This window comes from Ursus arctos, unplaced genomic scaffold (genome assembly GCF_023065955.2).
Source record: "Ursus arctos isolate Adak ecotype North America unplaced genomic scaffold, UrsArc2.0 scaffold_1, whole genome shotgun sequence".
NCBI classification, from domain to species: Eukaryota; Metazoa; Chordata; class Mammalia; order Carnivora; family Ursidae; genus Ursus; species Ursus arctos.
Window position 1 is genome coordinate 44,720,989 of NW_026622763.1, and position 144,179 is coordinate 44,865,167.

A 144,179-nucleotide genomic window follows, 5' to 3' on the forward strand; every position below is an offset into this window, starting at 1 on the left:
AACCTTCCTTCCCCACCTTCTCCTAAGCAAAAACATGCACCAGTCACACCGCTGAGCATTAGGTAAACCTAATGTTGCCCTTGACGGAAGAAAAATATCAGGTTCATTAATATTGTAAATAATATAATCAATTGGGAACACATTGTGTCAACTACACATTAGAAACATTTGCTTTTAAAACCTTTCCCAGCAACTACCCAATTGGTATTTATAAATTACAATCACACACACAGATCAAGGAAAATCACTAGAGCAATTACCTATGCATGAATGATGTCACCTTTCAGGACACTAGTAAAAGTAAGACATCAAATAAAACTAGTTTGTCTTTCTCTGTGGTCTAGAGATTGAAAGCTAGTCATGCTTAAAAATTAGCATTAGTGTTCCAGGCTAAGGTCATGTGTCCATCCCAATAATTCATAGGTAAAGAAAAGAAATAAAGGAAAGGATAGAAGAATAATGGAAAATAGAACAGAAAGAAGGCAGCCTGCATTGAAGGAGCCTAGAAAACTTTAAAGCATTTACACAAATATCTATCTGCACTTGTCATAGAATTGATTGCAGAGAAAATTGGTAGCTAGCATCAGATTCCCTGGCTGGAAATAGTTTCCAAAGCAAAGTTTGAAGACATTTGTGTGCACACCAAAAAAGCTATTTCATATAACACGTAATTCCACTATTCCTTAGAACTGGGATACACCAACCATCTTTAGAGTTTTGGACACAGTCTGGTTCCCATGAAAAATAGATTTCCTCCTTTTACTTCAGTTCAGAAGGTGGTAAGGTTTGGTGAGGAGAGAGGGGAAGGTAATGGAGAGGTTTTGAATCTTTGGGCAAAGTACTAGTACAGATATCTTCTGATGACTGACCCAATTGCATTACTCAGATTCTCTGTGAAGCTTCCATTGGTATGATTGCACATTATTGTCAACCATAAATGATTTAAAAATGCATGATAATGTTGAAGCTACAAGTTACACAATAATTATCCCAGGCAGCTAATGCAGCTGTTTGATAATAAATGTTTTAAAAGAAAGATGTCAACACTTAATCTAATTCCCTACAAAGTCATACATTTACTACATTTTCTGTATGTTGTCTCTGGCTTGACTCCTAGGCTATTTCTGTAAGGAAAAGCACAGTGGATTAAAATAGATTATGCAATGAGTTAAACCACTCTAATATTTCATTCAGGACCAGAAGTGATGAACTGATTGATTGTGAGACATTGCTTCTGCCCAGTCTCGTCTTACTCTAGCCATATTGGGTTTCTTCACACCTGAGACGTTCATGACCTCCTCAGGCCTTTGTGCTTCCTCATCCCTCTGCCTCATATGCTCCCCACATATTCTCTCATGGTTCATTCAGATCTCTCATCCAAACCCCACCTCTTAGTGATTGCTCCCTCTTTTCCACCCCCTTATCACTTGATCTTCTTGCCATGCTCTATTTTTCTGCATAGTACTTATTGTTCTCTGAATTGTCATGTCCATTTATTTGTATACTAGAATATAAGTTACATAAGAGCTGGAATTTTGTCTCTCCTGTTCCCTGCTTTCATCGTCATTGTCTGGCATATAGAAGACATACAGTGTGTAAATGGTGAATAAATGCATTTACTGATTATCCATACATACAGTCTAGCTTATTGACCTGATGGTTGGTTGTACTCTTGGTTGTGGTTCTAAAACCTTCAGACGGTTGTGGTTCTACTGACATCCTTATTGTCACGAACTATATACACACCTCTCAAACACCGGCAGCAAGGTCTTTAGCATAGGATATATAACAATACTTATCTAAAAGAAAACAATGAGAGGAACAAAACATTGTATTGTGTAATGTACTTGGCTGGCTTTGACCCAAGACAGTCAAAACCCCAATACAACCCTTCCTAATCAAAGATGTACCTGCTTCCCATTCTTGTAAAAACTCTTAATGTGTTTATTTATTTGTGCAATAACTGGACAGTAAGGAGTCTTATTTTCAAATTGCATCAGTTTGTGTCATAACCTTAATATGACTTTAAGCTATACCTTTAGGAAAATCTGTTTAAAATGAAAATAATTACTTAAGTATAGTGCTTATATTTTGGAATTTTGGAAATGTAATCAGGGTAGACAGCTACTACTTTGTGTTACAAATCTCAATGTGAAATTTCAGAAATCCTCCCTGCATTAAAAATGAATTAACTGTGTGATTATTAATTGTGCGTATTCCAATCCCTTTGTGCTGTACTGCATGTTTCTTGAATCTCATTTGAATCCTTTGGCTAAGTAATGTGTCAAGGGGGGTACGAGCCTGAATGCCTGAGTTATTTAAAAGGCAGGACAGCACTTCCAGATTAGAATACCAATGAGTGGGGTTAAAAAGGCTCTACTGTAGTTGGAGGGCAGCTCTCAGTCTGAGAAGTACCTGAAAAGGACCTCTATGGACTAATTTTCAGAATCACATTGTAATGTGGGCTCATGTCAATCATCAGAACAGACAGCTTCATCCCATGATATAAACTAGTTATACATTCAAGAGCTGCCAGAAGATCTTCATTAAAAAGGGACTTAGCATTAAAGGAAGAAGGTTGTTTTATTATAATACTTCAAACACAGTTTTTTGTTTTATATGTTCTCAGAATTCTTTTTTGTTCTTTGCTACAATATCAAAAAAAAGTACCACAGAAGAAGGAAAACATTAAATATTCCATTTTTTAATAGGAATCAAGGAAGCTTTCTGGTTTAAGGCATTAAAATCATATACATTTTTCCTAAATTTATTCATGGCTTTGAATAACAAAAAGAAATCTCTAGATGTAATAGGAGGATGTTTTTAATCTTTTGTGGGAAGGGATTTGCAGAGCTGACTACTCAAGGTAAAATATCTACTGGCAAAGTATATCAGTGAGAGCTTTATACATATAAATTTGTATAAAAGCTTTGGGCTCTCCGCAGCTTCCAGATACCAGTTAGATATTACAATTGATGTCATTAAAATTTAATATAATTGTGTTAGGAGGAAAACAGGAACAATATCCATGTAAGCAAATCATTGACATTGTAATCTAGTATTTAAAGAAAACTTAACAGGGGCTTAATAAAACAGATAAATGTATCTTTTTCCCTATATGCAAAGTGTCATATAGAAACCTTAATTTAAATATATTTGTACCAGTCAGGTAACCTCTTCAAAATATCCATCACATATACTTATTTACCTAAATCATCTCATTTCTATCACGAAAAATGTCAAAGCAAATGGCTTGGTAAATGGAATTAAAACAATTACATAGTCTCCTGCAAATAAAGTGTTTGCCTCAGAGGCTGCAATCAGCTCTGTTTTCTGTCATTCGCTTTCAGTCAAGAAGATGCACTATTGTGAACCATAGCCAGTGCTCCAATTCCAGTGCACGTAACTGCAAGTTGCTTTTGTTATTTAAGAGTGTTCCCGATAGATACATGGGTATTTATTTATAGATAATTCATTATAAACCACAGTTTACAACTTTTCCTTATGACACGATCATGCTATTCGTTAATTTTCAGTGCTTCCCCTCTGGAGTCTACCTGGAAGCAAAAATCATTAAACCTACTTATGAAAGCCAGGGGCTGTCCTGGTGGGGACATTCCCCCACAATCAGGACAAATAGAGATGACTTAAAGGTCTTCTGATCCTTAAAGACCAAGTGCTATGATTAAAAAAACAGCAGCAGCAACAACAAAACAAAACAAAAAAACCATGTCTGAAGCCTCTGTCTTCACTGTTTCTCTGATCCAATGTCTTTTTATGCACAATTACTCGCTTCTTACCATCTTGACGTAAACAGGCTCCAAAATTCACAGCATAGAAAGGACTGTGCATCCTTTTCAATGCTTTTACTGTTCGTACCATTCAGAATAGGTGGTAGTTTCAGCAGCCAAAATTTGAAAGAAATCGTAAATCAAATTTTTGTCTGATCCCCACAGTACTGTGGAAAGATGCAAGATGGAAGGAGTAAAGACAGGAATGTTACATATATTCCAAGTACTTTCTCTCCTCTTCAGATTCCTTCATTCTGTAGCTTTATACCACTGACATATTGCTGTTTCATCTATACTCGTCATCTCCAGCTAGTGATAAAAACTCAGAAACACGTTTTACCAAATAAATTTTAAAAATCAAGTAAATAATGTCATGTGGTGCCCAAGTACCATTTTGATGGTAAGTTAATGAAGAATTGGCTGGAAACATACAAAATGGAACTGCATGTAAACTGGCCTTGAATTTACCACTCCTTGTTACTGGATTCAGGGCAAAAAAAGTGCTAGCTCACTGAATTTTGCTGTTTGTTCAAAATATTTTGATACAAAAATCATTAAGAAAGATTAAATCTTGTTCTTAAGTTAAATGGCTGGGTTTCATGGTTAAGACTTATAAGTTGGGAATACCTAATTAATTAAATTCTATTCTCTCTAACTAGTTTTGAATATCACAGAAAAACAGAAAAAGCCTAGGCTATTTATATTACAGTCAGACTTTCATCTCCATGAGAGTATATTTTATGCATTTTAAAATTAATCTCTACCTTTCTGGTTAAGGATAGTTTTATGACCAAATATTCACAGTGGTCTGAAAGAAAATATTTTCTTAAATTATATCATATTTCAATACATTTAAATAGTTTTAAGTTAAAAATTAACACTGTTTATTGACATATTTAAATTTTATTTTTGATTATTTTTTTCCTATCTAAACTACTAAAGAAAACTGGGTTGAAAACAATGCGCCTTTTTTACTTAGTGATTCTGTTCTAAATCCTCACATCATATGAGCCCTAGCGAAATTCTTTTAACCCTGAAACATGGATCTGACACCAAGATGTCTAGCTATTAGATAAGGATATTTGTTGAAGGACACAGTAGTAACTTTCATCATTAATACACATATTGATCGATCAGATATTTTTAATACACTGTTCAAGGACCATTGTCTTTAGCATATGAAATAACCAAAAGCTCATCAGTCTCGGAACAAAAAATAGCTTGATTACTAACATCTTATTTTATATGGAAGCAGCTTCTGAGAAAATCTCAATGTGTGTTCTTTTTTCCTCATAGAGCTTCTATTTACTATTTCCATACCATGGTAACTTCCTATTAAACACTGCTCTGGAATGAAAGCCACAAAGGAATGAATCTATTTACTCCATGATTATTTAAAACTCTTCAGTGCAAACTTGGCTAAAGGGGAAAGTAAAGCAGCTGTGTTCTATGAATCCTTAGGGTGTTACTGCAAGCCCAATTTTGGCTCTGCTGGGATTTATGAAAAGAAGTTAAGAGATTTGCAGAAGTTACACAAATGTATTGAAACACATGACTGTGTCAGTAGAAACTAAAATTCCAACTGGAGAAAGTAAGGACCTGCATTCTTTTCTTTCATATTATATATGTATACATATATATATGTATACATATATATATGTATACATATATATATGTACACACACATATACATATAGACATACATACCACAATAAATACACAACACAATGAAATACACAAATATATATATGTATACATACACAGATACATTTTGTATTTTATAAATTTATTTCATATACTATATATTTCTTAACTCTTACTGTATGAGGCACTTTCCTGATATTTAGTAGAGATGATTGACTAATTTTGATTAAAAAAACATTCTTCCTACAAGGATAGAAATATACATACACACACATGTATATATACATATACATACATATGTATGTATAACACACATATACACATATGTATACCTAACACACATATAAATATACATATACATGCATACGCATATATACATATACATATATGTACACACATTTATTTAGCAGAAACATGCATATATATTTTTAAATGTATATACATGTTTACATATCTTATAAACAGATATGTATATACATTTCTAAGTGAAATATATATTCAATGATGATGTTGGTCAAGAACAACAGTAATTTACATAAATTAGAATGTAGAACCAGAACAAAACATATTCAGATTTATTCGAATACATCTTTGTGAGCCTCCTGTCGAAATATTACCAACTTCATTGTCACAAATTTAAAAGGAAGGGAAAAAGAGAGGACAGAACCGGGAGGGAGAGATAGATACTGAAGCAAAGAAACATAAACAGAGCTGATCCAACCTGACAGCCCTTTGCTGAGCTTCAGGAAGCTTTCAGTGATAGTATTCAAAATAGGCTTCCACGTAAATGCAGTCAAGACACCATCAACAGCCACTTCAGGCAGTTCAGACAGAGCTCCCCCTTCGAAGATGGAAAGAAGTGATAAGTGGAATGCAGCTGTAAGCATCAGGACTTAGAAAGATTTCTCTACTTTATATATTGATGGCCAAGTTGAAAGAATGTGCAGCAAGGTGAGAATCTTGCTGGTGAAACAAAAAACCAAGGAAAGGCAGTCAATAAAAAGGTGGGTAGTAGTGCAGTTGCCCGATGAGAAACCTTGAAGTAAATTGGCATTTTGCAATTCACTGTAAAAGGAAGAATCTCAGAGTGAACAAGGAGAATCTCAAAAGAATTCTCCATTCACAAACGTGCCTTCAGAAAAACTGGACATGGAAGAAGGAACCGGCTTCAGATCCGATGGTACTTCATCACAGCCTCCACATGAAGACTGAAACATTGTTTAATCTTCTATAGATATTTTTTGGCACGTGTGTAAAAAAATAAAGTTGGAAAGAGTTTACTGATCCTTAAAATCTAAACAACTATTACAGAGACAAATTTTCCTTAAGTCCAAACACAGTATGTAATACTAATGAAGCTCTTTTAGAATTATCATCTTTACAGAGAGATAGCTTTTCTAAATCTAGGGACAAATGAGGTGAGAGTGAATTTCATGTTTCTGGAATTTCTCTCTTTGAAAAACATAATGAGAGACGTAAACTGTGGCTTATTTCTTTATTCATTGATGGAGGATGCATGTATTTATCATTTATTTGGAATATGCCAATATGCTGCTATTTTAAAATATCTGTCAGTACCACTCTTTGTAAATAAGTGGCTGAATTTTTCAGTTTTTTGTTTCTTTGTCTTTTATAAAGTAGCCAAATTTCCTGGTTTGTGTTTTGATTATCTGGGGGGGGGGGCTATTATTACTCCATCAATGAAATCGATCACACTAACCAAATAGGGGCAAAAAGAAAGAATATTTCTTTTTTTAATTTCCTTGCAGAAACATGGCCATATTCCATGTCCTCTTAACACAAACATGATAAAACATATGTCTTAAATATTTTAGTCAATTAGGACCATCCACTTTGAAGCAGAATATTCTTCAAATTATAGCATGATCGTTCCCCACAATTCTACTGGGACAGGGCTGCTATTTAAAGAAACTCTGTGGTTTGAGAAATGACGATAGGACAAAGAAATGTACACAATCCTGAAGGGAGCCAAAAGGACAGATGCTGCAGGCTATCTGAGCTTCTGTTAAATATGAGAACCAAGGGGCATGAACTTAAGCTAGAGAATGGCCGAGCACTAAAAAGTGCTTCCAACTCTTTTGCAATTGCCCTTTGCGGAATAAACAGCCCAGGAAAAAAAGATAACAAGCAGCCTACACAACAAGAAAGTGGACAAGTGGCTCTGGACAATGCAATGCGCGATTTAATGAGTAGAAATCCTCAGTGTGCTATTTTCAGGTTAAGTATGTATATGGATGCTCCTAAAATGGGCCTTTTCATTATAGTTAAAAATATTTTTAGGAGCTTCGGAGTACCTCTATTTTGAGGGGTTTAATATCATACTGTTGAAGCTAAATATTTATCTTTTAAAAAGTTGCAGCTAAAGAAACACCTTTGGGGAATTAGTAAGAAATCAAAAATGTTTCTATCTGGGAAAAGTGTTTTTACACACATACAGTTTTATGGTTTTTTAGAAAGAACTAGTACATTTGTAGTCTCCAAGTCTAGCCCCTCTGCTAAAAAATGAAGTTCATTTCTTTAAGCAGTCTGTAATTCCATTCCTTTCCTCTTATCAGGTATCCATAGAGTAGAGGGGGTGAGAGAGCTAACCAAAACAGTCATTAATTTTGCCCTCACAAAGCACTTAGGAAGGCATCAGGAATCACAATATTATAAAATTATTACAGCCAGATAGGGCTTTAGAGCAAACTCCCCTCATCCTGAAGACTTCAAGTAGACACATGAATAGATTTACCTCCAGTTTTGTGAGCAGAGCATCCAGACTCCCGATCCACTACTTGTAAAGTTTTACAAAGTAGATGAGGTATATAAAGTGCTTAGTACACCGCCTGGCACAGGGGTAGCATCTAATAATTGCTGCTGAAGCCATATGAAGAGCAACAGGTAGAGAGGCACAGAGACACAGCTGGGCACAGAGGAACACATGCTCAAACTCTGACGGTAAGACGAGCAGCAGCAGAGGTACAGGGTAAGGTTGATGAGCATTAGGCTACTTTCCAAAAGTTTCTAGACTTTCCTTTAAGTTATCAAACAAATGCTGGTTTGGGGCGCTAAACGCTAAGCCAGCTTGCAAAGAATTCTGCCAGCGTGGTGAGAGCAGAATTTCCTGCGATCCCTCCCTGTCATCCTATACCCAGTGTGGGTGCTTCTCCGCTGAAGAGATGTCTTACACCTTTGTATGCCAAGCACCTCTCACATAATAGGTTCTCGAACAAAGGCGCTCCCTCACAGATGAATAAAATGACAGGCAAACAAGTAACAGGAAAGTTCTAACTCAGAAAACTCAAATGTGAGTGACCAGGATACGCACTTTACACTCCTCACTCACAGATGGTCTGCTTGCAGAGTTATGGACACAGGTATGTCATTCACGACTGTCTTGGGAGCCGAACCGTATCTTTCGGTTCAAATGAACGTGCTGTGGGCAGGTTCTCCCTGGTCTCTCACTGCTTACCAAGAGTGACCTAAAGGGTTTTAACCTTAAGGACAGAGTTTTCCATTTGCATCGTGTCATCTTGATCTCTATCCTGAGAGAATGCCCCTTGTTTGACTCACCAGCCCAGCTTGCCTGTCTGCGGCTCCAGATGCTTAGGGAAAAAAATTCTAATTAAGCTAGTTTATACATTTTAACATGTCTGGAAAATTGTAGAGTTAATGGTGGCAGACCATTTCCGTTTCTTTAGTCAAGGGATTGCTTTTTTTTTTTTTTTTTTTTTTTCATTTTCAAAATGTGCCTATGGGAAAAAGGGAAAAGGGAGAGGCCTGTGAATTCAGCTCCTCATCTCCCTTTGTGGTAGCTGTTAAGCGAGTGCATTAGTAGGAAAGAAAAAGGATAATAGGGCTAGTAATTGGCAGGGCTGTCCAACTACACCTCTCCTCTCTCCCAGCACTTGGCCCTGCCCAATTTATCTCTCCCATAGCCCCTTGATGCCTCATCTCCTCACCAAACTTTTACAAAGTTGCCCCCTGTATCTGGTGGCTTGTTATGTAAGGATTTTTCATCAAAGCTGCCACATGAATGTTCTTCCACTTGTTAAATCAATATTAAAACAAGAAAGAACCCCTAGTTTAAAGCATCTGTGTTGCCAGTCCCCCAGCTGGATGGCCACTGCCAATGGTAAGTGGTGAGGGAAAAGTATAATTAAAACTTAACTTTCAAATAGAGCTCATAGTTTATACCCAGTAAGAAGCTCTTTTCACCACGTGAACTTTCAGGTGGCTGTTCTGAACAAAATAGGTGCTGATTCCTTTTATGTGAAACCCTTAAGATAACTTTAACATGGTCCTTTGCAGTTTAATTTATCATAAATTCTGGCACCATTTATCACTAAATGCAAAATGATGAAGAAATGGCTCTATTAAATCTGAATAACTACTGAATTAAAAAGCTGTTAAATGAGTTGAAGCACATAGTACTGTTAACAATATGTGGAAGTGTGTTTGGCTGGAATAAATTACTTTCACAGTCATCATTTGAAGAGTCTACCTTTGGAGAAATATGTTCAAAATTTCACATCTTGATTCCCTGACTAAATCCACATGTACTGCTAATGTACTTTTAAATTGACTTCACAGAGAACGTGAGAAAATGCCTGGTCTGAAATTCTTAGGTATCAAAACAAAATTCCTCTATTTAAAAACTGAGGAAAAGATGACTTTAGAAGAGGCATGTAAAATCTAATAGCAAATTCCAATGAAGATATATTTTATTTGCCCACTCTAAATCTTTCAAGAAACGGCTTTGTGATATTTTCATGTGAGCCAGCACACTAATTTTTCAACAATAGCTCTCCCTCGGCAAGTATTTTAGCATCACACATACATAGCACTTTTTAAATAATAACGCAAGGATCAGTTCAAACACCTCACGGGCTGATTTTTTTTCCTGAGAAATTAATTGGCAGTTGTAAACAGAGTATTGTTCAAAGTAGGGCTCTGTCACATAATCTGTATGCATTTGTATTCTGAATAGCATTAACAAAAAAGGCTTAAATAGCCAAGACATTTATGAACTTCACAATATAGTATCTGGATACTAGACTTTGACAAAAAGCACTCCTAGGATCTGTGCGGATAGAGCACCGTTCCCCAAGTATGTCCCCTCACAAGGTTTTAGCACATAGAGAGGGTGTTCTTAATCCTTACCCGCATGAGGGCACTTCCTAATGTCTTTAATTATCACCCTGGTATTGTAATTAGAAACAAAGACTTTTCAATAATAGTGTCCTGTTGCATGTTTAGAGATATTTCAGTGTGAAATCTTTAATAAAGAGGATTTGTGAATGAACTTAATTAGCCCTGTTAAAAACATCCAGAGAACAGCAATCTCATGTCCACAGAGAGGGCTGTGTCTTGGCATGGGGCAGGTTCCTTGGGGAGATTTTCTCTGTGAAAAGCAAAGGTACCATTGTTCGAGAAAGCACAAGCCTTATTTTTATATGTTTACCAAATACAATACCTGGTTTACAGAAAGCAGTTTATTCGACTATTCTCAAAGCCCACCAGATACGTTGTTTTACAGGGTTTACAAAAATATCTACGGACACAATGCTAATTTACAAGTATACGCCTGCACAAACACACACACACACACATACACAGGGGCAACTTCTTGAATTCCAAAGTGGTATAGACATACTTTTGTCTTTGTCTTTCTGTGTCTTAAAGGAAACTATGTAGCCATGTAGAAAAGAAAGCATGTGTCAATAATGTCTATTTCAGCAATATTGTTTTCTTCTTTTTGTTTCCATGCAACATTGGTTTTTTTCTTTTTGTTCTCATTCATCCTCCTTTCTGTCAGCCCATCCACCCCAGGAAAAGGGCTTGATAGTCTCTAGGTTATTATGTGAGGTGAGACAGAGAGAGAGAGAAGGACAGAGCACAGAAATCAGAAGATGAGTGGAGGTAGAAGAGTCCTTACCTTCTGAGTGGAAGGGACAGCAGATCACTCTCTAAGAGCAGTGAGACTCCAGCAGGCTTTGGTAGCTGTTGGGGGACTTTGAATCTGGTACTCGTACCATTTTCTCTTCTCTCATTTATTGTCTCTGGGACTGCTTTCTGCTTGGGATACGCCCTGTAATTCTACAAAGCTAAGGAGCCTTAGGGGAAGGGCCAGATTAGAGAAAGCTGTTGAGTCAGTTACCAAGCTTAAAACTCTGTTTATTTGCTTGCTTGTTTATTTTCTTAGATTTCTATTATACCTTTCCTGTCCCAGTTTAATTGGGAAAAAAAGCAGGTACTGATTCAGGGAGAGAAATCTACACAAGATTAAAATTTTTGCACTTGGCAGAGTCTTCCTCGTGCTGTAAGCTGAGTGTGTGTGTGTGAGATAAAGGATCCTTCAAGCATTCACACTGAGGAACCTAATTAAGTGACGTCATCCAAACTAGAACTCTGAAAGTCATCTCCTATACTTCCCTTTCAGTCATCTTCCCAGTGGTAGCAAAAATTCTACAGACCCTCACTTACCCAAGATCCCTGCCCCCTAATTTTTCAGTCAAAGGCTAATCTAGGAAGTTCTGTGAAGGGATGTTGCAGATGGAGCTAAGATTAGTTATCAGCTGATCTTAAAATAGGGAGATTATCTGGGTAGAACAAACGCAATCACGTGAGCCCTTACAAAATAGAGGAGGATGGCAGAAGAGTCAGTCAGAGAGAAGAAGCAGTGCAAGAAGAATCCAACACACTGAGATACTGAGATGCAGGGGGCCATGTGGAAGGACTGAAGGGATGCTGTTAGAAGTTCTGGCACATTCCCCAATGACAGCCAGTAAGAAACAGGGACCTCAGTCCTACAACCGCATGGAACAGAATTCAATAAACAGCCTAAATGAGCCTGGAAACAATTCTCTCCTAGAGCCTCCAGCATTGCTGAACACCTTGATTTCAGCCTTGTGAGACTAGAGGCAAGGAACCCAGTGGAGCCCCATGGACTTCTGACCTACACAACTGTGAGAAGGGAATAAATGGGTAGTGTTTTAACTGTGTTGTTTTTTACAAAAATAAAAAATCTGATAGATGGGTATGAGGAGAAAAATCAATAGTCAGGAAGTTGAACAACAGAAATCAGAAAATGTAAGTAAAAATTATTGTAAAGGTATAGAGGATTAGTCCAGAAACCTATAATCATGTTATTAGGAATTCCAGAAAGTAATTAAATAACAATTAACAAAGGATTGCCCAAGGCCAAAGGACACAAGACTTTAAATTGGAAGTGTCCAGCACAGCTAATGAGAAAGAACCAGAACTAGACATATTATTATAAATTTTCAAATGCAGACTTAAAAAAATTGTAAAGCCCCCAGAAAGAAAAATATGTCTCTTAATGAGAATCAGGCTGGCATCAGAATTACCATCTTCAACAATGGATATCAGGAGAAAGAAAACAAAACTACAATGTTCTGTGGGAAAATAAATTTCAACTTAGAATTCTATACCCAGATGAATTATAATTCAGATGTGAGGGTAAAAATAACTATAATTTCAGATGTGAAAGAAATCATCATGTACCTCCTAACTCTTTCTTCTGAAATTATTTAAAATTGTTCTGCATAAATAAAGGCAAAAAATACACACACAAATATGAATAATCTGGCATTCAGGAAATAATGAGTAAAAATTAGATCAATAAAGACAAGTTGTAGGATGACCTGATGTGCCTAGGCCTGGAGAGAATTTAGTCCCAATAGGAGATGAAGGAGAGAGGTTTCTAAGCAGAAAGAGAGAGGGAATGTCAAAAATTTTTATATTCAATCAACTGGAAGTCCTTAAACATGCATTTGAAAGTCCTTAAGTATGCCAAAAATGCATAAAAAAGGAAGGCATTAAGAAACCAAGGAAAATGCTGTTCAATAAAAATAATATATCTAAATAAAGTTTGTAGATTAGCTGATAATAATGTACCAGTGTTAATTTCTTAGTTTTGATCATTGACAATGGGTATGCAAGATGTTAACAATAGGAAAATCTGGGTGAAGGATGTACAGGAATTCTCCATACTATTTTTGTAACTTTTATATAAATCTAAAATCAATTAAAAACAAAGAAAAACAAATTTAAGCAAAAGGAGATATGATAGTAGTATGCTACTTGATGCACAATACACAATAATCATATAGTCAAGATATAAACAAGAGAAAACAATAGAAAAGCAATTAATAATTTAGTGTATGGTATGACTTTGGTTTTGTCTGCATCAAAAGCAGCGTTACCTGAGTAAAACATTGCCAAGGTAGATGGTCAAAATACCAAATATCAAAACTTCTAGCTGTAGTTCTTACCAGGATTCATCTCAGAAAATTGCCTACTCCTTGGGAATGGAATTAGGCAAAGTGTTAAGTGAAAAATTCAGCAACTAAGAGACAGGTGTGGAAATTGGGAAGAGTGTGCATGGACAGGAGGAGGTTTATGCTGTTCAGTGGTGGAGGCAAAATCAATGATAATCTATTGGAGCTTTAATCATGATTAATGTCTGCACAATTGCTGCAGCCAACTCTATTTGTCCCACACTTCCCCTAGACCCGGCAGAACAAGAAAAATAAGAGCCAAGCCCCCATATTGACCAAACTTGCTACAAATATGTTATGCACTGCAGACACTGATCATATCATTGTCATGATATTCATGTTTCTAAGATTCAGAGCTTATTGATATCCCAGTGAATAACTTGTATGTGCAGCCAGCTGTCCTAAAGTTGATGAAAAATAATATCTCTGATTGGAGCAACTCTTCTCTCACCTCATGTTCATGAAGGTAAATGAGTGACCTCCAATGAAGACCACTTGAATGTAGCCTTGGTCATGACTGACAAAGATAAGTGGGCCAGTGGTATGGACTCCATGGACATAGTGGGAAATATGAAGGATTAATTGACCACCATTGTAAATATCATAACCGTCAACGGGGATGCTTTTTGCCATGAAATGATTGATACCCTTCTCTATGATGGAGACACTTGGGTTTTAGGCCCTCCTGGCTCACAGAATCTTCTGATGTAACCATTTCTTGCACCAACACCCTGCATCTTGTGCTTTGATGTATAGTTACCACTACCATACCTCTCTAGGACCTGTCTACAAAGATTAAAGAGAGATCTGTAAGGATCAAACTGTTTCCTAATAACTACATTCCAGAACAAAGTCCCAGCAAGCTGAAAAAGAATAAAAGATAGATAGATAGATAGATAGATAGATAGATAGATAGATGATAGATGATGCATATTGTTATTTTTAGATTTTTGTGTGATACAGATCATACTTTGTATATATATAGTTAATATTATCTTTGAATACATATAAATATAATGTATATGTTTTATATGTGTATTTATGTATATAAAATATATGTAATATATATACACAAAAATTTTTATGTGAGATATAAGATAAAAATCACAAAAAAGGGTAAAAATGACACTAACTGCCATCTATCCAATTAAAAAATTATCAGGCATGCAAAGAAGAAAAAAACACTATAGAATAAGCAGAAAAATCAGTCAACCAAAACTGCCCCCCAAATGCACAGTGTATATGTATATATATATACGTGTGTGTATATATATATGTATATATATATACATGTGTGTATATATATACATACATACACACACAATTAGTAGACACAAATATTTAAAAATACTGAAACTGTATTCCATATATTCAACAAAGTAGAAGAAAGATTGAACATGCTAAGTAGAGGCATGAATGATATAAAAAAGACTCAAATCAGGCCTCTAGAAATAGAATTATAAGGCCTGAAGTAAAAAATACACTGTTGAATAGTTTCTTTCAAATCATCAACAAATGAAAAATCATGTCAAGTACCATTACCAGAAATAATCACAGTTGAACATGGTGGAACATCCTGCTAGTAATTACACAATATACATGTACATGTGTGCATATGTGCAAGTAATTCTACATAGAGTGGTTTATACAATGCATTTAAATAGCATCAAACTTAGCAATGTAGCAATTTGTGAACAGATGACAGAAGTGCAAATATAAGAGGTCAAGAAGATAGGGAAACTATGGCAGCTAATTCCTTCTAAAGGAAATCAAAATATGCTACTTCTGTTCAATCTGCACACACACACACACACACACACACAAATATAAATATGGTATTTAAAATTGTAATGGAAAGCTGTTACCAAAAATAGTGTCATATTGCCATTAGTAAAATGTAGGAAAAGAAAGTAGGGGTGATATAGGTAATCAACATCTATTATAGCAAGTTGTAATCAGTAATATCTATGGTAGATCAACCAAGAAATCAATTAACATACTTGGAAACATACACCAAACACCAGAAAAATGAAAAACGGGAAAAGGTATAACATTCCCTCTAAGGAATGGATATAGATGGTGTAAATTGAATATTATCCTAAACAAAAGGTATTGTAACACTACCTAGAATCAACTGTGATGGTACATAAAAAATAATGGGTTTTTGAAAATTTCAACCTTTAGAATAAGTCTGGACAGGAATGCCTGGGTGGCTCAGTCAGTTAAGCGCCTGTCTTCGGCTCAGGTCATGATCCCAGGACTGGGATCAAGTCCCATATTGGGCTCCTTGCTCAGCGGGGAGCCTGCTTCTTCCTCTGCCTGCCATTTCCCCTGCTTGTGCTCTCTCACTCTCTCTCTCTCTCTGATAAATCAATCAATCAATCAATCTAAAAAGAAAAAGAAAACGAAGAAGTCTTGACAATGCACTGAAGATTTAGTTATGGTTTTTATTTTAGCTATTTTAATGTTTTTATGTACCAATTTAAAATAATAATGGCACTCCTTTTCCATTTTTGTACTTAGAATTTCATTCTCTCGACTAACTGCTTGGGACAGTGGTGATAATATGTTTCTCAGTTGAAAAAGCTTCTACTCTTACTCATACACAAGCATTTAAAGTGTGTTTGTGTGTAAAGTGTTAATGAAGATAGTAACTTTTAATAAAGGGTTTGTCAGGAATAAAGTCGAATGTTATCATTTATTTGTTTCAAAAAATAATGCAATTGCTGGAAAAAAAGTTATGTGTTATAAGTAATCAACTGGGAAATTGTTGACGATTATCTTTATTCTTCCACATTTCCTTGTCTTTTAGTCTTTCTGAAGCAGCCAATCAGAAAGCCCTGCTTCTGAGACTTGGGACTCGTTAAATAATGAAGATTAACATCCAAGAAGGCTTATAATTAAGCTTCAGTTCTTCAAGCAGAATATTGGCATATTGGACAAGTGACCTAGGAGTGCAAATCTCTAAATGGTTACAAGTAAGCTTAAAATTAATTTCCCACTAAGATGAATGAAAGTTTTTAAACATGACACCTGGGTTAATGCTATTGTTTTGTAGTGCTGCCGACTCAAACAAGAGAGTTGGTAACAGCTCCGTCAGAAGAGGTAGCTTACCAATACGATCAAGAAAGATGTATTAACTTCTAAAAAAACATCAGGTTTGCTTTGTTAACATTGTGAAAAATACTGCAAAATCATTTATTATAAACAACATTTCTACTGTTATCTGCTTCTTTAAAGAAGAATAATATTAACACTGTAATTTGTATGAATTTAAACGTTTGAGCTCCCATAAAGGAAGGGCAAAAAGGGAAATACATCAAGTACACGTAACAGAGAAGAACGCTAAATTTTTACAAAAGTCATATTTTTTTGGCAGTAAACTATAAGAGAAGTTTCTTATATGAGACCTTATAAGATGGCATTGACAATGATTTATAACTAATGTGGAAACAAGTTTTATCTGGTTCTTTCTTATTAAGAAACTCATAAAAGTCAAAGAAAACATTAAACTACAGCCAAGTGAAAGTGATTTTATAGACTAAATTAATGTACAACTTTAGTTAATATACAAATTGAGTTTTCCAGTAAACTATCTTAATGCGGAATGGAATTTAGAGTAACTGGTGTTCAGTGGAAGATAAATATGTTTAATATGTCATTTTATACTGTATCTATTGATTCTGATTTTAAGGAATCCCAGAAATATATCAGATTATTTAAGTTGTATAATTATCTTCTTCCACAACTGTTTTTATGCATCTATGGTATTTAAGTATCATAAAAGTAGAAGACATAGTTCATTATGGTATTTGATTAACATAACATATACCAAGATGGCTGTGTGTGCACGTACATGCAGTCACAGGGATGGACAGATAGGCAGATGGAGATGGGGTCAGGAAAGCAATGTCCCACGTCTAGAAGTAACTGACTCCAGGATATTTACTATTTCACAATATTAAACTCATCCTTTAGATAAACGTACATAAGTTTTTGCATTTTAACACAAGGTCTGCTATTATGGGCTATATTCTATTAGGCATTATGGGGTCAATGACCCCTCATTACTGGGGTTATCCTGACTGACTGAGAAGTTCTACATTAAGTGAAAATAAATTCCCAACAATCAGGATTTTTTTTTTCCTTTCTGGTCTTACCTATCAATATGCCAATAGAAACCAAAATTGTATTAATGCTAGCTCAAGTCAAAATTAAACAGAGAACCAATTAAATATTTCCACAATTGCTCTCTCACCTTAAAGGCCACTCCTCTTCCTCCATCATACTGGCCGCTGTTCTTTCCAGCCTTCCCTAATCTGGGGTAAAGTAAGGAGAGGGCATGTGCCATGGCTCTCAAGGCTCAACCGGGTTCAGAGTTCTATCCACTGTCCCCAGGTTTCTGTTGTTTCATTCCTGATTGGTTTGAACACCAGACTGTTTCTAACAGAATTTCTCAACAAGTTTTATCTTTACCGATTCAGTGATTAGCCTTTTCCCCTAATTAAGTCTTAAAATGAACCTTAGGCTCTAAGTCATCCACTTCCACATCTTCCTGGTATGTGCCATCTTTGTGCAATAGCTAAATTATCACAAAAAATTCCTGGCATTTCTTTCCTGATCAAAGGGATTAGACTAAATGAGTTTTGGGAATTTATGGATAGGGGACAAGAATCTCTGGGTTTACATGGAGAAACTGAAAGAACAGATCAGTTAGCCGGGCATGAGGTAGAAAAAACTTGAGGAATAAGATATTGAGGGAGGCCAAACTGATGAGGACTCATGTTGTAATTATCACAAATATTAGGTAGAAAGCTATTCACAAAGGTATTGAAGCTTACCAAAGGGGTATAGGACTTATGCCTCCTAGAAAAGGGAAAACTAAGTGGGCTCACACCTGGACACTGAGTATAAATACTTGAAAAAAAAGAACGTAGTATGAGAGATGCAGTAAATGTAGGGATTGGCAGTGAAACTTCATCAGAATTAGAATGAATGTCATTATCTAAGTATTTATTTAGGAAAATCAATAAGTCATAAAATAGATCACTCATTTGTAGAAGTAAATCTACTCTAAGGATTATATTTACAAATGGCAAGTTGAGGTGACCAAGGTATACTCTTAGAAAAATATGACCAATTGGGTATCCAAATCATTATATGTTTTAATATATGTCTTACCTTTCCAAAGGGTTTTAGATTGCTTGGAAGTAGACTCTGAGCAAAGACTGGAGTGCAAATATTTTATTTGGAAAAGGTAGGAACTGATGGCAGGAAGAGGGAGGAGTGAGGCCAGACAGGAAGACAGCCAATAAATGGACCACCACGAAACAGTCACCACCAGCTAAAACAGTGAGCAACTAAAGCTTAAACCTAACAGAAAGCCATAGTAACCAACATAAACACCACACACACACACACACACACACACGCACACACCCCTACCTCTTAGAGTTATCAAACATGTGGGACAGAGAAGCTACAGTATTTATACACCAATTATATCAGTCATTGGTTGGGATTCCCTGGGACTTCCAGCTTGCCTGGGGTAAAGCATCACAACAAGTCTCCAACATACTTATAATTGGAGTCAGTAAGGACTCCTAAAGATTTAAGATCCTAGGATATAAGCAGGGCAGAGACAGTGTCTGCTATGTGGAAGAAAGCATTATTTTTAACATAAGGGGATAACTAACATGGATCCTTGAAAAAAATATCAAGAATATGTCAGCATATTTTCAGCATTATCTAATTGTGATTGTCTTTGGCATGTCATGATCACACAAAGGGAAGTATCCAACCAAATCCCTTTGCTCTGACTTCATATTTCCCATAATTATAATATGACATTCTGTATGGACTTGCTGATAGGGTAAGAGGATTCAGGCTTCTGGCCTCGGTCTAAGTGCTTTTCCTTATGTAGACATCCTGGATGATACTTCCCTCTCTTTGATTTTGTTTAATTCTACTTAATTACTCTAAGCATAGACATATCTGGACCCACTAATCTAAAGGTCGGAGCCAAGAACATGGGTATTCTGCCGAGAACTTATTACCTTTTCGGTTATTTTCTAGACAAAACAGTCTAATGAGGACATGTGGAACATAGCATTTTTCAGTGGGTGGGTGTGTGCTTGTACATGTGAAGACACTCACGCACCCAAACCTGCTACCTTTTCCTTAATGTTGGGAGAGACTTTATCCTTCCTATGGACCTCAGTGGCCATTCATCATAGGCTTACATGAAACCATCTCAGGTACGTTGTTTTCGCCATGACAGACATCACCATCACCAGTATGTATAGACTATGAAGATTTTATTCCCTGTATTCCCTATATTTATCCAAGAGAAAAATATTTTAATGCCATTCTGAAGTGGCATCATGTTTCAATCAAGGTAAAAAATTACATGAAGCTTCCAAGAGAATTTGAGTACTTTCAATTCTTTATTTTTTCTCTCCAATGTTATAAGTGATATATACCTACAAAATGATGGTTAATATTGGAATTATCACCAGTATTATTCATCTTCATTTGACTGTCAGTATGTAAGGTATTATAAAATTAGTAACTTAAAATGTCTAGGACCTTGGTTGCAGGTGTCTCTGAATCTTTGACAATGGAATATAAATTGTGAAACATAAACTCCATTCTCTCTTTCTGTCTTCTGGTTTAATTAAAAAGAAGATTGAAGACCTAAGCCATAGAAGTGGCATTAGATAGACACCGCCTCACACCAAATATCACAGGGATCTGAACAGATTTAAAAAAGAGTATTTGAGGCTTCAGAGGAAGGTAAGATAGGTAATGAAGAGACTTTCAGGTAGAGAAGAGTGGGAGAAAGTTCCCCATGAGATCTAATTTCTCTTCTTTTCCCAGCTCTGTTATCTTTCTGGGCTTTAGTGTCCTATCTCTAAAACTGACATAACCATGATTTACCCAAAAGCAGTGGTCTCCAACTAGTTGATAATGTCAAGCCTTCTAGATCAAGGATACCATGACATGAGAAAGTAAAGTTAATAGATCTCCACTGGTAATTAAAATAATACTCAGTATTCATTTGAAGTTTTGAAGAGATAAATATATTTGAAATTTTTGAAATGGAAAAAATACTATGTTAAATTGATAACAGTCTCTGATAATAAGAGAAGCAAAAGAGATTGGACACCAAATATATTAAAATTACCATAATTGAATAGCCTCCTTGTTACTATATCGCCATTAAAAATCATGCAGAGCATGTAACTTTTTTATTGGCTTGGAATTTAGCCATTGCTCTTATTTTTAAATTTTAATGACTGTGCTTTAACCCTTCCTGTAAGGCACAGGAACTCCCATTTTCTTTTCTATAACAACAGGCGTACTCTATGAGTGAAATTAAGAGAGGCATATTTGGCAAATCTGTGGTTGAGGAAAAGTTGCCTTTGGATGATCTAATCATATCTTGACTTTGGTATTATAGATGACATTAAAGAGGGGGTAGCTCTTGAGGAAATCTTGGATTAAAGATTGTTTTTAAAGCATGTAGTCATTCACTCTATGTATTATAAACCATATAATATAGAATACAAATTAAAAATACATTCTATATAGATATGGAAAATTACATAATCTGAGAATCAGAAAAGTGAGAGTATAGTCATGGGCAGTATGCATTATCTCACATACAAAAACCATTCCTAAGCAATGGTTTATTTAGACAGGAACATAGCACAGAAAAAGTTATAAGGAAGTAAGGCATTAATGACAAACATTTATTAAATCCCTGCAATATGCTAGAAATCGTGCCAAGTGCTGAGATACAGGGATTAATACGATTTGGCCCTCGCCTTCTTAGAACACACATCCCCAGCTGGGGAGACAGGCAAACAAGAACAATGGCGTGCTAAATGCACATTATACCAAAATGGAAATACGTAAATTGTAAAAAATGCACTGTCTCTCGTGGTCCCTTCAAGCATGAGTACATCTAGATCTTTCTTTAAAAAGGCAGCCTTCCATTTCTAAGGAATTCCAGGAAAGGGCAGCCAGGGTGGGGTTGGTCTATAGTTTCCTTCTAAATGGATTCCCATATTAAATGTGCTCCAGTGACAGGTTAGTTTTCTTTGTATTCCCTGGGGATCATTTTCTTTCTCAACAGGGGAGTTGATTCAGTGATCTAATTAATAGCACATTTTCATGTTGGAAACGATAAGTACAATGGTTGCCAACTAAGAGATGTAATTTGGCAGCAATGCACAAGAGATCGTGATCTTCAAATTATGTTACTTCTTTGAATTAGTTAGAAGACAATGGTAATAAATGAAGGTCTAAGTATAAGGCCTAACTGCCACCTTCAAGAATGCAGAATTAAATGTATAATCTAGGTTGCTATTTTGTCCCACATATATCAGAATTGGGTTAATTGAACAAATTATTTTTTAAGGTTTTTCTATTATAAATAGGATCCCAAATTAGAGTAATAGTGCAAAACCTAATAACTTGTTTATAGTAAAATCATCCTTGGAGAGAATTTATTTTAAAATTTCGGAAAACAAATATTTGGGACTACACATTCTCAGATTCTGCTAAATTTTTTTTTAAAAGATTTTATTTATTTATTTGACAGAGAGAGACAGCCAGCGAGAGAGGGAACACAAGCAGGGGGAGTGAGAGAGGAAGAAGCAGGCCCCTAGCGGAGGAGCCTGATGTGGGGCTCGATCCCAGAACACCGGGATCACGCCCTGAGCCGAAAGCAGACGCTTAATGACTGCGCCACCCAGGTGCCCCAGATTCTGTTAAAATTTTGCACTGGTTATGTATCAGACTCATTTCTCTTGTTGATAATCTCTCTCTTTTTTAAAGTTTCTAACCTGAAACAAGATCACAGCTATTGTTTATGAATATCACACACTTTAGGAATGATTCCTCCTGTTCTCAATTTCTTCCCGCTACCTCACTGCAAAACACAAAAATCTTATTGGTTGATGTATCACCCATTTTACAGTGAATGACCTTGCCTTGAAGTGACATTCCAGGTTGGTGGATTTTATTTAAAAATATCCTATGGTTTCAATAAAATAGAACATCCTAAGACAGAGTTATATTTTCTTTTAACAATAAGTATATGGTGTTAAGAGGTACAAACTTCTTTTTTAAATATATTTTTAAAGACTTTGAGAGATGGAGGTTATGAACAGGGGGAAGGGCAGAGGGGGAGACAGAAGCAGACTCCCCACTGAGCAGGGAGCCCAACATGGGGCTCCTTCCAAGGACCCTGGGATCATGACCTGAGCCAAAGGCAGATGCTTAACTGACTGAGCCACCCAGGTGCCCCAGGAGGTACAAACTTCTAATTACAAAATAAGTAAGTTACAGGGATGAAAATTACAGCATAGGAAATAGAGTCAACGATATTTTAATAACTTTGTACGGTGACAGGTGGTTACTACGCTTGTGGTGAGCATAATGTATGTAATTGTCAAAACACTCTGTTGTACACCTGAAACTAATCTAATATCATATGTCAACTATACTTCAATTAAAAATAAAAGTTTTTAAATGTATAGAATTCAATAAAATATAAAATGTATTGTTGCTTTTGAAAATAACATATTTAATAAAATACTGTTTTCAATAATACAAAAATGTATGGTGTTGTACACTTATTCGGCAAAAATATCAATTTGTTTTTGATAAGCTGTTAATTAGCATATTCCTTCCCTCAGCCAATGTAGGTGTTGTGCTGGTGCCATCTTAACAACTCACATTTCATTTATGATTGCAATTATCTGAATGTTGTCAATTGTTATTTAAAATTATTATTTACATATTGGAAGGTCTCATCTCCCTAAATATAAGCTCGTTGAAGACAAGAATGATGTGTTAGAACTGCCAGTACCTAGCTTAGATGTTTACACAGTCAGTGCAAAAACAAATATTTAATTATGATGATGACTAAAAATAAATAGGTTATTATGAATAAGATCTCTTCTTTTAAGAATCATGTAAGCTCAGCAAAACAGGTCCAGATGTGTTTATTACGAACAAAATTGGGTCGTTAATCTAAAGATCACTTACCAATAATATTAATTAAGTTCCTAAACATCTTGCTAAAGTATAATTACCCATACTTTACAGAGAGGGAAAGAGGCAGATGGCAATAAAGTGCACGGCTCTACTCAGATATTTTCACTACACTGTAATAAAATGGAAACGGAGTCCCTGTCTGACAGAGAATGCCTACATCATCTAGTTGGACCTGCCTCTAAGTGTTGGCTGTATGGATAACCCTGAAAAAATGACATTTTCCCAAGATGATCTCTTTCCTTTCTAATAGTGTAGAACATGGGTTAAGAGCATCATTAAGTCAATCAGATTTAGACTCAAAATCTTGTTCTACTACTTACTAGAAGTAAGACTTGAGCAAACCACTAAACCTGAACTACACTTCAGTCCCCCCATCTGTACAATGGGGAAAGCAACTGCCTGTCTCAATAGGTCATTGTGAGGATTAAAAAAAAAAAAAATCACATGCAAAAAGCAACTGGAACATGATATGTGATTAAGAAATAACAATTAGGGGCGCCTGGGTGGCTCAGTCGGTTAAGTGTCTGCCTTTGGCTCAGGTCATGATTCCGGGGTCCTGGGATCGAGCCCTGTTGAGCCCCGCGTTGGGCTCTCTACTCAGCGGGGAGCCTGATTATCCTTCTTCCTCTGCCTGCTGCTCCCCCTGCTTATGCTCTCTCTCTTTCTCTGTCGAATAAATCAATAAATCTTTTTAAGAAAGACATAACAATTAATAGTAGCACAAGCACACCAAATCTGCTTTCTTTCTAAAATTATATTTCTATGCATCAACTGCATCTGCAGGTTGTGTTCAGAGAACAATTTAGAAAACCTAAGTCTCTGGATTCCCAGCTTTTACCACTGACATTGAGTGAATGCCTAACGAAAGGGGAAGAAAAGTTCTCAACTTCTATGGACTCCATTTTCCTTGACTATAAAGTGATATATTCAAATACAGACAATGTCTAAGGCCCCTTCTCTGAATACAACTCATGTACTCAGAGCACTCAGGAGTACTCTTTGCCACTGTCTTCTCAAATGTCTATCTGTTTGATGTTATTTTTATGCTTAGTGTCATTAATATGATTACGAACCAATATTTATTGAGTGTTTACTCTGCAGCAGACACTGGGGTAGGTGTTTTATATAGATTCTCTCATTTAATCCTAATAATCATCTTATTTCATGGATCAGAAAATAGAGGCTCAAGAATGTTAATTAACTTGCCCAAGCTCAAATATGTAAGAAGTACATGACAAATTAAAATGTAAGTCTTTATGACTCCAAAGCCAGTGCACTTTCTCTCCCTAATAAATTATTTTTCTCATTCGAATGCTTTCTATTTTAACTCCTGACCATAAAATTTGCCTCACCTCAAAATTGAGGAACATTTCTTGTATCTCATAGTATCAACTGTCAAGATTTGTGTGTGTGTGTGCTTGTGTTTTGTTTTAATTTTATGTCATAAATCTATCCTAGCCATAAAAATCTAGTTCAAACCAACTGTAATACAAAATAGCCCTGGGGTCCAATCAATAAAGACCATATGTACCAAAAGAAAAGAATAAAAATATTTTAACAATTTGGTATAATGAAAGAACTCCAGCCTGTCCTAATTAAATTAGACTCATGGTTATTTTTCTTACACAGAAATTGAGATATCATGTACAAATATGTTATACCCATTTTCTACAAAATTTAAAAAATACCTCTTTTCCATACTTTCATTTCTTACAGCAATCCAATTTAGGCTTCTCACTTAAGGATTAATCTACATGGGGGGAGCCTGGGTGGCTCAGTCGGTTAAGGGGTGGACTCTTGGTTTCGGCTCAGGGCATGGTCTCAGGGTCTTGAGATGGAGACTTGCATCAGGCTCTGCACTCAGCACAGAGTCTGCTTGAGATTTTCTCTCCCTCTCTCTCTCTCTCTCCAGCTCACGTTCTCTTTCTCCCAAATAAATAAATAAAATCTTCAAACAAAATTTAAAAAAAGATTACTCTAAATCTATTTTGAATTTTGAGCATCTGGACAATAAGTTCCTTAAATTTCTTCTCAACCTATGTGTTTATCCTTCCTTTTCTCTTTCCTAAATTTATTTTTCTTAAGCTTCAAGGGGTACACTCCTTGCTCTCCCTCTTCCTTAAATGGGTTTGTAGTTTTCAATCACTTTTTAGCCTTTTTGCAATGATTACTGTGTGCTAATCCACTTTAGGTGGCCTACACCCACAGCCTCAGTGGCTCACTTCCATTGATAATTTCTGCTACTCTTCCCTGTGCCTTTTAGGATTCTATTAAGTCTTTCTAGAGATATAATGACAACAATTTCAAGTAGTACCTTAGATGTTAAGTCCCAGGATCTTGTGCGATTGGACTTTTTTTGTTGTTTCCAGTGCCCTTCTATATTATGGTTAACATTCTGTTAGACTTTTTAATCATAGCAACATATTAAACTTGATTTTTCACAGAATTTAGTAATTTTTGACTCTCATTATAAGCCCAGGATTCTATAAATCTAGTTTGGATTATTTTATTCTCAACATTTTATCTTGTATTTCTCTATGTTGAACTACTTTTTTGTCATCTTACTATTTACTTGGATATTCTTATAAGAACTTTCTGGGGCACCTGGGTGGTACAGTCAGTTAAATGTCTGACTCTTGATTTTGGCTCAGGTCATGATCTCAGTGTTGTGAGACTGAGCCCCAAGTAGGGTTCCACACTCTGTGCAAAGTCTGCTTGGGATTCTCTCTCCCTCTCCCTCTGCCCCTCATGCTCTCTCTCTCTCTCTTTTTCTCCCTCTCTCTCTCCTTCAAAAAAATAAATCTTTAAAAAATAAGAACTAAGAAAGGGATAAAGAAAGGGGGGTAAACAGAAGGGGGAATGAACCATGAGAGACTGTGGACTCTGAGAAACAAACTGAGGGCTTCAGAGGGGAGGGGAGTGGGGGAATGGGATAGACTGGTGATGGGTAGTGAGGAGGGCACATATTACATGGTGCACTGGGTGTTATACGCAACTAATGAATCATCGAACTTTACATCGGAAACCGGGGATGTACTGTATGGTGACTAACATAATACAATAAAAAATCATTAAAATAAAAAAAAAATAAGAACTGCCTGAAATGTGTACCTATTGACTTACCTGGTTGCGATCTGTTAGATAAAGTCCTCCCAGCAGATCATGTTAAGTCACTAAGTAAGATTATTTCTAAGTCTTAAATATCAGCAAAATTTTTTTACTAATTCTCCAAACGTTTAAATTCTCAAATATAAGATGCTCAGGGAAACACAGACAATAAGTGTGATGCAGGCCAAATTTGCAGCATGCCTGTTTTATTTCAGTTTATACACAAATGGAATTTGGAAATGAGCAGCTCTAGTAACTATCAAATAATTCCCAATCCCAAGCTTGGTGCAAGAGCTTGAGAGCATAATGTTATTAAAGGTTTATGAATCAGCTTGGACTTTTCTCCACACTGACCCCTACTTACCCTCTGCCCTTTACTTCTGGGCAAAGATAAATTCTGCTTTTCACATAACATTTTATTATTTGTAATAACAACAATATTGTCACAAAATATTAAATCACAGTAGCTAGGGTTATTTTCATGTTTGGCCCTACAGCTTATTAGCAAAGGGGAAAAAAAAAGCAACTTAAAGGAAGTAAACACTGATACTGAAAAATTAATTTGAAATAACACACTTTTCATTTACAAAGCTCTTTATATCTTATAAAATACTTGCAAAAATATGATCACAGGGTAGTTCAGAACACAGACAGCCTCGGTCCAAAGGCTGGCTTGGGGCTTCTGCTGTGTGGCTCTGGGCAAGTTATTAATATGTTCTAGTTTCCTCATCTGTAAAGTGACTCGATGGTGACTGTACAGGCCTCAGAGGATTATCCAGACGAATCAATGAGGTAATGTTTATAAAATGCTTACAGTGTCTGGCATATAGACAGTACTAGGTAATTGTGGGGGAAAAACCTAAACTAAAGGAATAGTACTTGTCTTACACTTTGAGGGAGATGGTCTTCCTTTTCCAAAAGTAAGAATGTGTAGCTTCAGGAGATAAAGGACCGGCCCAAGCTCCTATGATTATTAAGGATTATAACTATGATTCAAATCCAGCTATTCAAGCCCCGAGTCTAGCTTCTGTCTCTCCACAGACATTAAATTCTGTAAATTAAATCTTAAGATTATGCATGTCTAATCACTGATTTCATGTATGCATTATGCAGCCAGTAATTGTGATACACAGTTTCTGTATAATGAGGTACCTTTACCCAGCAACCCTCCATAAACATTTTAGCAAGTGTAAGAATCACATACTTTCATTGCATTATAGACTTCACATCCGGGTTCTGAACCCACTTCATCAACAACACTTAAAAACTGTTCTCGGACAAGATCTCCACTAATGAGAGCCTAGAAGACAGTTAAAAGTCAGTATTATTATAGCTGTATCTTTTATGGTCTGGAAAAAAATTAAGACTGGCTACTGAAGGTCATTCTACAATCGTTCCAGAATAACCTCTACACATCAACAGTCAGACTCTTCTCTGTAGCAGCGGTCTTAACAAGCATGGCTGTCCTGGTCTCATTACCAGGCATTTATTTTGACTTCCTGTGTGCCAAGTGCTGTGTTAGGGCCTCAGGAAATGGGAAAGATGCAACCTGTTCTCAAGATGCTCACAGTCTAGTGACAGAGATATATGCAAATTTATGGAATTACAGTGGAATATCATTTCTTGAATATTGGAGATATAATCCAGATACCAAACTGTTTTGCAGTCATTAACCCTGGATGTGAATGTATACAGGATTTAAGGGAAATTTCTGCTTTTTAATTTATATATGCCTCTCTTTTTTTGCACTTTTTGAAAGAGAGAATGTATTACTTTTATAATTTGGACACCTTTAAGGTGCAAAGATGAACATTCAAACTCAATCTAATACAAAAAGGAAAAAATATCTGTGCAGAGGAAATAATTGGGAACTGCAGGAAGACATATGCATAAAGAATAGAATAGTGATGAGGAACTGTTTGATTCTCTCTGCACACTGAAAAGAGTAGAGAGCATTCTGGAAAGCTTTACTGAGAATGTGACACCCACGTACGTTTGCAAGAATTTCAGTTGTTTATGAGGGCAATTGAAGCTCTTTCGGGTTTTAGGAGAAGCATGTGCAGAGTTGCAGAGGAATGAAGCCATGTAGGATGGACAGGGAATGATCACCGTTTTCTCTTTAGCAATTTCATAAAATGTAACATAGGGACTGGCGATGACAGCTGCAGAAGTAGGCAACCCCCAAATCTTGTGGGCTCTATGCAACCTGCTGACATCGTACTGTTATACTCAAAAGGATTTTAAGCAGAACTATCATGGTCAGATTTATGCTTTCTGCTGGTCGCTTTTAGATCAATTCCTAGGTTCCACCCAATCATTCAACAATATCAAACATCTATAAAGAGGTAGGCACTGTTCTGTGTACTAGGAATACACCCGAGAGCAAAACAGACAAAAATCCAATAGCATGCTAAAGCCAGCTTGCACCAGTTTGCAAGAGCTTATTTTTACATTTTGAGCCATTTTGCAAGCTGCTCATTAAAACCTGGCAGCTTGAAATGGGCATGATGGGAACATTCATACCACAGGTACTGGCTTATATTACATATCAGTGCTCCCCCTGCCCTGAGAGCTGATTGTTAAATATGTACTGGTCCGCCACTGCAGAAATCTCAAATCTCATGGGGTTGATATTTAATACAAATATGTAATTACATCTCTCATACTGTATATAAACTATTGTCTATAAACTATATGTAATACAGTTTATATAAAATGTGCTATCGAGGAAAAATAGAACAGGACTTGTGGAGGGTGAAAGAGTAAACCACTCTGTCTCTGCAGGGCTCTGAGATGGGAGCATGCCTGGGGTGACCAGGAGAGTGAGGGGCCTGGTGCAGCTGGGGCAGAGCCAGCGAGGCAAGGAGCACTGAGAACCACTAAGAAATGCCAGCATGAGAATGGGAAAACTCCCCCCCACCCCGTACAGATTTTGGCTTTTAGGCTGCATGAAATGGTTTCTCTAGAATGACTGTCTTTGATACTTCTCCTGAGCATCCAAACTCTAGTTGTACAGCTTGGTAATTAACAACCGAACTTCACAAAACTTTATTATACCCTATGACTGAATGTAATGTTGCTTTTATGTTCTGCACAAACCCGACCCTAAAAATGCTTGACCTTCCTGATTTGCTCACACAGAGCGGATTCTCATCATCCCCGAATGGTGCAAGTGAAAACCTAGCCAGTAAAGAAAAGGAGTCAACAGTAATTACCAAGCCAACACCCTTCCCTTCTTCAGTATTCCCAGAGGGTTCCGCAGCTCCAGGCTGGACAGAGCCACTGCTCTACACATGATTGTCTGTGACCAAGTCCAGTGAAACCTTCCCTGACTGAATGGGAGAGGAGGCCAGATATGCCTCCCCTACATTTTCCCCAGATATGTCTCTCCCTTTCATTTGTCACAAAGCCTATGTTCTAGGTTTTCCTTTTACACCAAATTCTCAGCAAATTGCAATGGTATAAGTCATTATTTATGCACATTGATCTCTTAAGTGGCAAATTTGTAGAGATCAGAGGCTGTTTCACTGATTTGGAGAACGATATAAGATTGTCATGAGCAAGGAACTAGTTAATAAGTATTACAATGTTGATGATGCCGATGGTGATTGAGCAAGCATCACAAATAAATAGTGAAATTAATTTTAAGCCTGGTGAGCAGATGACTTTTTTCTCATTCTCGCAAAAGAATGAGCTGAGATGGTATTAGAAATCAAAGGGGAAATGAGTTAGAAGCAGGAGGTGTGGTGTAAGCTAGCACATAGCACACAGAACCAAAGAGAAGAAAAGAACACGTATTAGCACAAAGAATTGCGGTCTGCATGACTTCTTGAAGTGTGGTGAGCAGCTGATTCTCTCTCTAGCATTGTAGCCACCACATCACAAAAGTGACAAGGGAAGCCTGAGCTCGGATAAAGAAGGGAAGTAAAATGTACATTATGAACTATGCAAGAGTATATTAAACAAAATGTTTCCAAGCCCTTGATCACTCAGCAGTGTTCTGCATGGGCCATCATGATAAAATAATGGTAATTCTTAAAGACCTCAAATATGCAGCCACTTACTTAGTAGTACAATAATGAAGATATTTTAAAGCATCATTCGGTCATAAAAATGATTTTGATAACTACAAGGCACTCTTAGGGTATCTTCTCTTCATCTTATTTCTGAGAATGAATGGGTAAGATGAATAAACTTGAACCATTGTATTCCAGTCAACAGTGTACTATTTCACAAGCTAACTTTTCATTATTTATCATTTAGCTCATTAACTTTCTAGTGTGAATACAAGCTCAGTGATCAAGATGTAGGTGTAGTGTATTTCCAAGATACAAATAGCACATTGGCATTCTTTGTGAATTCTGAACCATTTAATAAATAGATGAAACAGTTAACAAATGTGATTTGGGGACTTCTTGAGGTGCAGATTATTGATAACATGCAACATCAATAGAACGAATATATGCCACTTTCTCTTCACTCTGTTTCAATTCTTTGATAGGTGTAGCAGCGGTCAATACGGCAAGACTCAGCACTTCTCCATCGCATTTGTATTTCGTCCAAACATGGAAAAATAACACCTCTTACTTGCCTCATAGAGAAACATGTATAATAAAAGAGAGTATCCATCCCAGTTATGCTGTAGATGCCATATGTTTTGCATTTTTAAGTCTGTTTACAAGAGCAGTAGTTAAAATCCAGTTATGTTCATTGTGCTTCCCTGCACTGATACGCTAGGATGATATCTGTCTTCTACATTTGTGTGCATATAATAAAGCAAAGTAGAAAAATTAGTAGCTTACACAAATGTGTAAGGTACTTCCTTAAAATAACTTAGAGAATAAAAGCAGTGCTTGAACTGGTTAATTAATCTGGTGAAAAATTAGGAAACGGAGAAAACATCACATGAGAGAGACTTTATTTTCCTAAAGACATATTCTCCAAAGAACTTGCAAACTGTCAAACCTCACAGAAAACTAGAAGCAATTTTTATAAGATTTTTATGAACAGAATCAGCCACTTCTAACCTATGTTTCTTAAAATTCTTTCTATAACAATGTTATTCTTTTTCTTTCGAGTTTTCAGGTGGCAAAAGCTAAAATATCTCCAGAATAAACCCAGACTTCAAATAATTATAAAAGCCTATATCATTGTCTGGTTCTACTCTCTGTTCTAAACAGTGATGGCTTTGTAATAGTTAAAATTCTATCCATTTAATATCACTAATTATTTTCCCTCTGCAGCTTTGATGGGTTAGTTATAGCCTGGAATAAAAAACACTGTGGTAAGGACAACTGTACAGCAAGGTTAAGTGCCTTCTTGTCTTCAGTACCAATAATTACCTTTAAACAAAAAAAGGCTGTTTTCAGATTTGACAGTTAATTTACTAATGAGTATGTGGACCCAATTTATAATAAAGTAATATTGACCAGAAATAATCCTACATTGGTACTCATCTGAATTATTTTATTGTTCATGTCCTCTATTAAATAAATTGGAAAGGATTAATTTTGCAAGATGGGATTGTCAGAGACTGCTGCATAAACTAGATGCATGTCAGCACTAAATTTAATTATTGATCACAATACAATAGTGCTGAGTGTTCCAATCCCCAAACAGCTTCCAGTAACTATCAGCAGATTCCAAATATAGAGACTGAAGTAAAAATTTGATTGCAGATGACTACATTTTTAATAAATAAATATTTCATCAGCACTAAATAAAAATTTAATTTTACAGTACTATTTAGATCATTCATTGAAACATGGAGCAAATGAACAGTGAATGAAGGTGACTCCCCTCAAGACACAAATTTTATTTCAATGGTTTAATGGTTTCAGTATACATGGGATTATTTTGCTCCCTTCATTTTGGCAAATAAATAAAACTTGTAAGCAGAAGGCCATGTAGAGCATACCCTCATGTTGCTGAAAAACATAAAGTGGCATCTGACTGGCTTGGATTCTTATCCAGAATTCTGGACCATGGTCTGCTATGCATTATGGACCGGTACGGTAACTGGGATATAACTTGAACTGTGACAATTTGAAACTAGTTGACAATTGTGAAATTCATTATGTTAAATTGGGTATAAAATATGAAATAAATAAGTAAGATTTTTAAAATTAAAGTTGTCTGGATACATGAACTGGTTGTATTGTTGAACAGACATTACGAGTCACAGTGGACATTCACCTTAACTGATACATCGTTTCAACATAATGCAAAATATTCCTTCAGTTTAGCAACCCAAACATTCACAGTTGCTTTTACTAGGATTACGGTTAAAGACTCAGTAAGTATGTATGGAGATATAATATATGTAAGAACTGAATTAGATAGTGAGTTCTGTTACCAAGAAAATAGATATGATTTTAGTTCCAGGGCTGATCTCTATGAAAACTCAAATATTCAGTATATTCAAGATTTTATTAGATAACCGTAAAAATTTTATTTCAAATGAGAAAATAAAAAGATATATTAGCATTACTATTACAGTTTGTATGACTTAGAATATTCATTCTATGGCTAGTGTTCAAATAAAAACATAAAAATATTTAATAGTATATGAAATATATTGTGAGAGTAGAAGTCATTTTATTTTAAATCAGAAAAAAAGCAGCAAAATTACTGTACTAAATAAATCTTAAAGGACAAAAATATGCTTATAACTTTTATCAAGAATTTATAGAGTGGAATTCATGCAAATGTTGATTAGATCATTTGACTCATTCAACCTATTTTTAATTTGATATAAAACTTTGAAAATTAATATACTGTTTTAATTTTGATAAGCATTGGTAAGGGAGAAAGTCATCATTATTCTAATAAATTTTTAACATGTATCTTGACAATTTTTCAATTTCCTCTGACCTTTTGAACAACAGCTCAACACATAATTCTGTACTCTAAAATTCATCAGTTTGGTTTGAAGTAGAATTTATTCTTCTCTACCTCAAATTTGAATCCAGTTATTCATTTTTTGTATTACTGTAATAAATTAGTAAATTAAAAATAAAAAGCTTAGATCCATCTCAGAAGTTACTCATTTATGTGACAGCACAGTACATTAAAAAGAGTCTGGGCTTCAGGGGACAAGCAGATGGTGGTTCAAAACCCAATCAGCCACAGAAAGCAATGTCATCTCAGCAATTCACTTAACTCCTCTGAGTCTCAATTATTTATCTGAATTTTTAAAAATGACTTTTAATTAAATTGTCTAATTTTGGAGATATGTCTTTAAAACTTACAGGTTAGTTTTAAGAAGACTCAGGCTATGACTAAGCTCATTATTTCACTAGTCTTCACTCTCAGTAGAGTAAATGGCATCTCATACATTATATGCCACAGCATACAGCATACATATTATGCACATACTACCATATCATTCAGAAGTTTGGTGGTACCGTAACACTTTAAAAATCCTAAGTACATCAAATAATATTAAGTTCCTTAAGTATAATAAATACCTGTTTAGAGTTTCACTTAAAAGTAAAATAGGAAATTGTTTTGCATAAGGCAGGACTATTTATAGTTCAAGTAGCAGAAAATCCAAATTAAACTGACTTAAATAAAGGCTCTTTATTGACTAACATAACTAAGAAGAATAGAAAGGAAAGTGGTCTTCAGACACAGTCCAATAAATGTTCTAAGTTCATTTGTCTGCAAGTCTCCCACCTTGGCCCATTTCTGACTATTAGCTTTATCTCCACGTTGCATCCTCTCAAGATTGCAAGATATTTGCCTCTTTTTCCATCTCTAAGACAATAAAGCAAGGTTCTACAAATCAGACCCACAGGAAAAGGCTGGATCAGTGCCCATTTTTGGATGGTCCAGAAGCTAAAAATAGTTTTAACATTTTTAAATAGTTGGGAAAAATCACAAGAAGAGTAATATTTTGTAGCATATGAAAATTGTACAAAATCTTAATTTTTCCAATGTCCATAAATAAAAATTTATCATAACACAACCATCCTCATTCATCCACTAATCATCTGTGGCTGCTTCTGCATTATAATGGCAGGCAGAATTGAGTAGTTTGCAGCAGGGACGGTATCACATGACCAACTACAGAGCAGACATCCTGAGTTCAATTTCAAAAGACAACCATAAAATAATTCCAAAGCAAGAAAATGCCATGCACTGACTGTCTAACCCATTAATGTAGAGGTCTGCCTTAAAATAACCACTCAGGCAAAGGGGATGGGATTACCTTAATTGGCTTAATTTATCTTTACTATCCAACATGGAAGCCACTATCCACTTGTGCAAGTGTGATGGAGGACTGATTGTTTTTTCATTTTATTGCATCTTACTTTTTTTTTAATTTAAAAACATATTAAATTCAGTGTATTTTAAGTATATTTGGAGCAACATCAGTATGTAAATTTACTTTTTACTACAACCTTTTTGAAATCTAAACACAGATCAAGTATTTCAGATGATAATTAGCATCCAATTGAGGTGTGATGGGTGTGTAAAGGACATACCAGATTTTGAGGATTTCATACCAACAAAAGGACGTAAAACATTTCATTAATACTTTTGAAAAAGATGTATTTGTTTTAGAGAGAGAGAGACAGAGACAGAGAGAGTGGGGGAGGGGCAGAGGAAGAGAATCTTCGAACATTCTCCCCAGCAAGCATGGAGTCCAATACAGGGCTGGATCTCACAACCCATAAGATCAGGGTCTAAGCTAAAACCAAGAGTCAGTTACTTAACTGACTCAGCCACCCAGGTGCCCCTTCATTAATATTTTTATATTGGCTACATATTGAACTGATAATCATTTAGATTTACTGAGCTAAATAAAACATATAAAATTTATCTCCTGTTTCTTTTTGCATTTTCAAATATTAATACCTAAACATTTAAAATCATATAATGGCTTGCATTATATTTCTATTGGACAGCATTAGCTTCAATCAGTTTCTACCTCACCCAAAGGAAGATCTATGTGTTATTCACTGTTGGGGGGGGGGGGGCTTTGATGCTAGGTAAGCAACAAGCACATTTCTACTATAAAAGTAACTGTTATAATGAATCAAGGAAGCACTTAAAATGAATTTTCTAATGCGCAATTGTTAGACATTACCTAAGTTCTCCTCAAAATTGGACAAAAGCACATTTTCTAGTAAAACAAAACAAAACAAAACACAAGGCTAACTTACCCAATTTAAAGAACATGAGAACAAGAAATCATTTTCTGTTTCACAAATTAAATATAGTACATAGGGGCGCCTGGGTGGCACAGCGGTTAAGCGTCTACCTTAGGCTCAGGGTGTGATCCCGGCGTTGTGGGACTGAGCCCCACATCGGGCTCCTCTGCTGTGAGCCTGCATCTTCCTCTCCCACTCCCCCTGCTTGTGTTCTCTCTCTCGCTGGCTGTCTCTATCTCTGTCAAATAAATAAATTTAAAAAATCTTTAAAAAAAAATAGTAGATACATGTATGAGGAGGACAAAGAGAAGTGGCTGTAACAAAGAGTTCCCAAAATACGCTAGCTTTAAAAAAAATAGAAATTGATTTCTTCTAACAAGGCAGTCAAAGAGGGAGGGAAATGTTTCAGAATAGGAAAGCAGTTCTGCTCCTTTACCTAGTCAGGGACCCCAAATCCTTCTTACAGTAGCCGTGAAACTGCACAACTCAGAGATCCTGAAGCAAGAAGCATCGTTGACCAACAACTCCAGCTGTGACCCTCTGGATCAGCCACCATGGAGGCCACATTTACCCCAGGATGCTGTCAACCAACGATTGTGTACAACTGAAGTACCAGCACAAACCCTCTCCTGCAGAGCATGGGTCTAACAGGCAACGTTAGCGAGATGATTCCTTGTAACCTCTACTGAAACTTTCTAAGAATGTGCCTGCCATCTCTCATACGAAGTCTCACTTTCCCTGCCCATTTCTCATTCCTTCAGAATCCCTTTTTCCTTCAGAAGGGTTTCCTTCAGTAAATCTCTTGCACATCTAATCCCCTCTCAGTGTGTGCCTTCAGGAGGACCTGGGCTAACACATTTCTATTTTGCTCCTGTTCCCTCCCCTAGGCTGTGCCCTCGTCTGCATGCTCAAACCTAGCTGACCACTCACGCGCCAACCTGCAGGAAATGGAAAAAGGACGAGGGAAATTCACACTCCATCATTTTACAGGGGGAAAACCCAGAAGTTGCCCAAATCCCTTCCATTCATTTCCCACACAACTTAGTCCCACGGTCATACCTAAATGCGAGGAAGGGAAGAAAATCTCATCTATAGTTAGGGGGAGGTACCCTGCTAAATAAAATGAAATGAGAAACAGTAAAGAGTAGGGGACATTTAAAAGTGTCTGCCATTTAGAGAAGTTTCTTTAAAAGATTTAGATTTTTGGAAGATTGTTTACTATTCTCCTAGCAATCATAAAGTACATGTTACTCTTTTTGCAGACATTGCTGTTCAGGAAAGAGAAATTTATGTGAGTCATTCGGAAAGAATCTCTTGAAATTATTAATAAAAAGTTAATAACATTTGGATATTGAATAAAATCCAGCGAAAATGTTAATCCTAAAATTATCACTTTGACATCTCAATTCATTAATGATACTCACAATAGCATCTCTAGCGTCATTTTAAAATAAATACTTCTGCTTTTGAACAGACTGTATTTACATTGCTCTTTCAGGCCTAAGGGAGGTAACAACTCCCCGCTCTTGCTTCCCCCGGACACCCCTACACACCATGTCGGTTTCCTTTATTAACAAACATATTATACCCATACTCCTATAAACTGTCCTTCCATTAAGAAGCCAGCTCAAAAATGTCAGCTGAACGTGTCATATGATTCCCTGTAGGGATCCTAACTTGATAAAGCAATGCAAGGTAAATGTAAAGGATTCATAAGGAGGAGCCTCAAACTTAGCCGAAGGACAGACATTGTCCTGGATGAGCTCTGTCTCTGTTTGTCTCTTCCTTCGTGAGGCTGATCTCCAGAGACTGCACCACCCTGGTTCCCTTCCCTTCTGGGTTCACCCAATGGGAGGCAGTGGCAAATACATACATACATACATACATACATACATACATATATAAATGGGCGGTTGAGAGAGCCCTCAATGTATTTCTTATCCTTATTCTCTCTTCTAGAGGTAGTCGAATGCCTCAGCTGAGGGTTGCAGCTTCCCTCAGGTGGCCCTCTTCTACAGCGATGGATTTCAGAGAGTTTTGGTAACTAGCACCCCTCCTCACCCCTTCAAGCCTAGGAACAATAATGGTTCAGCACTGTTACTAGTATCAAGGTACTTCACCATCCCTACTTCTTTTCCCTTCCGTATCTTTGTAAACAGTCCCTTCAACACAACCTCCTCAATCCTCCTTTAGGTGTGTTCTCTCCTGCAAAGTGTCTAATGGATATAGGCTCAAAAGGAAATTTGAAAACATAGACTGATCACTGTTTTGAATGTAAAAACAGAATACTACAAAATGTTACTTCCCCAAAGTAATCTACAGATTTACAAATAATTCCAGCGAAAAGCTCAGTTTTTGTAATTTTTAACTTTACAGAATGAATCTAGGATGCATCCAAAAATCTTCAAATGTTCAAGAAAATTTTTGCAAAGTAATAGTGATAGCAGAGGGCTTCCGTCAAGAAATATTAACACTACGAGGCAATGGTAATCAAAGAAATATAGTATTACATCAAGAACTGACAGATGGGTAGTGGAAAAGAAAGATTCTCTGCAAGCAGACTGTTACAGAAAAGAATTTTAAATAAGAATGCCATCATGTATTAAGAAAGGGGGGAATTGATCACATAGGATAATTATTTAGTCATTGAGAAATGAAAAGAAATTTAGATTCTCCTTTGAACACTTAAATCTAAATAGATCTCAGAAAGCAAAATAGCTAAATGAAATCATTCAAAAGGTGAAAGAATAAACTGTTAAGTGACGAAAGTCACCATAAATGAAAAAACTAATAATTTTGGCTACTTCTGACCCCTAAAAAGAATCCGTAACAGTAAGAGGATTAAAAAAAACTTAACATAGAAATAAGTAAGGAAAACATAAGTACAACTCAGAGAATAAAAAATGATGTGAGGAAAAAAATCTACAGAAAAACTTTAAAAATACATAACCCTGAAAAAATAACCAATGTCTCTAATTCTCCAAAAGGAGGTCATAAAAACTATCAAAATGATAGTTTGGATGGATGAAAATGCTATTCAGTGTCTGTAACAGTATAGTAAAAGATGTTGAAATGCCTCTGGAGGTAAAATAAGCTATCACCTTTCTACTAGATATTTTCCCATTATTATCAATGTGTTTTAAAATATTCCTAACCTTCTAGACAACATTCCAAACAGGCTAATCTCTCATAAAACTATTTAGTGGTATTTAGTTAATTAGGTTTAGATTTATTAATGAACATACCAATCACACCTTTATTTACAATAGTTAAATATTGGGGGGGAATACAAAATGACATGGAAATGGTTAAATAACGTACTAATCACCCTCAAGAGAGAATAATACATAGCCACAAAAGTAATAAAACAATCCAACAATATTTAGTGTCATGCAAAACACTTAATTTTAAGTTAAAAAGATGAGATATTAACTCTATAATAATATGATCATGTTTTGCATCACACTAAATATTGTTGGATTGTTTTAACCATTTCCATATCATTTGGGAAAACCACACAGAACAGAGGCAAGAGACCTCGTCAAATTTTACTTAAAGATTATCTGCATAATATCAGAATTGCATTCATCTGCTAGCAACAGAAACTTCAAAATTAGAGATTTAATTTAAAATTTATGAATGAAATCTGGAGACAGGTCATCCAGGGCTGGAACAAAGACTCTGATACAATCAATAACTCAGGCAATAACTCAAGCTTCTAATAAACCTTCCATCATTCTGTTCTCAAGATGGCTGCTAGAGTTCCACACATCTTCTCCCTTTTTTGGGCAGGAAGAAAAGGATAAAGAGTAAAAATGAAAGGTATAAGTTGCCCCTAGCTGAGTCCTAGAAGTCTCACCCAAATGTTCCCACTTCTCCCTCTTTGACCATAACTATGTCATGACCTGACCTACCAAAAGCACAGGCATGATATGTAGGTTTGGTTTGGTTTGGTTTTTGTTTTTTGTTTTAATCTGCATATATTACCTCCCTGAATAAAATCAAGGTTCTGTTAATAGTGAAAAATGGGAAAAGATATTTTGGTTAGGAAATAAGAAGTCTCTGCCATCCTACCTAAACTTGGACACTTCAATAAGTGTGCCATTAAGTTATTTTATTACTAAAACAAAATCAAACAAGACACAATAAAAAAGGTCAACAGAATTTTTTGTTCATTTTGTTGTTTACTTGGGTGGGAGGTATTTTTTGGGTGGGAGGTATTTGTTTGTTTCTATGTAGAAATGCTTTCTTTTCTCCAATGCTATAACAAAGGCTCAAAATATAAGAAAAGCCTAATATTCAATGAGATTTTTAATACCCCCTGATACGTCAGCATTTAATGTGTTCTCAATCAATTCAGTTTTCAATACAGTGTTTGACTTTGATTTAAAGTACTAGATATTTCTATATCTGTTTCACTTATTTTATAAAACCTTATTTTCCTTGGAATATTTTTGAGATTTTGCCCTACAAAAAAAATACTCATAAACTGTAATAAAATTTTTCTATTTTATATTTATGCTATCCCTGAAAACAATTACATTCAAGTCTATGGCACATTTAATATGGGTATAGGCCAATCTCTGAAAACCTTAATAGTAAAGAGATTTCAATATATTAACTCACTGCTATAACAAGTATGACGTATTAGAACTAGTATTACAAAATTATGTATTGATTGCATTTACTTTTTAGTTCCATTTATATAATTTTTGCCATTCATCAACACAAAAATGAATGAATGTTTCAACTTTGCTTTTAATTCTTTCTGCTTCAAAAATTTCTACTCTCTCTGCTATGCCTCATCTTTCCAAAACAGACCTATGAAAAAATACGTTTTAATGCAGTCACTATTTATATTCAGTTACATATATCTCTAATATACTTCCATATCACTTCATTAAGTGTTGTGTAAACACATTATTAACATAAAAGAAAGAAAAGTAAAATTGCTTTTTATTTTGTCTCAATCATGCTATGGAACTACACAAAATCCCAATACTCATCAAGCGTAATTCCCTGAATATGTCTTTACTGAAAAACTGCTAGTATTTTAAACAATAAAATCCATATAGTAATTTCTGTCTTAACTGGCAATCAGACTTCAGATAACCACAATCAGCTTCAACAAAACCACAAGCCCAAAAGAAGGTAATAAAAGGCTCCTGAGCATCAGTGAAAGTAGTTGTCACAAAGATCTTGTACTATAGGTTAGGCATGGAATTATCCTCAGGACAGAACAAATTGATTTAGTGTGTGTGTTTGACTAAAGTAAATGGGAAAGGGTAAATAGTACAAATCCAAAAGAGTCTGCAGGTAGATTAGAAAAAAACATTTCTCAAGCAGGACCTAGCAAATAATTGGGAGACCCAGAGGTCATTATTCATCCATCCATTGATCCCACACGTATGTATTGAGCATGGTTAAGTGTTAGGCACTATTCCAGGGGCTAAAGACATAACAGCAAACAAACGTATGAAGCTCCTGCTCTCGAGAGGCTTGCATTCTACTTGGATGAAAAATGTACAAACAGATGCATACAAAATGAACATAGTATAAAGATCAGAGTCCAACGGGGGTAGATTAACAAAAGTGTGTATGCTCTTTTACTAGAACGGTCAGGGAAAGACACTCTGGTAAGGTGACATTTGTGCTTTAGTTAGTAGAAAAGTAAGCTGTGGGTCTATGTGAAAGCAATCATTGAGGTAAAAGGAAGGGCAGTAAACACAAAAGTTGTCACTGATATGTCTGATGAGCAGCTAAGAGGCCAGTGTGCCATGCCAGAGGTCCTTGGGGTTTTGTTTCTGTTTTTGTAACTCATCAAGAAATCATTGGAGGGTGGGGGAAAAGGGTGTGCATAACATGATCTGGAGTTTTATTTTTTAAAGATCTCTCTGGCTTCTGGGAGGACATTGGCTTCTAGAAGGCAGTGAATAAAAGCATCAAGATCAGCCAAGAGGCTATTTCTGTGCTCTAAGAAGTACAGCAGTTTGAATCAGGGAAGCAGAGGTAAGAGAGCTAGTCAGATTCTGGATATATGTCTAAGGTAGAACTCACAGGATTTGCCAAAGACTTGGCTATGCAGCGTGAGAGAAAGAAAGAAAGTAAGTAATTAACATTTAATCCCACTTTTTAGGCTAGAGCAACTGGAAGAATGGAGCTGCTCTTTCCTGAGATGAGGAAGACAGAGGAGCCATCTTATGAGGAAAAATCAGACCTGTTAAGCTTAGAGGTCCCTCTTGGTCATCCAAGCAGAGATGATAAATAAGCAGTTGATGTTCAGGATGGTTCAGCAAGGTTCGAGGTGTAAATTTGTTGTTATCAGCATATAAATATTTAAGCCTACAGGACAGAGGAAGGTCACACAGGGATTCAGTATAAACAGAGAAGAACTCCAATGTAAGAACACTTTCAGCCTTTCAAAATCTGGAAGAGGATGTGGACCCCAAAAGCAGTCTCAGTTGCAGTAGACCATCAACTGGAAGAAAGTCAAAACATGATGATGTTCTGGGAGCCAAGTTAAAGAATCTGTCTCAAAGAAAGAGGAATGATCCACTCTACCACATGCTATGAATAGATCAAGTAAAACTGAGAGTAGGCCATTGGATCTAGCAACATCCAGGTCATTGTTGACCTCAAAATTCGGTCAACAATGACTAGTCTCTAGGTCATGTAGTTTGTGGATGTTAGGAAAACCAAAGCAAAGGGGAGGAGGAAAGCTAAAGCAGACAGGGGGAATGGTAATTTAGTTGAGCAGATCTAAATGTTATTGTTGACTATGCTATGTACTGCATCTAAGAACTAACCTTGGGAAATTATTAAGCTGTTTATCCCAAAGAAAATATCTCATATACAAATTCAAAGTGAACAAAGAGTACTATGGAGTCAGGATAAATAGGGCAAACTCCAAGCAAGGACACTTTTATACACACATACACATACACCCACAGAGGCTTCCATATCAGCCCAGGAAAGGAATGCATCATCAGTGTTTATGAGGGAGAAGATCATTCAGAAACATTCAAGGTTTATTGCAAACTGCAAACATTATTTGTGTGTGAGTTATGTACTATTTTCTATTATTAAATATCTCAATATAACTTAAAAAAAAGTGTTTTCTCATTTCAAATATTGCCAGGTATGCTAAGGAAAGGGGACTAGGCCGACTGTCAGCATGCTATGAGATCAGTTACCTGGGAGAATCCATGTAAAAAACACTGATGCAGGTGTTTAAAATTAAGATTACTATTTTAATAAATGCAGTTGTCTAGTTTCCCCAGCAACTGAGAGTGACAGGTAACAGAAGAAAAGCAATAGGGAACAGAAGACCAACCAGAAAAATACAGCAGTTTTACTCCATTAGATATTAGACACAAACCGTTCTGCCTAGTTCAGTGGTCCCTGAGGTCTGCATTGTTTTGCAGTAAAGTACAATGATTAACGCTTATTATAGTGGACCTGAGTCATCATGAAATGGTTAAATTAATTCAACCTTTATCTCTTATCTACAGCATGTAATACAATTTTGAAAAGATGTTAATCAAAAGTGGTTCAAATAAAGAGGTTTGAGAGATTAGCTTCAGTTATCTAAAACATTCACTTTCCCAGAAAGAGTTTTCTGATGCCAGATATAGAAGGCCTTAAAAGTAATCAAATAACTGAAAATGATGAGAAAAAATTTTGTTAAATAATTGTATTAATAAATTATTAATCCATAAATTAACCATGTTATTCAGCAAAGACTTACTGACTGCAAACTCATGTTCTTGGCAATGGGAAGAGAGATAAGTAAGACCTGCCTTCTGCATTTCCAGAGCTCATATTCTAGCAGTAAGAGTCAATGTCATCCGAAACTTCTCAACAATTTTTCAGGACCAATGGAAATAGTGGCTTGTGTGCTCATCGTCAAGACATTGTTTGGGGAAGGAGATACATGTGAGCTTCCTAACAATGAGTTGCTGAAAATTACCACACAGGAGGTAAGCCTAAAATGTGCATAGAGAACAGGTAGATAACGTTGCTAATTTCTGTAGTTGTTTTCCATATTGAGTCTGTTAAGTAAAACCGTAATATAATGCTGAGTATTTTGATGACATTTGCTACATGGAAATGGTCTTTTCTACTACAGTTATAGGAGAACTTAACTACAAAATATAATTAGATATGTCTTGGTAAATAGTAAATTGTTATATACTAGTCAGTTTAGAAATTTGTATAATTTGTATTGGATTTGAATTCAAGACCTATGACCATCACAAGAGTCTGCCAGATACTCCAAGTTGAATTTCTAATGGCCTACTCAGTGTTTCTACTAGATTCTACTAGATTCTACTAGATTGTCCTGTCACTTTAAACTTGAGGTAATTCTATGTATCAGATCAATTTTTATATATACATAAGGGCATAATAATGATAGCATAAATTGTCATAAGCACCACATAATCAGATTTCTCACCACACGCCAACATAGAAAGCTCTTTGAATTCCTTTTTCCTTCAATGGTACCATAAATCCCTCAGTTACACAAACATAAAATCTACACTTATGATGAGCTTCCAAGTTTTAAAACCACCAATCTGGTCAATTCTCCCTCTTTTCCCCATTTATAGGGCCACAGCCTCCAGATTTTTCTGTGTACTTTCAGTCCTGCTACCTTTAAATTATTATCCACACTATAGTCAAGGTGATCTCATATATTAGCTATTATCCTAAAACACCTAGCATCTCACCATTGTCTATAGGCCTCCTTAGTCTGGTATCCAAAGACTCAAAGACCTGGCTCTTTCTAGAATATCTAAGCTTATGTAACACCTCCATTTCACTCTGTATGCCCCAGTAGTACAAAATTCCCCATGGTTCTATCTCACTTTGCTCTTTTACATGTTTCATTCTGGCCCCTCTGTCTAGGAGGCCCTTCTCAACTTTCAGACTGGCTTTTCTATAGTCTTTTAGAGCTTATCCCAGACATCATTTCCTCCAGGAACATTTCTTTAAAGTATCTATTCCCTGTATTCTTTCACTTTGGCTCAGCACATTTCTATATTCATGCCTATCATTTTGGACTGAAATTATGTATATCTGCCTACCTCTACCACAAGGCTGCACAATGCTTGAAATTTAAAAAAAAAAATGTGTCTTATGAATGGAATCTTTCCATTTGTAACAACATGGATGGATCTAGAGGGTATAATGCCAAGTGAAATAAGTCAGTCACAAAAAGACAAACACCATATGACTTCACTCCTATGTGGAATTTAAGAAACAAAACAAACAAAGAAAAAAAAAAGACAAACCAGAAAACAGCCTCTTAACACTGGAGAACAAATTAATGGTTACCAGAGGGGAGGTAGATGGAGGGGATGGGGAAAATAGGTGATGGAGAATAGGGAGTGCACTTGTGAAGAGCACTGGGTGATGTACGGAATTGTTAAATCACTATAGTGTACACCTGAAAGTAATACAACACTCTATATTAACTATACTGGAATTAAAATTTAAAAAACGAATGTGTCTTACACATCGTTTCCAGATAATTTTCACTGGGGAGTGCACTTAATACGTACATAATAAATTTTGCTAAGTTACAATAAATAAATGTGCAAGTTCTTTTACAGTCTGGTTCCTGCCTTTCTTTTCTGTTTAACTGCCCCCATCAAACTCTTTCCCATTCCCGAATGTTCTACTCCTCAGTTCTTCAAAACCCTTATACTTTTCTTCCTTCAGGTTTTGTTCATTCCTTTGGCTTAGCTCACTCTTCCTTCTCTCATGGATTCCATTTTCCTGGTCAAGGTGTGCCCAATGCATACTTGGGATGCCTCGGTAAGGAGCTTCCCTAGACTTTCAAAGATGGCCAATGACTGCTGTAGGTAATCAGAGCCTTATTGGTTGTACTTCGACGTTCTACCTTAAACACTACACTCTTTTAAATTCACTTTCCAGACTGTGAAGTTTAAAAAAAAAAATCTAAATAGAGCTTTACTACATACTTTAAATATGTTCACATTTCTGGTGTATAGTAATATTTACAACATCTCTATGCAGATGAATGTGCCCAAACAGAATCTGTCTTTATGAAAGACAAATAAGAAAAGGACAAGAGGATGAAAATGAGGGAAGGGGAATTGAGAAGATAATGGCTGAAGAAAAAGTTCCTTTAAAAGTGACAATAATTCATTATGGGTTCAATCAAGGAATGTCATCATTTTGGGCAAGAACAGGGTAGAAGTAGGAGAATGTTTAGCCATTTAAAATGTCTCTTATTCTTTTGGACTTCTGTTGCCTAGCATTTTTCAAGTTCCACTAAATTATGGCAATAGTACAATCTTTGTGTCCTAATCCTATTCTTAAATGTCAACCATATTGTAATTTCTGCTTTTCTCCACAGCATTTTGAAAAACATTCATTAAAGAATAACCAAAACATTCTAAAGTAGAGCATATTCTCTTAACAGAAAGCCCGGAAGATGTGTGACCATAAAGTTTCAGTGCTTGCAGTAACTTAGTTAAGCCTGTGGTTGGCAAGTTCTCTATTACTTCTACAATGCACCCCAAACATGACATACTAACAGCTTTCCTGTGGCCTTTCGTGATTGCTTTACCTAAGATATCTTTTTTCTTTCCAAAAGAAATTTCATTGCTATACTCATTTGTCTATAGGGCCCAAATGCAGTGATATTCCCTCAAATGACTGCTGATTTCGAGGGAACTAAGGTCTTTTCTGTGAGTGTCCATCAACCTTCCAGTTCACAAGGAGCCATAAAAATGGGGTCCTTTGAGCTCATGAGTAACTGGAAATTCTTCACACTATGCTATTGTTTTAACAGCTCAAGCAAGGACTTTTATTCTTTGTCTGCTCCTTATTTCTCAAAGAACAGAAATAGAACTGCCAAAATGCCACGAGGGAAGCTATTCTCATTGTCAGGTCAAACCATAGTCCATTAATAATGCTAGTGGAAGTAAGAAATATCATACAATTATAGAGATGATTGTTCTTATTAGAATTTCAGGCTCTTGATTTAAAATAGCCATTTTTCCTATTACAAGGCAGTTTCAACTTACTGTTGATTTCTTATTATTAAGGAAACTTGGAAACTGTGTGCATTTTTCCTATCTGGTATTAGCCTTATATAATTGATTTCAATGACAGGTATAAGTACATCCCCTAATAGAAATTGTGTTTTGAGCAAATTCATAGGTTCAGTTTAAGGTTCTAGCTCATGTTTCCCTATTTGTTTACTGTTTGAGTTCTGATTTAACAAGATTCCTCCACCTTTATAATGCAGAGACCAAGTAGAAGAGTTCGTCAAACCTCTTGCTCATCTCTCTCATATCCTAGACAAGGGGTTGACAAACTTTTTCTGTAAATGATCAAACAGTAAATATTTTAGCCTTTATGGGCTTTAGAGTCTCTACTGCAATTATGCAATTCAGCCACTGTAGTGTGAGAGTAGCTATAGACAATACTAAGTGAATAGGTGTGGCTATGTTCTAATTAGACTTTACTTAAAAAATAGGATATGGTGGGGCATCTGGGTGGCTCAGTTGGTTAAGTGCCTGGCTCTTGGTTTTGGCTCAGGTCATGATTTCATGAGTCGTGATATCCAGCCCCAATTCGGGCTAATCTTCAGTGTGGAGTAGGCTTGAAGACTCTCTCCCTCTCCCTCTGCCCCTCCACCTCAGTTGCATGAGCACACATGCTCGCTCGCTCTCTCTCTCTCTGTCAAATAAATAAATAAATCTTAAAAAAAAATAGAATATGGGCTGGACTCCTGTCCTTAATTACTTTGTCAGTTGATCAGAGAACATAGTTATTGTGGACTGGAAAATACTGGGAATAATTAATTGATTGGGCAATCAGGACCCTATGAGAGTTCTGTTACCTACATTAGAATTTGTCTTACTTTGGGTGACAAAGTATATTTGTAACCAAGTACAGGTTAAGCTTAAAAAACAGAGGCCTCAAAATAGAGTGACTTAAATTATAAGGAAATGTCCATTTGTCTCAAGTTTTATGGATTAAATTGGGTCCCCCCCAAAAAGATATGTTGAACTCTTAACCCTCAGTATCTGTGAATGCCATCTAATTTGGAAATAGGGTCTTTGCAGATGCAATTAGGTCAAATGAGGTCATACTGGAGTAAGGGCCTACCTTACTTACCTACCTTACTTGGTGTCTTTCTTAAAAAAGGGAAGACAACATGAACAGACATACAGATACACAGAAATAACACCAACTGAAAAGGAAGACAGAGATTGGAGTGACACGTAGACAAGCCAAGGGATGCCTGGTGACTACCAGAAGATGGAAGAGGCAAGGAAGGATTCTCCCTTAGAAGCCTCATAGGAATCAAGACCTAGTCAACACCTTAATTTTAAACTCCTTGCTCCAGATCTATGAGACAATAAATTTTTGTTGTTTGAAGACACCTACTTTGTGATACCTAGCTATAGCAACCCTAGGAAACAAACACCAGCAATAGTCCAATAGTCTAGCTGTGAGGCTGGCAGGGCAACTATGCTCTAGCAGCCCAGTCAGGAACCAGAAGTTTCCTCCTCCATATTGTTACCTGACTCCCCAGCACCTTGAACCATGGGTCCCTTGGGCTATACTCAAAGGTGTATGAATGCCTTATTTGATTAGTATCTTACTGCATAAAATAAAATAAATAGGACTCCAAAGGAAACCAAATTATATTAAAATATAAGTCTAATCAAAATATTAGAAAAACAAATTCACGATACACAGCAGTATATGTGACTATTAATACATTAAATATCAAGATTAAGTGGTTGGTATAATAATTATCAAAATTTTTCAATAGGGATAAACAGAAACATTATTTTGATGTGTTCTCAATTATAATGTGATACAAAAATATGTTATTCTATAGATGAGAAAGGCATAGATACCACTAAAACAATGGCTTTCACCTACACTCATAATTGAAAGAAATGCTATTTTTTAATTAGAAGTTAATGAAGTTTAAGATATAATTGTTCACTTCCGAGTTCATGGCCCCCTTAGATTCTATCCATAGATCCCTTGGTTCATAGAACCTCATGAGGTTAAGAATCCCTCCCAGAATGTTCTCATCTGCAAAGTCAAAGCTAGCTCTCCTTTGTTCTATCCTAAGAAAAGGGAGGTTAGCGACTCTCCCAAATAAGGGCTTTTTGTTTAATTAGGTGTCCCAGAAGTTGCATATAATCACTTCTGCTACATCCAGGAGGAAAGAACTTAGTCATAGAACTACAATTAGCTTCAAATGAGGCTAGAAGCTTAGTCTATATCACATTACATTATGGGGTTCATTTAATAAAAGGAAACTACGGAAAACGAATAATTGGGAACATTATTAGCTATTTCTGATCAAGAAATATATTTCCCTTTGAACAGGCTTATTTCTAGAAAATTAGGAAAGAAAAATGTCAAAACAAACTTAATTTTTTAAAATATTTAAGATACTGGTTAAAAGAAAATGCAGGAAGAACCAAGAGATAGGTCTAAAAAATTTTTTACTGTTTGCCTTATGTTTTGTTTTATACCTAATTATGCCCTAATGCAAAGAAAGAAGGTTATAGGCTATAAACAAATGTTACTGCTTTTTATTAGACCTTTCAGGAATCTATGTATTTATTATATTTATTCTATGTGGTGTGCATGAAACTGACCTCTCCTGCCCAGGTTTCAACAGAGGGCAATCAGAAGTACATCAGCATGGCCCCAGTAATTGGTTAAACAATAGATCTAGTCAGAATTTTGACCTATGATGAAAACACTCCCGAATATCATAACCAGTAAAGGTAATATAGTCCTGCTATCATATGGAGAGAACCTATCTGGATACGGGCAGAGGTAAGCACAGCCTGGAGATTAAAAATCATAATAAAATCCTAATGGCATCACATGAACTTCTGAATCTAGCCATGACTAAGCCAGATATACCCACTGCCCAGTTACATAAGTCAATTAATTCTTCTTTGGGTTAAATGAATACAAGACACATTTGCATTCAACATGTCTCTGTCTGAGTCACAGTAATGGGTTTTTTTTTTTATATTTTAAAATTTTGCGACTGATGGAGATGTTTGGAAACTAAGCATTACATGTATAATCTATGACACTGACACTCTCCTCCTCAATGCTTTTCTTTCCTTTGACCACTCTCTTACTTGCCTTTGAGCAAAATTGACAAGGATCCTGCATGATTCTACTCTTTGTAACGCGCTAAGGATACTGGCTAACATCAATATTTATTTATTTATTCTCCTAACTGTAAAACAGCTTCCTTTAAATTCTAATTTGGTACGATACCATCAATCTATACTGAAGGATATCGTAAGAAATAGCCATATGACACTGGCTACTGTATTCCCTGTAAGATGTGAATGCAGGCAATATTCCCTAAGTTAAACAGTGCCTGCTCAATGGAGATCCAGAAGAAGAAGTTTATCTTTGTTATCAGTATCTCTGTGTTGCCAAGGCAACTAGATTATTTTTAGATTATGGATATTATGAATTATGTAACTCATAATGTTTTTTTTTCTTACAGGTTACTTGGAAGCTTAAAGCCAATGTGTGATCCATCTTTACTAGAAGAGCGAAATCACCTTGTGCTTTGTGTACCAACCTCACCCACACATTCATTTTTTTTCTTTGCTCCAATTCACTCAATTTTTAAAGTTTCTTTTATATTTTGTTGTATAGATTTTCACATATAGCTTTAAATTCCTTTTTTGAAAACAAAATGAAGAGTATATACATATTTTCTCTTGCTATTTCATTAATGCAGTAATAAATTATTATAATTAATTATGTATATTAACAATTAAAATAACATAATAGGCAGTTGCCCATGATCAGAAATCATTGATGCCTCTATAATTACATATGGCTTCTTATTAGTTTATAACTTTGTATTTGGGGTTTACTATTTCAGACAAACTGTATGTGTCATCATGAGTTTACCATAGCAACAGTGAAAGAGGGCAACAGAATTTTGAATATTAAATTTTTATCAGGGATTCAATGCAAGTTTGAAGGCTTGGTTATATTGGATGGACACAGTGCTTAATATAATACAATGAGTTTCTACTAAACAAAGGATGAAAAATTTGAAGATATGGGCATTAGCCATAAAAATTATCTTTAATTGGAAAAAGAAATCACAGGCCACTGTCAAACAGAAGAATGATGTGGAATATTATAGTAAACTTTTCTGAAATTGGCATCTAAATTATTAAATATATAAGTTTTCCCCTGACTTTTGTTATTTATTTTTTATTTCTCTAAGTAAGATACATTGACAGAACTGAAAAAAAGACATTGTTTCTTGCATAGCACTTACATATTCCCTATATTAAGTAATTTTCCAGTTGGCTTGCAATTTTCCCTGTTCCTGCTTGCTTAATTCTATACCCTATTCCACTTATATTGACAGCAATACTGAAAGCAGCCTAACATTTACAAGATGCAAATGGGAATAACATTGCATGCCCTAACTAGAATTCAGTTAAGTAATATTTATTTGGACAACTTTACCATCAGTTTGTTTATATAATATCAAAAACAATATTGACCAAAATAAAGTAGATTGGACATATAGATTTGAGTATAAAGTCACTGACTGAATTTTTCACTTTTTCTCTTACTGCTTTCATGCAACTGGTTTCTCCGAGCAATCGTTTCATGAGAAATACAACCAAATTATTCTCCCATGGCAGTATCCTTTCTGGAGTAGATAAAAGATATATGATATATACAAAAAATGACATAAACAAAAAAATCTTTGTACTACCCCTCCACCGCAACCACTGTTCTTTAGTAATATGAAAAATCATTTTTGGTAAACCCCTTGAAGCAGTAATATTGCATTACACTATATTGCAGGCCCTAGCAGCCCATACCACAGTGGTTTGTGCATCCTAGGTTCTAAGATTTTTAAGAACTTCTAGACTCTGAGATAAAATTATCCTCTAGAACTTCCCCCTTTTATTTAATCAACAAGTACTAATGAAGCACTTTCTCTAGGTAAGATATAGGAGATAACATTATGACATGGCAGGTGAGGACCCTGCCATCGTGAGATTTAGGTGTTTTGTGATAACACAGCACTAAAAATAATGTTAAGTTTGGGCTATGAGAAAGAAAAGAGATCTTTATTTTCTCAAGAAATTTTAACTATAGAGAGTGTTTCCACAATCACCCAAGCAATCATTATGAAAGTCAACGTCTAAGGGACAATTTATAATGAGAAAATGAGGCAATATCAAACACTGAAAAAAACAGCTTAGAAATATGGAAAACATAAGGATATTCTGTGCAATCTCATTCAGATTCCTTAATTTATCTTTGATCTTTTGCATTATCAAAAATGTTACATAATTGGGGTGCCTGGGTGGCTCAGCCGGTTGAGCAAATAACTCTTGATTTTGGCTCAGGTCGTGATCTCATGGGTTATGGGATCTGGCCCCATTTTGGCTCTGCGTTCAGCACAGAGTCTGCTTGAGTTCTCTACCTCTGTCCCTCACCCTGGCTAATGTGTGGGCACAGACACGTACACTCTCTCCAAAAAAAATTACTAAATCTAAAAAAAAAAATACTACACAATTACATATGGTCAGGAAAAGGCTATATTTTATGAACAATCAAATCAAGTGTAATGATGACAATGTCATGAACAGTCAATAGGTATCAATGATGGAAAGGAATAAACTGAAGAGATGAAGAATATTCTATTCCCCACCTTCTCCATTTTATGAGCTAACTTCATGTACGACTTAAATTGAAATAAATTCCAGATAATTAGAAAAATGCTACAGATGTCTTTCCCCTTCTAACAGTATTCTGTTATTGCCCTACAAATCCATAGACAGATAAAAATAATTTAAATAACATCACAGTACAAAATACGGCATTGACACACTCATATTTCCAGTAACAAGTGAACCAATAAGTGGTAGAAAAATGCCAATCACGGTCTCACCAAACCACACTCCCAGCTCCAGGAAGCAGTAACAATTTAATCATTTGGCCATTTCAATGACATTGAAAAAAAGTAATGAAATCATTTGACTTCATAATTCCATAACATAATTCATACTAGAGAATTTAAAATGGATTTCGCACGTTTAAAAATACATTTTTATTTTTATTGAATGTATTTTATATATTACCAGAGGGAGTAGCTAAACAGCTCTGATAGCATTGTAACTGACTGAAAGCCTGAACTCAAGCAAAAAAAGGGGGGAAAAAAGGAAATTTCAAACTCTATTTTGTATTTTAATAGGATCAGTTAGCAAGTTTAAATTCCCTCCGCTCATTGTGCTTTCAAGTTACAAATGAGATCTAAAACCACAAAGTAAAAGCAAGAAGAAAATGATTTGCAGATTCTCTGACGCTGGAGAAAATATATACAATGGGTTATATGAAGAAATGACCTTTATCTGCCAAAGTAATCTGAATATATTTCATACACATTTTTGAGTACTCTACAAGAAAGCAAATTATGTGAGATAAAAGTTGTTAAAATAAAAGTTAAATGAGACAAAATGTCACTTCATTTAAAATGTAATGTTACAGAAATAAATTAATGCAATGTAACCAGTGATAAAAATGCAGAAAGGATCCTTTTTATATTTCTCTATTTCTCTGACTATTAGGAAGAAGCACATAGCACTGCTTGCTGTACCATAAGATACCCCAGCATCGTCATGTGTAAGACCTTCAGATTTAACCTGACCTCCTCAGAATGGATATCACACTACAGTATGTTAGGAGACCTTTTTGATACCACTTTGATAATTCTTTGCAAACCTCCATTAGAAACAGAGAAAAGCCACTTCAAGAGTGTGCACTTACAGCTTACTGTTTACCTATACACTCGTAAGATCAAAACCCCCGGTCTTACTGTTTTTGTTAACAAGGAGCAGTAAAAGTCTTCCCACATACTGAGTTTTGGTTTCCATTTTACAATCTGAGATGACAGACGGCACAAAAATGATGAGAAAACTGTGGGGAGGCTTCCAGAAGATTGATTCTCTCATCAGCTGATTCTTTTCTAGTTAGTCTTTTATTGACTACAAAGGTATAGCCAATGCAGAAAAGGAAAACCAGACTGCCCTGTTTAATCCTGAGGGCATTGGCAAAAGGTGATCACTTTTTGAGAAAACAGAGGCCTACAAGGAAATCAGCGCACTGTATGAGCCGTTAAGCTGATTTAAACACACAAGGGATGCCTGGGGTTGAGCGCAAGATCTCTGAGGTGTGAGATGAGAATGAAACCATTCCACAGACTAATATTACTGAGCTCTAGTAGCAGGTGGTACAGTTGATCAGTCAGGAACCTGTCATTTGGAGAATAGGCCAATATATCTGAGAGACACGAAAAATCCTTCATTTTTTTTTCCCTCCTTCTCACCAAGAGGAAAAATATTGCAATTTTGAACTTTGGGCAATTATCAACTACAAGTTATCACAATTTAGGCACCCATAAGAAGTCAGCGAAACTAAAACATAGCTACATTTTCTGACATTTGTCTAAGACTGCAGACTATAGAATAACTCATCGTGGCCGAACCAGATATGCAGCTCCGATTTCAGTCATCTGGAATGAAGTCTTTACATGCTAGCAGCATAACCTGCAATCTGGACAGCCCAGAAAAATTCACGTGGAATTTGCATAGCTAGAGAGAGAAGTAAAGATTCACATCTCCTTTCTGTTTTGCTGATTTTGTGATTTGGATGGTTGGTTTTGTTATCGGCACGTTATTACTTAAACAATTGCAGAAAAAAATCTGCAATTTGATAATATCCGCTTGCTGACTGGGGTCTTAGCGAGAGGATAAAATGTTAAAGTGTGCTGTTAACGTATATTTGTAATGGCACGATCTGACCCTATCATTCTCCACTTGCTAATTCCTATAGACAATTCAACAATCCAAGACTGAAGTGACAAATTAAATAAAATACAATAGATGAAATACCCCACATTTTACAATGGTATTTTCCCTACAACCTATTCTGCACCGAGAACATTTAGATTTACAATAAGAGTTAATGAGAATATTATTAAGGTATTTTATTAAAACTAAGATACCATCAAATTCAAATGCACCTAATTTCAGACATGTTATGTCCTAAAATGAGGAAATACAATATTTGATTTGGCTTTTATTTACTATGAGTTAACCAAGAATTCCTAGATACAGCAGTCTTCTTTTCGAGTAATCTTTTATGACCGTACATACCATTAATGATAATACTGACAATTATTTTTTGAGTGGCCACCAGATATTTTGTAATTTCCTCAACAGAAGACTATGTGGTAGTGTGTGTGTGTGTGTGTGTGTGTGTGTGTCTGTGTGTATGTCTGTGTATGTGTGTGTGTGTGTGTGGTTTACAGTCAATAATAAAAGGGTTGAAGAAAATTTGCCTCATCAACTTACTACTTCTTTACTAGAATGTTTTGATAATAGAGCCCAGAAATAATATACTAAAAAATACCAGAAAGAAACATATACCAGAAATAACTTTGCAGAGGATAAATCTTTCTTAAAACTTTAACCAATTCGGTTTTACACATTTTTTTAAAAACATATTTGCAATATGCTGCCTTCTCATTACATCTGGCAGCTCTTCGGTTTGAACCTTGACATAATGCACCAATGCTTACATGCATGAACTCAAATCAGGAAATTATTTTCTCGGACTATAGTCCTCTGTCTTTATGCCTCTCTCACCCCCTTACACCTACTGATTTCATATTGTCCCAGGTCCATTGATACCTGCCTATCGTAAAAGCCAATCAGCTTCAGCTCCCTCTGTCCTTATTTCTCTCCCTATCTCTGGTTAGCCATAAAAAAGATCTGCCTTTCTTCACGCTAGAGATGATGTCTCTGCACTTCCCGATTGTCAGAAAATGGCCAAACAGCACCCACACATACATCAGAATGATAGATAGCATTCTCAGGGGCAAATTCAAGGAGCAGGCATTATAGCAGGTGTTTAGGCCCAGGTGCCCCGCGCCCCCCCCCCCCCCGTGCAGAGCACCGAACCCTGTCAGGACTCCTGGTGAGAATCAGAGACCCCCGGACGGTGGAACCTTTAAACTGAAAGATCAAGGAAGCACTGCCCCTCCGCTGGCATGATCAGAAGTCAGGGTACAATAACACTATCATGTGCCAGATATTGACTCCAACCTTAACCTTGTAGTTCCAGCTTCTCCCCTGACCCAGTCATGGGGCCAGAGAAGAGCCATGCAGTTGAAGTTGTGTCAAGCACAGTGTATAACCTTTCGTGAGTGCGGAAACACCAGGCCCTTCACTGGTTTGGTAATGAAGTTGGGGCCCAAGTGCTGTAGCGGAACCTTTACCACATGGCAAGCGCAGCGTATCAGCCTTCAGCACCGATGAAGCACCAGCCCCTTCCTAGGCATGATGTGGGACTGGCATCCAAGCCTTGCCACTGACCAGGATCAGGTGCCTGAAGCCCTGGATCATAGCTGGTTTCCACGGAACTTTGTAGGAACCTAGTGCATTCCCTGGGGGGCCAGGCTGCAGGGGTTAAGCCTTAAAAACTTGAACTTTTATCTCTCAGGGGTTAAAAAATCAAAATGAGATAGAAGTCCTAATAGTTTATCTTCCAGACTAATTTTTACTTTCTCTAGAGTTCACATTTTCTCCAACCCTGGGTAAATGGTAACACCCATGGTCTTGGCTCCCGCTCCCTCTCTGCCGGGCATTGCTGGGAAAGTCACTAAACTGTGTCCAGTTAGTCCAATATCAGTTGGGGGCTTAACTGCCTTTTGCAGCGATCCTTATTTAATTTCTATGCTGTTTCTGACAATGTCAATTATAAACTTTCCTTCTCTCTGCAAACTCTCATTCTCAGGAGAAACTTTGCTGCTATAATTACAGAATCTTTGAAAATAAACATCTTCAATGTTTCTATTCCAGCCTCTAAATATTTCTGCATATTTACTTATTCTTTTTCCTGTTTTGCTCTTTCAGTATTAGAGCACGCAATCCTTTTCTCCTTTAGCTCTATCTACATTCTACTAGTTATCCATGATCTCTCTCATACCTTCTGTTTCTTATTTTTGCATTTCCCCTCCACTCATTCATTCCAATGAATCAAAAGATAATTTAATAAAATACCTCTATTTGTCCTCCAGTTATCTTTGCTCCATATCATTCCTTTCACGGCAAACTTCTTAAAAGTCTTTTTCTTTGCCTTGATTTTTTTTTACCCATTCACTCATCTCTTAATTCCTATTAACCAGGGTCCCACCACCGAAAATGCTCCATCTAAGATCATAATATCAGCAGTTACTAATGAGGGTGAAATCTGTTAAGTGCTTTACAAATATGAGAGATCATTCTTACCAAATGTCCTCCAATATTCAATTCTCTTCCTGTCTCTGATTTCCCCTGGTTTATTAGCTGAACTTCAGAACAAAGCAATTCTTCCATCTTTAAAAATCGTTTTATCCCTATCTTATCATATTTAACCTGACCCATACCAAATAAAGGTATTAAAAGAATTAACAAGGATATAAGCAAATTAATGATGAAACCAATGCATTCAATTGCAGCAGCATAAAAATCAGATGTATACATGCATCCATTTAGTCTCTTCTTCCTCTGGTACATTATGTGCTTACTATGTCATATGAATCTGCCAAAAGAAAATTTTATGTATATATTTTTATAAACTATGCCTTTAAAAATAAGCTTCATGAATTGCATATTTGTGTTGCTTTGCATTAGGATTAATTAATTCTTAATGGTATTTTAGATGTTTTGTGAAATAAAGTCTTTAAATGATTCCTCTCTAACACTGTGGCAGTTTTTGCTTTCAGCTATGCATACATTATATATGACATGCATATTTAATGTAAATATCTCACGTATAGATGAAAAGTATGATTGTACAATTTACCACTTACCTTCAGGGGTGAGAGTTAAGAGACATTTTATTTTTAAAAGAAATTACTTGGATTAAAGATAGACAGATCTTCTCACTGCCAAACCAAATGTAAGTGTAAAAAAGGAAACTCCTAGCAAATGTAGACATACAATGGAATTGATGGATAAAATAATAGCCTTGCTTATCTACAGTACCAAAAAATATATTTCAATATTCTCTTTGCCAAATAGGGGGAAAAAAAAGGAACTGGGGAGAAATTTTATTTCTCAGTCTCTAAAAGTAGAAAGGAAAATTCTGTGTAAGAATACATAAATTGTAAATGTCATTTAACAGATATCACATGTGAAAGTGCCTTCAGTGCACTATTTCCAATTTGCTTAGACAACTTGAAAGTAAAACATCAAGATAAGTGCCCGTAACTTGCCCCAGAAAGGCCAAGCTTTAAAAAGAAACAGTATTTTCTGATTTAACTTATTACTATTGATTCACATGGGAGAAGCTGCATTCAAATATGTATTTTCAACCTAACACATCATACACTAAAAACATCAAAATACATTGAAACAGTGTTTGAAGAAAGAAAGAAAAATGAGAATAAAACTTTCATAATTCACATGCAAACAGATCCGTTCCAGCTCACACTGGCAGCCTCATGTATGAATAATTTCTTTTAATATACATTTGTTAAAAATCCAATTAAAGTCAATTGTGAGAGGAAAAAAGTATCCACCCAATATTTACTTCTGACATTATGTTCCGAGTTCTTTTGTGTCTCATTCCAAGTTGTAAACTTCTCATTTAAACCACTCAATCATGTAGTCTACCACACAGGCATAATGACTGCCTTACCTCGTTCAAACTCGCTTTTCATGCCCCTCCTCAGAGCAGCTAACACCGAGCCGAATTACATGTCAGGAAGACTACCAGCTGGAGGACTCCGCCGTACACCTCACAGGGGAGTTTTTAATAAAGCCCTATTTTAAACAGTTACACAAGCATTGCTAAGCTGGTGGTTCAAGGAAGTCCGGCTTCTTACTCATATTTGCACATCTTTTCTCCCAAGCCACGGATATACACCACATTCAAGTTTAATCTCCACAGTGTGAAACCAAGTGAAATTAGGGACATCTTTGAATAAGTCATGATATGAATCTATAAACCTAGACTATTTACTTTCTCTGTAATATTCTGGTCCTTCCAGATCTAAATAGACTACTTTTACCTACTTATATACTGAGCTGACGGGTTACATTTTTTTGCAGAATGTTTATATTATCTTCATGAGAAAAGATAGGAACACATTACAAAGGTTACAGTAATATAAAAGGTCTGAATAAAGTTAAAAAAAAAAACACTCCAAATCCAAAGACACACTTAATGAAGAAGTTTAAATATAATATAGATGGGGAAAAAATGTACCAGACAATTATGAACAAAAAACATCTAGGTAGCAATTTTAATATCTAATGAATTCAAATGTAAGACAAAATGGTGCACTGGGTGTTATACGTGAATAACGAATCATGGAACATTACATCAAAAACTAGGGATATACTGTATGGTGACTAACATAACATAATAAAAATTATTATAAAAAATAAATAAATTTAAAAAATAAAAGAAAAAGAAAAAAGATACTGTATTCTGATAAAAGGAACAACAAAAAATATATAGCATGAACTTTCTAACACATACAGAGTTAACTACATAACCTCGTAATATCTCAAGGAACTTACAAGAACCCTAGAAGAATCCATCCTAGGTGTTGATTTTACACTGCATGCAGATATAAAGAAAACAACCAGATGAAACTATATGCAGAGATATCAAATGTCTGAAAAAAACAACTCATAAGCTTGAGATTATATATAGAACTCTATACCCACAGAGAAGACACATTGTTTTTGAGCACATACAGAACATTAACAAAAATAGTTCACATATTCAGTCGTGAGGCAGCAGTAATAAATCCCAAAGGACAATATGATACATTTGTCTTCTGTCCTCAATGCAAAGAAATTCAAAATTAGTAACAGAAAGATAACTTTAATTTCCTCCATATATTATAAATTAAATAATATACTATTAATTAATTCCAGGATCGAAATAAAATAAATTAAGAAACATTTTGGAACCTAATGACAATGAAAACAGAGCGTGTCAAACCATGTGGAGCAGAGGTAAAGTGAAAGCTTAGTTTAAATGTGTGTATCAGGAAACAAGGAAGATTAAATACAAACAAACTCAATGTTTCATGAAAGAGATTGTAGAATAGCAACACCTAAAGAATCAACGGAAAGAAATAATAAAGATAAAGAAGGAAGTCAATATTATTGAGAATTAAAAATGGAGACAGGTAACAAAAACATAGCTTTTCTTTCAAGAAAGAATTTAGAAACATTGACCAAAAAAAGAGGCAAGATGTAAATAAACATAATGCAGAACAGAAAAGGGAAATAAGACATAAAAAGAGGCTTAAAACATTAAAGATTATAACAAGTATATCAATAAACTTGAAAGCCTATGTAAAATGGACATATTCCTAGAAAATTATAAAATGCCAAAATTGACAAAAGATGAAATAAAACACTGAAGAGACCACTAAATCTTACAGAAATTTAAATGGTAGTCAATAGCTCTCTTTCCACAAAGTTTCAGGTCTCTTGGTTTTATAGGTCAGTTCTACTACACTTTCAGTGAGTAGCTAATTTCTGTCTTAAACAATACATATATATTTTTTAATTTAAAAAAGGGACAAAAAAGGACCCACATAATTTATGGGGTTACTTAAATACTAAGACAATGCAAATAAGCAAAAATCATGAGGCCATTACACTTATAAACATGCAAACAAAATTCCTAAAGAAAGTATTAGCTAACTAAAGCTCAAGAAAATATATCATGATTAAGCAGAGTATATTACAGAAATGCAAGGGTGTTTCAACATCCCAAATGTACATTCTACCACATTATTATTAAGAAAAAGAAAAAATATGGTTTTCTCAAATAATGATTTAAAAAACTTTTGGCAACCTAGAAAAAGCAGGGAATTCCTTTAAAGATAGGTAAAATTATATGTTAGTTATCTATTACTACATAACATTTTATCCCAAAACTTGGCGACTTAAAACAACGAGCATTTATTATCTCCTATTTTCTGTGAATCAGTCAAGAGGATACAGATGAGTTGGGTGGTTCTGCTGAGTCTCTCAAAGACTGCTATCAAGATGTGGGCCAGGTTCATAATCATCACAAAGTTTCACTGAGGGAGGATCCACTTCCAAACCCAGTCACAAGCCTCAGCAGAACCGCTTCCAAGCTCAACCACATGACTTAACTGACCACAGAAAATTGACTTCCAGCTCATCAGTGTAGGCCTTTCCATAGGGCTACCTCTTGCGAGGGCACCTGATTGCCCCCAGAGCAAACAGCAGAGTGCACCCAAGATAAAAAAGCAACAGTTTTGTTACAGCCTAATTTTGGAAGTGGCATCCTATCGCTCCTGCCATATTCTATTCATGAGAAGTGAATAAATAACTCACTCCACCCTCAAGGAAAGACGAGTACACAAGAGCATAAATAGCAGAAGGCAGGGATCATTGGGGGCCATCTTAGGGGCTGTCTACCAACATGTGATATACCAAAACCTACACCAATGGAGGAACTTTAATGGGAAAGCTAGAATATGAATGCATTCAATTTGAGATGGAGAATAAGACAAAGATGTCTATTGTCTTTATGTACACTACTTTCAATGATTGATATACTCTGGTATTCTTGGCCAGCATGATAAAGAAATAAAAAGTAATGAGGTATATGAATTGGGAGAGAAGACACAAATTATCAAGACATGAACATCTATCTACCTTTAAAAAAATCATTAACTATAAAAAGTTTAGCAAGTTTACCACCTAAAAAATCAACCTACAAAATTAAAAGCATTTATTTAAATCAGCAACAACCCAATAAAATAGGACTTAAAAATTAAGATGCTATTCATCACAGCAACATAAATCATAAAATACCTAAGAAGTAATGAAAGCAAGAATATAAATTCCCTCTTTAGAGGAAACAATAAATAAAAGACTATGTTAGTCAGTTCCAAGTATTATAACAAAATACCATTGACTAGTGGCTTAAACAACAGATATTAATTTCTCAGAGTTCTGGAGGCCGGGAAATCCAACATTAAGGTGCTGGCAAATTCAGTTCCTAGTGAGGGACCTCTTCCTGGCTTGTAGACGACTACCTTCTTGTACATTTACATGACAGAGAGAAAGAAAGCTTGGTCCCTCTTCCTTTTCTTGTAAAGACACTAATCATATCATGAGGGCCCAACTGTATTACCTCATTTAAATCTAATTACTTCCTAAAGGCTTCACCTCCAAATACCATCACATTAGAGGTCAGAGCTTCAACATTAATTTAGAGGGGGCCACATTCAGTCCATAGCAAGAACATAGATGTTTATTTGAATAAATGAAGGGACAATTTAATATCATGAGAGGGGTGATTCTATATTATTAAAAAGATCAATTAAAATTCCAGTTGGTTATTTTGAGTAACCTAAAAACTTACTCTAAATTTCATGGATATATAAAAGTCTGGGGAAACTAATCCAACCTTATAAATGAGGGATAAGACATTATCTGTCTTCCGAGACATAATTCATATAATAAATTTAAAGCCATAAGAAAAGGTGATATTGATGCAATATTAACATATAAAACAATAAAAAAGAAAGCTCAAAGACAGATCCTGGGATATATGGGAACATTTTAGACTCATATATATATACATATAGTCAAAGAATGGGTTTTTTAATGTTATACCAGTCTTGCATTCCTGGGATAAACACTACTTGTTGATAATATATTAGTCTTTTTATGTATGGCTAGCTACAGTTTGCTAGAATTTTGTTTAGGATTTTTTACATATGTTCATGAGCAATATTAGTCTGTAGTTTTATTATAATATCTATGTGTAGTTTTGGTATCAGGTTAATGCTGGATTCATAGAATAAATGGAAAAGTTCTCTCTTTTTCTATTTTCTGAAGAGTTTCTGGAGAAGTGATATTATTTTTTCCATATTTGTTAGAATTCACTAAGAAAGCCATTTGGACCTGTAATTTTCTTCACAAGAACATATTTAACTACAAATTCAACATCTTTCATAGATACAGGACTAGTTGTGTCATTTATTTCTTTTTGAATAAGCTTTAATAGTTTCTTTCAAGAACTTTTTCCATTTCATGTAAGTTGTCAAGTTTATTGTCAGAAAGTTGTTCATAGATTTCCTATTTATCTTCAATATTTGCTGTAATACTGTGTCTCTAATTCTTGATGTTGGTAACCTGTATTATCTCTCTTTTTTCTTGTTCACTCTGTTAATTCAAAGGTTTATCAATTCTATTGATCTTCTCGAAATACCAGATTTTTTCATTGATTTTCTCTATTGTTCTGTTTTCTATTTTATTGACTTCCATGTTCCTCGATTTAAATACTCATTATTATTAAGATGACAATTGGTCTATGGATTCAAGAAAATTACAGTAAAAATTCCATGTCTCTCTTTTTTATAATTTGACAAATTGATTGTAAAATTTGCCTGAGGGTTGCCTGGGTGGTACAATCATTGGTTTAGTGTTGGACTCTTGGTTTCGGCTCAGGTCTGATCTCAGGATTGTGAGATCAAGCCCAATGTCAGGCTCCATGCTCAGTAGGGAGTCTGCTTAAGTTTCTCTCTCCCTCCTCTCTGCCTCTCCCCCCGCCCCCACACTCTCTCTCTCTCACTGAAATAAATAAATCTTTAAAAAAATAACAAAATAATAAAAACAAATAAAATTTGCTTGAAAATGCTAAGGACCTAAATTAATAGAAGCAATTAAAAAACAACAAAGTAATAAGAACTTACCCTACTTGATTTTAAGTCTTACTATAAAGCTAAAGTAATCAAGACAACTTGGTATTTCCAAAAACAAAACAAAAAACACATGGAAATATAGATCAATGGAGTAGAATACTCCAGATATGGGCCTACATAATTTGGTCAGTTGATTTTTCGTGAAGGTAACAAGTCAATTCAATGGGGAGAATTAAGTTTTTTCTACAAATGGTGCTGTAGTAACTGGATATCTATGCATAAGAGTGAACATTGACCTCACATCAAACAAAAACTGCCTAAAAATGGATTATGGACCTAATATAAGACCTAAAATAATAAAATATCTAGAAAAGAAGCATAGGAAAAAATCTTTGTGACTTTAGCAAAGTCAAAGTTTTCTTACATTAAACATAGAAGGCTTGAGCCAAACTTGAGAAAATTAATACCAGGACCTCATCAATATAACAAACTTCATCCTTTGAAAAATGTCATTTAAAAAAATGAAACAACAAACCACAGACTGGGGGAAAGCATTCACAACACATATAAGACAAAAATTTTGTATAAAGAATATTACAAGTTCTTATAACCCAATAGTAAGAAAACAATAAGAATTAACGAAAAAGAATATATATGAATACCCAATAAATACATGAAAAGACATTTTACAGTATTATTCACCAGAGAAATGCAAATTGAAATTAAAATGAGACACCATTACATAAGCACAAGAATTGATCAAAATAAACAATCTCCGTGAGGAAGTAGAGCAACTGGAACTCTCATATGCTACTGATAAGAATGTAAAATGGTATAACCACTTTGGAAAAGAGATTGATCATTCTTAACAAAGTTAAACATCCACCTACGATGGGACTTAGTCATATTATTTCTCAGCATTGACTACAAACTGAAAACATGTCTGTGCAAAAACTTGCGTATGAATATTCATTGAAACTTTACTAACTACAAGGAATTGAAAATATATATCTGCACAGAGACTTGCATATGAATATTCATTGAAACTTTATTTGTCATAGTTCCAAACTGGAAACAACTCATATGCTCATCAACAGATAAGTGAATAAACAAACTGGGGCATATTTGCTCAATGGAATACTTTTTAGTCAGTAAAATAAATTAATGTTACATAAAACAACATAGATGAATCTCAAAATTACTGTGTTGAGGGAAAGAAGCCAGGCAAATAAATAAAATGGTATGTGCATTAACATAAAGTTCTAAAAAATGCAAACTGAGCCGTAATAGGTAAGTTTACTGGTTGCTTGAGGATGGGGGTGGTGGGAAGGATAGATTATAAAGGGACACAAAGAGACTTTGGGGGATGATGAAAAAGTTTATTTTCTTGATGCTTGTAATCATCTCACAGATGCATACATATATTGAAACAACTTATGATGAGCACTGAGTAATGTGAAGAATTGTTGAATCACTGTATTGTACACCTGAAGCTAATAGAACTTTGTATGTTAACTGTACTGGAATTAAAATGAAAAACTTAATTTAAAAAGCTAATCTAATTAAATACTACATATTTTCAGTTTATTTGACTTAACCTGCAATTTAAAGTTAAAAAATATAGCTCCAATTTAAACTTCTATGAAGTTGCCAAATATAATTAGCATATAACATATAATATATATTATAAACTAACATATAATATTCCATTATATAGAAAGATCTATATAGATATAGATAGATAGGTATCACATCTTTTTTATCCATTTATCTATCGATGGACACCACTTGGGCTGCTTCCATAATTTGGCTATTATAAATAATGCTGCTATCAACACAAGGGTGTATGTATCCCTCTGAATTAGTGTTTTTGTATTCACTGGGTAAACACCCAATAGTGCAATTCCTGGATCATAGGGTAGTTCTATTTTTTAACTTTTGAGGAACCTCCATACTGTTTTCCACAGTGGCTCCCCCAGTTTGCATTCCCACCAATAGTGCGAAAGAGTTCCTCTTCTCCACATCCTCACCAGCACCTGTTTCTTAAGCAAGGCAACTTATAAGCAGCAGATGTCATAAAAGCAACAATTAGAGTACCACTATCACCAATCTCTTGGATATTTCTACCACTCCAGTATTACAAAAAATCCTAGCACCTGCAACGCTCAGGAAAAGAAAGCAGCAGGGATTTTGAACCATGGGAGAAAAAGAGAAAACTTTCAACTTTAAATAAATAAATAAATAATCTATATACATATACATACATACATACATAAACATACATATATATGTATGCATGTTATATAATATATGGTTATTTATATTATAAAAATCCCAAATGTATTTCTACCTCTGAAATATACACTATCTGCCCACTCTCCTTCCCCTCTGCCTGTCTCTTCCCCAAGACCCAGCATGCTTTATCTGGCTATAGTCAGAGCCTTCTTTCTGGCTCTCTCTCTTCTCTTTTCTTTTTCCAGTTTGAGAGCAGTCACAAGGATATTTTCAAAACACAAATTCTTCATTTCATTACCCTACCTTCAAAATGGACACAATACAATAACATCATAATGTTTTTTCAGATCAGAGGCTCATATATCTATAGATGGTAGATACATAGCTACATATAGACAGATGACAGATATATAGATATACAGACAGACAGACATTCATTAAATGATAGCAGTTACTCAACTTAAAATATGTGAACAGCATCTTCATCACACAGGATTTAGGCCACGTCTTTTCATACACACAAGATCAAACTGCGGATTGTTGCCTTCCTACTTAACTGGGACTGTTCTTTGTGCGTGTTATACAAAACTATCTTCTCCTTTGAATTCCTTCAGTATGGTAGAATAACAGTGCAATAAGATTGGAAATCAAGTGTTATACACAAAAGTAAACCCCTTCTGCAAGAACTGAGTTACTCTCCTACAGGCACTAAAACCTGACCTCTCTTGGGTATGCCTGGGTGGCTCAGTCAGTTAAGCGTCTGCCTTTGGCTCAGGTCAGGATCCCAGGGTCCTGGGATCAAGAGCTGCATCCCTGCTCAGCGGGGAGCCTGCTTCTCCCTCTGCCTCTGCTGCTCCCCCTGCTTGTGCCCTTGTGCGTGCTCTCTCTCTCTCTCTCTCTCTCTCTCAAATAAATAAATAAAATCTTTGAAAAATAATAAAAATAAAACCTGACATCTCTTAAACCAGTTTTGCAAGTCCTATTGAGGTCAAAGTCTGCCACAGAACAGATTTCTGGCAATTAATATGGATATCAGAAAAGAATAAATATGGTTTATGAAGGAGCTCAGTTCTGGCACAATTTCACTTAAGCTAGTGTGATCACTTGCACCAGGGTTATTATATGTGGGTTCAACATTTTCTTTTAGCTTTCAGTTGTGTTCCACAACTGGGTCATGGCTGCTGCTACTTACTCTATGGATGATTTATATTTAAAGACACTAATGCAGTATTTGTACTTGCCATCTTGCATCCACTCCCCCCAGATTTATTTATAAAGAATGTAATTGATTTTTATCACCAACCACCAAACCCCATAAGACGTGTCACCCACAATGTTCTTTTTGCTATTTCCTGCAGGTGTTGTCAGACTTTCCTGCTGGCATTTTCTTAGATGGGTGTTCAGAAATGAGCTTTGTTTTAACACACACACACACACACACACACACACACACACACACACACACGCTGTTAAATTCCTGCAAAACTAAGAAGATAATTCAAATGTATAAACCATGACAACTGCTTCAGTTTGCAGTTCAACAAAGAAGTAAAATTCTTGACATGGCACTTAAAAAGCTTTTTTTTTTTTAAGGGATTTTTTTTTTAAGTTTCATTATCAAAGATTTCCTAAAATGCAGACTAAAATATAAAGCTACTATTGCTAATTAATTGTTACTATTCCTATTGTTCTTTCCTTCATAGGTCAGAATACCATGGTTCTAAACAGTTTCATGTGTTTCATGATAAATCTGATGCTTCAAATTGTCACTTGTTGGAGGAGACCATCTGTGCTTCAATGTTGGCATTCTTCATCACAGGCTAATAAATTTGTCATATTAATAACTATTTCAGCCAATAAATCCATGGATAGAAAATCTGATTATGGGATGTGTCATTAACAAACTGTTACTTCAGGTTGAAACAAAAGCACCTGTTATCCAATTCTTAAGATCTGTAAGTTTCCCTAAAAATATTCATAATTCTATTTTATACTGGAGTCTACATACACCCAGCATTTATTTGCCAAAGACCCTGTCTGTCTACGGAGACTTTGGCTATCTGAAAATGCCATTATCTTATGCTAATGATGTATCACCACAGTAAGCAATAATTAATTATTCAAAAACATATGACTGCTTGGTAAGACATCCAGTATAATGGGGGCGATATAACTTAGCAGCTAGTATAAAGCACAGTAATTTTGTGGAACAAACTATTTATTTTATAATTTAATTTCATGGGAGTTTTTTGTTTTCTTTTGTTTTGCTTTTGCATGTGTTATCTGGGCAGTAAACATCTTACCACAGTTCTGCCCTGTATAAAATTTAGAATTTTGGTGATCAAATATTTTTTCAGGTAGATTTTTTTAACTTACTGATTTCAGCAGAGATTCCTTCACATAGACGAAAATATTAAATAGTTCTATAAGATTTATTATGAAATAATGGTATGTACAACCCCTAGCTCTGTTTCCATTCGCCAGAAGCAACAGATTTCAAGTCTTTGACCTGGTTAAAGTCATGAATCTAATTCTTAAATTTCTTTAGTCTTAGAAGTTATTAATTGATTTTCCAGTATGGAAGATGAGAATTTAGTCATATATCAAACATCACTCACCTCCCAAACATTAACAAATTATATATCTCCAAAATTATTTCTACCTCTGAAATATATCTAAGTTTACTCATCCTTTCAATTTTTATATCATACTTTTAGTTAGATCAATATTCAATGCTTAGATTATTATTATGTGAACAGTATTCTTAGGTGAACTATGTACCAGGTGGAGATTACTTTTTCGGAGGGGGACAATTTTTTGTTTACACTGAACGTAATATTTACCTTGTTTATACCTTCGTGTTCTCTTTCCCACTAATTCAGCCCCAAGCCTTCCCCAAGGTGTCTACATTTTCTCAATATGTTCGAATACCTCACAGGTCCTATCAATTCCCTCAGCTTGAAGACAGATCCCCTGGAGTTTTTTGACCTGCTTTCTACATCTGGAGCACAGCTCTCACCCTGACATCCCCTTTCACCATGATCCTAGGGCTGTATCTTTTTCTTGAGTTAAAGCCATTATTTCCTGGGTTCTATTATTTCTTCTTTCTTGGTTTACTCACTCCTTCAATTCCTGAGAAGGGATATATAAATGGTAAATTTTTTGCAAAATCCTCTAAAAATATTTGTGTCTACTTTATACATAATTAATCATGTATAAAATTCTAGGCCAGGTGTCCTTTTCTTTCAAGATTTGAATGTCTATTTCCATCCTCTTTTAGTTTCTAGTATCACAAAATAAAGAAATCCATGAACATTTGGATTAGTGATTCTTTATATGTGAACTTTTAATTGTTTACTTGTTTTTTTAATAACCTTTTGCAATTGTTCAATTTACATCAGGGTTTTGGTATATCATGATGGCAGGCTTTAACATGGATCCATTTTTTTCACTGAATATGTTTATTTTTGTAAACAGGACTCATGTCCTTCGATTCCATGAAATTCTGAATCATTTCTTTGATGATTTTATTCATTTAACTTTCTCTGATCCCCCTTTCTGATACACCTGCCATTTGGTTTTTGGACTTTCTAGTCTGACACTAAAAGTAATTTTTCCTATATGTCTGTTTGGTTTCTGATTTTGTGTCTAGTGATCTTGGACATTGATATTTAAAGGTGGAACACCTAAAAGCTGACTCAAAGCTCTGCACTGGTGAACGGTCATTGTCACCTGGGAGTGTGACTGTACATCAGCTGGCAGGGCTATTTCATTAAAACTTGAATGTGAATGACTTTAGGATTTTCTCTTTGGCTACTGCGATTCCCCAGAATAGAATCAGCCTATCGCATACATGGAGAGTTATAAGCCTGACTGTCAGTGTCAGAGATCCAAGGTGAGGAAGAAACCAGGCATTTCAATAAGAGAAACAATTGAAAAGAAAACCTACTTGAGGGGTGCCTGGGTAGCGCAGTCATTAAGCTTCTGCCTTCAGCTCAAGGCGTGATCCCGGCGTTCCGGTATCGAGTCCCACATCAGGCTCCTCCACTGGGAGCCTGCTTCTTCCTCTCCCACTCCCCTGCTGTGTTCCCTCTCTTGCTGGCTGTCTCTATCTCTGTCAAATAAATAAATAAAATCTTTAAAATTAAAAAAAGAAGAAAACTTACTTGAAATGACTGCAGTATCATAAAGAAGGCAGCTCAAAGTAACTATTATAAATCAATAGATTTTTCTGTAATAGCAATAAGCATATCTTTTTAAATCCGCTCATACTTTCTTTGTTATTCATACTTTTTATCTTAGTTAAGTGTATTTTAAGAAATTTAATTGAAGGAAACAAACTTGACAAAGATTTCTGTTTAAGTTACTCAATATTTTTTATGATACAAAAAACTAGAAAATACCTAAATGCCTCAAAGTAGGATTAACTCTATTACATACATTAGAATATATTATGTAACATGTGTTAGATTGTATATTTTATTACACATATATGGCACCCATTGCTATTTTAAACAACAGAAATCAATCAACTTCATTTCTCATGGCTCATACCCAATTCTTTGTAATTTAAATAGAAAGGAACAAAGGAAGGAAGGAAAGAAAAGAAGAAAGGAAGGAGGGAGGGAGAGAAGGGAGGGACAGAGAAGAAAGAAAGAAAGAAAGAAAGAAAGAAAGAAAGAAAGAAAGAAAGAAAGAAAGAAAAAGAAGGGAGGAAGGAAGGGAGGAAGGAAGGAAGGGAGGGAGAGAGGAAGGAAGGAAGGAAGGAAGGAAGGAAGGAAGGAAGGAAGGAAGGAAGGAAGGAAAGAAGGAAGGAAGGAAGGAAGGAAGAAAAAATGAAGAGAGGGAGGAATTTATCTTTTCCAGTTCTCTTTACATTCTTGGCCAATAAAACAGAATGTCAGAATTTTGACTGTGTCCTTTATTTACTCTCAAAGCATTTGGCATTTTTATTGGCTTAGTGGAAATCTCTTCATGCTGTAAGTAGCCAAGAATATGGAAGACACTGATGACTAGCTAACCAGTTTATATAGTATAGAAAATACTCTAAAGCTCCCTCCCCCTACCACTGATACTGTCCTTTATCAAACATTGTAAACGCAGAAGTGCTGAAAATCAGAATCTCAAAACCATAAAAATAATGTAAATTTAGCTCTAAGGCCACGTCAATGCTTTTCAAAGCTCTGGTCTTTGAATAAGCCCTCAGAGTCAGAAGTGCTGAACATTTTTCTGTCTTGTAAGAGGCAGTAGTAACCTGGCACAAACCAGAAAGGTACAGTCAGAAAGCCAAAGAAGTTTCTTTTGTTACATAGAACAAAGAAATGAGCTACACAGTTTAAAACCCATCAGGGTTTCTGGAATAAGTGAAACTTTTTTGTTTGTTTCAGAACTGTTAAAATTCTTATATACCAAAGGTTTTACAATCAAAATAGGCTATGTTCATGGTATCTCAAGCAAAGGAAATACCTTATTTGAAGAAAACTACCTTAATTTTTTTTTTTAATCTGACTTATGGCCCCTTTTTTGGAGGGGCATATGACAAGAAGAAATAGATGTTTAAAACAATTAGTGTACAGCCTTCTCCAACCCTGCTACATAACTACAAGAATAAATAATTGGGGGAGGAAGGAGTGCATTATATATTCTCTGTACAATTTCATTAGCAATGATCATTTTTTACTATTAACTGTGACTTTCATTCTGTATATCTTCATTTGCCCAAACAGTTTTTATAAATTATAAGAGTTTGGAGGACTTGAATTTTACTGTACTACCTTCTTTCCTCCCTGGAAAGTAGATTAAAATCACCATTAATATGCAAGTACTAATACAAACACAAATAGAACATAAAGCTTTTCTAAGGTACCGCATAGACCCATCTATTATATGATTCCGATTTCATTGGAAATTAAGCTACTACTTTTTCTGAACTTTATTGGTAATCAAAGTCTATCATTGAAGAAATATGATAAAACGCTTAATGAATGTGTTCATTGAGTACATTTTTAAGAGAATGTTTACCTTTTAGACAGTAACTGAGGGTCAAACAATGCAATATATGTAGGAGATACCTGCTTTTTTGCTTTTTCAACAACATTCCTCTTTCTTCTACTAATAATAACTTACTCTTTGGGGGGAAACTATGCTTTCTATCAATAATGCTGTCAATAACTGGGCAAGTAGAACAAAGATATGAATAAAAAGACAAAATTCTGAAAACTTATGCCAGGCCTAAAACATGTTTCTCACATTCTCAGACTATGCCTGAAATAAAATTACTTTAAGTTACATCTTCTTGAATGATGCTTATGTAAGAAACTCAAATATGGAGTAGTCATTGTATTAAAAAAAAAACTTATAGTGAATTTGAAAGCAATTTTAAAAATGTAAAGAATAGATTACTTCAATAAAGTTACAAGACTGAATATTATGGCAAAGATTTGTGATGGGAATTAAAAAGCAAATACACTAATTGTCATCTGAATAGTCTAATTGTCTAAATTGTACTTAAAGCAACAAATACATGGCAGAGAGAAATTAATATAAAGAAAGAAATTAATTTAAAATGTAAAACATAGAGAGTTAAATAAGTTTTGAAAACTTAACTAAAAAAAGCATTTTGCATTCTGTTTGTGTTTCTAGTTGTTAGGATTCTTTCTTTTCATCTCAGAGATAAAAATGGAATAAAAAATACATCAACTATCACAATAAATGTAAATGAGATATAAATTAAAACCCCAAATTAAAAATCAACCACATTCAGATGGGATAAAAAAATACAAATCAACTCTATCTGCTCACAAAAGGTAGTTAAAGGTAGTTAAACAAAAAGAGGCGAGTAAATATTAAAATAAAAGGATAGGCAAAATATAGAGAATAGGTCTTCTCTTCCCCACAAAAATAAAAAATAAAATAAAATAAGAAGGAAAGGAAGGAGGAGAAAAGGGGGAGAGAAGGAGGGAATGAGGGAGGGATGGAGAGGTAAAAAAAAGTTGGTAAAGAAGAAAAGGGAAAAGAAAAAAAGAAGAAGAAAGGAAGCAAGAAAAAGAGGGCAAACACTAATGCCCCCAAAATTAATTACAGAAGGTTATTAAATAATAATGAGAATGATATAACTTTTTATGGATAAAGGTTTATTTCCAAAATGAATGCACAACATTAATGAACATATAAGCTGACTAATTTAACACAGAAACATAGAATTACAGGAGAAAATTGGTCAGACCAAAGTCTTAGGATTATTCAATAAAGCTCTTTTTGTAGATCAAATAAACAGAAAAATAAATAGTATGTTAAAAATGTATTAAACTACAGTGGTACATATATAACTTTATGGTCTAAAAAAGAAATATTCATTTTCTAATATTCTGTGTAATATTAATTAAATTAACCAAGTAGTTGTATATAAAGATAGATAGATGATAGATAGCAAGGTGGGAAAAATAGGTGATAGATGATAGATGGTTAGATAGATATGGATATCATGCTATAAAATCATTGTATTTTCACTTTGTACTTTGTTAAATTTTGTTTGTATTCTTATTTCATATCTGTGTCCACTTTACATCTTTCCATTAATCCTATATACAGCATTTTAATCATTTTTTCCCTTGATTTATGGACAAATGAGACACTCCAATTATTTAGTTTACACAGAAGTAGGGGATGAATTTACCTGCACAACTTTATGAAAGATTGGAAGAATTTCTTTGGAGTATATGTTCTGGAATTGAATTCTGTATTAAAGTTATACAAATGTTTCATCTCCCCATATACATGCTCCAAAATATCTTCACTCATTTATATTACCAGAAGCCATGTATTTCCTTGCATAATCACTAGCAATAAATATTGCTCGACTTTCTAATTTTTGACAAGTAGAGATAACAGGCAATTTCATTAGAGTTTTAATTTAGTTTTTTAAAACTATTGATGGCAGGTATAATAGCTCTTCACATGTGTGATAAATATTTGTATTTGACATTTTTGTGAACTGGTTTTTCATATCTTTTGCTCATTTTTATATTGTTTCTTATATTCTTCATACTGACTTACAAGCAATCATTGTCTACTCTAATATTAATCCATATCAGTTACAGACATTGAAAATATTTTCTCCTGATTTTAAATAATCTGTTAGCATTTTTATGGTATTTTTTACCAAACAACAAAATCTGTAAAACATAGGCATGGTTGAATATATCTCTCAAGTTCTGTAGAGTTTGCTTTGCGGGGCTTTTTTAAGAGGACTTCTTCACTCTAAGGTCATATATATACAATCCTTCATTTACAAAACCAATTTTTATATATTGATTTACTAAAAAAACTTGCTATCTTATAAATTTTAATAATCTATATATAAATTAATAATTTTGCTTTGTCCGTATACAAAATTGCATAATTGCACTAAAGAAAAAATTTGGTTCTATCTTTACATTGTTAATGTATTTGTTTTTCTTCCCTTAATGTATTAGTTAGGTCCTCTCTAATGATGAATAGAAGTAGAGTTAATGGGCCTCCTTATCTTTTTAAAGATCTCAAGAAATATTCAATGTTTCACAATTGGAGTTTCTGTCTGTTTATGCAGTATGCTTCTTTCTCAGGTTGAAGTTCTTCTCTATATTTCAATTTCTACATGCTTGTATCACAATTGAATGATATGTTTTATTTTCTAGTTCCTGCTTCTCCTATGATTATGATATTTTTTTCTTCTTTAACCTGTTAATATGTGGATTGCATTGACTGATTTCCTGATGCTAACCATATTTCTCTCCTGGAATTTACTCAACTAGGTCTTATATATTTTTCTTTCAATAGCTTGCTGAATTTGATTTGCTAATTATTGTTACATGATTTTTGAATCCCTGAGAATGACAGATTCTGGCCTGCAATTTCCTTTTGTTATGTGCTTGCCACATTTTTGATGTTAAGATTTAGTTACTCTAAGGAAAATTAAAAGAAACTGCCCTGAATAAGTTCATGCAACAAATTTTAAAACTTAGATTAAAAATGTATAAATATCTTGAAAAATGCAATTTAACAAAGTGACACACATGCAGAAATATAAAATCTGAATGGCCAGGTAGCTATTAAAAATTGAATTTCCTATCAAAATCCTGATAACAAAAAAATTCCAAGCCAAAATGGTTTCATTGGTGAGTTTTATCACAAATTTTTAAAAAGACATATCACCAATTTTTGCACTCTTTAGGTAAATTGAGAAGGAAACATTTCTCAGCTCAATTTATGAGGCTAATGTAAATTAAGACAAAAACCTAACAAAACTTACCAAAAGAAAGAAAGAAGAAAGAAAAAAAGAAAGAAAGAAAGAAAGAAAGAAAGAAAGAAAGAAAAGAAGAAAGAAAGAAAGAAAGAAAGAAAGAAAGAAAGAAAGAACTGACCATTATCTTTCAATAAATGTAAATACAAAAAATACTTGAAAATTTCATCAAATCAAATCCAGAAATATATAAAAAGTATAATATATCATGCTCAAATACCACTTATTCCAGGAATGCAAGGTCCATCAATTTAATTCATCATATAATGGAATAAAAGAAATGATCATTTCAATCATGCAGACAAATCATTTGACAAAATTCAATACTTCATGATAAAAATTCACAAACTCTCAGAAACTATGAAGGAAAGGAGACTATTTTAACTTGAGAAAGGTTGCCCACCAAAAACAAACAAATAAACAAAAAGACCTACTCTATCACCAACACTGAAAAAAATAGGCAAGGATGATCACTCTTACCACTTCTGTTCAGCATTGTTCAGGAGATCCTTCCCATAAATGACAGAAATGAAACTTTTTTTAAGTACAGATATCTCCATTTATAGAGGGCAGGACTGATTACATATAAAATCCTAACAAATTTATAAAACTATTGGAAATATTAAATGAATTTAGCAAAATGACAGGATAAAATATCTAATAGTTAAAACAGATTTCAATTTTGATGAAATCTAATTTATAATTTTTTCACTGATGAATCATGCTTTAGGTGTCTAAGAACTCGTCACCTAAATCCAGGTTAAGAAGACTTCTTTCTGTTTTCTTCTGAAATTTTTAAAAATTTTACATTTTGCATTTAGGTCTATAATCAATCTACTAAAGTTTTGTATAAGTTGAGGTTTAGATTGAGATTCATATTTTTGCATATGAATTACCAATTGTTTCAACACTAGTTGTTGCAAAGAAGTATCTTTTCTCTATCGAATTTATTTTGTAACTTTGTCAAAAATCAAATGATCATTTTGATGAAGTCCCAGTTGTTTATTTCTGCTTTTGTTTCCCTTGCTTCAGGAGACCTATCTAGAAAGAAGTTGCTATGGCCAATGTCAAAGAAGTTACTGCCTGTGTTCTCTAGGATTTTTATGGTTTCAAGTCTCATATTTAGGTCTTTCGTCCATTTCGAATTTATTTTTGTGGATGGTGTAAGGACGCCGTCCCAGTTTTCATTCTTTTGCATGTTGTTGTCCAGGTTTCCCAACACCATTTGTCGAAGGATTGTCTTTTTTCCACTGGATATTCTTTCCTGCTTTGTTGAAGATTAATTGACCATATAGTCGTGGGTTCTATTGTGCTGTCTTGATCTATGTGTCTATTTTTGTGCCAGTACCATACTATTTTGATCACTCCAGCTTTGTAATATAACTTGAAGTCAGGAATTGTGATGCCTCCAGCTTTGCTTTGCTTTTTCAAGGTTGCTTTGGCTCTTCAGGGTCTTTTGTGGTTCCATACAAATGATCATATTTGTGTGGATGTATTTCTGAACTCTCTATTTTGTTCCACTGATTTATGTATCTATATCTTCACAAATACCACACTACCAATGTAGAAGTCTTTTGCATTTTTGCTAAATTTATTCCACAATATTTTATATTGGCATGACTGTAGCTGAATTTTTGTTGTTGTTTCATTTTCCAGTTGCTTTCTAGTACTACATAAAATACAAAAGATTACTGCAGCCTGATTGTAACTTTTAAAATCATGTAATGATTCCGCCTTCTTAATTCTTATTCAGCTTAGCTATTTTGGCTTCTTTGCTCTTCCAATTAAAAGAGCACAGAAATGACATGATCTAACTTAGTTTTTAAACAGGATCATTCTAGTTATTATGTTGAGAATAGTTTGAGGGCGACCAGGATTTATAAGTGTCATAGCAATAAGCTATGCTAACATTGGTATGGCACTTACACAAACAAAAGATGGTGACTTGGAGTAGATTAGTTTATATGATAGTGGTAAAAAATGGTTGGATTTGCATGTAGATTGTAGTCAGAGTTGAAGCAATTTGATGATAGAATGTAACTAAAATAGGCAAGAAATAGAGGAACCACAGATGAATTTATTTTTCAGCCTGAGCATCTAGAAAATATGGACTTCAACATCTCTACTGTGTGGTAAGAAAATCCAAAATTTTTTAATTAATGGATAAAAATTTTCAAAAAGGAATTATTTATAATGGCAATAAAAGAAGAAATTGACTACTTAAATATCCAACAATATTAGAATAAATACTATATGACAAAAAAGAAAAATGATACCTACATACAATATTATATTATATAATTTTATGAAATTATATATTGGAAAATTTTAATGACATGGAATATGTTCATAAAAGAATGTTTTTTGGGTTTTTTTTTTGTTTCGTTTTTTTGTTTTAAAGAGTTTATTTATTTATTTGAGAAAGAGAGCAAGAGAGAGCACGAGCAGGGTGAGGGGCAGAGGGAGAAGCAGACTTCCCACTGAGCAGGGAGCCCAATGTGGGGCTCGATCCCAGGACTCTAGGCTCATGACCTAAGCCACCCAGGTTCCCCTAAAATAATGTTTTTGAAAAAAATATATTAACACGAAATACTATGAAGACAGTAAAAAAGAGCAGAGGGGACTTCTAGGGCAGTAAAAGTAATCTGTAGGACACAACATGGTGGATACATGTCATTATAAATTTGTCAAAATCCATAGATTGTGCAATATCAGGAGTGAACCTTGTGTAAACTATGGACTTTGGATGGTAACACTGTGTCGGTGTAGGTTCATTGATTGGTACAAATGTTCCACTCTGGTGCAAAATGTTGATGAAGGGAGGTTGTGCCTGTGTAGGGGCAGGGGTATAGGGGAAATCTCTCTACTTTCTGCTGAATTTTGCTGTGAACCTGAAGCAGCTTCAAAAAATAAAGTTTATTGGGGCACCTGAGTGGCTCAGTCTGTGGAGCATTGGATCCTTGATTTCAGCTCAGGTCATGATCTCAGGTTCTTGCAATCAAGCCCCATGTGGAACCCTGCGTGGAGCCCAGCTTTGAGCCCCACACTGAGCCCTGTGGCAGGCTCTACACTCAACAGGGTTTCTGCTTGGGATCCTCTCTTTCCCTCTCCCTCTGCCTCTCCCCCACCAACCTGCTCAGCTCAAGCACACAGCCTCTCTCTCTAAAGTAAATAAATCTTAAAAAAAATAAATTAAAATTTATTAAAATAAAGTATTATTTTCATTATAAACATATAGGTATATATACCAGTATATATATATATATGCACACATATACATATATACACGTGTGTATGAAAGAAAAATGTTAATGGTAATTAGCCCTATTCTAGAATTGTAGAACACTTTTTATAGCTTTCTGTGTTTTATAAAATTGTTATCATGCATGTCATGTTTATAATCTGAAAATAAATAAGAAGTTATTTTAAAACAAAACTATTACATATATAAACATTTTTATGAAACATCAGGAAATTAAAATTAAATTTATACATAAAGATTTAAATAAAATGCTATGTACTGTAAAAATGTATATGTTAGTACAGTTAATATATGGCTAATAATAGAGGGAGAATGGTTATAATAACTGAATGCCTAATGAAGTCAGCAAATAATCTTTTTTGAAACAATTAGCAATAAAATAATTTTTATTTTTCAAATTTAATGTTTTCTTTTTCCAGATATTTTCCATTTGTTTAGAGGGTTTATCCAAGCTAACAATAGGGATGAATCCAAATCATCTGAATAATGTGAAGAATCAGTAACATATAGCCTTCTATTTAAACAGTCATATTAATCAGAAATTTGGGTAAACAAATAAATTATATATATGTACATATATATAGTTTGGCCTAAAAGCCATGATTATTGTGTGTAAATTATGGCTTGCTATGGTTAAACCAAACAGGTTGTTTTTTAGTATTTAATGGTCCTGTTATGAAATTTGGAACATTTAGGTCTATGAATAAATTATTTTATAGGCTTATTATAAATATTAGTATTTAGTTTAAAATATTTTCCTTTTTCGGGGCACCTGGGTGGCACAGCAGTTAAGCGTCTGCCTTCGGCTCAGGGCGTGATCCCAGCGTTATGCGATCGAGCCCCACATTGGGCTCTTCCGCTATGAGCCTGCTTCTTCCTCTCCTACTCCCCCTGCTTGTGTTCCCTCTCTCGCTGGCTGTCTCTATCTCTGTCGAATAAATAAATAAAATCTTTAAAAAATAATAATAATAAAATAAAATAAAATATTTTCCTTTTTCAGGATTTGTGGTCAAATATCCAAATATGAAAATTCTCTATATTACATAATATTCTTTATTCTCCCTGGTTTCATCAGCAATTGTGTATTTATTTCACTTGTTCACATTACAGTACATTATAAAATTAAAAAGTAAAAACATCAATGATCTGGTTGATTTAGTAGAATGGTTTTCACTCCATTCACAGATGGTACATGAACACAGTGTTCCAGATTAGCCAATGGATCACAGCCAAATGTATTAATCTTTGAAATGCTTAGTTCACCAGGTTGCTTTGAAAATTAAATGAGATAATGCATGCACAACTCCTGAGAAACCTTCACAGCACAGCAGCACATGAATGTTATCTACATAATGACGCTGACATTGGAAATGACGGCACTAGTCAAGAGAAATCTTTAATTTAATTGGAAAACAAATCAACTGAGTACAAATTGAGTTGAAGATTCTTGGACGCAAATTATGACAAAAAGCCAGAATCATACCACTTCCTAACACCAGAATCTTGCCATTCAAAAACAGAGACACATATATGGAAAAATTACATGTGGAGTTGTACATGTACAAACAGTTTACATGAGTACAAATGCAAAGACGAAAGGTGATTAAGGGACTGCCTTTAATCGGGGAAATCTAAAATATGGTGATATGCCATGCAAAATGGCATCCATGAGGAAGATGAGCCTAAGTGGTCCAGCTTAGGGGGAAAAGCCATTTGTTCTTTCTCTTCTATCATGTTACTAAATGTCTGGATTTTAATCTCAGAAAGAAATAATTGTTTGTGACTGGTCCAGTAGAAACTGATAAACATTTAAGAGCAGCTTTTGTAGATAACGAGACAAATGCTTTAGGGAGACCAATACCTTATTACTTTAAAGCTTCTCAACATAGTATTAGGACTCTTTTATGCACAGATTTATCGAGGCAGTTTTAAATAAATATATGTGTGTATGTGTGTGCACTCACACAATAGTATTACAAAGTTCACACATTTTACTCACACATATCATCCTATGTATTAGTGATGATAGTCAACCTCTCTTATAAAGTGTAATGTGAATTTTCCAGCTAACTTATAAATTTAATTTTTAAAAATTTGAAGAAAAGAAGAAGGAAAAGGGAAGGCAGGCAGGAAGGAATTAAAGAAGGGAGGGAAGAAGGAAGGAAGGGGGGAAGGAAGGAAGGGGGGAAGGAAGGAAACAGAAACATGCTTATGCAGGGTTGGATCCGTGCCCTCAATGATCGGCTTACTGACTACAGCATATGTTAACCACTTTACTTAAGATGTTTGAGGCACAGAATTCATTAGAGATAAAGTCGACAGGATAATTACAGGAAATTGAAATCAATTGAATACTGAGTTTTAAGTCCCATTAATCCTTTAAAATGTCCAGCTGCTATGGGATAAACTCATGGAGTGGTTACCACCTTATATGAGAAAGAAGTTGACTTTTACCATAAGACACACTGTTTATAAGAAGAAAATTTTCTTCATTGATATAAGTATATGAAAAATACATGAACTCCAAAAAGTTTCTGAATTTCAAAAAACTAAATTTCTTGGCTAACCTTGAAATTAAATAAAAATGAAAAAATATATATTTAACATTTATATTTGTAGAATTAAACCAAAATAGAGTTATTATGTCAAGGACAAAATGGAGATGGTCAATGTAAGCTCATAAAGGAAATTTAACCTAATCTTATAGAAATTCACAGCTCTTTTCAGAAATTAGTAGAGGCCACCAGCCAATTTTTTATCCCATAACAATCCCTTGGACTGTGATCAACTCAGAACTCATTGTATCCATAACATTGAGCTTCCCTACTTGTAGGTTGAAAGCTTTGCAATAAATTTAATTTTTGCTTTGTTTTATTCGGTATGCAAAGTTTGGTTTTTTGACACATTATATATTCCTGGGTCCCTTGAGGCACTTGGTTGCTTAGCTAGTTTTTGCCTTACCTATATGGTAGTAATTATAGTTTAGGAACAGAAATTGAACATTTCTCAACGTTAACCAATGTTAGTGTTGCCACGGGAGTCATTTCCTTCTTTGTTTCTGTAAGAAAGGGACAATAATACTTATCTCCCTCACAGGGGTGCTGTAATATTAAATACTAAAGCTGGTGATTTCCACAGGCAGAATTTTATTAGGAACCTAACCAAATGATTTTACACATCAAGGAGAAAAATCACAGATTTTTCATCTTGCAAATTTTGAAACTACACTCTCTTCTTACGCATTGTGATTGTTCAATACTCTCCCACAATTTTATAGCTTTTCTTCAAACTTTTAAAAATATCAGTATATGTCAAAAAAGATAACATCTCTTACAATAAAAAGGGGTGAAAATAGTATTCTCTGGTTGAAAGGAGCCTTATGCATACTTGTGTTGGATTCTTCAATCTTCAAAGGAGGTCATTCATATAAATTCAGTAAAGACAGTAATGCACGAATCTGATACCACCCTGACCCCTATCCACCTTTGAAGGCAACTCTAACGTCTCAAACAGTAAAATTCAGACCAAAAGCTACTTCTCTTGCTGCCAAACAGATAGATAGCCTATATCTGAACTCAATTTACAAAACAGGGACATCACTATATGTTAGCCACTTTAATAGAGTCAACTTTATTTTCAGAATATACATCTACCTTCAGCAGAGAGTAAAGCAATTCAACACTAAGAAAAAAAAGTGCTGACGGGCCAATAAGACAAAGAAAAGAAAGTGTCGATTAACCTACATTGAAAGACACTTTAAAAAAAAAAAAAGGATAGCGAATCAATTTACTCATCTTCAAAACTGTTTCTGTGGTACTATTTCTCCTCTTCTAAGTTTTTAGATGTGGTAGACATATTCATGCATAGCAGGTTGGAGAAAGCTGTCAGTAGTTCTGATATAGTCACCCCAAGGTCTAATCCTATTATATTAGATGAAAAAAATACAAGGATGCTCACAAGACCAGCCCTTCTTAAGAGACATCAAGAAATACATAAAGTACTTTAGGTGCTTGGCCCCTAAGTGTTGCTAGAACAGTAACAGGCTGCAAACAATCTATGTATCTAGAGATGGCAGTAAACAGGATTGCTTTCAGTTTATGAGCTGTTAAGCCTGTTTCGTAAAGTAGTTCATGGTGACTGACAGTTAAAACATTGGGTCATTCACTAGTTCCTGTGTTATGTGCCAAGTGGCACAAGGCCATGAAAAATGATGGTACTAGGAGAAAAACCTTACAACGAATGCCTTTCTTGTGCAGCCACCTATAGGGAAGATGAACAAAAGGTGTAGAAGTAGTTTAAAGCTATAAACATCCCCAAAAGCAAAGTCTCAGACTGCTGCAACTAAAGTAAATAACCACACATAAAAAACAATTTCCACTGACAACCCAACATTGTCAATATTATAGTATTGTTTAGGGCAGTGTGGGTGGAGGAGTTGGACAAGAAGTTGGAACCAACTTTATCTGGAATAACCCACACTCAGAATTTTAACAGTCTAAATCAATGATCTCAGTTAGTGTTTAAAAGATTAGTTCTGTGTTTTGGTAAGTCTGTATGAAATATACTGTTTGATGATAACAAATAGTTGCCTATGCACTCTACGTCAAAAGCATATACAGTCTGAACTTCCAGATCCAGACTACTGATTGAGCACGGAGCACACGCTGTAATTCCCCTTACTACCCAAAACTAATTGTGATATTTGATAACATAAATAAATAAAGTAAGGGAAACGCATTTCCGGGTGCCAGACTCTGAAAGAGAATTCATAGAAGTAACAAGATAATCGGATTAGCTATGGAGTGTTAGGACTAGGTAGAGACTACAGGATTTCAGGTGTCCTGAGAAAAAGCCAAAATTACAGAGAAGAATTATAGAGAAGAAGCCAAAACCACAGGCCCCTTGCACGTCAGGGTGGCAGGACTGTGGCACATATGGATGCTTGAAATCTTGAGCAGGAAGTCACTGCTGGAATAAGCCACTAACTTTGACTATGTAGAGAAAAATCCCACAAACCAGAAACCCTAGTCTTCATTTTAAGGGTGCTGAGCTTGAATTCTTGGTATCCATACAATACAAACCTGCTTAAAAGCAAAATAAGCCTACAGAGCCCAAGGAGAAGCAACAAGCAAAACATTATTCAGAAAGGCCCCTACTTCTCAGGATGAAAAACTTCCAATTTTCAGAGATTCACAAAGAAGATAAACTCACAGAAAGCAATTACAGAACATATGAGGAATGCCATTTCCAAAGAGGAGAATCTTTACCTGAAGAGATGGTTTAATAGATGCATCTGAACTTTAAAATAATTATAGTAATCCTCAAATAAATAGAGTGAGAAATAACCCTCTTGTACCAGGAACAGAAAGTTGTACAATAAAAGAAAGAATATAGAAAAGAAAAAACAAACAAACAAAAAAACAAGCAAGAGTCTTAGTAAATAAAAATATAGCCACTTATATTTTAAAAAATCAATAAATATGGTCTATTAATGATTGAGACACAGTTAAATAATTAGCAAATTAGGAGAAAGAACTGAGGCTATCTTTCAGAATTCAGCTCACAGAGGTAAAGAGACACAGGAATATGAGATAGGAAACAGGAAACACAGAATTAGCATAGAAGCTCCAGAATCCATCTAATGACATAGCAGAGAGGCAACCTTTAAAGAAATATTTGGCAGAAAAATAACTAGCAATGAAGAAAGCCACAAACCCTCCAATTGAAAAGGTACCTCAAGTGGTAAGATCAATTAAGAAAAAATCATAAGCAGGAACATTATAACAAAACTGTAGAACTCAAACGTAAGGAGAAAATTCTAACAGCCACATATATAGCATGTACAAAATCATGGTAATTAATTAATACAAGCTTTCTTTATCAGGGGCCCTCAAACCTTCTCCCCCACAAGGTCCATAACTCACTAGGAAGACTCACAGCACTTGCCATATAGTCATACTCATGGTTATGATTTATTACATCAAAAGATGAGAAGCAAAATGAGAAAGGCAATGCAAAGGGCATGAGAAAAGTCCACAGGAAACCAGGAACAAGCTTCCAGAAGTCCTGTCCCACTGGAGTCGCACAGAATGCACTTACTTCCTGCTTAATGCAAGTTGTGATAACATACATGAAATGTCATCTACGAGGTAAGCTCATTAGAGACTCAGGATTTGGGTGGCAGTCACGTAGGCAACCTCTGCCTGGCATGAACCAAAATTCCAGATTCCCAGAATGAGAGCAAGTATTCAGCATCAAGTACATTGCTTGAACGAACAGTTTAGGTACACTGAGCCATTCTTATCAGGAGATGGAGGAAACCCTCCAAATCAAAGTTTCCAGAGACCAGCCACTTGATTCTTGCAAGCAGGCCTTTCTAAGGATAGAAGTCTCAGACCAGCTATGCTCTTTTCTGCACTTCTTATGAGCAGGAGGAGATACTAAAAGACAACGGAGAGTAATTCTGTTCCACTGTTTGTCTTCAAACTTTAAGCAGTTATGCAAATGATTGCTGACAGATGTTGTAAAGGACAAAATGAAAGCAAATTATTACCTCTTTTCAAAAATCATTCTTTTATTCTTTTACACACTCTATATTGATCTGTTTCATGTTCATGTCTTTAGTTAGCAACTCTGTGCTGATAAACCCCCAATCTGGTATCTCCAGATCAGATGTCTTTAATGAGTTCTAGGCCAGGATCTTCAGTGCGCTTTGAAAATGTCTCCATAAACATCGCAAAGAGCACCTCGCACTCAATAAGCCCCTAAATTTTTACTCTTGCGATTTAAAAGCAAAAGTTTTTTCCTTTATTTCATATCTACCGATGTCATCAATCACACAATCTAGAAATCTCATGGGAAATTCAAGTAAAATCTATCAGAAAAAAGTTCCTAGGATTATAAGTGTGTTTTGCAAACTGGTCAGGTCTTAGTTAACAAGGTCTCAGTGTACAAGTACACAGAACTTAACTGTATTCCTGTATATCAACAATGAACATTTAGAATTTGAAATAAAGCAATACCATATATAATAACACCAAAAAATTAAGCACTAGCCAAATATGTGCAGGATCTGTACCCACTTCCAAGATTTATTAAAAATGGCATAATATTTTAAAAAGACAGAAAAATACATCAATAGAAGAGACAGCCCAGATATAAATAGACCCACACTGACATTTAACTGATATTTTGTGAAAAGTACAAAGGTAATACAACGGAGGGCAAAAGTTTTGTCTTTTCAACAGATGGTGCTGAAACAATTAAGCCTCCAAAAATAAAATATAACAAACTGATGCATCCTCACAACTCATTCAAAATTCCACTCAGTATAAAACTATGAAACTTCTAAAAGAACACATTGGAGAGAATCTGCATGATCTTGGATTATGTTATGAATTTTCAGATTAAAACATATCATGACCCATGAAAATAAACATTAGACATCATCATATTAGAAACCCAAACTCTATTTAAAGAGTGAAAAGACAAGCCATAGATGGGAAAAATATTTTCAAATAACATATGTAATAAAAGATTTATATTCATAATATACAAAGAACTTGTAAAGCTCAATAATAATTAAACAAACACCCAATTAAAATTCTAAGCAAAAAATTTGAACAGAAATATACACTCATGCAGTGTAAGAAGCTCTGTGGACTCATTTCCCAGTGAAACAAGCATACCTTGTGAAAATTATTTAAAGACACAATCATTTAATGTCTCTGGAAATTGTTCTAGGGGCATACAGCAAATTAATAAATGTTTACGCAAGAAAATCTACTCAAACTTGGTAAGAACAGAGTCTGCGGTATTTGAACCATGACTCACTTCCTCCACTTTGGGAATGTTCATCTATGAATGCAGGGGTCCCCTCCTCCAGGTCCCAGTCAAGAACCAAAATGTCACCTGAGGAGGTACAGGCCACAGGAATTTTCTTATGCACCCTGGCTACATGTTGCAGAGGCTAAACTCAGGATGGATGCAGCCAAGAGGTGAGGCATTCCTTTCTTCCATCCAGACGACACTTGTAGAGTGATAGCTTAGCTCAGGCATGAGAGTCCCAGAACACAGGGGACCTAACACCATCATTCCGGCTCACTCATAGGATGAAGAATCCACACAGGGAGAGGTAAACCAAGAGAACCAGAGGCTTCTGCCTCTGCCTAGAAGGTTGGTCATAAAACGGGGTGCCACACCAAGAGAAGCCTGCCTCTGTCCTTGCCACCCAGAATGCTGGTTCTGAGATTTTGCCCTGGGGGAGAAGGAAGCCATAAAAACAAAGCTCCAGAGCTCTCCTCTAAGGAATCGACCTTATTTAAAATAAAGCGTGGGAATATTCAAACCTTTAAAGAATGAATATTTTAGAGGTAAGCAATTATGAGGAGGCTGTAGCTTCATGAGAACAACAAGCTAAACCACAGGCCCATGAATTTACAGAAAGAAGTAAAGAAAGAGAGAGCTAAGAAGAGTTCTCCTGAAGTCAGAACAGACCTCAGACGGGCTTCAAAGACGAATCCTGAAAATATCTGGATCAGGTTATGGAGCAATGGATATCTTAGGACAAAGCTGAAATATGAAGCCTAACAGCTGGGTAAAATACTAACAAAGGCAAAAGGTCAACTGAGTGTTTAGGGAAAGAAACAGTTGAGAGAGACCTGTGAAAGCCACTGTCATCCCAGGTGAATAGTCACACGCCTAAGGAGTGGCACTGGAGGCTTCATAACTCTATTTAGTTATTAGCACTAAACTACTATGACCCAATGCGAAAGAATGACTATGGACCCCTACTTCACATTATACAGAAAAATAACTTCACCCAACAATTACACTACTAGGTATTTACCCAAAGGATACAAAAACACTGATTCAAAGGGGCACATACATCCTGATATTTATAGCAGTATTATCAGCAATAGCCAAATTATGGAAAGAGCCCAAATGTTCATCATCAACTGATGAATGAAGAAGATGTGATATATATTGAAATATATCTATAATGAAATATTACTTGGCCATCAAAAATAAAGAAATCTTGCCATTTGCAATGATATAGATGGATCTAGAGTGTATCATGCTAAGCTAAATAAGTCAGTCAGAGAAAGACAAATACCATATGATCTCACTCATATGTGGCTTTTAAGAAACAAAACAGAGGTACACAGGAGAAAAGGGAAAAAAGAGAGAGAGAGAAGCAAACCTTAAGAAAGACTCAACGATAGAGAACAAACTGAAGCTTGATGGAGGGACATGGGTGAGGGGATGGGCTAAATGGTTATGGGGATTAAGGAGGGCACTTGTGAGGATGAGCACTGGGTGTTACATGTAAATGATGAATCATTAAATTCTCCACCTGAAACCAATTTTACCATATATGTTACCTAACTAGAATTTAAATAAAAACTTGAAAGAAAAAGAACTTCTATCGGATCATAGACATAAACATAAAATTATAAAATATGTAGTAGCAAGCATAGGCTTAAATTATCACGACCTTGGAGTAGACAATGGTTTCTTAATACAATACCACAAGGACAAACAACCAAAGTAAAAAAGACAAATTGGAATTCATCAAAATTTAAAACTTTTTTGCTTCAATGGACACCATGAAGAAAGTGAAAAGGCAGCCCACAGAATAGGAGAAAATATTTGCAAATCATATATCTAATAAGGGACTTCTACATAAAATAAATCAAGAACGTTTACAACTCAATAATAAAAAGACAAATAGCCCAAAGTTAAAAATGCACGAAGGACCTAGACAGACGTTTACCCAAAGAAGATATGCCATTGGCTATTAGGGCACATGAAAGGATGCTCAACATCATTTGCCATCTGGAAAATGTAAATCAATATAATGGAATGTTATTTGACAATAAAAAGAATGCATTGCTGATAATGTGCTACAGCATAGATGAACCTTAGAAGAATTATACTAAGTGAAAGAAACCAGCGACAAAAGACCACATATTATATGATTTCATTTATATGAAATGTCCGGAATAGGCAAAAATAGAGAGACAAAAAGTAGGTTAGAGGCTGTCTAGGGCTAAGAAGTTTAGTAGAAATGGTGGTGGAGGGGGACTGCTAGAAGGTATGGGATTTCTGGCATAATGATAATTTTCTAAAATTTATTGTGTAGATCGTTTCACAATTCTGGGGAGATGACCAAAAAAAGAAAAAACAAGAAACAATGAATTGTACATCTTAGATGGGTGAATTTTATGGTATATGAATTACATTTCCATAAAGCTCTTACCCTATGAAAAAGAGATTTGAACAAATATGTTGCCAAAGATACCTGGTAGAAGAAAAAATGTTCCATATCATCTGTCATTTAAAAAATGCAAACTAAAACTACAATGAAATACCCACTAGAATGGCAAACAAACAGAAACAATACCAAATCTTTGCAAAGATGCAGAAAAACAGGAATTTTTGTCCATTACTGATGAGAATGTAACATGATATGGCCCCTTTAGATGATAGTGTGGCAATAATTTTTTATAAAGTTAACCATGCACTTACCATATGGCCCAGCTCTATACTGTCCACACTTCTAGATAATTACCCAAGTGAATGGAAACCTAGGTTCAAACAAAAATCTGTATGTGAGTGTTTATAGTAACTTGTTCATAATCAACAAAAACTTGATGCTATGGTATGAATGCTTTTATCTCCCCCAAAATTCATATTTTGAAATCCTAATGCCCATTGTGATGCTATCAGGAAGTGGGGCCTTTGCAAATGATCAGATTATGAGAGTGGAGCCGTCATGAATAAAATTAGTGCCCTTACAAAAGAGACCCTAGAAAGACCCCCTCATCGTTGCCACCACGTGAGTGTACAAGAAGCTTATGACCTGGAGGAGAGCACTTTCCTAACCACGCTAGCTTCCTGATTACAGACTTTCAGCCTCCAGAGCTGTAACAAATAAATCGTATTATTTATAAACCACCTGTGGTACTTTCCCTACAGCAGCCTGAATGTACTAAGCCACTGGACATGAGAAAAATATGCCTCAGTATGTGATTGGCTAAATAAACCGTGGTATGTTGATATTTGGAAATAATTGGGGGGGGAGGGGAAGAACGGAGCAAGCTACTGAGTCCTGCAACCACTAGATGAATCTTCAATGCATTATTCTAAATGAAGCCAAGCCCAGAAGGTTACATACTGTATAACTCTATTTATACAATATTATAAAAAAAGATAAAATTATAAAGACAGAAAAAGATTAGCAGTTGCCAGAGGTGAGGGTCCAGAAGGTGTTGAATACAAAAGGATCTCACTTTATAATTTTTAGTGTGAAGGGCTCTTTTTTGGTATGGCACTGAGTAGAACAGATGACTATGCATTTGTCAAAACCCACAGAACTGTGATCTTTACCGCATACAAGTTTAAATAAAATAATCCAGGATTTTGAGTGGATCCCTATACCAAATGAAACTAACTGTATTATCATTTATGAAATAACCCCGGTGAAGAAGGTGGAGAAAAAGGGACATGACTTAAGTAACTTTCAGAAAGTGGTGTTTGAACAGAAACTGTAAGTATGAAGACAAAAAGAACTTTACATGAACACTGTAGTCTAATTTGTAAATCTGAACTTGACAGAAGTATGGTTAGCAATTCTAAAATTAATTTACATATGTAGTAGGGTTGAACAAATATGTAAATAAACTATATATAATGTGAGCCAGGTTTCTCACTGTCAGAGAAAGACATTATAAATAAACCAGAGGTAATGTTAGCTTGAAACCTGAAGTTCTAGGATAGAGTCAGTGATACCAGCACAAACACATATTCATTTTTAAATATATAGAGATAGACACAAAAATGCATACAGATATTTGTGTACACATATTATTCCTACCTCTATATACTGACAGGCCCTAAAAGCAGTGAAACCCCAATAGCCATGAGAACCCAGATCTTGATCGCTACATCTTATTCTCCAATAAAAGGTAACCAGGCTTCTTAGAGAAATGGCTGATTGTAAGGCGGCAGCAATGAAAATACAAAATGAGCCTCTAGTTTCTTGTAGCAAGTGTCAGAAAGAAAGGAAGCGATCTTCTAAGAAATAAACCCCACATTTAGCATCATCATACATAAAAGAGGTATCTGTTATCCAAAAACTTCCCTACCTAACCCTCCCACTCTTGCGCTGAATTTTAGTATTGGGCCTCCAAGCAAAAGAGAGGCTGCATTACCCCTTCTCAGAAGAGCCATCATCAGAAACGCATCCTCTTGTTTTCTTCTCTTTAGAGAGGCCAGCTTTAAATCAGTTTCAGCTTTCAAAACCAAATGAAATCTCACTTCCCAAAGCAATATCACCATCCATGAATGAATCTTAAATGAAATAGATATAATATTCTGGGACATTATTTTCCTCAGAAATTGAATGATGGATGATGTAAACCACTCTTTAGTTAATATACGTGAATTTCATTTATTCTTAAAGCTAAAAGAGAGCTCTGACGGTGAAGCAGCAGTTTTGTTTTGTTTTCCTGATGGTTTTATCTGAGATATAACCAATTAAGTATCTATCTTCTGTGCTTATTTTGTTGAATCTGTCTCAGTTCAGAAGTCATTTACCATTGATGTGAGTTCTAAGTCCCGGTTCTAGTCTCAGCTAAGCCAAGAGCTAGCTGTTCAGCCTTATACAAGTCATTAACTGCTGGGAATCAGAGGTCTCCCCTGTAAAATTAGGGGAGCAGAATATATTTCCAATATCCCTAAGACCTGAAAGGTTGTTTTTATTATTTTTATTGTATGAGTTAGGACTGCTAATTCAATCAGATCTTTAAATAAAAGTAAATCTGTCTTCTACTTTAGGCCTGTCATTACACTACTGACTATACCTTCTCATTTTCAGCCCAGGGTTTTTTTTCAAGATCCTCTTAAGGTAATTAACTGTTTAATTGGTGAGAGCATGTATAATTCATAAGTTCTAAGTTTACCAAAAGGCATCAGAAACAGCTCTATTAGTACATCTACAATCCCTCTATCATCATCACAAGATTAGCCTCTTCTAGTTGTTTATCCACAGTATTGTTGACTATTTGTTTCTCCTTCTTACTCTAAGTTTCATTTATAACTGGCATATGTATGTAATATTATCCATCAATCAAACATGGTCTAATCAAGAATAGATGTACTTTAAATGTGGGATGAAAGATGGATAAAATATTATGGATGTTGGATCAGAAAGACCATGGACCTGCATGGATTCATAATTTATCCTCAATCTAAATAGTTTTGTCTACTTTAGTTATATTACTTTATTTCTGGACCTAAAACACTTTACCTCTAAAATTTTTAATAACCTCTTTTTTGAAAGAGTGCTAAAACTCTTAAATGAAATAAAATTTGTAAAATGTGTAGTTTTGAACATAGTAGGTATTTATCAGATGGTTACAAAGCAATTTTAAAGAATTTTCTAAATTCTATGAGACTTTTTGATTCATGATCTTCCATATGTCTTATTCATATAAAGCCTGGTGATACCAATGAAATGTCAGAGATATCATCTTTAACACTACTTTATAGTCACATCCTATAATTACTCACTAGTCTTGCTGAAGATATACTGCCTTTCTAGATTATAAGTTACCTAATTCAAAAATCAAAATTTGTCCTCCCATTGAACAAAATATATGAACCACCTATTTTTAAACATTGGATAAGAGGAAATTAAAGACTGGGGCGCCTGGGTGGCACAGCGGTTGAGCGTCTGCCTTCTGCTCAGGGCATGATCCCGGCGTTATGGGATCGAGCCCCACGTCAGGCTCCTCCGCTATGAGCCTGCTTCTTCCTCTCCCACTCCCCCTGCTTGTGTTCCCTCTCTCACTGGCTGTCTCTATCTCTGTCAAATAAATAAATAAAATCTTTAAAAAAAAAAAAAAGAGGAAATTAAAGACTGATCCTAGAAAAAAGGGAAACAAGAGAGAGCATCTCTATAATTGTTCAAACATTATGCTTAAGACATGGTGCAGGGAGGGAAAACCCAAACAGAATACGGCAATCTCATTAAATTGAAAAGACAGATTGTACTTGGGAAACCAGAAGAATCTGCAATTTTCAGAGCAAAAGTACTGGAGAAGAGGGAGTTATTCAGAGGAAAAGCTGCAGAAATCTGTATGGGGTTCCTCACAAGACTTTGGCTGAATACTAAGCTGCACACACATAAGGTAAGAATCCAAGAGGACTCACAGAAAAGATCTACTAGGGAATCTTGGGAGTTACAAGCTGAATAACTTCCAGAGATCTCACAAGACTGGAAGACTTTCAACTAGCAAAACTGGAGAGACCTTATTAAACTGTAGACCTCAGGAGAGTTACACCATAGTGGTAAGACTAGAATGCCCTAGAGTAAAGACTATTCCAGACTTCTAAAGAAACTTTAAAATAAAGACTCAACATAATCAAGCTAATCTGAAGTGATATAACTAACTGCCAAAACAAAAGTAAATACACCTTAAAGTAACTCAACAAGGTAAGTGCCAATGTCCAACATCTCATTAAAAATTACTAGATATGCAAAGAGGCAGTAAAATATTCACTCAAAATTGGATAGGAAGTAATTAAAGAAACCGATTCATAATGATGTTTGTAACTTTAAAGGAAATGTTGAACAGAAGTGGAGATATGGAAGCTATATAAAAGCAAATGGAATTTCTAGAACTTAAAATATATGAAATGAAAATATACTGCATGGAATAAACAGATTAAACACCACGAAATAATAGACCCAGGAAGTGGAAGTCATAATGATAGAAATCAACTGACTGAGACACAGGAAGAAAATACAAAAGACCAAAAAATATAAATAGAGTCATAGCAAGTTGTGAAACAAAACCATATTATCATATGTACAATTAGAATTCCAGAAAGAGGGTGGTAGAAAGATACTTGAAGTAATAAGACAAAATATTTCAAATTTGATGAGAATAATAAACCTACAGATTGAAGAGTCTTAATTTATCCAAAGAAAGATAAAAACAACAACAAAACACGTCATAATAAATTGCTGATAACAAGGTATAAAGAGAAAATCATAAAAGCATCCAGAGGAAAAGGACACATTCTAGACAAGACATTAAATAATCATAATTGATTTATTTCCTGAAACAATGAAAACCAGAAGATAATAAAACAACGTCTTCAAGTCCTAAAAGAAAAAAAAAGTCAAAAAGTACATTGTTTGATTTCTATAAAATTCTTGAAAAAAAAATCTAATGTATATTGATAGCAAATGGATAGGTGGTCAATGGGGACCTGGTGGGAGGTGGTTTAGAACGGAAAGGAACACAGTGGAGCATTTTAGAGTAGTGGATGTGTTACATTTTGTTTATGCATATTTTTGTCAAAACACAAAAAACTATAATTTTAATAGGTGATCTTATTTCCTAGATAGATAAATACCACTAAAGTTAATTTGCAAAAACAATTCAAATAATACAAAAATGCTTGGAGAAACAGCTCACTAGATATAAACAATGTGCTCATAAAATTACATACAAACCAAATTAAACTAAATATTCTAAGTGGGCAAAGGAGGTTACTGATTAAACAATCATTGAATAAAACAAAGGCATATTTTAAAAGTTGCACCGTGCTATGTAAGAAAATCAATGCACAGGAGTATTCCAGAAGGGCAGAGTAAGGAGCATGGCACATACTTCCCCAGCTAAACAGTAATTTTACTGGTGAAAAACATACAAACAAACATTTAGTCTCTGAAAAGTCCTCAGGGCATATAGTGATGGAGAAACATTCATTTAGGAAAATCTATTAAATCTCAGTAAGAACATCCAGAGTCTGTAACATCTGAGCCACGACTCATTTCCTTACACGCCCTCCCCCCACAACACCATGTATGGAAACTCCTCCCTGGCATTCTATTCCAGGCAGGTTTGACCAAGAAGATAAGAGCTTGCTTCCCCCAAGCTCCTAGGCTACGGTTATACTTTTACCCCAGAGGGAATGGCTATGTTTCTCTTGTTTTCCAGCTCTGTGTTGCCCAAGCTCTATTTCAGGTGGATGCAGCTGAGAGAACCAGGGCTCCCTTCCTCTATTCAGCCCTCACTCGTAGGGCAGAAGCTTTACCCCACATTCAGTAATCTGAAAATGGGGGGACCTGTATCACCTCTCCTCAGTTCATTCTTACAGCAGAGGTTTCAAGCTGGGAGGGGGACCATCAGCTGCAACTTTCCCTCAGGGCCCACTCAGAGCTGAGATGTCACTCAAGAAAAAAAAAAAAAGAGTCCTTATAGCCAGTTCTGATGCAGTGGTACAGGGTTTTGCTTGAGGTTCAGGAAGGCCAGAAGAAAGAGCCTGCAGTTCTGCCTAAAGACACTAACTTTATACAAAATGCAGTAGAGAAGTCTATGGCTAAAAGGGTCGTTGAAAACAATGGAGATCCTTCTGGAGAGCAATTAAGAGCAGACTGGTAGCTCCATGATACAAGCTAGAAGATAGAGCAGCCAGATGTTTAATAGTGAGAACTAGAAAAACAAGAAGAATGTTCCTGAGATCACAACCAGCTCCGAGAGGTTGGGAAGACTGTGTCCATGCACTAGGGCGCAGGCACTCATAAGCTATCGGAGAAGGATGTAGGGCAGATCTGAAAGCACTTCCCAAGCTGCGCGTGTGTGTGTGTGTGTGTGTGTGTGTGCGCGCACACACACACGTCAGAAGGCTCACTGGCACACAGGGATTTAAGCACAACCTCTGACCAACACTGACTGAATAATAAGCTACTTTGATCCAGAATGATTCCTGGAAAATTGGTACTAAAATAAAATCACACTCATCCCTAGCATTCTAGAAGACTATGGACATGCCCAAGGCTATATACTCTCAGAAGAAATAAAGAGAGGGAACTTCCTTTCTATTCGTTGCAAGATGAACATGGGACATAAGAACCTAAACTTCCTGAACTGTGGTGATAGCAACTGTTAAGCCACATACACATTAAGAGTAAGCAGTAAAAATCTAACTGGCTAACTGGAATTAAGCACAACCTTTGATCAGTAAGTGGCTATTGTAACCCAGGGAAGACTCCTGGCCCCTACCCCTGCTCCAGGGAGCCAGGATAAAGGAGAAGTAAGGGGCATGGGAAATACGAGCAGGAACATCAGACAGTGCACACTACAGGAAAATTAAAACAAGGATAAAAACATGAGTAGAGCCATCAGAGACTGTACATGGTAGAGAAAATACACTGTAAAATTATATCAGCCAAGCTACTAAACAAACGAATGAATGGCCAAGCAAATAACAACAATAATCTCTGGGTAGGAGATCAATATCCAGAGTTTCTACAATATATTATCGGACACATCCAGTTTTATAAACAACAAAAAATGAGAGACATGCATACAAACAGGAAAGCGTGATACATACATGGAACAATGGAAGAGACACAGATAATGGACATGTTAGACACAAACTTCAAAGCAGCCATTATAAATATGTTCAAAGGACTAAAGAAAACCAACCTAAAAGAAGAGAAATACAATGTCTCAGCAAATAAGAGTATATCAATAAAGACGTAGATATTAAAAAAAAAAAAAGACCTGATTGGAAATTCTAAAGTTGAAAGTATAATAAGCAAAATTAAAAATTTACTCCAGGACCCACCAGAAGACATGAGCTGCCCAGAGAAAGAATTTGAAAACTTGGGGCGCCTGGGTGGCACAGCGGTTAAAGCCTCTGCCTTCGGCTCAGGGAGTGATCCCAGCGTTATGGGATCGAGCCCCACATCAGGCTCCTCCACTATGAGCCTGTTTCTTCCTCTCCCACTCCCCCTGCTTGTGTTCCCTCTCTCGCTGGCTCAAATAAATAATATATAAAATCTTTAAAAAAAAAAGAATTTGAAAACTTGAGGATAGATTAATAGAAATTGTACAATCTGAAGGAGAGAAGAATAATGAATAAAAATAAACAGGATCTCAGAAAATGTGGGACATCGTAATTGCATAAACAAACACGTAACGGGAAACCAGAAAGAAAGGAGGAAAATGAACAGAAAAAAAGTATTTAAAGAAATGGTGGCTGAAAACTTCCCGAATGTTCAATAAGCTCAAAATCCAAGCAGGATCAACATTTACAGACACACACCCAGACACACTATTGCCAAACCGCTGGAAGAAAAACATGGGAAGACCTTGAAAGCAGCAAGAGAAAAAGGACCTGTTAAAACAAGGAAACCTCAATAAGGTTAAGAGAAAACTTCTAATCAGAAACAGTGAAGCCATAAAGTAATGACATATTTGAAGTGGGTAAAGTTAATAACTGTCAAACAAGATTCTTATATTCAGCAAAACTATCTTTTAAAAATAAAGGTAAGGCAGAGAAAGACAGATACCATATGATTTCACTCATATGTGGAATTTAAGAAACAAAACAAATGAACATATAGGAAGGGGGAAAGAAAAGAAAGAGAGAGAGAGAAACAAACCATAACAGACTCTTAAGGAAAGTAGCATCAGATCACATAATATCATATGTAGACAATTCTAATGGATCCACTATAAAACAACTGAAGTTAATAAAGTCATGAAGCAAAGTTTCAGGATGTAATATCAAAACAAAAAAATCAACTGAACTCCTAAATATTAATGAGCAATACAAATATGAAATTAAGTATGCAATTCACAATAGTATCAAAAAGCATAACACACTGAACAATAGAATTGCAAGACTTGTATACTGAAAATTAAAAAACATTGCTGAAAGAAATTAAAGGACTACGTAAGTAGAGAGACACTCTCTTATCATGGATTGGAAGACTTAATATTATTAAAATAGTAATGTTCCCCAAATTGATCAATAGATTTAACACAATCCTAACTCCTAGGTGAATTTCTTACAGAATTTGAAAAGATAATCTTAAAATTCATATGGAAATGCAAAGAACAAGGTACAGCCAAAAGAATGTTGACAAGAATAACAAAGTAGGGGCACTAACACTTCTTGATTTTAAGACTTACTGGGAAGCTAGAGCAATCAAGACTGTGCAGTGCTGGCATAAGGATAGACACATAGATCGATGGGCTAGAACTAAGAATCCAGAAATAAACACTGTAATTTATGGTCAATTGATTTGCAACAAAGATGGTAAGACAACTCAAAGGGGAAAAAATAGTCTTTTCAATAAATGGTGCTGAAACAACTAGATATACACTTTTTTTAAAGATAACTTTTAAAAGAATAGAGTTGGACAAAAAAAAAAGAGTACATTTGGACACCTATCTCACCCTATACATAAAAATTAACTCCAAATGTATCATAGACACACATGTAAGAACCAGAGCTATAAAACTTTTAGGAGAAGACACAGGATTCAATACTGATGACCATGGGGTAAGCAATGATTTCTTAAATATGAACCAAAAATATAAGCAACTAAAGAAAAAATAGGTAAATTGGTTTCATCAAAACTAAACATATTTTTGCTTCAGAAAAAACCATCAGGAAAATACCTAGACAAACCACAAAATGCCAGAAGACACTTGAAGATCATACGTTTGATAAGAAACTTGTATATAAAATAGAGAATTCTTACTACTCAAAAACAAAAGGACAACCCGGTTTTTTAAATGGTCAAAAGCTCTGGACAGACGTTTATCCAAAGATGATATAAAAATGACCAATAGGCACAAGAAAAGATATTCAACATCTGTGGCCAACAGAGAAATGCAAATCGAAACCACAATGAGATACCATTTCACATCTAGTAGGGTCACTACAATAAAAAAGATGAGCCATAGCAAGAGTTGGCAAGGATAAGGAGAAATTAAAAACCTCGTATACTGCTGATAGAAAATATAAAATGATAAATTCACTTTGGAAAACAGTTTGGCAGTTCCTCAAAATGTTAAAACATTAGAGTTACCATATGACCCAGCAATTGCACTCCTAGGTATATACTCCCCCAAAAAATAAAAACAGATGTCCACATAAGATTATATGCATAAATATTCATAATGTTTACAATAACCGAAACTGGGGATGATCCAAATATCTCCAACTAATGAATAAGTAAGATACGCTATATCCATGCAAAGAAGTATCATTTCACGATAAAAAGGAATGAAATTTGAATACATGCTACAACGTGGATAAACCTTCAAAATATTATACTGAGAGAAAGAAGGCTATCACAAAAGGTCACATAAGGTATGATTCCACTTATATGAAAGGTTCACATGGGCAGAAAAATTATTAATGTCTGCCTAGTTTTGGTGGGAGGGGGGGATGAAAAGTGACTGCTAATGTGTACAGGTATCTTTTTAGGAGACAAAATTGTTCCAAAATTGGATTGTGGGGATGATTACACAACCCTGAGAATATACTAAAAATGTAATTGCACACTTCAAGTAGGTGAATTGTACGGTATGTGCATCATATCTCAATAAAGCTGTTAAAAATAAAGCAAAAATATATCCTAAATTTTCATCTATTTACTACATTACCTGTCGGGATCATCTCTACTATTTGTGAGCCTGAGACAGGAGTAAAAATGTAGTTCCATAAACCATATATCCAAATATTTAAAAGTTATACATTGAGCGAACAAAACTTCGCTACACTACATTCTTGCCTCCTGCCTTGACAAATGTCCCACCAAAATGACAAGCATATTTAAAAATACATAAAACAATGAATTGCATACTGAAAGTGAATAAAATATGAAAGATGACATAATTAAAGTATTATTAAATTTCACTGGATTTTCTAATGGAGCAACAATGTTTGCATGAGTAATAAAGTGATTACATATATAACTCATACATTTTTATATGTTGACACCATAAAATGTACTTGCCTTCATTTCTGCAAAATTACCAGTTACATGGTTACAAATAAGATACGCACATCATTTGTGTTCTAGTTACAATAATGGTTTAAAGAATTAAAAATAAAATGCAATAATATTAAAATGTACAGAATTTGATTTCATTTTTGTCAAAAACTATGAAGTATATATTACCTTTATTTGTTTTCAAAAATCATTATTTTTCTTCTAAAATGTTCAAAGCATTTAAAATAAAAGGTAGAAGTCCAAACTATTATTTACTTTATAATTTTATTTCTAATTATATAAATAAAACTGAAATTTTAAGTCATATTTTGAAAATTCACTAAAAAATGTATTAAATATATTTTTTCTTCTTTCTGCTTTCTTTTTTTAATAATAATTTTTTATTATGTTATGTTAGTCACCATACAGTACATCCTTAGTTTTCGATGTAATGTTCCATGATTCATTATTTGCATACAACACCCAGTGCACCATGCAATATGTGCCCTCCTTAACACCCATCACTGGCCTATCCCAATTCCCACTCCCATCCCTCCGAAACCCTCAGTTTGCTTCCCAGAGTCCATAGTCTCTCATGGTTCATTCCCTCTTCTGTTTATCCCCCCTTCATTCTTCCCTTCCTTCTACTGATCTTCCTGTATTAAATATATTTTAAAGAAAATTCTTTGAAATTCTAGCATCCAATACCTATTTAGTGGTCAAAGTGAAGTCACTCAGGGTTACAGGTTCACTGTGCAAGGACTGACTCCAAATTTCAAATGACAGAGCTGCTGGTATATTCATGAATAGTTTTTGTGTGTGTCCGTGTTATATTGATCCCACAAATGAATACCCCTCTTGCCTGTGTCTAAGGGCGATACTAAATAATTATATTTAGTATACATACAGCTATTGCTGCTGTAACAAATTATCATAAACACAGTAGCTAAATGCATCACAAATTATAGTTGTGTAGGTAAGAAGTCTCACACTGACTGATATCAATGGGTTAAAATCAAGGTATTGCCAGAGCAAAATTCCTCCCGGAGGCCCTAGGAAGAAAACCTTTTCCTTGCTTTTTCTACCTTCTAGAGACTGCCCACATTCCTTGGCCCTTGGCCCCCTTCCTGCATCTCCACAATCAGCAGCACAGCATCTCTCTGACCCTGCTTCTGTCACTACATTTTTCTCTGATCTTCGCTGCTTCTTTCTTTCATTTTAAAGGACTCCCGTGACACTGTAACCTCATAAACCAGGAAAATGTCCCTACCTTAAGGTCAACTGATTAGTACCTTAATTCCATCTGCAACTGAATTCTCACTTGCCATTTAACCTAATAATTTCACAGATTCCAGTGTTTAGGGTATGGACATATTGGTGAAGCCATTATTCTGCCTGACAGGGTAAGCTAAATTATGCTGTGGTAATACCACAAATGAACAAAAATTTCAAAATTTTAGTGATTTATAATAACAAAGATGTATTTCCTAGTTGTGCTGCATGTCCCTCTCAAGTCAGCAGGGAGTCTTTGCTCACTGTATTTAATAAGAGACCCAGGCTGACAGAGCAGCTGCCATCTTGAACACAGCTAATTGATGTGCCAGACAGAATAAAGAACTCTAGTGAAGCACCCACTAGCAATTCAGTGCTTGGTCCAAAAAGCAACGTTCATCACATCTGCTTAGAACTCACTGTTCAGAACTTGTTTCTTGACTCCACCTAACCTCAGGGGATTCGGCCAAGATAATCCTACTTCTTGCCTTAAAAGGGAAAATCTTTAAGTATTTGGTGAACAACATTAGTAACCATCATCCACTTGTTACATATACAAATGCTAGATAAATAGAATAAAAAGGAATTGATAGCTGAGCTTACAAAAATGAAAGTGAAACTCTCAGATGCCAGAAATGAAATCCAGAATCACGAAAATGTAAGCTATTGCTGCTACTACTTTGAAGATGGGAGAAGGGAGCAGGGAATGTTCATTAGATCCAGTAAAAACTGAGGGGCTGAGATTTAACATCTTCACAGAGAGGTAAGAGAGACACAAAAGAAGGAGGAGGGGGAAAGGAATGGAGATTTCTGCACTAATCCAGAATCCCTAAAAGGACGTACCATTTACAAAAGAACCAGAGGGAAAATCCTATCTACTGAATAAGAAAAATCATGTTTCTACCCATGCTCTAGAGGGGGAGGTAGAAGTGTCCCTGAAAAAATCCAGCTCGGCCATGTGTTAAATTCTCCCATTTTAAATATGGATTTGCTTTTTTTCTCCTTTTATTTCTATATATTTTTGTTTTATATATTGTAAGGCTTTTTCGTTAGGCCCATGCATATAAACATTTATATCATGATGTATTGATCCCATCATCATTATCAAATGTTTCTTTTTATCTTTAGTAATATTTCCTGTCTTAAAGATTGCATTATTTGATATTAATACAGCTACAGCAGCATGTTAAGTTAGTGTGTATTTAATATCTGTTTTTCTATACTTTATTTTCCACCTTCCTTTAACCTTAGATTTTAATTTTGTGCCTTTTAAGCAACATGTACCTGGGTGTATTTTTAATGTACTTTTGCAATTAGAATATTTACCAAATACTTGTGTGTCAAAAAGTATTTTTTTACCACATTTTTTACCACACAAAAAGTATTTATTACCACATTAAAAACTCAGCCACAGGCTGGGAAATATATATATATATATATATATATACATATATATATATATATATATACACATACATATATATATATATATATATATATATATATATGTATGTGTATATATATAGTAGGCAATATATAGAAGTCCTACAAATCAAAAAAGAAACAGACAAATACCTTCATGGGAAAATGAGCAAGGTACATGAACAGGTAATGTATTGAAGATGTAACTCAAATGGCCAACAAGCAAAAGTTGAGAAGCTTCCATAGTTATCAAAGAAATGTAGATTAAACCTGCTTTGAAATACCATTGCACAACTGTCAGACTGGCATTTTATTTTTAAAACTCTGCTAATGCCAAGGGGCTGGTGCAGATGTAGAGAAACAGAAAAACATAAATAGTGCTGATGGAGCTTAAATTGGTACAATTACTTTGGAAAGCAACATGAAAACACAAAAGTAATTTGTAGGTGTTTATCCCCTAGGAAAATAATTCCACCCCCTGTTACCCATCCTAGAGAAGTTTTAAGGCACTCCTAAGGAAACATGGAACAGCGTTTTCACTATTTAATCTGTAATACTTTGAAATTTGAAACAAACTAATTGCCTATCAATATGGAAGTAGGTGAACAATGGATAAATAAATAGAATACAATAGCTGAACATTTTAAAACTGTACCAAAGCACATCAAATGCATCAACATGGATAAAATCTCAAAATACAACACTATAAATGAAAGAAAAATAAGTTCCAAAAGCATTAGGGCCCATATGACACTATTTATGTATGGTTTTCAAACACCCAAAATAATTCCTCATATTGTCTAAAAATACATATATATGTTGTAAAAGTATGGAATTGAATACACACCAGCTGAAGGCAACTGATTGAATGTGGGAATGAATAAGGGTCAGAAATTAAGGTTGGACTTCAGCTCTGTCTATAAATCTTTATTATTTATTTTTTGGAATGAGAAGAACAACTCAAGCAAATTTAGCAAATCAAGGGCAACTTTAAAATTTTAATGAGGTGCCCATGGATGTGAGGATTATTATTTTGTTTACTTTTTCAAATGTTTGAAATATTTTGATTAAATAGTTCTTTAAAAATAAAATGTTCCTTAGCATTATGGGTCTTCATAATAAAATACACATATAAAATAGATCAGTTTTTCAGCTTATATAGCAGGAACAACAGATATAAAAATAAATTTCAAATCTGACAGTAAATGAACCCTATTTCTAAATTTCATACCCATTCTACTGCTATTTCAGAGATAGTTCCCATGACTGTATATGTTCTCATGGTGCACATGTACAATTAGATATTTAAACAAATAATACAAACAGACAACACAAAAACAGGCTCAACTTAAAGAAGTAAGGGCATTCAAGCACTAAAATTAAAAATATTGCCTTCATTAGGCAACAAATTTGCCTTAAAGATTTTTAGCACTGATACAACTTGGAAAATGGACACTGTTGGATAGATTCTGTTTTAGGAACACCAGAAAACTGAAAATCTACAGAAACAAATTTTTTCCTAAAATTAAATTCAAGTGGACTTTATCTCATGGTTCTTCTTACCTAAATCATTGAGCAATCTAACAATACTTACAACTGCAGTTTCTTTGTTTGTTTTTTTTTATTCAACAGAGATAGAGACAGCCAGCGAGAGAGGGAACACAAGCAGGGGGAGTGGGAGAGGAAGAAGCAGGCTCATAGCGGAGGAGCCTGATGTGGAGCTCGATCCCATAATGCCGGGATCACGCCCTGAGCCGAAGGCAGAGGCTTTAACCGCTGTGCCACCCAGGCGCCCCACAATTGCAGTTTTTAAAGACTGTTCGGCAAAATGCTTCTTTTGTAGACTTAACCCTATAACTAAGGTCATTGTGATTACAAATATTTCATCTTCCCCTTGTAAGGTTTTTCCCTTTCCCTTACTTAAAAGCCATCTAAATGTTATAGAATTTTCCTGGAATGAGTTAAGGATCTCTCCTGTGAGTTTCCATAGAATGCTATACCTTCCTAATCACAGCACTATCCACACTGTGATTCCCTATGTACTTGTGGGCATTTGCCCCAATCTCAGATCGTACTCCGACTGGTCACCCTTTTATGTCAGTACCTAACGCAGCACCAGAGTGCTCAAATATTCATTGGTTCATAGTTTCATCCATTCATACAGTCTCATTAGACTATATTCTCTCTTTCCTTTTTTTTTTTCCCCAGTTTCTACTGGTTCTGGAGGGAAATCAGTAAAGTGGTAATATAGAGAAATAAAAACAGTAAAATAAGTGGATAAATAAGTAAGTGAGTAAATAACCAGTTCTTTTGTGGCCGGCATTGTTTTCTCCTTCACCTTTTGCCTTCTGGCCATTTCTTACATTTGATTGGAGTAGATAAGAAGTGGGGTCCAGATCCCAAACCAAAGCAATATTAATGGGGTACACATCTGGGAACTTCCAGAAGTCTCCACTTCAGCACACATTCAGACATACATATCAGAAGAAAAATAAAGTTAATTTCTATGCATAGAGGCCCACACAAAATCTACTTCAAGAATAGTCAGATTATTAATGAAGTAGGTTTTTATTTGTTTGGGTTGCCTAGAATTGAACCACAACCATTTTCTATTTCAAATACGAAGGCAGAGACTTGTACTGACTACCTATGCACGTTTTCAGTAGGGTATTTCCAGAAGTTGCTGAGATAGCAGAAACCACGGGAGTTTCTGCAGAGTAATCAGGCATAGGCCAGAGGAGTGTGTTCTTTGGGAGTCATCAGGAGACACGGCTTGAACAGCCAGCACACACTTTCATACACTCAGGAGCATGAACTGTTGTAAAACTTTGTCAGGCAAGTACTCTCAAGTCTCACGGCACGTGGCCAAATGCAGCAGGATTCTGAATCAGCAACAATGTGAGAAAAGTACACTTTTTCCCGATTTGGGCCCCCACGTCAAAATCTGGACAGTCCTGCAGGACAAGGCCAGCAATTTCAGTGGCATATGTCTAAGTGAATTCTGATCTTTCAAATACCAGTTAAAGTTATGGGGCAATATCAGTAGAAATCTAACCTCTCAAGGACGCGTGCATAGGAAAGCAGATGGCTTGCAACAGACTGTTTAATCCCAAATCAAATAACAGAATCAGCACTTCAGGATGACTGCTTATATAGACACTTTTGTCAGATAATGTGGCTGAGAGCTGCACTTCCCACACAGTAAGCTCCATAAAGAGTTTGTGATACACTGATTGATCAGTGGCAAATTCATTAAGCTTATATAGCAAACAGTGAGCTGTAGAGTGCATAGTAAACACTGTCCCAGACTGACAGGAATTTACATTAAAAGATGACAAGGCATTAAGTTTTGGTATATAAAGCCCTTGTTGTTGTTTGTTGCCTCATTTCTTCATCTAGACCGCAGGAGATGTAAGAAAGCTTGACAGCGAAGCTCGAAGATGGGAGATATCCCTTCATGATTTACCACGATTGAGAAAGATTTCCATGAAGACAGCAGTGAAAATGCTTCTAAATTAGCCACTTCTGGTATAAATCATCTGTATAAATCCTATCATCAGGGGAAAGGAGTCACTGACAAAGCTGTTCCTAGGAGGTGAGGCTTTCTTTGGGTTTCTGGCATGGTAGTTACGGTTTGCTGGAATCGCTACCTTTTCTAAATTAAGGCAATCCCAGACTTTGCTCTTCTTTTTAAGGGAAGATGTAAATAGAGGAAGGTGATAGCATAGAATCACTTCCCAAAATGTGCCCTTCATGTTACATTAAAAAAAAAATAAAATAAAAAGGGTAGGAATGATTATATGGTCAAAAAAATTTTAAGAAATATTGTCTTAAAAATGTTAAAAAAGATTCATGTTCCCACAGAACTTTCCAGAACTTTGAGTAAGCTGGTGTGAATTTGAGTCCTTAAGAGAAGACATTGTATGCAGCATTTCCCGAGATTATTTGAGAACAGGTGTGTGTCTGTGTGTATGTGTGTGCATGTGTGTGTATATGTGTGTATGTGTGTGTGAGATCTTGAAAGACTGAAAGTTCCATGGGATGCACTTTTTGAAATGTTGATAATCGTTTGTAGCTTTAACAAACAGTGGCTTCTGCTTTTCAACACATTCATTTTGAAGTTAAGCCATTTTCTTTCCTCGGGTTTAGACGTGCCAATAGACACGTGGACTTTACAGCAACCTAGTAGTTGAGATGGAAGAAGAAAGATATGGAGGCAAGAATGTGGAAGATTGCAATAGTTGGAGCAGAAATAAAAGAAAATAAAAGAAAGTAGATTGGGGTCTTGGTGGTGGAAACCAAAAAAGAAGAAACTAGCTTTTCAAACATTATAAAAGAAAGAAATGGCAGGACATAGAAAGGTCCTAGACACAAGGTAGAAAGAGAGATAATCAAAGATGGACTCAAGGTTGTAACCCTGGGTGACAGGAGAGCTGTCGTGCTGCTAGCAATAATGGAAAGTAGAAGAGGAAAAATGATAAGCCTGGACTATTATTATGGCGTGTTTTAACTGAAGGGGCACAATGAAGGAGGTTTTTATATGTGAAGGAAAAAAATTCAAAATCAAACACAAATTTATAAAATGTAAAAAAAATTAAACATTTCTCAAGCAAGTACCAGAGAGACCCCTCTAAAACAGGATTTTATTTTTTGTTCAGACACGTATGGCTAATTAATTTGGTTACTGGGGCACAATGTTTTTGTTTTCTCCTTCACCTCTGTTCACTGGCATGTTAGTTCTCATCATAACATAATGACGCACATATTATATATACTACAGAGTAAAGGCATATATGCTTACAATTACATATATATAAATGCAAATACATACCTTTTATATACAAAAAAAAAAAAAAAAAACAAAAAAAAACATACATTTGACCCATACATTCAAGTTGCCCTAGCTGGGAAGGTAAAGGTAGTCCTGGGGGAAAAATCTGAAAATTTAGCACTGTCAAAGAGTTTTGATTCAATTTGCTAGTCTAATACAGATGAGAATGACAAAAAGTCTTTATTTGCTTGAAGAGGTTTTTCAGTACCATTGAAATGCTGTCCTCACCTCAAGTACTTTTCATGTATCAGAGAAGTGGCAAATTTAACAAAGCCTGTACTAATGTTTTGTATTTCTATTCTAAGGAAAATACTTCAGAAGGTAAACATGAGTATTCAATAATATTGCAACTAGAGACAATGGTGAAGGCTTCTGTTTCATAATATACTGATAAGTAAATCAAAAGAAGCAAACAGTATTGTTGAACACCGAAAGGCTAACCCCAACATAAAACAGAGACTGCTCAAGTACCTTTGTTTATTTTCTGTGATATTAAAAAACGTTGGCATCCATATGTAGATATTTTGTGTAGATAAGTTAATACTTGAACACAATATGAATAGCAAATCCGGAACTATTACTACTGGAGCAATTTTTAACACCATCCAGAGTAATGAATTCCCAAATAGCAAAAAGAAAAGGAAGGCCGAGTAACAAGTTTTCTTTGAAATAATTGCAGAGAACCTAAAAGACTCAAGTCCGGAAATTGAGTTTTATGCAAAAAAATGCATCTTTATCATGTCTTTCATAGATGAAACTGCATGTGTCATTTCTAAGGGTTGGATACTGGGGAAATGTCACCTTGCTCTAGAATACTAGTGAAGAGCAGGGCCTAGAGGATAAGCAGACGTCGGCTGAAGGTGTTGCTGTCTGATATATTAGCAGTGTGAATTTGGGCACATTCTTTCACTACAGAGTAAAAGGTTTCAGGCTGACACCTTCATTAAGACTTGGTGGTAAGTATAGAGCATAGGGGTCAAATGCCAGTAAATATATATATCTCACATCTTCCTTTATCCAGTCATACACTGATGGACATTTAGGTTGTTTTCATATCTTAGCTACTGTGAGTAATGCTCCAGTGAACATGAGAGTACAGATATCGCTTTGGTGTCTTGTTTTCATTTCCTTTGGATAAATACCCAGAAGAGGGATTGCTGGATCATATCGTAGTTCTATTTTTTAATTTTCTGAAGAACTTCCATACTTTTTTCCATAGTGGCTAAAGCAATTTACATTCCCACCAACAGTACATAGGAGTTCCCTTTCTCCACATCCTTGCCAACATTTTTATTTCTTGTATTTTTGATAGTAACCATTCTAACAGTTGTGAGGCAGTGGACCTCAAGAACACTAGCCTAAGTGAAATAAGTCAAACAGAGAAAGACATATACTGTATGAACTCACCTATATGTGAAATCTAAAATACTGGAACTCATAGAGAGTATGATGGTGGTTACCATGGCTGGGGGGTGGGAGAAATGAAAAGATATTGGTCAAAGAGTACAACTTCCACTTAGAAGATGCATAAGTTCTGAGCATCTAATGAACAGTATTATGATTATAGATAACAATACCGTACTATTTATTTGAAAGTTGCTAAGAGAGTAAATCTTAAATGTTCTCACCCCCAAAAAAGAAGTGATAACCATGTGACATGATGGAGATGTTAGCTAACACTACAGTGGTAATCACAGTGCAACATACGTGTATCAAATCTACACATTGTACACTTTAAACTTACACAATATTTCATCAATTATATCTCAATAGAGCAGGAAAAAAAAAAAAAAGAGGCAAGGGTTTCAGTTCTACCCAAACAGCCGGAGACTGATGATAATGATGTTTTGCCTTCATATAAGGTAAAGACAAAAAATATATTATGGACATAGACACTGGCCCCAGACTACTAAGATTTGACTACTGGCTCTGACACTTGTCCACTCGGTGATCTAGGGCAAGTTATTTAACCTCTTTGTAAAATAGGTAAAATAGTAGAACTGGCCTCATAAATTTCCCGAGTGTGTGTGTGTGTGTGCGCGTGCGCGCATGCATGCATCTGTGTGTATGCATAATATGAGTCAATACATAATGAAGTGTTTAGAACAGTGCCCAGAACTCAGTGCCTAGTACGTTATTGCTGTATAACAAGGGTCAACACTCGTAGAGACCTTGTGCAAGGTGACTCAACCAGTCAACTGGAGTAAGGGTACAACCTAGGACAAAACCTGCAACTGTAATACATCTGACCAATATTAGGCATTTCTTAGTTTTGGTACCTACGTCTCCTATGGGCCTCAATTACTTCATATATGAATGGAGGGGGTTTTATTATCAGATGTAAATGCATGGCATTCCCCACCTAATCCTGCCCTCTGACACCTCACATCCCATCAAAAATATTAACAAACGGTTTTAACCTGTAGAGACACTTTGCTTTCCGATCTTTGGCTGGATCACAGAATACCTGTCGGCTCAGTCCACCAGGCAGCCACTAATCATTAGCTCAATAAAGATTTACTAAAGGAAAGTCACTGGTATTCTTTTGTGATACATAAATGTTTTATTTTAGAACTATATAAGATTTATGGAAAAATTGCAAAGACAGTACACAGAGGAGAACCCACACCCTATTTTCCCTATTATTAGCACAGTACATTAGTATGACACATCTGTTACAATTAATGAACCAATATTGATACATTATTAACCAAAGTTTAATTCCTTATATTTTACCTAATGTTCCAGGAATGCATCCAGGATACTAAATTATGTTTGGAATGTATGTCTTCTTGGGTTCCTCAGACTTTACTTGTTTATGATGACCTTGACATTTTGAAAAGTACTGGTCAGTTACTTTGTAGAACAACCCCTAAATTAGGATTTGTCTGATCTTTTCCTCATGATTACACAGGAATTTTGTGTTTGAGGGAGAAAGACCGCAGAGGTAAAGTGCCATTTCCATCACATCATATCAAGAGTACATACTATCAGCATGATTTATTGCTGTTGGCATTAATCTTGATTACCTAGCTGAGGTAGTGTTTGTCAGGTGTCTCCACTGTAAAAGTCTTCCTCTTTTCCCTTTTTATAGTCTATTCTTTAAAATGAAGTCATTATGCACAGGCCACGTTGAAAAACTGGGCAGTTATGCTCCACTTCCTTGGGGGCAGAGTAAGTACATAAATTATCTGAAATTTTTCTGCTGAGGAATTTCCGAACTTAATCACTTATTTGTATCATATGGACTCATGGATATTTATTTTATATTGCAGGTTATAATTCATTCCTACTTAACTTTGTTGCTGAAATGACACCAAATTTGCCTTTGGACACTCTTTCAGCTGTTTCCTACAGGGCATACCCTTTGACATACATCCATCAAATGGGTCCTTTCTTCTTGTTGCTGGTGTCGTTTTAGAGTATTTCCTTACTTTCTTTTACTACAATATAATCAAGGCTCAATTTTTATATTTTCTGTACTAATCCTAGAATCAGCCATTTCTCAAAAATCCCCAGGTCTTTATGTGGCAAATAGGCATTAGAAAGCAAGAAGTGGGTGCTAGGTTCATACAGACATTGAGATGTTATTGTCCCTAGTTCCTCTGAGTTAACAGGGCAAGAGAATAAATATTTGTGTATACTAACCCATGTATATATGAATATCTATAAATATTTCTCTTGTAACTATCCATAGCTATAGAAAGCCAAACATGACTTCATATGATGTCTCAACTCTAAATCATTACCACATGGATCGTTCTAGCCTTTTCTCATTGATTATCTGTAATCTCTCATTAAAACAATGAGAAACCTATCTGCCATCATCTGCCATCCATTTACCTATTTATTCAATTTCAGGATATACTTACAGTGGTTTCAGGATTGTAAGACACAACTTTATCAACTAAAAAACAGTACTTATGTACACCTGCTTTTGCCTTTCATCTTACAGACTCCATTTATTTCCAGAGATGCTTAGTTCACTATCTTTTCTCCAAATATGTTTCAGTGAGAACAATTTGTACATCTTAAAACAGTTGAACCGTTTTGGCACTTTCTGCATTCCGTCCTGGGATCTCCTGGCCTTCTAAATGATTTTTTTTTTAATTTGTATACATTAAGATTCACCTATATGACATAAAGTTCTATGGGTTTTGACAAATGTGTACTGTCATGTAGAGACCATTAGAGTTTCAAACAAAATAGTTTCACCATCCTAAAAAATCCCCTGTGCTTCACAAATTCAAACCCTGTGCCCCCTGTACCCTTGGCAACTACTGATATTTTAATACCTCTAGAGTTTTATCTTTGCTAAATATCACATACGTGGAATCATAGGGTACGTAGTCTCTTAAGACTGTTTTCTTTCACATAACAATATGTATTTACAATTCATCCATGTCTTTATGTGGCTTAATGACTCATTTCTGTTTATAACTTTTATTGTATGGATGTATAGACAGCAAAAGAAATAAAAGGCATCCAAATCAGCAAGGAAGACATCATTATGTGGATGTATATACTACAGTATTATCCATTCATCTCTTAAAAGGCATCTTGTTTCTTCCAGTTCAGGATGATTATGATTACTATAAATATTTTTCAGCTTTCTGTGTAGACATAAATTTTCAAGTCAGTTATGTGAACACCTAGGAGCATAATTTCTGAATTATCAGATAAAACTATATTTAGCTTTGCAAGAAGCTGCCAAACTGTGTTCCAAAGAGGCTGTACTCATTTGCATTCTCACCATCAATGAGCAAGAATTATTATTGGTCCATGGGTCATCAGAATTTGGTTGTAAGCTTTTAGACTTCAACTATTCTAATAGGGGTATAATGGTATCTTATTGTTTTGATTTTCAAATTCCTAATGACAAATGATGGTAAGCATCTTTCATATGATTATTTTCCATCTGCATATCTTCTATTTTTTCTCTGTTTTCTATTTCTCCACATCTACATTTTTTCTGAGTCCCTGTCTGTGCAGTTAAGGAAAGGAAAATTTTCAGGTACATCTCAGTTTATTTTACTTTATTTTTAAATAAACTTTATTTTTTAGAGCAACTTTAGGTTCATAGCAAAATTGAACAGAAGATACAGAGATAACCTATATACTCCCTGTCCCCACACATGCAGAGACTCTCATTATCAACATTGCCACCAGAGTGGTACATTTGTCACAACTGATGAACACAAATCATATCTTTTTAGTGAGATTTCTGTCTAGATCTTTTGGTCATTTTTTAATTGTGCTGTTTTCTTCTTGCTGAGTTTTAAGAATCCTTTGTATATTTTGGATAATGGTCCTCTATCAGGTGTGTGTTTACAAATACTTTTTCCCAGATTGGGACTTTTCTTTTCATTCCCTCAAGAATAGTTTTTGCAAAGCAGAAAATTTTCTTTTTAATAAAGTACAACTCATCAAGTTTGTTTTTTTATTCACAGATCATGTATTTGGTGTTGTACTAAAAATTTAAATTCTTAAAGAGCTAATATTTTTCAAGTAATTTTCTAGTTTTGTATTTTATATTTAATTTTCTTATACATTTTGTGTTGATTTAAGTGAAACATCTACAGTATATATCTAATTTTATTGGTATGAAGACATCAAACTCTTCTAGCATCATTTATCGAGAAAGACTATGATTTTTCTATTGAATTGCCTTTGTTCTTTTTCAAAGATCAGGTGAGTATAATTGTGTGGGTCTTACCTTCTTCAGAGCTCTCTATTCTGTTCCATTGATCCATGTGTGTATTCTTTTGCTAATGCCATGCTGTGTTGATTACTGTACCTTTAGAGTAAGTCCTGAATTTTGATAGTGTGAATCCTCCAACTTTGTTTTCCTTCATCTTTGGTATTGTGCTGGCAATAGATTGTTTGTCTTTCCATGTAAATTTTAGAATCAGTTTCTCAATATATAAAAAATAGCTTGCTGGGATTTTGATTGGAATCGTGTGGATCTGTAGATCAAGTTGGGAAGAATTGCATCCTAACAATATTGAGTCTTGTGATCCATGATCACAAACTATCTTTCCTTTTCTTAGTTCTTTTGATTTCTTTCTTTTAGAGTTTTGTAATTTGACATAAAGGTTTGTGCATATTTTGTTAGATTTATTTTTAAATATTCATTGAGGCACTGGTGCTATTGTTAATGTTCTTTTTAAAATTTCAAATTTCAATACTTCATTTATGGAATATTTAAAAGTAATTGACTTACATATATTAACTTATATATATTAATCCTGTGGCCCTGATACACTGGCATATTCATTCCTGGAAGTTTTTTGGGGATATTCTACATAGACAATAATATCATCTGCAAATTAAGACAGTTTGATTTCTTCCTTAGAGATTCATATACAATTTATTTCCTTTTCTTGTTTTATTGCACTAGTAGGATTTCTAGTATGGTGTTAAGTAGGAATACTAAGAGAAGACATTCTTTCCTTGTTACAAATCTGAGGAGGAAGCATGATGTTAACAGTGGGTTTTTCATAGATGTTTTTTATCAAGTTTAGGAAATTCCCTTCACATCCCAGTTTGCTGAGTTTTTTTTTTATTATTGTGAATGGGTGATGAATTTTGTCAGATGCTTTTTCTTCATTAATTGAAATGATCACGTTATTTTTTTCCCTTAGCTTATTCATATCGTTGGTTACACAGATTGATTTCAAATGTTGAACCAGCTTTGAATATCAGGAATAAATTCCACTTGGTCATAGTGAATATCTTCATTATACAATATTGGATTTAATTTGTTCATATTTTGATGACAATTTTGGTATCTGTAGTCATGATATATATTGTTCTGTGTTTTTACTTTCTTGTAATATCTTTCTCTAGTTCTGGTATAATGCTAGCCTACTAAAATAAATTAGAATGTGTTCCCTCTGCTTCTATTTTTCTGGAAGAGATTTAATGCACTGATATAATTTCTTCCTTAAATATTTGCTAGGTGTCCCAGTAAGGTGATGCTAGCCTGGTGTTTTCTCTTTTGGAAAAATATAATTAAATATTGATTTAATTTCCTTAATAGATATAAATAGTCATACTTAGATTATCTATTTTTTCTTGTTTGATATTTGGTAGTTTATTCCTTAAGCATTGTTCTATTTGATCTAATTAATCTATTTGCTGAGCATAGAATTATTCATATTATTCCTTTATTATTCTTTAATGTTCATGGGATTCATAGTGAGGACATCACTGTCATTTATGATATTGATAAATTGTGTCTACAGTATGCCACCCTTATCAACAGATCGCCAGTGGATGCCTGAAACTGTGGATAGGACTAAACGCTATCTATACTGTGGTTTTTCCTATACATATATACCTACGATAAAGTTTAATTTCTAAATTAAACACAGTAAGAGATTAACACCAATAACTAATAATAAAATAGAGCAATTAAAACAATATACTGTAATAAAAGTTATGTGAATGTGGTCTCTATCTCTGTCCCTCTCAATCTTATTGTACTGTACTCACCCTTTTTCTTCTGTGATGATGTGAGATGATAAGATACCTACTCTTATGAGATGAAGTGAGGTGAATGATGTAGTCATTGTGATGTAACATTAGGCAACTACTGAACTTCTGCCAGTACATTAGAATGAGGATCACCTACTTCCAGACTGCAGTTGCCCACGGGTAAGAGAAACCATGCAAAGTGAAACCATGAATAAAGAGAAACTACTGTACACTTTTTCCTTGGTTAGAGTGACTAATTAATTTATCAATTTGTCTGGTATTTTCAAAGAACCAAACTTGGGGTTTGTTAATTTACTCTATTACTTTTTTTTTGCTTTTGATGTCACTGACTGCTGCTCTAATTTTATTATTCTTTTCTTTTTAAATCTCCTTGATTTAGGTTTTAATTACTCTTCTTTCTCTAAGGTGGGAATTTAGGTTATTGATATAAATGTTTTATTCTTTTCTAAGATAAGTGTCTAGGACTATAAGTTCTAAGCAAAGTTTTTGTTGTAATCCATGAATTTGATAAGTTATATTCATGGTTAGTTCAAAATATTTCTTCAATTTCTTTTGAGACTTCTTATTTGACCCAGTTGTTATTCTGAAGTATGTTGGTTACTAATATTTTGGGATTTTTCCTGCTATATTTCTGCCATTGATTCCTAGTTTAATTCCATTGTGGTCTGAGAATACACTTTGTGTCATTTCTATCTTTTTAAATTTGTTCAACTGTATTCTATGGCCAAGAATATGGTCTATCTTGCAAAATATTTTATGTGAGCCTCAGAAAAATGTACATTCTGCTGTTAAATGGAATATTCATTCTATAAAAGTCAATTTCATCAAATCAATTATAATGCTCTTCAGATCAAACAATATTCTTACTGATTTATTGCCTGCTTGAAATATCAAATACCAACAGTGCGGTTTGAAGTCCTCAACTATAATAATAGGTTTGTCTATTTTTCCTTATGATCTATCAGTTTTTGCCTCATGTGTTATGATGCATATACATTTGGGATTGTTATACCTTTTGGAAAGTTAACCCCTTTTCATTATGTAATGTACCCTTTATTCCTAAGAATTTTCCTTGTTTTGAGGACTGCCTTGCCCAAAATAATACAGCCACTCCAGCTTAATTTTTATTTGTGTTAGTATGATGCATTTTTCTCCATCTCTTTACTTTGAACATTTCTGGGACTTTATATTTAAAGTGAGTTTCTTGTAGATAATATGTAGTTAGGTTTGGTTTTTTTCATACACCCTGATAATCTCTATCTTTAATTCATGTATTTAGACTATTTACATTTAAAGTGATTGTTGATATAGTTAAATATCTACATTGTTTATAACTGTTCTCTTCACTGCATTTATTCTGTTTCTTATTTTTCCCTCATTTTCTTTCTTCTCTAGTTTTAATTGAGCCTTTTATATGATTTTATATTATCTTCTCTCAAAATATCAATTGTACTTCCTTAATTCTTTTAGTGACTACCCTCAAATTCCAATACACATTTTTAAATAATTTAAATCTATCTTCAGATAAAAACTATACAATTCATGTATAGTCTGGGTACCTTGTAACACAGTATGTGTAATACAGATACCTTATAACACAGTATTTTTAACTTCTCCCTCTCATTCTATATAATATTCTTGTCAATTATTTCATTTATCTCTATGCTATAATAACTCAATATAACTATCATATTATTCTAAGTAAACAGTTACAAATTAGACCAATTAAGACTAAGAAAACTTGGGGCACCTGGGTGGCACAGCGGTTGAGTGTCTGCCTTCGGCTCAGGGCATGATCCCGGCGTTACGGGATCGAGCCCCACATCGGGCTCCTCTGCTATGAGCCTGCTTCTTCCTCTCCCACTCCCCCTACTTGTGTTCCCTCTCTCGCTGGCTGTCTCTCTCTCTCTCTGTCAAATAAATAAATAAAATCTTTAAAAAAAAAAAAACTAAGAAAACTAAAACTTTTTTTACTACTTTTACTTATTCCTTCTCTGAGACATTCCTTTCTTTGCATAAATCTGAATTTCTGACTTACATAAATTTCCGTCTGCCTAAAGAATTTCTTACAATATTTCTTGCAGAAGTGGTCTGCTGGTAATGTATTTTCTCTGTTTTTGTTTGTCTGAAAAAACCTTGTATCTATTTTACTTTTGAAGCTCAATATTATTAAATATAAAGTTCTAGATTAGTGGGCTTTTTCTTTCAACACTTGAACTATTTCACCTTACTGTTTTTGTGGCTGAGAAGGCCCCTATAAGTTCTATCTTTGTTCTTCTACTTCTTTGTTTTGCTCCAGCTTCTTTCAATATTTTCTGTTTTTGTTTTTCTGCAGTTTGAAAATAATATGTCCAGATGTGTTGTTGTGGTTGCTGTTTGTTTTATTTTGGTTTGGTTTGTTGTCATTTAACCTGTCCTCTGAGCTTCCAGGATCTGTAATTTCATGTCTGTCATTTATTTTGGAAAACGCTTGGCCATTATTCCTTTAAATATTTCTTCTTTTTTGTTCCTGCTTTCTTCTGTGTTTAAATTACATGTATATTTTACTTTTTAATATTGTTTCACAATTCTTGGAGTTCTGTTCTTTTTCTTCTGCCATTCTTTTTTCCTTTTGCATTTCAGACTGAAAAGTTTCTATTGACCTGTCTTTAAGCAGCCTTTCTTTGCTTCATTGTGTCTGGTCTACTGATGAGTCCACCAAAGAAAGGCATTCTTCATTTCTGCTAAGTGTTTTTGTTTTTAGCATTTTTTTAAATATTTTTTAGAGAGTCTATCTCACTTTCATCTCTGCTTTCATTACTCCTCTGTTCTTGTATGTTTATTTTTCCCATTACACACCTTAATATGAAAATAATTGTTATTTTAGATGTCTTGTCTCATGAAAATGTTGCTGTAATTATAGGTGCCAGAGACGCTAAATTCCCCTATCATCTTTGTTTTCTGTCTCTTTTCTTGACTTTGGATTTCTCTGAGTACTCTTGTTCAGAGAACCTCTGTGCCCTACAGCACTTTTAGGTGTAATACACTGTTGTTATATTGGAGACTTGTTAGCATTGTGATAAGGTATGAGGAAAGGGGGATATCCCATAACATTCTGGTTAAATCTCAGTTTCTTAGGTACCTGTGTCTCAGGGCTGTGACCTTCGCAAGTGTTTCCCCGGGACTTCTTTTCCCTGACTGTATCATTCCCAATCTATTTCCTTATGGTCCTGGCATCTATTGACTATGTTTTTTGTTTTGTTTTGCTTTCTCCCTTAGTCAAGAAAAGGAAGATAAGAATAGAATGAAGTGTGAGAAATGCTTTTCCCCCACCTGTGATAATAATCCAGTGAACTTTTCTTTCCTTGGAGATTGGCCTTTCTTATAGAGAACCCTCAGGATGTATTTCACAATGATTACTCTTCCACTCTTTCAGTTCTTTCAGCTATCATCCATTGTTATTATACGATAGTCTTGTTGATGAGGTGATAAGGTATGCGGAAGTGAACCATTCTATAATCTTATGATTAAATTTCTGTGTTTTAACGGGCCTGTCTCTTACTGTGACCTTCACAAGTGCTTCTCCAGAGGTATTGCTTTTTTGTTTGTTCGTTTTCCTTTCCGTATAGGTGAGACAGGAAGGCTAAAGAGGACTGGAGAAATGCCTTTCCCTAGCTGGAGTAAGCTTCTTCTAAGTCTTTTTCCCTTGAAAATGGGACTTTGTTTTGGTTACATTTCACAATGATTAAAATTCCCTTGCCCCTAGCAGCTTAAGGGGATATTTCTCAGCTCTTTATCCTTAGAACTAGGTGGGGTTTCTAGAGGTAATAACTCATGAAACTGTGCTCCTCTGTCCCCCACGACTGTACCCCCAAGTTGTTGCTCACTCTCATGCTTATTCATACCCATCTTCCAGCAACTCATCATTTATTCATACCATTTAAGTGTTTCTAACAGTTATGGCTCCCCTATCTTCTCCTTCAGGTAAATAGATCTCAGCTGTGACTCTCTGGATTCTCCTGTCCCCCAGATTTTGAGATGATGATTTGGCCTGCAAACTTAGTTTTCTAGTGGATCCAAGTAAGTGATTGATTTTCAGTTTGTTTAGCCTTTTTTTTTTTTCCTGGTAAGGACAGGAGCAATGGCTTCCAAACTCTTTACATGTTGGAACTGAAGTTAGAAGTCCATGGATATTAATTAGTTAAACATAAGCAAGTATGACCTCTAAACTCATGATTAGCCTAACAAAAGAACATAGATCTTAAAAGGGACACACATTAATGTGTTAATTTAAAATGGTGACAAGTGCTATAAATGTAAGGAATAGAGTACTATGAAGAAGAAAAACAGGTGATAATTTAGATTGGTGTTCAGGGAAGGCTTTTGGGGGAAAGAAATAATAAAACTAAGACCTGAAGAATTAATAAGACTGGGACACCTAAGTGGCTCAGTTGGTTAAGCTTCGCCCTCCCCCAGCACCACTCTGCCGTCCGCCCATGCTCTATCTCTCTCTCTCTCTCTCAAATAAATAAATAAATAAAATCTTTAAAAAAAAAGAATTAATAAGATTTGGAGTGTGAGGGAACAGTGTGTAAGAAGACTCACAGATAGAAAAGAGCTGGACTCAAGAGCAAGAGCAGCAGTAGTTCTGAATGGGTTAGAGTAGTGGGCAGCAGTTTGAGCAGGTATATTAGGCCATGCATGTTAAACAGTGTTACTCTGTGTGCCTAAGAGAGCCATCGAAGAGTGTTAAGTAGTGAAATGATCTCCTCATGTTAGATTTGTTCTTGCCACAGTGTGAAAAACTGATTAAAGTGAGGACAACAGAAATGGAGGCACTAATTAAGAAGCCACAGTATTAGTTCAGGAAGTGGATGCTGGTGGCTTCATCCAAATTCATGACAGAGAAGGAAAAATAAGCGAACTGCTTCTGGATGCATTTTTGGATATAAAACAACAAGACTGGTAATCACCTTTTAAACAGATGATCTAGGGCCAGTTTCCAGTTCCACATGTAAGGAGCTTGAAAGTCACCACTCCTTCCTACCAATAAGCAAAAAGCTAAACAGACTGAAAAATCATCAACTCTTTCTGGATCTGTAAGGGAGAAGAGGGCATGTGAAAGCCTCTGCTCCCAAGATTCAAGACGGTTTCCACTCATGAGTGGAAACCTCTGCAGACAATAGTGCAGGGACAGGAAAACCTAAACTACAATCGATGAACAGCTGGAGGTTCAGTGTGGACAACTCTGAGAGTTAAAATCTCCAGGGGGGCCCATCGGAGGAGTCTCTACATTATTGTGAGATGTACTTCTAGGAGCTAGACTTCAAGTTCCCACAGTAAATATTGCAGAAACATCCTTCCATGTTTCCTGTAGGGGAAGGGGAAAGGAGCCATTTTGATTTACACCAGAGCACTCTGTTCTTCTTAACAAGGCCTACACTCAGGATAAACCAGTTAACCAGAGCCTAACTTTTGGGGTATTATTAGATCCTAACAAACCTGGGAAAAGGGAAATAGCCAAGTCTAGCCCATTCTAGCCATTTCATGTCACCCATTGGGGGGTGGGGGGGACTGGGAAATACTTGCGAATTTCACAGTTCAAAGGCATAGACTCACTGAAAGCCTGGGACTTAATCATAGGACTATAGAATGTGCCCCCTCTTCCAACACCTTACCAACATTTTACTAAAGGACCATAAAACAGTTCCTTCTACCTGGTACATTATGTTCAGCTATCATGAAAAAATTGCAAGGCATACCAAAAGGCAAAAAATACAGTGTGAAGGGAAAAGTAAGCATCAGAATCAGACAGGGCAGGAATTATCAGATTAAGAATTTAAAATGATTATGATTAATATGCTAAGTGCTCTAATAAATAAAGTAGACAGCATGAAAGAACAGATGAGCAATGCAGGCAGAGAAATGTAAATCCTAATAAAGAACCAAAAAGAAATGCTAGAGATCAAAAACAGTGTAACAAAAATGAAGAATGCCTTTGATGGGCTTACTAGTACACTGGACAAGTGAGGAAAGAATCTCTGCACTTGAGGATATATAAATAGAAACACTGGAAACTGAAAAGCAAGAGAATAAAGACTAAAAGAAAACAGAACAGAATATCCAAGGACTGTGAGAAAACTACAAAAAAGTATAACATATGCATAATGGGAAGGCCAGAAGAATAAGAAAGAGAAAAAGAAACAGAAGAAATATTTGACATAATAAGAACAGAGAAATCCCCCAAATTCATTTCAGACACCATACCACAGATCCAGGAAACTCAGAGAACATCAAACAAGATAAATGCTCAAAAAACTACATCTAGGTATATCATTTTTAAACTACTAAAAATCAAAGATAAAGAAAAATCCTGGAAGAAGCCAGAGGAAAAAAATAAAACCTTACTTAGAGAGGAACAAAGGTAACAATTATATCCAACTTCTCAGAAACCATGCAAGCAAGAGGAGAGTGAGGTGCAATATTTTAAGTATGGGGAGAAAAAACCACCAACCTAGAATTTTGCACCTACAAAATTATACTTTAACAGTGAAGAAGAAACAAAGACTTCTTCAAACAAATGTTGAAAGATTTTGTTCCAGTAGACCTACCTTGCAAGAAATGTTAAAAGAGTTTCTTTAGAGAGAAAGGAGATGATATAGACCCAAAACTCAGAGCTACATAAAGAATGGAAGGGCACTGGAGAATGAACAAGTGCAGGTAAAATTAAAACTTTTATTTTTCTTATTCCTAATTGATCTAACAGTGAAAATTTGTTCAAAATAATAGCAACGATGTGTTTATAATGTATATATATAATGCTTAGGTATGCTTATATACAAGTAGAATGAATAACAGCAATGATACAAGGATGGGAGGGAGGAATTGTTATTATAACATACTCACAATACCCATTAAGTGGTATAGTGTTAATTGAAAGTAGACTTGCATTAATGGTAAGTGTATATTATAAACTCTAGGAAAACCACTTTTTAAGAAGCATAATATATTCTAAGAAAGGAGAAAAAAACAGAATCATATAAAAATGCTCAATTAAAACCATAAAAGGCAGAAAAAGAATGGAAAACACAAAGAGGAACAAAGACAAGGGCAATAAGTAGGAAACAGTAATGAATATGGTAGATAATAATCCAACTATATCAAAAGCACTTTGAACATCGATCATCTAAATGCACCAATTAAAACACACTGCCAGAGATGATAAAAAAAAAAAAATAGCACTCAAGTGTATGTTGTCCACAAGAAACCCACTTTAAATATAAAGTGAAAATTTGTTCAAAATTTTAAGGCTGGAAATTAAAAGTAAATAGATGGAACACTCATCAAGAGAGCAAGAGTTACTGTATTAATTTCAGACAGAAGAGACCTCAAAGCAAGGAAAATTATCATGGATAAAGAAGGATATTACTTAATGATAAAATGGTCAATTCTCTGAGAAAACATAATACTTTTTAACGTGTATGCACCTAACAACAGAGCATCAAGCAATGCGAGGAAAACAATGATAAAACTGCTAAGAGAAATAGATAAATCCGCTATCATAGTTAAAGCCTTCAACACTCCTTTATCAGACATGGGCAGATCCGGCAGGCAGAAAATCAGTAAGGACATGGTTGAACTTAACAGCATCATCAATCAACTGGATAAAATTGACATCTATAGACTTCTTCATCCAAAAGCAGTAGAATATTCATTCTTCTCAGTTCACATAGAACATTAATCAAGACAGACCACATTATGGGCTATAAAACACACCTTAAGGAATTATAAAAATAGAAATCCTACAATGTCTGCCATCAGACCACAATGGAATTAAACTTGAAATCAATAACAGAAAGATAACTGGAAAAATCCCAAAATATGTGGAGAGTAAAGAACATGCTTCTAAATAACACATAGGTCAAAGAATAAACCTCAAGAGAAATTTAAAAATACTAGGAACTAAATGAAAAATTAAAAAACCAACTAACCAAAATTTGTGGTGTGCAGTGAAAGCAGCGCTTAGAGGGAAATTTATAGCATTGACTATATACATTAGGAAAGAAAAAAAATAAAAAATCAATCACTTAAGCTTCATCTTAGGAAATTAGAAGGAGAAGAAGAAATTAAATCCAAACTATGGAGAAAAAAAGATAATGAGTAGAGCAGAAATCAATGAAATTGAGAATAGGAAATCAATAGAGAAAATCAAGGAAACCCAAAAGCTGGTTCTTTGAACAGATCAATAAAATTGACATGGTTCTAGCCAGGGTATCTAAGGAAAAAACAGAGGGAACACAAATTACTGAGATCACAAGCAAAAGAGAGAACACCTCTATATATACCATAGACATTAAAAGATAATAAAGGAATACTATGAACAGCTCTATGCCCACAAATTTGATAAGTTAGATGAAATAGAACCAAATTCTTGAAAGACACAATGTGCCAAAATTCACACAGAAAGACATATACACCTGACTAGTCCTTTATCTAGTAAAGAAATTGAATCCATAGTTAGTAACCAGGCCTAGATGGGTTCACTGATGAATTCTACCAAGCGTTTAAGGAAGAAATTATAATTATTCTCTATAATCACTTTCAGAGGACAAAAACAACAGGAGGACATACATCCTACCTCATTTTATGAAGCCAGCATTGCCCTTCTACCTGAACCAGGCAAAGACATTACCAAAAAAAGAACAAAACAAACTACAGACCAACATTTCTCATGAATATAGATGAAAAAAATTACAACAAAATATTAACAAATTGAATCCAACAGTGTATAAAAAAGAATTATACCCTACAACCAAGTGGGATTTATCCCCAATATGCAAGGCTGCTTCTGAATTCAAAAATCAATTAATATAATCCATCACATCAACAGACTAAAAAGGAAAAATCAGATCATATCAGTAGATACAGAAAATGTATTTGACAAAATCCAATACTCATTCATGATAAAAACTCTTTGTAAATTTGAAGTAGAGAAGAAATTCCTCAACTTGATAAAGATTATCTACAAGATGCAGCTAACATCACACTTGATGAGAAACTGAAAGAATTCCACTAGGATCAGAAACAAAGCAAAGATATCTTCTCTCACCACTCCTTTTCAACAACATATGAGAAATTTTAGCTGATGTTATAAGACAAGAAAAGGAAATAAAATGTATATAGACTGGGAAGAAAAATAAACCTCCCTTTGCTCATAGATGACATGACTGCTAATGTAGAAAATCTGAAAGAATCCACAAAAAAACTCCCAGAATTAATAAGCAATTATATCAACACTGCAGGAGATGACATAATCATCTAGGTAGAAAATCTGAAAGAATCAACAAAAACTTGCAGAATTATAGCAAGGTTGGAGGATACAAGGTTAACATACAAAAGTAATAACTTTCCTATATACCAGCAATGAATAAGTAGACAAAGCAATGAGACATTAAAAACACTGTACCATCTACTTTAGCACCCAAAGAAATGAAATATTTAGTTATAAATCTAAAAAAATATACAAGACCTATATGAAGAAAACTATAAAACTCTGATGAACAGAATCGAAGAACTAAATAAATGGATAGATATTCCATGTTCATAAGCAGGAGATTCAATATTATCAAGATGTCATTTCTTCCCAACTTGATCTATAGATTCAATGAAATTCCAATAAAAATACCTGCAAGTTATTTTATGAATATCAAAAACATGATTCTTAAGTTCATATGGAGATGGAAAAGACCCAGAATAGCCACTGTAATATTGGAAGAAGAACAAAGTTGAAGGACTGACACTACTCAACTTCAGGACATACTATAAAGCTATACTAATCAAAACAGTATGATATTAGTGAAAAACATAAACCCACTGATCAATGGAACAGATGTTAGAGTCCAGAAACAGAGCCACATAAATATAGCCAACTGATTTTTGAGAAAGGAGCAAAGACATTACAGTGGAGAAAAGATTATCTTTTCAGCAAATGGTACTGAAACAAATAGATATCCACATGCAAAGAACTAAATCTGGACGCAGTCTTTACACCCTTCACAAAAACTGACTCAAATGGATCATAGATGTAAATATAAACACATAGCTATAAAACTCCCTGAAGATAAGAAAAATATGAATGGACTGAATATGGTAATGAATTTTTAGATATAACACCAAAGGCAGGGTCATTAAAAAAGATAAGTTGGACTACATTAAAATTAAGAACTTCTGCTCTGTGAAAGACACTTTCAAGAGAAGAAAAAGACAAGCTACAGACTGGAAGAAAAGTGTGGGCAAAAGATATATCTGATAAAAGACTATTATCCAAAATAGACAAAGGACTCTTAAAATTCCACAATAAGAAAACAAATGACTTGATCAAAAAATGGGCCAAAGACCTTAAGAGACTCCCTATCAAAGAAGATATACAGATGGCAAATAAGCTCCACACCATATGTCATCAGAGAAATGCAAATTAAAACAACAAGATGCCTACTACACACCTATTAGAATGGCAAAATCCAGACACTGAAAGTACAAAATCCTGATGAGGCTGTGAAGCAGCAGGTACTCTCATTCATTACTGGTGGGAATATAGAATGGTGCAGCCATTTTGGAAGACAGTTCGGTGGTTTCTTACAAAAATAAACATACTCTTACCAAATATCCAGCAAACATACTCCTTGGTATTTACCCAAAGGAGTTGAAAACTGATGTGTACAAAAACAAAGCAAAACAAAACAAAAACAAAAACAAAAACATTGCACATGGATGTCTGTAGAAGTTTTCCTAATTGCCAAGCCTTGGAAGCAACCAAGATGCCTTTCAGTAGGAGAATGGATCAATACACTATGGCCCATCCAGACAGTGGAATATTATTCAGTGCTTTAAAAAAATGAGCTAGCAAGCTAAAAAAAGACATGGAGAAACCTTAAATGTATGTTACTAAGTAAAAGAAGCCAATCTGAATAGGCTACTAATTCATGATTCCAAATATACAACATTTTGGAAGAGGTAAACTATGGAAAGAGTAAAAAGATCCATTTTTGCCAGGGCTTAGGAGGTGGGGAGGGACAAAGGAGTGGAACACAGAGAATTTTGCGGTAGTGAAACCACTCTGTATAATATTATAATTATGGATATATGTCATATACATATATGTCATTATACATTTGCCAACCCCCAAAAATGTACAACACTTTGGATGATTATGATGTGTCACTGTAGGTCATCATTATAACAATTGTACACTGATGAAGGATATTGATAATGGGAAATTCTATATAATTGTGGGGGCATATGAGAAATTTCCATAGTTTCTTCTTAATTTTGCTGTGAACCTAAAACTGCTCTAAAAAATAGTCTTTCATAAAAACAGACAAAAAAGGACTTTCTGATAGCTTGGATATGAAGAGTTAGGAGAGAGGAAGGTGTTAAGGGTGATTCCCAGATTTCTACCTTCAGCAACAGGGTGAACTGTGATGGTATTTCATGAAATAAAGAACATGAGAGAACGTATATGGAGGTGGGTAGTTGGTGATGGAGACTGGGATCAATCCATCACTTTAAACATTAGTTTTAAGATATCAAGAAACAAGCAAAATGGAAGAGACAGTTGAAATTGCTGGCTTTTAAAGCAGTGAGGTTGATGTATTTCCAGGGGTACAGACTATTGAGTAAGTAGAAAGTAAGTACAAAGTAGTAAACAAGGCCCCAACAAGTCAACTGTAGAGTCCTCTTGGAAAGAAATCTACCTTTCATTCCTGATCTAAGTGATTCTTGGGTTTTCACCGAGATCTAGCACTGTATATATGCATCTAAATTCCTGTTATAGTCTAGGTACCAGATAAAATATCCTGATGTTGTTTCTCCAGCTAGAGAAGATAGTTAAGGGAAACAAAATGATCAAGCATTTACTGAATTCTAGGCACAGAGCTCATGTCTTGGGAATACCAGAGGAATGAGAAACCAGTTTTGTTTTTGTTTTGTTTTTTAAGTACAAAAGCAGAAAATCAAAAAGAGAAGACAGTAACAGAGAAAAAAGTAGAAAGAAAGAGATCACTACCAAAAAGGGGGGAAAGCATGGAAGAGGGAAGGGGTGACTAGATATCCATAGATCTCATTAAGATCATTGTAATCATTGTCAAATCAAATAATTCTATTCATTTTTCCTGATATAGAATAAAACATTCACATTTGATTTCAATTATTGTCATTCTCAATATCAACTACGTACCAAGATATACAAGACAATTTTCTGACATTTAAAAATTTGTAATATCTATAACATTGACCTTTCCCTTTATTTTTTTTTTTAAAGATTTTATTTATTTGACAGAGAGAGGCAGTGAGAGAGGGAACACAAGGAGGGGGAGGGGGAGAGGGAGAAGCAGGCTTCCCGCTGAGCAGGGAGGCCGATTCGGGGCTCGATCCCAGAATGCTGGGATCAGGACCCGAGCCGAAGGCAGATGCTTAACCAGCCACCGAAGTGCCCCTGACCTATCCTTTTAAGCAATGCTCCATGATGAAGGAGCTGAACTAGATGTAAACTTGTCATTATACATGCAAGTCAAGTATGCTGTGAAGGTGATTTTATAGTGAATGAGGAAGAACAACAACAACAAGAAGGAGAAGGAGAAGGTGGGAGAGGAGCAGGGGAGAGGGGGAGGAGGAGGAAAAGAAGAAGAAAAAAGAAAAGAAAAAAAGCCCATCCATAGAAAAGTACTGACAAACATATACAAAAATGATAATAATGATCCTTGTCAGTGGATGCTTTTCAAAAGCTGTCAGAGTCCTTTATACACAACACACATTTGTTTTATGATTTGAAAAAATATATAGTGATCCTCATAGTGAATGAGGAAAACATGAATTCTGCTTAAATTATTTGGTCATTTCATGTTCTTCTGAATTATTTAGATGACTTTATTCTTCATTTTGTTAATATGGTGCTCAGGGAAGCATTTGACAGTTAAGAGAAGTATAGAAGCTTGATACAATGTCAGAGGAAATGCTTCACTGAATAGTGTATTAATATAGATGTCATTGGTGCCTATACCTTTTTGTTGAGCAAATTAGTTTCAATTATGAACTTACCTATGTAATGGTTATTACCACGTAAATCACAATTTCCACTGCAATACAAGAATTTCAGAAATTACAAACCTCTATGACTTTTTCACATGACAAGAAGCATTCGCCCTGTGAAGAGGTTCCTTTAGTTTGTATGTCTCTCTGTTGGTCTCCTGCTGGTGATAAGATCTGTGCTGGAAGGCTTTTCTAACAGGATATGGCAAGAACTTACTGCTACCCTATTCCGACCACATAGGGAAATCATTTTCCGTTACGTGGCTGCAAAGCCTACTCTCATACTCCATATTGATGCGGCAGCCCACAAGCAGATCGTCAAGTGAAAGTGGTGGTGGAACCCATAAACGTGGTTTCAAGGGTCCACATAAGTTGTGACTGCGATAATGTCAGTGGCAGAAGCACTTTTCAAAGTTTCTTTTACATAAAATCTTCTAGAAACACAACTCTTACCCAAGTATGTTGGGTCCCCCCTTCCCATGGTGTTTGTACAGGGAAGTATGCAAAGCTTTCACCGATGTATTAATCGTCTGGGTCAAGGCTCCACTTTTCACTGGGCTTCCCAGGGTCCCTAGGGGCATTTTTGTTTCACCCATTTTTCCACGCTCTTCCGTGGTAGCTTTTAAGGGGTCCTTTTGGGGAAGGCTAGAGAGTAGTACCATGACTCAGATATGAGCCTGGAATTTTACATTAAGCACAAATGGGAGAACCCAATTTCTGTTTCTCTTGCAAGTTTGCAAAAGAGTTAATCAGGGCTAGCTACTTCTCAGAAAACAATTTGGGAGGGGATGAATTCTCAATATATTGCTTGAGTTATCTCAGATGTCCAAACAGATTGTTATCAAGAGATGGTTTCCTAGAGCATTTTTACATATACCACTGTGTAGGCTGAATTGCATCCCCAAATTTCATATGTTAAAGGCCTAACCCCCAGGACCTCAGAATGTGGCTGTATTTGGAGACAGGGGCTTTAAGGAAGTGATTAAGTTACAATGAGGCCCTTAAGGTAGTCCTTATTCCAATCTGACTGGTGTCCTTATAAGAAGAGGAAATTTGGGCACACAGAAAGACACCAGGGATACACAAATGTGGAGGGAAGACAATGTGAGGACACAGTAATAAGACAGCTATCTGAAACCCAAGGAGAGAGGCCTCAGAAGAAATCAACCCTGCTCACACCTTGATTCAGACTTCAAGCCTCCAGAACTGTGAACAAAAACATTTCTGTCGTTTAAGCCTCCCAGCCTATGGTATTTTGTTATAACATCGCTAGCAAATGAACACACCAAGTTTTTCTAGAATGATCTATATGTTAAAATACAGATTTCCAGGCCCTATTCCAATGCCTGAATGCCAGACCTGGTATATAAGAATCTGCATTTCAACAGTTATCCCTGATGCCAACTGAAGTTTGAGAACCTCTGATAGTAAGCTCACCTTATCATCTTTATAGATCAAAACCTGTAAACATTTAATCTTTTCTTTTTAAAAATAATGTTTTGTGACCATTTTGATAGTAGCAAGTTCTGAAAACTAAGATTACAGAAAATTCACTCTCTTTCTCTCTTCAGCTCTGTATTAGCTGACACTTCTTACAGAATCAGACTATTTCATAACGGCCCCAAGTCCTGCCTCTTACCTAGCTAGGGATGCCTGACAGGTGGCAGACAGGGAACTCTTCATTAACACAGATGGCTGATTTCATGCCTAACACTTGCCAACACCTGCAGATTCAACCGCGACTTGCTCCTTTAAATAATTCTATCTTTATTCTTAAAATTCAAAAGAACATTAAATTAAAACCCAGTCACCATATATAGAATATATGACATTTTTAAAATACAGCAATACTTGTTGGAGAAATCCTGGGGCCAAATCTTGCCCTCAGACACTCCCACTAATGTCATATGAAGGCCCTCTCACTATTTTCAACTAATTAAAGACAACAAATCTTATAAAGGTTGAAATGAACATTCTGATCAATTGTAGGGTAGTTTTTTTTCTGCTTCTACAAAAATAAGAACCCTGTATATATGCATATAAAGGAATGTGAAAAGGGGCAATGAGGGAGGAAAACATAAGATAAAGTTTTTGCAAAACATTAAAAATAGGCTTGCTCACTTCTTTAGCTCACTTTCTTGAAAAGGAGAAGTTTCATCTATCTGCTGGTGTATGGTTCTGAGTTACTAGTTTCTGAAAATTATGTCCATTTTTTTCAGGTTTGCCTTTTGTTAGTTTACCTATACCTTCCATCTTTGATACAAAACTAACACCTTGAATATCGCTTATTACTTCAACTCAGCTCAAAAGACATTGATTTAATGCCTATGTGTCAAGCATTGTGTCAAGTTCTGTGATGGCACACATCTGACTCTACAGATGTGACACATCTTCTTTAATAAAAATACATTTCCGGTGAGTGTCCCACATACACTATACATGTGTACACGAAAATACCCTTGCATAATGCAGTCTCCCCTCCTCCTCCCCCTCCCCCCTCCTCCTCCTTCTCTCTCTTGTATAAATTGCAACCATCCTTGCTAAGACTGCCAGTTTCTATCTGATCAATAAACATAAAGTCAGGGAGATCTTTCTACGTCGTGGAGGAAAAAGACAAGATTTTTATTCCGGTAACCCAACCATGTATTTCCATTTTCTGTTCTAACAACAACAATGATATTAACAATAAATTATAATATCTACTGATCGCTTATTTCTGAACTAAAAGCTATGCTATGTGGTCTACCTGGATTGTATGATATCACTATTGGCTCTGTTTTGCAGAGAAGACTTAGAAAGGGTTGCAAAGCTAGTAACTGGTGGGCCAAGGCATCTAACCTGGCTCTTCTATCTCCAGAACCCATTTGCTGAATGCAACAAGCCACTTCTAGTTCTGCTGAAATAAAAAGTCCCAAAATGGAATTCAGATCCTCTTGGATTCTGCTAGGGTCATTACCAAAAACAGCCACATGAGGGTGGATTTGCTGTCAAGAATATTATTCATTAAGGTACACAAAGACTGTCATAATTAACTGTTCCCCAAGCTCAGTCCCATTTTTTTTTCACAGTTTACGTTGGCATGCTATCTGGATTAGGCACTTTTTTGTGCTGTTTTTTTATTTACTAGAATTTTCACTAGCATTTTTATTTGTATCCTATTATTTTATATTTTATTAAATGTTGTTTTTGCCTTTACTATTTCCTCCCATACTAGAGTTTTGTGTTTACTTCAGTATAACTCTTCTTGCTTCTTTAGGTGAGTATGGATATTTCTTATTTTCACTTGTTCTTCTAATTTTAACAAAAGCATTTGAAGCTGTCAGTTTACATAAAAGTACTATTTTAACTGCATGCCCCAGGTCTGGATGCATATATTGATTACTTTCAATTTCTTCAGTTGTAAATAATTTGTCATTTCCATTATGATTTTTGGAATAACCATTACTTATTCAGGAGTTCATTGAAATGTCTCTTAACATGAAAAACTTTTCAATATTTTCCTTGTTGTTTTCTAATTTAATTGCATTATTAGCAAATATGCTTGTTATGTTTGATATAATTATTTAAAGTCTTTGAAACTTCCTTTGCAAATTAATACTTGGTAAATTTTAGCAAATGTTCTAAAAGTACTGACAAAGAAAATACATTTTCTATTTATTGGAAGTATATTTCTATTACAACGATCAGCCCCCAAATTTTAGTATTGTTGCTAAAAGTGTTTGTAACTTACTTTTGCCCTAATTATATTTTTGCCTGTTTAGTTAATCAGTTTCTGATAGAGTTGCATTAAAATTTCCTGCTATCATTAGGGATTATGAATCCCTCACTCCCATCTTGTCTTTCTTTGCTTTAATACGTTTTTCAGCTCGACTTGTTAAGTGCACATAAGCTTCTAAATATAATATCATTTTGGTGTATTTCTCCTTTTATTGTTACATAATGACCCCTTTTAAAAAGTCTTTTTAATTGGGGGGGCCCTAAAATTTCATTTTACTTTATATGAATTCTGCCATTTTTATTTTTCTAAGCCTTGTATTTGCCTATTACATTATTTTACATTATTTTATTTTTAACCATTCTTTAGGCTTTTGTTCATGTATATCACTCACACATACCATATAGATGGCATTTCAAAATATAGACTGGCAAATATTCTATGCTTTTTTAATTGCTCATTTCTACAATCTAAATTAGATTTCTCATCTTTCGGCACTTACATACATTTTTAGTATATAAAGATTTTTAAAAATGTACACTATCCAGTACTTCTAATTTCTTCTTAGCCATCACAAGAAAACACTGCCACTGTTTTTTAAACTAACTTGCCCTCAAATCTTACTTTTTGTGAACATTTTTTAACTCTTTAAAACTTCATCTCTTGGGGCACCTAGGTGGCTTACTTGTTTAAGCATCTGCCTTTGGCTCAGGTCATGATCTCAGGGTCCCAGGGTCCAGCATCAGGCTCCCTGCTCAGTGGGGAGTCTGCTTCTCCCTCTCCCCCCAGCCCATGCTCTCTCTCTCAAATAAATAAATAAAATCTTTAAAAATTAATTTATTTATTTATTAATCAAAAAATAAAACTTCAAGTCTTTACAAAATTAATGTGTTTTTCTAAATGGGGAATAGATCATTAAATTTAGCCAGCAAATATTGTTAATTTTTGTGTTTACAATTCCATTATTTCTTGTAACCCACCACTTCTCTATTTTTCCTCACTTTTTCTCATTGCAAATACATCTTTAACAGATTTTGTTTTTGTCTGTGTGGGTTTTTGTTTGTTTGTTTTTAGATAAGGCTTATTAGTTTCCATACCTGAATATTTGATAATGTTTTAATTTTGCTCCCACTCTATAGTTAGACGCAAAACTCTAAGTTGACACTATTTATCTCAACATTTTAAAGTTTTATTCCATGGCATCCATTATTACCACTGAAAATTCCAGTTATTTACCTGTTGTTTCTTTGTATGAAGTTAGTATTTGTTTTTCTTCTGGTTATGTTGAAAGATTCTATCTTTATCCTTAATTTCTTTAGGATCACTTCAGAGAATCTAAAAATGAGTTTTGTTTAATTTTACTCTTCATTCTTGGTTCTTTGTTCTTGGTTTGGATCTGAAGACTAAATGTCCTTCTTTAGTTTTAGAAAATTATCTGAAATCATCTATCAAATATTGTTTTTCTGCTATTCTCACCTATCAAAAAGACATTACTGTGAATATTCGATCACCTTTTAATAAAATAAAAAAATCCTAGAAGCAGTACAAAAATGACAGGAAAATATGGTAAAACAATAGAAGAGGTAAAAAAAATTACATATATATATTTATATATATATATATATTTTTATATATATATATATGCATAGCTCAAGAAAGATGTTAAAGTGATATAAATAGAAAGCCACATAGAAGCACAACAAAGGAAAATAAACATACTTAAGAAAGCAGTAAGGTACATGGAAGTTAGGGCCAAGAAAAATAAAATGGGTATGAACAGAGTTTTTATAACTGGCCATTTAAGTAAGGACCCATTAACATAACTCCTAGATGTCTGGGTCACTGCCATTTGTTCTAGTTATAAAGCTATAAATTTAGAATTTCACTTCACCAGGACTTAATGCCTGAGGAGTGAAGAGAGGTAGGTTAGAATTGAATTCATGCCTACGTATGCTCTGCCACACTCTCAACTTATCATATACCCTATAATCCTGAGATTGGTAAAGTACACCTGGTTTAGATGAGATAGTTGCTAGTATATAGTCAAACTAGTTTTTATACATATCATCGTGTCTATAAGTTTGGGTTTGAAGGGGCCAGATGAACTAATTTAAGGTCTAATATTACTTAACCTCACTCATTCAAAATTACCTTGATACTAAATACCAACTGGAGATAAGTTGTACTCCTAGGTGGATAGATGACAATCAAAATTATGTATCTCCTCCTGTTCATATTGGTGCTGTTATCTGTAATATATCATTATTCACTTAATTCTTCTATATTCTTTAAAGAATCAAATCATGCTTGATTTATCCAAATGATGTCTATATATGGTCTTTCCATCAATCTGAGATCAATTTAGAAGACTTTCTTGCTGCAAAAGATTGAATGTGAAAAAGATAGCTATGGTGCCTGGGTGGCTCAGTCAGTTAAGTGTTGGACTCTTGATTTCAGCTGAAGTCATGATCTCAGGGTCATGAGATCGAGCCCCACGTTGGGCTCAGCACTCGGAAGGGAGTCTGCTTGAGATTCTCTCTCCCTCTGCCCCTCCCCACCTGCTCTCTCTCTCTCCTAAAATAAAAAAATAGATCTTAAAAAAAAAAAAGGAAGAAAGAAAGAAAATAATAGCTAAGGAGAAAAGACAAGGGATAGCCTAAGCTTATTTAATTGGTATCCCTGAAGAGGATGATCAAAACTATTTGACTTTAAAAATGTATAAATTAAGAAAACTTTCCAGGGGCATCTGGGTGGCTCAGTCAGTTAAATGGCCAACTCTTGGTTTTGACTCAGGTCATGATTTCAGGGTCCTGGGATCGAGTCCCACATCAGGCTCTGTGCTCAGTGGGGAGTCTGCTTGAGGATTCTGTCTCTCCCTCTCCTTCTACCCCTCTTCCCACTCTCACACTTGCATGCTCTCTCCCTCTTAAACAAAATAAATAAATCTTTTTAAAAAAAAAAAGAAAGAAAACTTTCCAAATATAAGAAAAGATTGAACCAACTGATTGAAATCACTCACCATTTATCCAAGACAAATTGTGAAGGGAAATCAATGCCAAGATATATCTTGTTAAAGTTATTGATGTTGAATATAAAAAAAGAGAGAGAGAGAGAGTCACTTAGAAATCAACGTTAAAAATAAATAAAAAGATGACAGAGGAAAAAGCAAACTGGCTTCAGATTTTTTCATGGAAATATTCAGTGCTAGAAATGAGTGAGCATCTACAAAACCCTCAAGAAAAAAAGAGGTGATCAAATAATGCTGTGGCTGGCCAAGATGTGGTACAAGTATAAAGATGGAAAATGACAAGTTTTAAATGTGCAAAAACCCTGACATTATAGTTTTCATGGGCTTCTCGTATATAAGTGACTATAAAATCCTTTAAGTCAATGCAATTATAGTAAAAAGGAGTGGGGGCAAGCATTTAATACATTTAAATGTAAGATTAAGACTTTTAAAAATAGGGCTTAGAGCTTCAGAACAGTCTGAAATATAAACTAATATCACTGAAGAAGAGACTCTAAACAGAAGGGTAAGTATACCAATCTCTTCATCTCTTCAATCTCTTTAAAAGCTAAGATTAGTCAATGACATTTGAGCTCTTTGCATAGTTTGGCCATTGTTGATAATGCTGCTATAAACATCGGGGTGCATGTGCCCCTCAAATCAGTGTTTTTTTATCTTTTGGATAAATAACTTGTAGTGCAATTTCTGCGCTGCAGGGTAGTTCTATTTTTAACTTTTGAGGAACCTCCATTTTGTTTTCTAGAGTGGCTGTACCAGTTTGCATTTCTACCAATAGTGTAAGAGGGTTCCCCTTTCTCTGCATTCTCACCAACAGCTGTTGTTTCCTGTGTTGTTAATTTTAGCCATTCTGACAGGTGTGAGGTGATATCTCATTGTAGTTTTGATTTGTATTTCCCTGATGCTGAGTGATGTTGAGCATCTTTTCACGTGTCTGTTGGCCATCTGGATGTCTTCTTTGGAAAAATGTCTATTCGTGTCTTCTGCCCATTTCTTAACTGCCTTATTTACTGAATGATAAAGAAGTTGTGGCATATATACACAATGGAATATCACTCACCCATCAAAAAGAATGAAAAATTGCCACTTGGAATAATGTGGACGGAGATAGAGCATATTATACTAAGCGAAACAAGTTAGAGAAAGGCAAATACCGTATAATTTCACTCATATGTGGACTCTAAGAAATGAAACAGATGAACATGGAGGAAAATAAAAAGAGGGAGAGGCAAACCATAAAGCAGACTTAACTACAGAGAACAAACTGAGGGTTGGTGGAGGAACGTGGGTGGGGAATGGGTTAAATGGGTGATGGTGACTGAGGAGGGCACTTCTGATGAGCAATGTGTATGTATGTGATGGATCACTACATTCTACTCCTGAAACTAACATTATACTGTATGTTAACTAACTGGAATTTAAATAAAAACTTGAAACAAAAATAAATAAGTAAATAAATAATAAAATAAAAGCTGAAATTACTTTAAAAAATGATAAATCAAGTAATAGAAATTTAAATGTAAACTGTAGCAAACACCATTCTTTTCCTTATCTGAATTTGTTTAGGCATGAGCGATCCCTTTAAGGGAGTATAGGGTTCTAATCCAGCTATGGGAGATAAATTGAGCTTAGTCTAAAATGGTTATGTCACACTTCCTCCATTTGGTCATTAATTGTCTAGAAGAGCCACATAGCCAGTTCTGATCAATGAATATAAGCAAAATTATGTTGGATGAAGCTTCCAGCAAATTTTACTATCCTGATTTTAAAATAAAGGACAGTTCAGCTAGAATTTGCAATTGCCCCTTCCTCTTTTTCCTCTTTTTGGTTGGACTAGAGAAATGGTAGCTGGAGCTGCAGCAACATCCTTGTGACCACAAGGCAGCAAGAATGAGGAAAAGGATGAGAAATTTTTCAGATTAGTCCTGACATTGTGAAGCCACTGAAGCCACAATGAGCAGCTTCTTGTCCACAGATGTTCCACTATATGAGACAAATAAACCTTGATTTGTTTATTGTTTTATTTGGCCAAAAGTGATGAGGGAACAGAAGGCAAGCTTAGGACAAAGCAGAAACTGACACCCTACAACTCCCCCCCCCCCCATGGAATGTATGTGACACTCCTCAGGCACTCCCGGCTGCCCTAAAGGATAAAGAAATAGTTAACCTCTAGAGACCACAATCCTGCAAGACTTGAATCTCCCTCAGTTTACAAATGTCTTAGCGATCTACAAGAATGAAGCATTTCTATCAATAACCTAGCTTCCAGAAGGAAATGTAGATAGAATTAAATGTCTTTATAATCTGCAGCATCCAGGAAGTTCCCAACCATCTTAATGTTAATGCCTTGCTAGAGGGAAAAACAACCTTAACTTGACAAGGGCAAGGCCTCTGGTATCCTGTGAGTCTTTAACGTAGGAAAATACTCTCTTGAAACCTCCCTTTTTCCTTACCTTCCCCCAACCCCATAGTATATAATCAGCCACCCCTCACAACCCCAGTCCAGCAGCTCTTTCTGCCCACAGGTCCTGTCCCCGTGCTTTAATAAACCACCAATTTTGCACCAAAGATGTCTCAAGAATTCTTATTGGTCGTCGACTCCGGACTCCACCCCACTGAACCTCACCTATATCCCACAACCCCATCAAAAGCATTAAGCCATTACAGTAAAGCATTTTTCATTACAAAAGATGGCATTCAACAAAAGGCCATATTTTCAATGCATATTAAAAATAAGTAAATACCTACTTTACACCCTTCAGAAAAAGAATACCAGATGAATTAGAAACACATAGAAAAAACAAAATTTAGATATTATTAGAAGAAAATAAAGATTATATTACACACTAGAATGTAAATTATTTTTATACCCCTGGACAGATGCCATAAACAGAGTTGAAAGACAAGTCAAAGCCTGGGAAAGATTCTATAACACATACCAGATAAAGAATTGGTATCAAGAGTCTATAAAAAAACTACAAACTATTATATTATCCTTTCTAATTATGTGTGTATAGATACATATAATATACAGATACAGATACAGATATGGGCATATCATTTTTCTCGACTTTGACAAAGCTAAAAATAAAACATGCTGAGTAGATCTTGAACTGTTTTCTATTTCTCAAGCTCAATCTTGAGAAAAAGGCTGATTTACAAATACACAAATCAACTCCAGTGAAGCAAGAAGTAAGGAGCAAAAACTCATTTCTAAACTTTAGTGGGATTTTTTGCAGGAAGACAAAAGAAACTAAAGACTTTTATGCAGTTAATGCAGCCCTATGTGTTTGTGTGTTTGTGAAAATGTGTCATGCTATGTTGAAAAAAATACATAAGCTATAAAAGAAAAAGAATAGAAATCAGAGGCAGTGCTCCTTCTTCTTAGCTGTGTAATCTTGGGTAAACAGGCTAACTTCCCCAAACATCTGTTCTCTATCTTTGAAGTAGGTAAAATGGTACCTAACTCATTTGTTTGTTTTATTTAACAAATTCATTACATAGTGTGCCTGCTTTGGAATTTAAGAAATAGTCATTCTGTTTTCTTCCTCTACTTGTATAAACTGTTATTTTAAATAATTTTTAATTTATGATTTCCATGTGTTACTTTCATTTTTTAAATAAGTTTTTGTTTAAATTTTAGGTAGTTAACATACAGTGCAATATTGGTTTCTGAAGTCGAAGTTAGTGATTCCTCACTTATTTCCAGCACCCAGTGCTCATTATAACGAGTGCCCTTCTTAATCCTCATCACCTATCTATCTTGTACCCCACCCACCTCCTTCCATCAACCCTCAGTTTGTTCTCTATCATTAAGAGTCTCTTATGGCTTGTTTCTAAATGTTACGTACACAAAAATAAATAAAATAAAATAAAATGCTCAAAAAAACCCCAAATATTTTAATGTATAAATGCAATTTTAAAAGTTTAAAATTATATAGTTAACCTCATTTGTAAACGGAACATAACATTAATTCAAAACCTCCTTGATTTTAACAGGTGATTTTTTTGAATTTTCTACATCTATAAATAGAATAAGACATACAGATTGAACTTAAAAGCACAAGAAAAACTATGTTTTTTTTAAAGTAACTAATAAATTGAATATTAATTTAAAACAAAAATAAGTTTTGAATTTTGTATCTTTAAAAAAAATTTTGAGTATAGTTGACACACAATGTTATAGACTTCATGCCAACTATATGACATAGTTGACTAAAGCCAGATTGTTAATTTTGAAATTCAGTAATGGAAGTGTAGTTCAAGAACTGTTAAAATTTTTAAGGCAAGACCTCTCAAAGTGCAGTCAACTCACTGGAGTAACGGTGTATTAGCAGTGTAGATTATTTCTCATAATGTACAGGCAATCTACACTCTATCTTACTATAAATTCTCTAATTGTTAACATTTTGATTTCTTTGTACTGAAAATTTTCTTTTTCCTGTACTTTTATGGTTAGCATATTTGGACAAATTATTCTCTCAAATTCCATAGCCAATAATAATAAAATTTTAGGAAATCCACTCATATTGAGCTTCTTTTATTCTATTTACTTAAATTCATTTCATATTGAAAAGATAAGTTTCCTTTTTATATGTCCCTGGAATGGTAAATAATGACAAAACCAACAGCAACAATACCTTACGTAGTTCTTACTGGATTTTTCTGCCAATAGCTTTACATGTTAAACTACTAAAAATGAATTTAGGATGATCAATAAGTTCTCTTTTTTCTCAACTTCCAAGTTAAATGAAAACCAGTTAGTATCAATTTGACCATCATCTTTACCTCCTCCTCACCATCCAGCTACACCTTGTTTTTTTTTAAGATTTTATTTATTCATTTGAGAGAGAGAGAGACAGAGAGACAGAGAGAGCACAAGCAGGGCAGAGGGAAGGGAGAATCAGACTCTCCTCTGAGCAGGGAGCACGACATGGGGCTTGATCCCTGGACCCTGGGATCATGACCAGAGCGAAAAGCAGACTCTTCACTGACTGAGCCACCCAGGTGCCCCCAAACAGCTACACCTTAATCTGAGCCTCATCCTTTCTTTCCCGGGTGATGCCCTGCCCTAGGACTCAACCTCCACAGGACATTCACGTTTTTAAAAGACAGAGCTGATAACATGACTCTCTAGTTTTAAAATCTGATTTTAAGTTTGTGGTTCATGTATATATTTAGAATTTTGGCAATATTGTATTTATATAGATAACGTTAGAACCAGAAGTTTCAGCTTTGCTTCATGTTATTCATTTCAGATAGGTGTGAGGAAGGTGGGGGAAAAAGAAAGACATGCTTTGGCACTCTGGTTGGAAGTGGGACTTTTTCATGGAAAGAAGAAATGAAAGAACAATGATGTATGTCTTTCAAATTGAATTTCTTTTTCTTTTTTAAAAGATTTTATTTATTTATTTTTGAGAGAGAGAGCAGGAGCAGGGGGGAGGGGCAGAGGAAGAAGCAGACTCCCCGCTTAGCAGGGAACCCACATGGGGCTCGATCCCACTACCCTGGGATCATGACCTGAGCTGAAGGCAGACACTTAACCAACTGAGCCACCCAGGCACCACTCAAATTGAATTTCTAACTTAAGGGGTATATTGGTTACAATCATTAGGACAGGAAGGTTATCATTTTAGAGCCACATAATTTATTTTTGTGAAACTATAATTTTTGGAAACGTACCATATGGTATTTCCAAGAGAAGTCTCTAAACTGAAGACAGAATATAATGGATCAAAGAAAAAACTACTTCATAAACACAGTTTGGTGGGCTTACGCTACACAAAAAGCAAGAAAAAATAAAGTCCTTTTACAAGCACAGAGTCACATGTCTTTTTCATTGATTTTGTCACTTCATCACGCACAGTAAATCTATGTCAACATGAGTGGGAAATCTCAGAGGGAAAAAAAAATGTACAAGTTAAGGTCATGAAAGCAGAAGATATACTTAGGAAATTGTTGTGGGCATAATAAGAGGGCTTGTCTTTCATAATAGGAGTCCCAACACTCTGTATCCAAAGGAATGTTACACTATTTTATTAATTAAATTAATTGAATACACTTGTCTCTCAGTCAACATAAATGAATTTTTTAAGAAAGAAAAAATATAACTATGTATGGTAGCCCTACTAATTAGGCATCATTGGTTCCCTAAAGTACTGTTAGTTTCTTATCGTGTTAGTTTCCTAGGGCTGCTGCAACAAAGTACCACAAACTGAGTAGCGGAAACACCAGAAATGTATTATCTCAGAGTTCTGGAGACTTGAGGTCTAAGATCAAGGTGTCTCAGGACCACGTTCTCTCTGAAGATGGGAAGGGATCTGTCTCGGGCCTCTCTCCTAGCATCTGTGTGTTTCTACGTCCAAGTATTCCCTTTGTGTAAAGACATCAGTCATATTGGTTCAGGGGCCCAACCTACACGAGTATGCTAGTCACATCTGCAATGACCCTAATCCCGAGTAAGGTCATGTTGTGAGGTACACGTGGGGGTTCACAACTGAGCCCTTAACACTTACTAATACTTGGTATTTCCATCATCCTTAAGCATTAGGGATAGTGTGGGAAATCATTCTCCACTCATTATTTTTGAGAGATTTACGTCTGTTCAAAACAACATAAAGAAAATGAAAACAGGGCCTCTGTTAAAAGAGCTTGCAATTTTGGAAGCGAGATACACTGAGGAAATACGAAGAGATGTCTAATAATCTAAGACAGCAAGTGATGTGTCAAATGAATATTACTAAGAACAAGGAATAATGGAGGTCTAGAAGGATGTTCAAGCTGTACAAAAAAGTTGTACAGTGAACAGAAATGTATACACAAAAACGTGAAAGTCGCGACTTATACAACCGTAGACACACACGTACACACAATCAGATTTTTTAAAAGGGGAAAGTGGGAGCGAGGCTGAACTCATTTAGAGAGATCCTTATCTGCTAAGCTAAAGAGTAGAATTTGTCACATAAACAATGGGAAGCCATAGAAGTGTTTAAGAGTAACATTCTAAAATGCTACTTCGGGAAAATTAATTAAGGCAGCATTGTAAATGACTAAAGGAAGGAGTCATGGAAATAACTTACATTAAACCTCTTTAGAGAATAAATCAGCGGATGGACACTTTTCTTTCGCGTATGTGAAATCCCTATCCCTCTTCTGAAAGAATTCATTTTGCCAGTCCTCTTCCTTCGCTGACACTTCATCAATTATGAAGCAATGGAAGCCTGGAAAAGCCGCAGCAGTGGACGTAGGGCTGTACCTGGTTTTGGGATGGGGGGGCCTCACAAAACAGAAAGACACGGTGATCTGAAAGCACTCCCCCCCGCCACCGCCTCAAAAAACTAGCTATCACAATTTCCCAAGTCTACCAAACGATTGTAGTCACAAGACGGGAAGTGAGTTCATATTTCTGAAATATTTTAAATATTATCAGAAGGTAATTATGAGCAGGTTCAGACTGAAACTTGTTAAGAGAAGAAGGTCATTGTTATTCCGGACTGCATATGCAAAAGAAGAAAATTGTTATGGAACAGAGGAAGAGTCCCCTCTTTGTGATTCAGGAGAGACTGAAGCAGGAATATGCATTCAGTTTGGGGATCTCATTATAAGAAAAAGAGAGACAGACTGCAGGAAGTTCAGAAGAAATCAACAGGAATAATTAAGGAACCAGAGGTATTTACTCCAGAGGAAATATTAAAAGAATAAATAATATACATGCGGTTGACTAAGTAAGGGAGACATGAGAACTGTCTACAAATACCTAATGTGTGCAAACACGGAAAACTGAAACCGATATAAAGCCTAGAGCAAGAAGGTAAAATTAAAAATAAGGCAATTAAATAAAAAAAGAAAATTCTGGCAGAGTACATGAGAAAGTAAGGCAAATTCTGTAACAATAGTTGGCCTAACTTTTCCCATTATATTTTAAAACAAACTAGTCAAATAAAATGTGTGTTCTGTGGGGTAAATTACCCATATAATAAATAAATAAATAAATAAATAAATAAATAAATAAATAAATAAATAAATAAATAGTGTTAGCTTCTTTCCCTTTTTTAAAACATTGAATTTTAATATTTGGTCACTTAATTCCAAAAAAAGGAATTTTTGGCTTAATTGGAAAATAAATACGCAATTTAGTCATCGAAATATTTGAATATAGAATGTCATGTCTAGGAGTTAAGAGATTCTAGCTGATGTCCTCTCTTATCTGGAGCAAATTCTACTTTCCTGCAAATGGGGGTGATGAGCTGTGACAAAATCCACTCTTTAGCTTAGCAGATAAGGATCTCTCTAAATGAGTTCAGCCTCGTGCCCACTTTCCCCTTTTAAAAACTCCGATCCTGTTGTTTTCACCACTCCCCCCTTGGAAAAAGATGAGGGAAAAGGAGGTTTTATGAGGCTCTACAGCTGCTCCCCACATTCCCCCAGGCTTCTCTTCTCACTTGGAACTGTTTGATAAGCCTATCACCACCAAATCACACTTCTACACCGCCTTCTCACGTTTACTTCACCGGGAGCTTCTTTATAATCTATCCAATCTGAGGGCTCCTACCAGTACCTCTTGAGCATGGAGCAAGATCACCAAGGGGAGGCTATCATCACTAGAAACATGATATCTCTGCTCGTTACCCCAGTGCCTAGCACAGTGCTGGTTTCAGATCTCAGAAAATATTTGCAAGTTAAATGACTATGCTGGGATCCCAATCCTTTCTTCATAGGAAGGAGGAAATGAGTCTTACCCTCTTTAATACTCTGCAAATGGCAAAAGAGTTTCTGATGATTTTGTAATCATTGCTATGGATTTGTCTTTTTGTTTTCTTTTTTCTGGAGCGTGACCACTATTTCCTCATTACTATAGGTAGAATATTTCATTCAAAACAGTCTTCAGGAAAAGCACTGTGCTTCTCTGTTTTTATACAAAAGTACAGATCAAACGTTAACCTTCTTATCAGACTTCACTATGCTCTAAGTGGGTTACGTGCAGTGTCCTGGAACTGGGGGTATATACTCTGAGGTTGAATTTGCTGCTTTGTTTCGAAGTCTCAGCGTTATGTGTAAAGACGATCCACTCCTGCTAGACCTGTGTCATCGGAGATGCTGCACTTTGCCAAAGAAAGTCCCATTTAGGAAGGCAAATAGAAATCCCTTCAGAAGACCAACGCAAACTGAAGTGACTGCAAGATTTATTGACCACTTGTTTGTAGAAGGACACAACCATGGAAAACCGCCTCCCTACCCATCACCATTCCCAGAGCAGCTGGCATCCAGTACTTTCAATTTTAATATAGTTCCTCCTGTAACCCCAGTAGTCTGGCATGTTTTCTTTTCAAAATAACACCCTTATTCAACATCTAATAGAGGCTTATTAATACTTTTATAAAAAATTACTTTAGCCCTGTCTGAATTTCATAAACTTTCTATATAAAAACACTTGAAACTTCAGCTCATTACACAAAACCAACTGACAAATATTCTGCACTTTTATACTTCAGCCAGTAAAAATTACAGCTTATTCCCTGGCCTACACTAATAAAAAATTAATTCTATTAAAAACTTAAATATAAAAACACATATTCTTGTAACTTAATCTTTTATTGCTATGTAAGTTCCCTTCCACTTAAAGTTTAAGAAAGCAACGGTGAGATCAGATGGGTAGTAAATTGACCACAAACCTATATCCCATGAATCTGAAGACATATGGTGTTACTTGGAGCTGGAGAGGGAATGTTCTCCTGGTCTAGCACAGTTCATGAAGTGAAGTGTAAAATAGGACACAAGTGACTTGGGTACAGTCATTTAGCATCTGTTCCAGTCATGTTAATTCAGGTTGGACATCATATGAAGGCAGGAACATAACATGATGTAGAAACACTTTAAAAAACATAATTGCCAGTTT